Here is a 140,675-nt window from a genome sequence, read left to right as displayed (position 1 = left end):
GCCCGCCGGACGCCCCTGTCCCCAAGAGGTGGCGCTTCCCGGAGCCCCCTTCACCGCCCCCGACCCTCGCTCAGCTGAGAGCTGGTAACTTGGGGGCCAGAAGCAAAGCCAACCGGGAGGAAGGGGCGCCAACGACCGGAGCTGGGGTCCCCTCCTCCGCTGCCGGGGCGGCTGGCGAGCGTTTCCTGCTCGGTACCGCCGCCCCTGCCCCCGAACGAGCCAGAACTCGCCCTTGAACTGTAGGACGACCTCCTAGGCGGAGGAGGGTGGAGAGAGCCTCCGGGTCAACCTTGTGGTTTGACGGATGAGGAAACCCAGGCCCACAGAAGGGCCCTGACTTGCTCAAGGTCCTCACTGCAGGGTAGCGCCTAGTCCACGTCTTTGTCGCCCAGCCCAGGCCCCTTTCTCCGACACCGCGTACCCTACTTCAAATTAAATCAAATCCACCCTTGGGCTAAGGACAGCCAGACTTTGCCAAGAGTGGTTTGGCTAAATTAGTGAAATGCTAGGGAAAAAAAAAAAAAAGGAAGGTTTCTAATAAAAGCTGTCTCCACCCAACCGAGTGTTCTCCGCGCTCACCCACTAGCTCCACAAATCACCTGCACAGCCGCGCTGGACACCGGCAGCCTGGCAGCAACAGACCCCTCCCTCCTTTCTTGCCCTACCCTCCTCCCCACGCACAGTGGCATTTTCTTCTCTGGTACCTGGAAGGGGCACAAATGCCCAGCGACCTGATTGGATCCCTTGCTGCCTGTGTTGTTTTCTCTGCCTTTAGAAACTGGCCAGGGCTGGGAAAGTGGGGCTAGGAGACGGATTTGATTCTTCTGCTGTCTTTTACCTCTAGCTAGGGTTCTTGCGTTCTACCCAGGGCAGATCTCAAACTGTGTCCCATGATTATATTTAGACATCCCTTCATTCCCAGTCTTTAGGGAGGGCTAATTTAGCTATTGTCTAAACACACCAAGGCACAGTTTCAAACCACACCAAGGATGACCCTTTGCTTAAAAGTCCCACATCAAAAGTAGCTCCTCCTAGATCCCCACCCTGCCCCCTGACAATTCAGTGAGGAAATGGCCAGCTGCCAAGTAGTGGTAGATTACAAAACTTAGCTTGGTCAAGACTTTCTGGGTCAGGGTAACCCAGAGGGGGAACTGAGAACCCCAGCTCAAAATCTAGATCACCCTCAACATGTGTGTGGTTGAGCAGATCATTCAACCCCTTGAGGACCTTGCCTCCATCCCCACTCTCTTGGAGACCATTCCATCTTCTCAGCTGTAAGAGAAACAGCATCTCATCTCGAGCGTGATGACTGACCTCAAAATACTTTCAGGGGACTAATCTACACTCACAGAAGGAAGAAAGGCACATCTAACCCCCCAATCCTTGTCATACCTGTGTGTATAATGTATATATGGAATTCTGTGTCCCAGAGAGCCACTTGAGGGTTTAGGAATCCTGGGTCTTTCACCTTTCTGTGCTTCTCACCATTAGGGCCCAATCCTGGAAGTGAGACTGAGGTCCTCACAGACCTTTAAATAGGGAAGCCACCTTTAAGATCATGCATCCTGACCCTTTCATTTTTTTTTTTTTAAGATTTCATTTATTTGAGAGGGAGTGAGCGAGAGAAAGAGAGAGAGAGCGAGCAGAAGCCAGGGGAGAGGCAGAGGGAGAGGCAGACTCCTCCACGCTGAGCAGGAGCTCCATGTGAGGCTCGATCCCAGGACCCTGAGATCATGACCTGAGCCGAAGGCAGACGCTTAACTGACGGAGCCACCCAGGCACCCCCACTGACCTTTTCCATTTTGAAGTGATTCCATAATTATTAATTTGTATGTTGAGTACCTGCCATGTGTTACAGCTGAAGACTGTTCTCTTCACTCAGGCCCACAGCGGGACTAGGAGACGAACAAGTCAGACGCTAGTTGTAAACAATGTGAGAAGACGTGTGACAGTCATGTGCGGAGCGTAGGAGGGACCAGCTCTGCTTGGGGAAGAATCCGATATACAGAGGAGGTGATACCTGATTTGGATTTTGAAGGATAAATGGTTGGCCCAGAAAGGTGGGTTGGGATAAGAGGCTGAATTAGGACTACAACCCTGTTTCCTAGGCTGGCTGGTGCTCTTTCCTCACATGGCCACTATTTCTATCACCTTGAAATGACTCGCTAGGGAATCTGAAGAGCTGAATTCCCAGCTGCCTGACGTGGGGCACCCATGCTGTAGTCTAGGAAAGGCCATGATGCTGTTCAGCCTTGACCCCGCATCCATCAGCAAGACCAAATTAGCCTGGGCAACAGAGGGAGGAAATAAGAGACAACCGATCAAGCAGACAGACCATGCCAGCAGTGAAGATTTGAATCTTTGAAACTCTTGACATAGCCTAGTTCTCTTTTGCCTGGGCAAGGAGAGCAAAGGTAGATTCCATTTCTTTCTCCACTCGTAGGCACCAGAAATGTAGCCTGGTGAATCTGAACGGTGGATTCTTGGTTGTCTGTGTGTGGCTTTTCCACTAGTGGAGGAACTCTTTCCCAGACTTCCTGGTCCCTGCCATCTGGCATGGGGTGCTCAGAGGAGGCAGATGTCTTAGTTCAAGACAAACCCAATTCAGAATGGCGACTGGCTGGGCTAAACATGCAATTATAGAATGAAAATCCAACAAAACATGAAGTTGGAACCTATTGTTCTTTTTAGATCAGTCTCTGTATTGCTTCTCCTCCTTTAAAATATGAATGAATTAGAATTTTTACATTATTTTAAAAGACTGGAACATGAGCACTACGTGTTATACGCAACTGATGAATCACTAAACTCTACCTCTGAAACTAAGAATACACTCTATGTTAATTAATTGATTTTAAATTAAAAAAAAAAGACTGGCATAATAGAAATACGTAAGCGAAAGAATGAGGTCCTGGGACTGACTTCCTGAGAGGCAGATCCGCAGCAAGGCCGTGAACTTGCAGGCTGGCTTAATGGCCACTTCGCTCTGGGGGAGTCAGTTTCCTCACCTAGAACACGAGAGCTGAGATCCCAGGACCCTGAGATCATGACCTGAAATGAAGGCAGATGCTTAACCGACGGAGCCACCCAGGCGCCCCTACAGAGTTCTGACTCTTGAACCTACTGCTCACCTGCCTGATTCTGTCCTCCGCCGTGTGGAAAACAGTGCGTCCTGGTGACCATCTCGCACATCAGTCTAGAACGCCGGAGTGAAGGAACGTGGCGAGGGTGGAGAAGGAGAAGCATGTGCCCAGGGCCCAGACCTGAGAGAGCGTGTGCAGTGGGAGGACGGGGAGGATGGTCTCAGGGACAGGCAGAGGGGCTGTAGGTGGGGGTGGGGGTGGCCGACGGGAAGCAGGGGAGGCAGAAGAAGGGCTGTAGACAGGTCTGCCCGTTGCTGGTCAGGTGGCCTTGATGGAACCTGCTCTCCTGTCATTCCCACAAACTGTGGTTCAACTCATGGGGCAGCTCTTGGGATTCACCAGAGTGGGTCCCCCACTTCGGTGGAGGTTTCAGAGTCTCCATCATTGGTGTCCTGAGTCGAAGTCCCCAGCTCTTTCCCTGACCTGTCCCCAAGGTCTAAACACTTGGATCATGAAGAAGTGGAAAAACCCAAAGCCCTTGAAAAGCATTCTGTTCTCTCACTCAAGACAGTGGGTGTGAGTCTTAATAGACCCAACCCAAACATGTCACATCATCCCCAAACACATAATTCCACTCCTTCTCCTTGTGGTAGGGATCTGGGCAGAAAGATGGGGCTCCCCCACGACGAGGACGGTAAATAAAGGAGTCTTAATTTGTAACCAGCTCGTGTTTGAAGTTCTAATTTTGTAGCTTTCCAGGGTGAGCCTTATTCTGTGGTCTACGATTGGCTGGCATCTTATTTGCTAACCCAAGCCACCATCATTCACCTCAGCCGGCCTACATTCCTGTTCTTTAAACGTTCTGCTGCTCCAGGCCTGCATTGGGCTGGCATTTCCCCCATGAGTTCGCTGGATTTTCATCCACCACCGAGCTGGCTGCCAGCAACGGATGTCCTGCCACCTGGGCCCCGTGGGAGACCTCGCAAAACCCAGCTGTGAAGTTGGTGCGCCCGTCAGAGCAGCTCCATGCCGTCCTAAACTGATTGTCACAAAGTCACAACCGGAAAGCAAGGAAAGTCACTTCCACACACCGAATACCCACCGTTCTCATTTTTCAGGTCAATATTCTTGACTCCAGGGGAGCGTCCCTCATTCCTCCAACGGATCGGTCTCTCATTCCTCTGCTCCTGGCCCGCTTGATGCGGTCACTTCACACCTGAGGGGCTGCCGGGGGCTGTGCTCCTGCATTCATCCTGTGGGGGCCCCTGACCCCCCAACCCAAACCACAACGCCTGTCCATTTCCCCAAGGCGGTGTGTGTGTTGGGGGGGGTACTTCCCAGGAAAAGTCTTCTTTGGCTTGATCTGTGCCCACCGTTCAGGCTGGCCACACTCTGTGGTTTCCGTTCCTGTCATCCACTGACAATATCACAGAATGGGACTTACCACCATTAACACTGCGCGCCAGTGGACAGCGCAGAATCCCAGTCTGCGCAGTTGTGGTCCTGAATGGTTTTCTTCTTGCCTGGTCTCCTCTTTCCCATCAAGTCCATATTAGTGGATACCACACAACAGGTGCTTGGGACAGGTTAGCTGTGGCCTTGAGTTGGGTTCCCTGGAAACCGGTGATTTGGGAGCAGGAGGCTTATTGCTCACTCCATTACGCCTCTTTTGTTTTGTTTTGTTTTTAAATAAGTCCTCAGATAGTGATGCTGGCACAGGCCCCGTCTCAGTCAGGGCTCTACCGGAGAAATGGACCAGGAGGAGGTATCTCTCTCTCTAGCTGTGTCATCTATCTGGAGATTTACTGCAACGGACTGGCATGCACAATTGTGGGGGCCAGCCAGACAAATCCAACATTCAGCAGGCAGGCCCGCAGGCTGAAACTCTAAGGCAGGAGCAAACGTGGAATTTCTTCTTCAGGGAAACCTTGGTGTTGATCTTAAGGCCTTTCAACTGATGAGACGGGGCCCACCAAATTTTCAAGGATGATCTCCTTGACTTAAAGTTAACTGGCTGTAGATGTTAAATAGCCTCACAGCAACACCTAGATTAGCATTTGGCTGAATAAGGGTACTCTAGCCTAGCCAAGTTGGCACACAGAACTCACCATCACAAGCCCTGTGGCAGGAAAGTCAAACCCATTCTCGGAATATGTGTTGATTCCAGTCATGATTAATTGTTGCTTCATTAATTGGAAGGGATCCAATCTAATCAACTTGTCATCAGGTGGCTAGTTGATCTTTTTTGAGGGATGGTGTTGCCATCTTAGAGGCGTGGCATTGGTCTCTTATTGAGAGATTGGTCGATAGTAGCTAGATGAATCTTGGTGAGCGGGAGCTCATGCTAGTTGGCCCACTTGTAACTTTCATTATTTACTCCCGTGGATCTCCATTCATGTACCCATTGAGTGAGCACCAGGCTGACCAATGAGAGGGGCTGGTTAATGTCCACTGGCCCGGCCATTCGGTCTACTTAGTTACGTAAGTGCATCTACCATGGTGGATGCCCATTGATGGGCATTAATGTGTAACGTGAAGATCTTCGCATCTCATGCCCCCTCCCACAGGTCTGTCCCCCTATCTCATTACCATACCTCTTTGTCCCTGATCTTCCAAACTTTATCTCTCAAGCCCCTGGCTAACGAGTCAAGTCATTTGCTGCCATCCATGTCTCTGGTATATTCTTACCTTGGGCTATTTTTCTTTCCGCACATAGTAAATGCCCAGGTATACTGCCAAAGCTCTGCCCACTGGGAGTTTCCCTCACTGCTGTTTTTCAGGGTCACCCAGAGTAGGACTGTAGTGCACGCAATGTCTATTCCCAGCTTGCATCCAGCAAGCCAGGCCATCTATGAACCAAGCTCTGCATTTCCCCCCCTACCTTCAGATGATCATAAAGACCCTCCACCCTCTACCTCCACCCCCGCTCTCAAGTAGCCACCACACATGTAAGCTGAAGGAGAGGTACCAGTGTCATACTGGTGGACTGCACGGGGGTTGGGCCACATGCTTGTGTAGTTTGCTTCCACGTCTTACTCGTGTCCCCCGTTTTTGCCAAGTTCACTCCTGGATATATTCTTTATATCTTAGAGTGCTGCTAGGCCCATGCGACTTTATGAGTTGGTGGGTCTGACAGCATTGAGCTCACGAGGGAAAGTTCTGGCTGCATGAACACTGATGGCCATGGTCACGTGTTCTGTTTCTACCAGGATCCAGCAGCATTCCAGAAGCTGTTTTGCCAAAGGTTTCTGATGATCTTACACAGATGGCATGGGCCCGTGTCTACACAATTCTCCTAATGGGGCTTGCTGTAACCTCCACATAATTTCTTCATAGATGCCTCCAATGTCACAGCTGTAAGGCCCTTCCCTGCCAGGGGGTAGGCCTGCTTGCACATGGCCTGGATCCACTGAAGAACCCTTTCGTATTCTGGACCCCACTCGAAGTGGACGTTCCTCTATGACAACAGTGTTACGAGTTGAAGCAGCATGACTAAAGAATGGGAAGATCCAGAAAGGTCTACCACGCATTGCACTTGTTTCTTTGCGGTGGGAAGTGCAAGATGAAGTAATGTGTCCTTTATTTCAGACGCCCTGGGTCACTGGGCCTCTAGACGTGTCACTGGCACTGCAGGTCCATTAAATCTCAAGGCTTATTTTCCACCCTCTAGAGTACATGTGTCTTAGCAAAGCCTCAACATACTTGCCGCTGCTAGCCCATCCGGTGTGATTCACATGATGTCACCAAGAGTGGGTCACTGTGATGCTCTGCAGGATGTTAGGTAGGTCCCTTTGGACCATATTATATCAGAGTGAGGGGGAGGTAACACAGGTAGGGTAGGGGGAATTAGACAATAACATATACTTTTATCCATCTAAATGAATGTAAATTTTTCCTCATTCTCCTCGGCAGGGATGGAGAAGAAAGCATTCACTAGATCAGTGGCCATAAAGCCGGTGCCCGAGGCCACGTCAGTCAGCTTTCGCCAAGACACCACGTCTGTTTCAGCGGGCCTATTTGTTGAGTTTGCCGTGGTCCGTTTGAGCCCCCTAGGCTCTGTCCGGTCGTTGCAGAGCCCAGACCAGTGAATTTAGGAGGCTGTCGTGGAGATGACCACTCCTGACATGCTCTGTTAATCCCCTCTGCAGCCCTCTGCAGATCAGCACCCCCCACCCCCCTGATCTGACACGGCCCCTCATTATGACCACTGAACTCACCCGCTTCTGATGTTTGCTGCCATCTGGCCTCTATCATGTAAGGATCCCATCATTCCCATTGCTGCTGGGGAGTCTAGTCCAACCTTATAGCACCCTACAGCCCTTGATCCCAGCCCAGAACCCTGTCCGGCTCCTATGCATACATGGCAGCTGGGTCCTGCAACTTCACGATACAGAGCCTGTGTCAGTCAGAGTCCAATCAGGAGACAGAAACCATGGAGTCGTCTGAATGGGGAAAGTTTAATATGTAAGTAATGAAGTCTAACAGGGACCTGGAGTAAGGAAGGATTGGCTGGTAAAAACAAAACAAAACAAAGAGAACTCAAAAGTATCTAACAATAGCAGATGAAAGGACCAGCCAGGACCCCTGATGCAGATAGAGAGCCCTTAAGTGGCCTCCCCAGGGCTGAGACCTCGATCTCATCAAGAGGACACAGTCGTGGCTCATCAGATGGCAGGGAAGTCGTCGTGCTGAGCAGGTGGGTCTTGCGGGAAATTTGCCCGGCAGAACTCACCAAAATCTGCCCTCTGGGATGCCTGGAAATCCAGGGAAGATGTCGGTCATTGGAGGCAGTCCCCACTGAAGTGCCTGACGAGGGTGCTGGGGAGGCTGCTGGCCTCTGGGTGCTGCTGACTGCCAGGTCTTGCACTAGACAGCCAGTCAGCTGCCCAGGCCCCGGAAGCCAGGGGCTGGAGAAGCTGCAGGAGCCTGCCAAAAGCTTCACCCTAGAACTAGGAAGAGAATCCCTTTCTCCTGCAATGAGGCAAAAATTGACAACTGGCGCAGTCCTTTTCTTCCTTTAACAAGGCCAGCACTTCCCTAGCTGGGTTGTGACTTGGTTACTGGTCTGGTGGCCAGGAGAAGAGGTGGGGTAGATCCAGAGAGGCGGCTCTGCATCTGCTTTCAGCAAGAGGGGAACATTAGCCCTTTGCAGGAGGGGTGAACCACTTCTGCAGTCCCAGAGGGTTAAAGGAGATCTGGAACTTACTGGACCCAGATGTCCCCAAAACGAACGTCAGAGTCCCACCCCTTCCCAACCAGGCCCCTGGCCTTGTCATAGCAGGTTCTCAATGGGTAAGAATTCAACTTTATTTGGAGCTCTGCTACTTTTATAATTAAGTCTTGGGCCCGATCTTCAGCTTTTCTGCTCACTGGCAGCAAGAGATGAGAGTTGCTCCTTATGTTCCGGAGGCAGTTAGTTTTCTATTGCTGCATAAAAACTACCACAAGCAGGGGCACCTGGGTGGTGCAGTCGGTTAAGTGTTGGACTCTTGGTTTTGGCTCAGGTCATGATCTCAGGGTCATGGGATCAAGCCCCGTGTGGGGCTCTGTGCTCAGTGCAGAGTCTGCTGGAGATTTCTCTCTCTCCCTCTCCCTCTGCTCCTCCCCCTGCTCTCTCTCTCTCTCAAATAAATAAATAAACAAATAAAATCTTTTTAAAAAATTACCACAAGCAGCTGCTTAAAATACCATCCACTGATTATCACGCAATTCTGTAGGAATCTGGGCAGGCTGGACTGGATTCTGCTCGGGGTATCAGGTCAGCCATGCCATGAAACATAGCATGATCGTGGGAGTAGAATTTCATCGCAGTGACAGGTTTTGGGGATTAGGACGTGGAATCTTGGGGGGCCACTTGTAGACTTCTGCTGACCATGCTCCTGCAGATTCATGTCCCTTCCAAATGCAAAATACACTCACCCCCCCCTCCAGGTTTCCAAGGGTCTCATCCTATTATGGCATCAATTCAAAGTCCAAAATCTCATCAAAGTACCATCAGCTCCAAAGTCCAAACTTGCATCATCTAAATCAGATACAGATGAGGCCCCTGAGTACACCCCCTTCAGGGCAGCTCCTGGACACAGTTCCTCTCCATTTATGGGCCCTTGAAACTAAAGAATTAAGTTACGTAGCCCCAACATTCCCAACATGTGGGGTGAGACAGGCATAAAACAACAGTTAAGAGTCTGGTTCAAAAAGGGGGAAATGTCACCAGTCCAAAGGAGTTTTAAAATCGAGTCAAGCACACTCTGTTAGGTTTCAGACCTGGGAATAACCCTTCATGGCTCATGACTCTGCTCCCTGGGTTCATGGATCCACCCTAGAGTCACTCTTCCTTTCTCATGAAAGACAGCACATGTTTGCTACATGTCTTCCCAAACTGCTTTCTGTCAGTAAAATGTGGGGAAGCTGAAAGCTCCTTTCATTTTCTACTGTCTCTCTCAGTCCATCCTCATGCTGTTTCTCCAGGTATACTTTTCAAGAACCTGTGGGCTTTGCATGGAATGCACAGAGATCCACTCCATTAGACCAAAGGCTCTCCCCCACAGATCTTTCCGGGATGGTCCCTTCTATTTGACTTCTGCTGAGGAGGCTAAGGGGCAACACCCCCTAAGCTTCCTAGAGCCCCCCGCCGGTTTGATTGAGACTATGAATACCCTTGATATAGATTGAATTGTGTCCCCCTGAAATTCATATCCTTGAAATCCTAACCCCCAGCACCTCAGAAGGGGACCTTATTTGGAAATAGGGTTGTTGCTGAGATGATTCACTAAGATGAGGTCAACCTGGAATAGGGTGAACTCTTAATCCAATATGCCTGGTGTCCTTATAAAAGTGGGAAAGTTGGACATACACACACTGGGGAGCGCCATGTAGAGATGGAGACAGACATGGGTGACGCTTCTACAAGCCAAGGAAGGCCAAAGATCGCCAGCAGCCCAGCAGAAGCTAGAAGAGAGGCATGGGACGGATGCTCAGCTTCAGAAGGAACCAGCCCCGCTGACACTCCCATCTTGGTTTTGTAGCGGAGACAATAATACATTTTCATTACAGAAGCTGCCCAGTTTGTAGTCCTTCGTCGCGGCAGCCCCGGCACACTGATAACAAGCCCTGCTCTCCTGTGACTGGCCTTTGGGTCCTTCTCAAGTTTCAGCAAAAGGTTGTGGAGTCACATGCCTGAACTTCGCTCCTCGCCAGTGAAGGGTGTTAGTATCGTCTGCGTTCTGGTAGGCTGAGCCTTTCCCAGATCATCACGCCCTGGCTCCTTTTTAAGTTTTTCCCTTAATTTCTTTCTCTCCTCTTGTATTTTATTTTCTTTTATTTATTTATTTATTTTTAAGATTTTGTTTATTTATTTGACAGAGAGAGACACAGCGAGAGAGGGAACACAAGCAGGGGGAGTGGGAGAGGGAGAAGCAGGCTTCCTGCCGAGCAGGGAGCCCGATGCGGGGCTCGATCCCAGGACCCTGGGACCGTGACCTGAGCCGAAGGCAGATGCTTAAGGACTGAGCCACCCAGGCGCCCCCATCTCCTCTTGTATTTTAATACAAGCAGCAACGAAACCAGACTTGGCCTAGAAAATCTCATTGAAAACATCCAGGTTTATTGCTTATAAGTTCTGTTTTCTCTATAGCCATCAGACACAGTCCTGCTAACTTTCTGCCGCTACGTAACAAGAATTGCCCTCCCTCCAGTTCCAATCATATATATTCCTCTCCTCCTTCTGAGCCCTGGCCATCAGCGTCCTATGGTCCAGGTTTCCGGTGCCGCCAAGGAGAACGGTCTGTGGGACTGTAGTCGCCTTGCGTGGGGACAGGTGGTAGCTACGTTCGCGGTGAGCACAACAACAGCAGGTAGACTTGTGGAATCACTGTGTTGCACATCTGAGACTAATGTAAACTATGTGTCAACTACAATTCAGTTAAAAACAAAACAAAACACCGACCATGGCAGAAGCCGCTGCCTTGCGCTGGATGTGAAATCATCCTGCAGCACACAGGATGTGGAAGAGGCAAGGTCATGTACTGTCATCACAGAAGTCATGGCAAGGACCGTGGAGCAACTGAACAGATCTGCTGTTGTTTGGACAAAATAAGAATTCTTTGTAAAGGGGCGCCTGGGTGGCTCAGATGGTTAAGCGTCTGCCTTCGGCTCAGGTTGTGATCCTGGGGTCCTGGGATCGAGTCCCGCATCGGGCTCCCTGCTCCGCACTGGAAGCCTGCCTCTCCCTCTGCCTCTGCCTCTCTCTCTGACTCTCATGAATAAATAAATAAAACATTAAAAAAAAAAAAGAATTCTTTGTAAGTATATACCCTGCAATCGCATATGCCATGAAGCTTTTTATTACACATTTTTATCAAAGATTTAAAAAAAAAAAAAGAGTCCAGGTTTCCACCAATGGTCTGTTCGTGGAGATTGAGCCTCTCTCTGAGGCTGTTCAGGGTCGGACTTTTCCTCATGTTTTTCTGACCGGCAGTGTCTTTAACATACATATTTCTAGGGGCTCCGGGGTGGCTCAGTCGTTAAGCGTCTACCCTCGGCTCAGGTCATGGTCCCGGGGTCCTGGGATCCAGCCCTGCATCGGGCTCCCTGCTCCGTGGGAAGCCTCCTTCTCCCTCTCCCACTGCTGCTCCCCCTGCTTGTGCTTGCGCACGCTCTCTCTCTCATACGCACTCTCTCTCAAATAAATAAAAAATCTTAAAGAAAAAAAACCAAACAAACATACATATTTCTACTAACGGTCTGTTCAGAGCGATCTAGGCTTTTTCTAGAAGTCTAGAATGCTCCTCATAATTCCTGCAGCCTCCACTGCCTGATTCCAGAGCCATTCCCATATTTTTAGGTATTTGTCATGGCAGTCTGCTTCCAAGTACCCACATCTGTTTTACTTTTTATTGCTGTGTAACAAATATCACAACGCAGTGGATTTATTTTTTTTAAAGAATTTTTTTATTTATTCATTTGAGACAGAGAGAGAGAGAGAGAGCATGAGGAGGGGGAAAGGCAGAGGGAGAGGGAGAAGCAGACTCCACGCTGAGCAGGGAGCCTGATGCGGGGCTCGATCCCAGGACCCTGGGATCATGACCTGAGCCTAAGGCAGACACTTAACCGTCTGAGCCACCCAGGCGCCCCAACGCAGTGGATTTAAACAAGCCAAGGTCCCATGACTTTCCCATTTGCCTTTCATCGGTGACTAAATACCTCAGCCATTCATTATCTTTCCCTGCTACGTCAGCGGCACTCACCAATAGCCTTCCGATTCTACTGTCCTTAGAATGGGTGCTCCCCCCAGCCTCCCAAAAGCCTGTGGTATTGCCCTCTCCCCACACCAAGTGCATCCTTTCTCCCAGTTCGCCACGAGTGAAAATTCGACCAACGGCACCACTCCAGCAGGAAAGCATGCCCGTTCCACTTACCACTAGTGATGGAGTCTTTAGCACCAGCTGCCCAGCAAGGGTCCCAAATCCCAGCTTAGACTCTGCTTCCCCAAATCAATCCTGGCACCAACTCTGTCAGATCAGGCTCCTTGGGAAGGGACTTGAGTGCTGAGAATCAAAACCTGGAGAGTCTTCAGTGAAGTAGGCTTGGACAGGGGTCAAGTTGGACCCAGAGTTGAACTGTTTCTGAAAGGGGGGGAATCTGGGTGGTGCCCCACAGCATCCACTATAATTACTGTCTTCTGTATCTCCGAAGAGCTAATATTTGTACTTTGTATTGTCTATTGCTGCTTAATAAATTACTCCCAAACTTAGTAGCGAAGAGCAGCAACTCATCATCACATAGTTTCTGTTGGTCATGAATCTGAACTCAGATGAGCATCTCTGGCTCAGGTCTCTCATTACGTCATCAAGCTACAGTCACCTCAAGACGGCGGTGGCTGGCGAGCCCACTTCCAAGCTCACTCATGTGGCTGTTGGCAGGCCTCAGAAGACCACTTCCAAGTTCACTCACATGGTTGCTAGCAAGCTTCTGTTCCTGGCCACGTCCTCCATAGGCGGCCTGTGTTTTCATGACAGAGCAGCCAGTGATTGGAAAGAGAGAGGCCATACCCAATCTTTCTGTAACTAATCTTGGAAGTGACATCTATCCGTTTGGTCATATTCTATTCCGTAGAAGCAAGTCACTGAATCCCGCCCAACCAAAGGGAAGAGGACCACACAAGGGCATGAACACCAGGAGGTGGGGATCACTGGGGCCATCTTGGAGCTGCCTGTCACAGGCACGACCTGCCAAACACTGAGCTGAGCATTTTACCCGCATTGCTTTATTTAATCCTCACCATGACCTTAAGGGAGCTGCTATTAATATCCTGTTAGCAGATGTGGAAACAGGCTCAGAGTGGTTAAACAGCTTGCTTATAGGTAGACAGATTACTGTGTGGGAGAGAAAAGATTGAGCCCAGATTTGCCTGTGAACAAGCCCGTGTTCCTCTTTTACTACAGGGTCTCCCTCAATAACACCTCTGGAAGGATCAAAGTAAGGACGTTGAAGCTAAATAGGGTGTCACTATGCTTTCAGTGCCGGGGCCAAGGCTGAGATGTACCAATCAGGGGTCTAAAGCCAGGCATTCCCTAACTCAGGAAGTTCAGGAATAAGGCTGGGAACACAGAAGAGCAGGCCAGAGGCCTGGCTGGAGAGGGAACTCTGGAAATCAGCTACGGACTTGAGGAAATCCTCCTTCCTTTCCAGTTTGCAGACCGTTAGTAGACATATGTACGGACTGGAAATGGAGCAGGAACCTCAAAACAAATGAGCGATAGCCATTATTTAGATATGGTCAGAAAAGGTTAAGCTTCTTGCATAAGGACCTATGCAAACTTATAAGCTCTTGGTAACTGCTCGACCGAAATCCAAGGGCTGTTCCAAGTTATCCACTGCTGTGTAACAAGCCACCTCAAATCTTAGTGGCTAACTGCAATAACAATTTACTTCTGGTGATTCTTTGGGTTGGCTGGGCAGTTGTTCTGCTGGTCTCACCTGGGCTCCTAAGCATGAATTCAATTGAGGGTCAGCTGAGCTGAAGGGTCTGCGATGTCCTCACCCACGTGTCTGGAGCCTTGGCAGGGACGGCTGGGACCTCTCTCCACACAGGCATCATTCAGTGGTCTAGCCTGGGCTTCTGGTCTCACTGGGCAGTCATGTTCCAAGAAAATAAAGGCAGAAGCTACAAGACAGCTTGAAGCATAGGCTCCAGAACTGGTACCCCATTTTTGCTATTCTACTGGTCAAAGCAGCCACGAGACAAGCCCAGATTCAGGAGAGTGGAGAATGGCCACACACTAAATGGGAGCTTACTGGAAGGCAGGCCAGGGACACACTACAACAGGGTGGGGACAGTAGGGCATGAGACTCAACCAGGGTCATCGTTAATTCCATGTACAATGGAGGCCTTGAAAGGGAGTTCATGTTTGAATCGTGACAAAGTACAGTTGACCCTTGACCCACATGGGTTTGAATTGCGCAGGTCCACTCATAATGTGGATTTCGGGGAAAGAGCACAGTACTGTAAATGTATTTTCTCTTCCTTATGATTTTCTTAACATTTTTTCTCTAGCTTACTTTATTGTAAGAATCCAGTAAAAATGCATATCTAAAATATGTGTGAACTGTTATTGGTAAGCCTTCCAGTCCACAGAAGGCTAGTAATAGTTAAGTTTGGTGGGTTGGGGGTGGGGGAAGAGTCCAAAGTTATACACGGATTTGTGACTGCACAGGGGGTCAGCTCCCATAGCCCCCATGCTGTTCAAGGGTCAACTGTGGTCCTAGTGACCCTGGTACTGGCAGTGAGTCACAGGCCCCACGAGAAAGGACTGCAACGTGCCTGCGATTTGAATGGTCTCCATTGCAGGGTGCTGGAATGAGCAATGGGCTAATCTGTAGGGAGCTTCAGAGTTGGGACCTAGTCAGAAATAGAAACCTGTAAGACTTAAGATGTTGGGTGTTCCAGATACAACAACAGATTCTATATGAAAGTGAATTCAGGCTGCTGTTGGAAAAAGATAATACACATATACACTGCTTTAGAACAGGATTCTTCAAACTACAGGTAGGACTTAGGAAAGATACTTACCTTGAATTTTTAATCCACTTATATAAATAAGCTTATAGATCTGCATCTTGGATTAGCTGAGTAATGAGAAGATACATTTCTTACCAAGGGTCACAGTCAAAGTTTGAAAGCCACTGATTTAGTATATATTGAGGTGGGGGGAGTATCTACTCTATATCCATGGAAAAAAAGTGTGTTAATCTCACTAGTCCGAGTTACAAGATGACAAAGAGCAAGAGTGGTAATTCTATGATTTGGACAGTTTTGTTCCATTCTAAGAGGATTCAAACAAAGGGCACTTGAGTAGTAAGATTTCTTTCCCACATCCTTTACTCCCTCGCTGGAATCCTTAGTCGAACAAAACAGGGTGGATCCCAAGTTGGGAAGGCTTGTGACAGAAAACAGTTGGTCTCGCACTTGGCTCTGGTCATAGCTCTGAGGGCAAGCCTCACCCAGCATCTCACCACCTCACAACGTATCAGATCATTATTACTGTTGAGTCTCCACCACTCAGGACAGAAGCTCCATGGTCTTGTTCACCGCGTGAATTCCCAGTGGCTAGATTAGTGCCCAGCACATAACGAGGCACTCAATGAACATTCGTGGGCTAAACAGACGAGTGAGGGGGTGAACGGGGGTGGGCATAGCAAGAGGACCCTCGGCCCAAGTAACGTATTTTATGATCCTTGCTTTTTGCTGAAGATACTCCAGTAAGCTGCTTCCCTCCGGGCTTCCGGTTCTTCAGACTGCTTCAGATCTCAGTTGGGATCCTTTTCTCAAATACTGTTTTCAAGGGTATGTTCAGATCTTCGCTCAGCTGTGGCCAGTAGGGCGTTACTGAAACCCACCATCCCGAGGCAGGCGGCCCCAGCAGATGAGAACTCATCACGTTAACTCTGGCCAGCAGCCCTCAAAACGTGTCATCCTTCAGAAGGAGGCCCGTTGCGTTTGTGAGCTGGGCACGACTAAAGGCCACAGATGACAGCAGATCAGGACTGTTCATCTCACAGAAAACAAGGACAATTCACTGAGCAAGGACACCTCAAAATGTTGCTGACAAGAGGGTGAGGAAGAAAGGAAGTTAAGAAAGACACACAACAGATATGGCTACTTTTTTTTTTTCTTTTTACTTTGAACATTAGCATTAAGTTTGTTACCGTACACATCCAAAGGCCCAGCATGTCGGAAATATCATGAAGTGGCACGCCTTGTACCAGAGTCTCACAAGAATAAAATAGACAATGCTACATCGAGTGGTTAAAAATACACAAAAAAGTAGTTTTAAAAGTCTATAAATTTTTTATACTTAAAATCATGATTGAGTTGAAATAAAAAAGTGCATTTCAATTGCTAAAAAAATAATATTGGTATAGTTAACACAAGGGGGGAAATCAGTACGTTGAGGGATCTGACAGGATGCTGGAAAAGAGATGACTCAGGGAAGCTAGGCTAGCTGGGAGATGCAGGGGGGAGCGTGGTTCTGCCTCGCCACAGCTCCCTGGGGCCATGAGCTCTCCTCTCCCCAGTATCTTCCCCATCTGAAGAGATCCTGTCTTACTACCTGTCACCTCCCCAACTGAAAGACTCCTCTACACTTCTTTGCAGCAAGAGAGGTACCTGCCCTACACGAGTCCAACTTGACCTTCAATTGCGTCTTCGCAGAGGTAGGAGAGGGACACTGCCCCCTTCTGGACTTGACACAAGTACCCCAGCCGCATGGCCTGAATCCTTGGGACCTAGCAGGCGGAACAGGGACCAAGCAGCTTCTGTTTTGTCAAACTCCTTTGGACAAATGTTCAACATTCAACAACAAGCTTTGTAAACCTAACGCTAAACAATTCCTGGCAAGCAAACTGGATTTTCTTTAAGAAATGAGGAAAAGTGCAAGTGATTGCAGTATTGTTGGGGAAAACAAAAATAAAAACCAACAAGTTACACCTGGCCACCTGTTACCTCAACCAATCACAGCTTCAGTTTCGCTTTTTGTCAAGTGTGGGAGTGGGTCAGACTTGGCCGGGGCTGGGGTGGGGGTGGGGGGGAAGGAGCCAGGCAGAGATCTGGTAAGAAGGCCACTCTTGCCTCAATGGGGTAAACAGTGACGATCGTTTGCCCTCAGTTATGACCAACCAGCTCACTGTGAGGAAGATGTCGCAGTGAGTACAACAAACTCGAGGTCAGAGCCCTGATGAGGGTCAGGAGCCGCAGGACAAGTCCCGGACAGAGAGGGAACACAGACTGAATTCCAACCTGGAGAAGCGGCTGCTGCTGGGGACCTCCCAAGGGTCAGGATGCAGGGTCTGACACCCTCCCCCCCCCCCCCCCCCCCCGCCCCCAGGACTTGCTCCCTGGCATACCAGACCTGCCTTGGAGCAGAGAGGAGAAGCATTTCCTCTTTCCTACTCCAGAGCCAGGCCTGCTGCTTGTCCCTCTCTGAGATGTGATCATCCTGTGCTGCTGGTGGGGTGTGTGAGAAAGAAGTAAGGAGGGCTGCCTTCCTGCTGCTCTGCACAACCGAGCCCCCAAGGAAGGATCCTAAGCTTTCCATCTTGGGGCACTGTTGTTTAAAGCGGCTAATTAAGATGCCTGACCCATGAGGACCTGTGACCCACTCATCAGTCTTTGCATCCTGAAGGTTGAGCAACTACTGGACTTAGCAATAAGGGAAAATGTCTTAAAAACAAAGATCTATAAACAAGCACGGAGCCAAGAGAGGATATTCTGTAAGACTTAAAAGCGGGATCTTCCAAAGTTTGAGAATAAAGAAGCTAAAGGCCTTTGTTGCTCTCTTGTGGACACAGCCAGTACTGCGGATGGAAGAGAGACACAGCTCTTGGCAAGAAATGAATAAAATGCGTACTGAAACTGATGGGAAGATTGAGAGGAATTCATCCGACTTTCAGAGGCTGCAGATCTATCCTTTGGGATACAACTTTAGAAGTAAACACCTAAACCATGCCACATAGTCTCTTTGTTTTTCCCTTTTGGAAAAACCTAATGAGTTGCATCATCAAACACAGAAAGGATATTTCCAGGAGTGTTAGAGATTCTAAAAGAATAAAATATTTCCCACCAACTTTCAAATGCAATTAAACGCAGCCTTGAGTCCTCTGCAGGATGTGATGCGACGTCTCTGTCTCTGCCCTTCTGACCACACGGTCCCTGTTCACCTGTGAAAGACAGGCCGGGAGGAAGCTGGGTTCGCTCAGGGGAGCTGGATATTCAGAAACAACTTGATTCTTTGGCACATCCGAGTCAGAGAGAGGCTCTCTGGCTGATCAAAACCAGCAAATGCGAGTATTACATTTCCTTCTGAAGTGAAGCAAAATTCAGCTTCTGCCCCTTCTTGCCCCATTCCCATTTCCTACGTGTCCCCAAAATTGTTTTCAAGTAATCTGTAACATCCCTGATCTCACCGGAGTAGCTCAAACAGTGTGAAAGGAACCTGGAACTAGAAAGTGGAGGAGATACTTCTCAGGGCCCTTTGATAATTACACCAAGCGTGCCCTATCCTAGAAGACATGGAACAAGAACAGTCTGTCCCAGGGATGTGGCTCCTCCAAGTGTGAGGCCGCCATGCCTCTCCCCAACCTGTTGTACTGCTTCTGACTTCAGAGAGAAGCCACACATTTCAAAGTGGTTACTTTAGGTAGCCAGTTACAAGAAAAGAGGCAAACTTCTAGGTCAATAACGGGGACCATCAAGGCAAATTAAGGTGGAAAGGATTTAAAACATGAAACTCTTGTTACTTATTTCTGTAGTCTACTTTTTTGCATTCTGGAAACTGGTCTTTCAATTCCAAATAGCTGGAGAGGCCTTCAGATGTCTTGAATTTATTCCTTATCAAACATAACCAATTGTCCCAATTTTGCACTGTCTCACCAGTTAACATATTGTCACCAGGCAAAAAGGGTTAGGAATTTATTAACAGCTGCCTTCACAGACCCCCACTTTGTGTGGTTATTAGTCTTGAAAACCTGAGACTTAGTATTATTAACTTTAAGAAGAAGGGACATGGCATTTTAGGTCAGAAAGGAACAATTTTTGACTAAGACCAAAATACTCAACTTAGCTTTCATTCACTTAAAGAAAAGAAAATGCAACCCAATTTCCTCATTTTAAAGAGTTGTATTTGTTTTCAGTTTTGGAGGAGATCCGAACAGGAACAAGGGACCTGCACAACGACACACACACACACGTCAGTTCTGACTGTGAAAGATTAGCTGACTGCTACAATGGTTTATCAAGAAGGTGCTCCTATCACATGGAGAACACACACTGCAACCCCCTTATTACATCCTTCATATAACATGTATCAATCACACTCTAAAAATTAATGAGATGAGAACAAGTAGAAAAGAAGGTAACTGGAAGTCTCTGAGGGACAGGCAGATGAGAGAGGCAGATCAACAACCAATAAAGGACTTCTGATCAACCCAGAGAGCGATTTCAAATTCATCTGACTCAACTAGAATTATGGGTACAATCTTCCGGAATGTTTCTGGAAGAGAGAGGGCACGCAGGAGCAGGGCCAGCAACAGCAGTATTCGGGATCCCTTCATCAGAAAGGGGAGGCATTCAGGGAGACCCACCAGGAGAAGATGTTCCAAAGAGGTGCTCAGTGACCTTTAATTTTAAAGGAACATCTCATTTCTGGTGAAGAAAAAACAAGGAGTAAGGATAAAATCTTTCATCATTAGCGATGGAAGAGGTCAAGAAATAAGATCAAAGCAAAAGTGTAAAATGTAATCTGAAAGTGACATGGGTAAACAGAACAGGAATAGGTCCAGAATTCGTATCCAAGGGCCTAGCTAGTTTGTAGAGCCAAACCAATGGGGAATAAGGGTAACTTCCAATACTCAGGAGAATGAAATAATCAGAGGTAGGATTCAGACCAGGGAAAGAATGTTCCAGGATGCTGGCTTTTTGAAGGCACTCAAGAACAGAGTGAAAGACTGAGCTGCAGTGAGCTAACGGGGCGGGGGAGGGGGTCCGGGGGGGATCACGGGGAAGTGTGGACTCACGTATCTGTCACAAGGAAATAAACACAACTCCAGGAACGCTGTGACAATACATATATTATCAAGGAATACATAGAGTAACAAGGTAGTAGAAATCCACTTTATAAGTAGTTTCTTACAACAAATATAGCTTCTACTTAGGGAATAAGAAAGAGAAGTCTGTTTTCTGGATATGCCACTCTGCAAAATAGCTGTGACTTAAATCAAGAATTGGATTAAATGGTACATTATCTGGTCCTTTAAACAAATTTACTGAAGCTAAGGCTTCAAAGTTGGGACAACCAAGGAGTTTGCTTTTCCTTTGAATCTTGCAAAACCTATCCTCTAAGACAAAAAGATCTGATCATAGAGTCTATAAAAAGTCTAGAGAGTATAAAAGTATAGAACTATGAAAGTGGACATATTGATGGCAACTTGTATGGCTTCCATAGAAAGTGTGGAGAGGATCTCTGGTTTGCTTTGTCGAGGTAGCGTCCAGGGCTGGAAGGCCATCGTTATTTAGTAAAAATGCTACAGATGACAGGAGCAGGGTAGTTCAGTTGTTCTTATTGCATAAAAACGCCACTGTCTCTTGTGGCTAATGACCTTTCATTCCTGAAAAGAAATGATCTCTTGGGAAATTTCCTATCTTGGTTTAGGCAAAGAGAAATTAAAACCCAGTATTTGTTGGCTCAATGTTATTGTCTGAAGAATTCCAAGCGAGCCGGTTTTTGTCGCGGTAGAATAGTTGATAAAATTCTTGAATGTAACTTATCCCCCTTTTCATTAAAATACTTCCCATACCGTCTAGAACAGCACCAAAATGTTGGTCACGTGGATCGGCAACGTCATACAAGTTGTCTCTTCTAGACAGTAGCTCAAACAGAACGGTTTCCCCTAATTTCTGTTTTCTTCCTTCTTCTTCCTCTTCTTTTTACAATAAAACCCTACCTACCATTCTGTTTCACTGACTGAAATCTGCAAGATGGGGAAAATAAATACCATCGGCAATGGATTTCTATTTCTGCCTGATCTTCTCAAAATTTAAAACTTCCAGTGACATAAAAATAAAACACACATATCCATTCGACAAACAGAAGAACTGAAAACAATTTCAAGAACTAGAAAATACAGTTGACAAGCGTTTCTTTAGCATATTTTGCCTTCAGTTAGTATTCTAGGGACAATCAAATTATAGGGAGCCTCTAACCACAATGAAAAGGTACTTCCAAACAAATGTAGTTTTTAAAAAAGACGGTACAACCACGGTAATGTCATGCTCAGTCATCAATTTAGAATAATTCATGTAAATGGTAGACTGAAAGTATACATAACTGACTTGCAAAAGATTTCTTTGAACTTCCATAAAGTCTTATGTGGAGACTCCCGGCTTGCTAAAAAATAAGAATCAAATCACAAATATACACGGAAATGAAGCCACATGCCTTTAAACTTTTCATCTTATTTTCTTCATTCAAATTAAAAAATCTAACTCAGTATGAGCCTACCTGACTCAATTTGAGAAAGCAGCAAGCAGCCTTTCGTTAAGGCTAAGGAAGAGTTCATATTTGAATGATAAATCTACGAGAAAAGCATAGAAAAAGAAAAAAAAAAAAAAGCAATGTCAGCTCAAGAAAGTCCTTGGGGAATTTTCCTCGAGTATGCCTTAACCCTACCAATGATACAAGCCTTTGAGGACAGTAAAATTAAGTAATGAGAAAAAGCCTCAATTGGATATCTATATAACGCTGAAATGTGGCCTTTGTTTGTCTTTAAAAGACGAAGGACAGATAAGGGCTGAGAACTCAAACTCCTCCATGGTTCCTTTTTTCATAAACAGATAGCAAGCAGGCATGAAGTTCTGAAGTCACATGTCGGAGGGAACACACCACAGAATGCAACTTTCATCCTAGTGAAGGACCCCAATCAAATTTCCAACCCTGAGTTTGAGTCTTAAGCACATTAAACCTGATGCACATATATGTTTAAGGCTTAATCCTGCAGTTCTTGTATTTAGAAGCATGAATGTTGCAAATATTCTTAATGCATTTCATCATTTATATGTGATATGACACTGATAAGGAGTCATTACGTTCTGAGCAGTGTTCCTGAAGACCACAAATCCCAAGTCAGGGAAGGTAATACTTATCTAGGGAAAAAAAAAATTAGAGGTTTCCAGATTGTTCCACAATACATTTCACTGTGAAATGTATTATGTGACAATGCTGATTTAAAAAAAAAAAAAAATCCTTTTTTTGCTTCTGTTAAGGGTGGTGGTGATTATTTGCTTAATACTGGTTTTCCTATGTAGTAGGCATTTTCTTATGGCTATATTCACTTGGATGAAAAAATCAAATATGACTACCTGAATTTTCCAGTGTATAATTATAGTACACTTCATAAAATGGTTGATTTAATGGTCTCAAGTCTGGAATTCAGAATTGCTGCCCAATATGGTAAATTTATGTAGAATAAAATAAGGTACTATAACCAATTAATTAAGTTGCAATTTACACCTTTAAAAAAACCATCTTAATATTATAGGCTTGGCCATTAAGTAATGATACATCTACATGAAGGTGTAGATCCATCCACAAACTTTTCATGGAATGGGAAGGAGATTGTGGAGTACGAGGAGGCAGCCACTAAAGAAATAATGGTCACAAACAAGAAACTAACTTTCCTCATCGGTTTGGGTACCCGGGTGTCCAAAAACCGTATACAAAGATTTAAAATAACATTCTTTAGAAATTACATCCACAAACAGGAAGAAAAGTAGGTCTTGGGCTACTTTTCTGCCTCATTCCAAAATTTTCCTATGCTCATCATAGAAGAGGAAAAAGGCAATAATCAAAAGGAAAAAGTGTGGAAATTTTAAACCAAAAAGCTAGTAGAGAACGTGGTATTTACAAAACAGGGACTTGACCTCACTTGAGAGTTCCATTTTTTCCTACCACAGAGCTAATCAGCCAGAAAAGTGCTTGAAGCATATCTGCACATTTAATATTAAAAATTAAAAATAAATAAAAGCCAGGGTTCTGATTCAGGCAACGATCTAAGAGCCTGAAGAAAGAAAAATGAAGAAATGTACAGATTAAAACACAGAGGGAGAGAGAGAAAGAAAGCAGACCTAGCTTTGGAACTCAGTTCTCTGAGATGGAGGAAAAAAACAACAACACAATTTTTAGCTATACTGAGTCTGGAGAAATCCGATCAGTTAAATACGAGCAATAGGTTAGCCCTTCTCTTCAGCCTTTCCTATATAAGCTCCTGATTGATCGTGCTCTCTCGAAGCTTCACAAACCTGGAAAAGTAACCTGTCTTAAAGGTGTTAGAGACGCTGCTCTCACCACCTGTCAACACTGTGTCACGTAATTACCTGCAGCGAACGGGGCAGCAAAATGTAGGAGTTATTCTTTCCCTCGCTACAATTTAAACTGTGATAGAATAGCTCAAAGTTGTGGATATACCCGTGGATGAAGAGACATTTGAAAACTCACAGTCAATTTGTTCTCATGCCAACTTCTCAGCTACTGTCAGCAACATCATGTTTGTGATTTTAGTGTACTATTTTATCTTGTCACAACAATTCTAGAAAAACACAGCAACCTCAAAACGAGCAGTGTATCATAAGACTTCCATTTGTCGTCGCGACAGGTGGAACACGGGCAAGCTCTGGGGACAGCGAGAAACAGACATGACTGAGGACACCCCCCCCCACCCCCCGCTTCCTCCTCCTGACGGTGAACAGCTTGACTCAGAGTTTTAAAACCCGCAAGCTTTAGGTGACTTCCCTGGGAAAGATCCAACTCCTTGCCAATCGTTCCATTTAATGCGATGACCCCACAAGTGAAACGCGGAGGACAGGAGCATGTCAACAAGCCTAACACACTGACACTTGAGTGTGATGCAGAGATTTGAAAAACTAGCAAGGACTTATGTCAAGTTCTGAAAGCAAAACCTCACCGTGCAGTAACCTGGTGTCTGGAGACCCTCTCAGATACAGCTAGTCTCTGAAGCACCTTTGAGTTGTACGGATGTAAGAATAACTTTGAACTATAGAAGTTATATGCATCTTTAAGAATCACATTTTGATGATTATAAAAATTTTTTTTCTATTTTACAACATAGGCCCAGCTACACTGAAAAAATTACACCGCTTATTGAAATACATTTCATTTTAGAAACAGACCACTAAAGAAGTCCATACAAAAACTCTAAAATAATTTCTGTAGTAAAATAAAGAGTGCGTTAGGAGAGCTACACAAAGAAGAAACTTCCCGTCTTTCTCTATAATGCTGGGTATACTGGGAAACACGGCCGGCCCCATTCTGAAGCCAGCACCAAAAGCTGAAAAGAATTTGTTACGATACACAGTGATACAATTAATGCTCTGGATTAATCTCACAGCCTTCCCGATTAGTACAAAGGAAACCAGGCCTGTCCCCTCTTTGAGGAGAAGTCCGGGATATAAAAGCAAGCATACCTCATCAGCTGATATGAAATTATAAAATTCCACAAGTCTGAGTATTTGAAATTTATAAAAGTCACCAGAAAATGCAAGCAAATTGGGCTTTAGTTCGGTGGTTCCCCTGGTTTAGATGACAGTTCCCTCCGTGAGCTCAAGGTGGTCTTCGCGTTCATTCCCTTGGATGTGTTGATTCACCAAGACAATGACAAAGCTCTTGGTGGAGGCTGAGGAGCGTCTGACAGCTACAGAAATGCTCACCAACTCCCTCTCTGCAAACTCACACACGGGCACACAACTCGTGGAGAACACACTTAAGGAGATGGATGTTAATGATGCTGTGCTGAACTGTTCTTCTCGGCCAGGTGCCGCAGGAAGTTGTCCTCACCCGGGCCTCTATGATTTAAAGGCTCGCTCTTAAAGAGAGCTGGAGGTGGAGGGAGGTGAGGGACCGGAGGGATCGGGAGGTGGTGGGGGTGGTGAGGGTGTGGGTGGATGTGAAGGTGTGAGAAGGGGTGGGGGATGGGCCGGGGGGGGAGAGTGCTCACAGGATTCATACTGATCGGGGGGGTGGGGGTCGTGGGTGTGTTCACCACAGAAGGAACTGGGGTGGCTGGGGAAGTTGTGAGTGGGATCTGGACAGCAGGCGGCACATTCACGGGGCTGGTCACCCGAAAGCACTTCTCCTTGTGGGCCTTAAGCATGTTGGAGAAGCGGAATCGCTGGCCACACACGTCACACGGATAGGGCTTCTCGCCTGTGTGAGTTCTGCGGTGCCTCTTCATGTTGGGGCGGCTGGTGAAGCTTTTGCCACAGATTTCACAGATAAAGGGTTTCTCTCCTGAGATGAACACAGACACAAAAAAATGATTAACATACTAGGCGGTAATTACATGCTCACGCATATTTAACCAGGAGATTAGCACTCCTCTCCCTTACAGCATGTCATATTCAAAGAGTCTCCCAAAGTTGGGAATTAACAAGTAAGAGCCGATAGGAGTAAAACTTACATACAACCTACCATCTGGGCATGGTTAAAAAAAAAAAAAAAAAAGGCATCTACAGCAGTGATCCTTCACATCCTACGTGAAGAACCGTTCCAGTCAGTTCCCTGTGCTCAAGGCGGCTAAGACCGCGGCCCATATCTCTGCCTCTTAAATTTAGGCAAAGTTCGTCCATTAGCCATTTCTGAATTCCAAACAAAAGAAAGACTGCTAGAAATGTCCCGTGGAGCAAAGAAGTCTCTTGGTGTCTACCTGCACGTAATTAGCGTGCGGCATACTTCTTGGTGTTGGACTTGGAAAATGCCGGATGGCTCACCCGCCACCAGGACTCCCACGCTGCAGAGACTCCCAGTGGGAGAGCTGTGGGCATTTCTGCAGACAATTTCTTCATTCTGTGGGAGCACCTGGCACATCTGAAGAGCACATGGCGCTCCTAGCGCCAGCCTACTAACTGCCCCCAAGAGATTCTGACAACCCAAACTGTCCCCACACCACTCCCAAACGTCCATGGGTGTGGGGAGGGTTGGGAGGCGGCTCCTGGCCCTGGCTGAGAAGCATGGGGCCGATGAGTCAAAAAGGAAACAAAATTCCATAATTCTAAAGGCACCGAGGGAGGAAATAAGGGCTTCATTTTTAGGGTTCCTAACTTTTCTTTGGACCACGACATGGTTCCACGCTGTCTGCTGCTTTTCTACCTGGGCCACAGCAGGAAACAAGATGGCTTTTGAACATGTACGTCCGTTCGCCACTTCATACGGAATGCTAGGGTGAGCACCTGCGTACACATGTTTCCGGGGCCATATGCTTGCACTGACTGATTCCTTCGTCAGTTCTCAGGGTACGCAGCTTGTACCTTTACTGTAACTCCTGCTGCAAGGGGCTGTTCTCGCCTCAGGTACGGCTCCCTGACCGGCGTCCTTGCTCTACTCTGCATAAATAATAGCTATGGTGTATGGAGGCTTCCTGTGTGCCTGGTCCCGTTCTAACCACTTTCCATCTATGAATTCTAGTGATCCTCACAGCGACAGCCCGTATGAGGCAGCTGTTATCATCTCTACATTACTGATGGGGAAATTAAGGAACTTGCCCAGAGTTCTACAGCTAGAGAGCCAGGATTTCAAATTGCAGTCTGGTTCCCTCCAGAGCGTGCTTTGACACATAAAACACGGCACTTCACACCTTGATGCTTCGTGCATCCCTGCACAACGAGGGAAAATAACATCCCTCCTGTTCTCCGCTCCGGACCCCTTTGTACACGAGCAGAGAACACCTCTTCACCCATATCATAGTCCTTATTTCTTCTCTCTGTCTTTGGGAAACTGACAGCCCCTGCTGCCCTCCTTCTCTGAAAGCCAGAATTTCCTTGCTTCCTCAAGAGACTAGACTGTGCAGTCAGGAGGGATCAGTTTTGTATTCAGCTTTTTATTTTATTTTTTTTTAAAGATTTTATTTATTTATTTGACAGAGAGAGAGACAGCGAGAGAGGGAACACAAGCAGGGGGAGGGGGAGAGGGAGAAGCAGGCTTCCCGGGGAGCAGGGAGCCCGATGTGGGGCTCGATCCCAGGACCCTGGGACCATGACCTGAGCCGAAGGCAGATGCTTAACGACTGAGCCACCCAGGGCCCCTGTATTCAACTTTTTAGATAACTTCAGAGCCTACCTTGTTTTCCATCTTTTTAATTCGTTTCCTCCAATTACCTTAAAAACCTCAAATCTCTTAAACAGAATTGATTAAATCAAGACGGCATACCCATCTTAATGATGGACAGCGTCATTAAAAACAGTATAACGAAAGTATAGAAATCGAATTACTAACATGAAAATCCATAATCTATGAAGTTTCTAGTCTATTAAGTAAAATGAGCAAGTTATGAAAATGCACACATGGTATTATCCACTTTTAGTTAAAAACAGGTATGGAAAGAACTACAACAAATGTCAGTGATTCTCTCTAGGTAATGGGATGATGAGTGATGTTTTTATTTTTTATGCCTACATGTACTTTCTGTTTCTCTCAAATAAACACGATTTACTTGTATAATACAGTATTTTAAAAGCACACCTGTTTGACAACCTCTCAAACCCCCCTGGGCTCTCCAGAGTTAGTACTCTTTACTCCCAACAGCTATATGGAAACAGAGCCAAAGGACTCACTCTCTGAATTATTAGTCTAATTGGAGCAAACACTTTCACTTGATTCACTAATCACTTCTTAGGCACACTAGACCTTGCATCCACAAACAGGATTCATTATAAGCTTACTGAAATATATGGACATTAACTTTCTGTTGTGTGTTCCAACCTGGATCAAATCTGGGATCTCTCTATCCATCGTCCGTTTGTAGTCTTGTAGGCTATAATGATTTGCCACAGAAAGGCCAAAAACTATTAGAAGCCACCTATCACAAATCCATGGGTTCAAATTAAAAATGGGTCCTTTTTGGGGCACCTGGGTGGCTCAGTCGTGAAGCGTCTGCCTTCGGCTCAGGTCACGATCCCAGGGTCCTGGGATCAGGCCCTGAGTCGGGCTCCCTGCTCCGCGGGAAGCCTGCTTCCCCCTCTCCCACTCCCCCTGCTTGTGTTCCCTCTCTCGCTGTCTCTCTCTGTCAAATAAATATTTATCCTTTTTATTGCTTAGTAATCTTTTATTCATTTCTTAAAGTCCTGCCAAATTTTCCACATTTGTTGTTCCAGAAGTAAGCCTACAATCCCACTTACCTCTAAGTCTCACTACTCATCAGGCCCCATCTCCTAATTCTGCTAATAATGAGTGATGTTAAGGTCTCCACGAGACCTCAAGGTAAGATTGTAATGAGGCTGAAGTAAGGAAAAATAAAAACATAACATTTGCAATCCCAAACTCCTGCACGACATCCCACTTTAAGGAAGAGCTGGTAACTGGGTGGCTGGAAGATACATTAAAGCTAAGTCCATAGAGGTAACTAGAAAAGTATCTATATCAACATCAACACACCTAAGGACAACACACCTAGCTGCTACATATAAAGCTAAGCTGACTGTAAGAAGCAGTACTGTAATGAGTCTGAACAAAGAACATTACACATGAAGGCAGAGTGTTTACAGGAAGACAGAAAAGAACAAGAATTTGGCTGACTACTTAGCTGTTTTTTGCACTGTTCAAAGGGACAAGCGATCTGGCTTCCAGTCCACTTAGTATGAATATCCTTGGGTAGCGATCAGAAATCTACATATCCATATATGCAGCTGTAATCTCTCTAAAGTCTTTAGCTTGAAACCCATTTTGCAAACTGCCTACTGGGTATTTCCACATGAATGTCCTGTAGAGGTCTCACAACTAACAAGTGCAACGTTAAATTCATTATCCTACTTAGCAAACCTGCTCCTCCCTCTACTATTTTCTGTCTTGACAAATGGCATTCAAGACCCAAATCTGGGACTATCCTTTGGTTCTTCCCTCCTGCGCCACCTTTATCCAATCAGTCCCCATGTTCATCTGACCCTACCTTGTGGATCACTTTCGTTTCACCCACTGCCATCACCGCTCCACATCATCACCTAGGTTACTGTGACATCCACCTGCCTGGTGTTGCCTTCTCTTTTCTTGCTCCCCACCTCCCCGCCCACTCTCTACCCCGGAGGCAGGGTGAACTTTCAGACTCGTGTCACAATCTGCTCAAGACCATTCAAGAAATTCCCACGGTCCTTAGAATAAAGTCCAAACTTTTTTCATGGCTTATGGGGTTTTTTGGTGACCTGGCACCTGCTTACTGCTCTCTGGTATCACGTCTCATCAGAATTCCTGCCCAGCCGCCCCCATCCACCAAACCCCAGCCAACTTCATTTAGTTCCATGTACTTGCTCTTCAGCGAACCTTTCGTGCCTACCCAGCCTGACTGTGAGCCCTGTGAACCTAGGGTTGTTTCAGTCCGGTTCACTACAATAGCCCAATTTAGTAGGTTCTTAGTTAATGTTTAAAAATCAATATTTGTTAATTCTGAGACGTGCATTCCCTGGCATACTGACATCTCTGAGACGGACATATACCTTACACTTGATGGCATGCCATTTTTATTTCCAGCCTTTTCTCAGTAGTGTACAAATTAAGTTTGTCTTACAAGGGATGGCTTCTTGGATTTGAGGATGTATGGTACTCACTATTAAGATCACTCAAGTATCTTCCCCTCCTGTGACGCCCAGTCCCTACCAATCTTCTGATGATAATTTAGCTTCTAATATATATTTTTACTTAGGCAAAGAACATGCTGACCAAAGAAGTAAGAGTTCTAAACCATCTGCCACTCAGCTTTTTCACTGTAAATTAATAAATCAGCAATATGTCATTAAGACGATTTACCACAATCCCTCTGATCCTGATCTGCTTGAGTGCACTGCCTCATTCTGGACGCTGAGAACCAGACTCTGGAATGGTGCTTTTTGCCCTCATGATGTCCTGTATATCCCTCCATTTTATGACTTGCTACATTAAATTATATCAGAATCATTAAAATATGTGGTTCTGGAGTCAGGCTGCCTTGGACAAGTTATTTGATCTCTGAGCCTGAGTTTCCTCATCTGATAAATGAAGATCATAATAACAGGCGATTGTGAGAAGTTGAAAATACAAGGAAAGCACTTAGAACAGTATCTGGCACATAGTAGACACTCAGTACATTGTAGTACTTCTATGATTATGATGATTATTATTACCACCACCATCCCTGTCCCTGAAGTGTAAGCTCCTTGAGGACAAAAACCAGGTCTGAATTCATCCTTGTGTTGCCAGGCACTTAGCGCTGTACCTGGTACAAGGAGAATCAGCAATCATTCTATGCTGAACTCACCCCACATCCACACCGTCCTAAGAAACCCTGCCTCAGGGCTGGGCAGCCTCCCTGGACAGGGTCTGCCTCACTTCTCTTTAACTGCAAAGAAACAGCCCCTATCAACGGCAGTTCCTGCAATGGCCGTAATCCCCAACAAAACATACTCTAAATGTGGTTACTTCCAGCCTCAAAAGAGCTATCTCTTTTCTTCAATGCTAACCCTGCTCCTTGTACTCTCCCAGGTGCTCCTGTCATCCTTATTTAACACCAAGGAACCAGAGACCCGCAGAGGCTGTAGAGAATGCAGAGCCAGGCGTGTCCAACCCCACCAGCTGGCCACTTTCCCAATTTTGAGTATTATGAGCAATATTTTTTTTTTAAAGATTTTATTTATTTGAGAGAGAGAGAATGAGAGATAGAGAGCACATGAGAGGGGGGAGGGTCAGAGGGAGAAGCAGACTCCCCGCCGAGCAGGGAGCCCGATGTGGGACTCGATCCCGGGACTCCAGGATCATGACCTGAGCCGAAGGCAGTCGCTTAACCAACTGAGCCACCCAGGCGCCCTATTACGAGCAATATTAAAAGGCAGATGACAAACCAGGGGAAAGTACTTTTTTTTTTTTTTTTAAGATTTTATTTATTTGACAGAGAGAGAGACAGCGAGAGAGGGAACACAAGCAGGGGGAGTGGGAGAGGGAGAAGCAGGCTTCCCGCTGAGCAGGGAGCCCGATGCGGGGCTTGATCCCAGGACCCTGATCATGATCTGAGCCGAAGGCAGACGCTTAACGACTGAGCCACCCAGGCGCCCCGGGAAGTACTTTAATATTGGCGTGAAACGAGGTCCAGGATATGTAAATATATATAAAGATGTATTAGAAACAATAAAAAAAAAGTCAAACACTGCAATGGCAAGATGAATACAAAAAAGACACAAGCAGTTCAGGAAGGAAAATATACTGACACTCAATAAGCACATGAAAAAATGTCCAATCTCACTTAGCAATGAATTAAATGCAAATTAATACAATAAGAAACCATTTTCCACCTGTCAAATCAGCAAGGGTTTTATTTAGCATTGGAAAGGGTTGGGGAGATGGGTATTTTCTTTTTTTTTTTTTTTTTTTTCTTTTTTTTTTTTTTAAATTTTTTATTGTTATGTTAATCACCATATATTACATCATTAGTTTTTGGTGCAGTGTTCCATGATTCATTGTTTGTTCATAACACCCAGTGCTCCACGCAGAACGTGCCCTCCTCAATACCCATCACCAGGCTAACCCATCCCCCTACCCCCCTCCCCTCTAGAACCCTCAGTTTGTTTTTCAGAGTCCATCATCTCTCATGGTTCGTCTCCCCCTCTGACATACTCCCCTTTTCTTCCTCTCCTGTTATCTTCTTCTTTTTCTTTTTTCTTAAAATATGTTGCATTATTTGTTTCAGAAGTACAGATCTGTGATTCAACAGTCTTGCACAATTCACAGCGCTCACCGTAGCACATACCCTCCCCAATATCTATCATCCAGCCACCCCATCCCTCCCACCCCCAACCACTCCAGTAACACTCAGTTTCTTTCCTGAGATTAAGAATTCCTCATATCAGTGAGGTCATGTGATACATGTCTTTCTCTGATTGACTTATTTCACTCAGCATAACACCCTCCAGTTCCATCCACGTCGTTGCAAATGGCAAGATCTCATTCCTTTTGATGGCTGCATAATATTCCATTGTGTATATATACCACATCTTCTTTATCCATTCATCTGTCGATGGGCATCTTGGCTCTTTCCACAGTTTGGCTATGGTGGACATTGCTGCTATAAACATTGGGGTACATGTACCCCTTCGGGTCCCTACATTTGTATCTTTGTGGTAAATACCCAGTAGTGCAATTGCTGGATCGAACGGTAGCTCTAATTTCAACTGTTTGAGGAACCTCCATACTGTTTTCCAGAGGGGTTGCACCAGCTTGCATTCCCACCAACAGTGTAGGAGGGTTCCCCTTGGGAGATGGGTATTTTCATGCACGGCTAGTTAAGAGTGGCTATTTTGCAATACATACCACCAAGTCTTAAAAATGTGCACATCTTGGGGTGCCTGGGTGGCTCAGATGGTTAAGCGTCTGCCTTCAGCTCAGGTCCCACATCGGGCTCCCTGCTCAGAGGGGATCCTGCTTCTCCCTCTGCCTCTCTCTCTCTCTCTCTGTCTCTCATGAATAAATAAATAAAATCTTAAAAAAAAATGTGCACATCTCTTTGCCCTAATAATCCCATTTCCAGGAATTTATCCTAAGTGAATAATCATGGATGTGTTAACCACAAAGCTGTTTATCACAGTATTGTTTATAACAGTAGAAAAATTGGAAACAGAAATCATCTAAGTCCAGTAGGGAAATGGCTATATAAAATGGAGACAACATCCTTTACTTTATAGGACTATTGTAAAAGTTACACTGATTATATGAGGTAATGCAGGTAAAGCACTTAAGATAGTGCCCGGCATATATGTGCATAATAAATGATGGGTATTATTACAGCAAATTTACCAGAAGAAATATTATACAACCATTAAAATGATATTGCTGTTACCACTATGGAAAACAGTATGGAGGTTCCTCAAAAAGTTGAAAATAGAGCTACCATACGATCCAGCAATTGCACTGCTGGGTATTTACCCCAAAGATACAAATGTAGGGATCCAAAGGGGTACATGCACCCCGATGTTTATAGCAGCAATGTCCACAATAGCCAAACTGTGGAAAGAGCCAAGATGTCCATCGACAGATGAATGGATAAAGAAGATGTGGAATATATATACAATGGAATATTATGCAGCCATCAAAAGGAATGAGAATGCAAAAGAATGCAAAAGGAATGCAAATTGCCATTTGCAACGACGTGGATGGAACTGGAGGGTGTTATGCTGAGTGAAATAAGTCAATCAGAGAAAGACATGTATCATATGACCTCACTGATATGAGGAATTCTTAATCTCAGGAAACGGAGGGTTGCTGGAGTGGTGGGGGGTGGGAGGGATGGGGTGGCTGGGTGATAGACATTGGGGAGGGTATGTGCTATTGTGAGCACCGTGAAGTGTGCAAGACTGTTGAATCACAGATCTGTACCTCTGAAATAAATAATGCAATATATGTTAAGAAAAAAAAAAAAGAAGAAGATAGCAGGAGGGGAAGAATGAAGGGGAGTAAATTGGAGGGGGAGATGAACCATGAGAGACGATGGACTCAGAAACAAACTGAGGGTTCTAGAGGGGAGGGGGGTGGGGGGATGGGTTAGCCTGATGACGGGTATTAAAGAGGGCACGTTCTGCATGGAGCACTGGGTGTTATGCACAAACAATGATTCATGGAACACTACATCCAAAACTAATGATGTAATGTATGGTGGTTAACATAACAATAAAAAATTTAAAAAATGATATTGCTGTTAATGACATAGTACAGTCAAAAGGAAAAGCCAGTTATAATAAAGACCCAATTTTTGTTTTATGTCTATATACATGAATACATAAACACTTATGTATAGTATCTAACTATATGTGTATTAAGAAACTAAAGAATTTTTTAAAAATGTATGCCAAATGTTGACAGTAAGGTTTCAGTGATGATCAGTTTTGTTATTAACTTTCACATTTTCTCATATTCTTTTTAGTAAGTATGTACTACTCTTTTAATGAGAAGGCTATTAGGTGGCTATATTTCTTTGGGAGAAATAGGAAATGTGGAGCTTGCCTATTTGGTCAAAGAAGAATATTTAACATAAACTTTTATTCAACAAACATGACAGTCACAAAATATATACTCTGGTTTCATATCATGGACATTTCAGGTCTACAGGAAGAAGGACAAAGGGGAAGGAAGGAGGAGAAAGGCAGAAGGAGGTGAGAAGAGGGAACCGGGAGAACGACGCCCAGGAGAGGGCAGGGAAGAGGACGGCAGGGCAGTGCAGGGGTGTCAGGGGCTCCCAGTTCCTTCCAGCAAATGATGCGGCCGCAGCCAACATCTCTGGGGCCACCATGTCCCAAGCATCGTGTGTGAGAATAACACAACTTCTGCCTCCAAAAAAGCTTATTTTCTATCTAGTTCCACAGCTTCCTGCTTTACAACAAAAAACTGAATCCTAAAAGCGACTCGGAACTAAGAGCCTGTCCAAAAGCCACCAAATTAGAAGAGGAGAATTTGTTAATTACTCTGCTATATCCTGCCGTCCATCCACTTAAAGTTCTCATTACCCTTTAAGGGGTAATTTATCTAATTAAACTCCTCTCATGACTCTTCATCTAGACTAATCCTTAAAATCGGAGGGTGCTCTGCTCTGAATGGGGAGGAAGCCCACTGGGCAGGCATTTTTCTCTGGACTTCAACAGAAAATTGGGAACTAAAGCGATCCAGCCACGGTAGAGTTTCTTCACCTCTGGCTCTGGTTGAACAAAAAAGAGCAAGGGGCTAAGCAAGATCATCTCTTGTGGTTCTTTCTAGCTCTGCTACTCTATGGACAAACAGAATGTAGAATCCCATGATTAGATTTTATGTTGAAATCTGAAAAATGGTTCATACTGTTCAATTTGTACAAAGACTAGCTAACCCCAGAAAACCAAGTTAAGGCTGAGATACAATGATGCAGTGTTTACAGGGGGAGCTAGCTACTACTTCAGCCAGTTCCCTGCAAACTAGGTAGTCAAATGCTTACAAGATTCACATCCATGCTAGGAAGCAAAAACCTCTACAAACACAAAATGGTTAAAATATGATTTAACTTCATCTGATGGGAGTTGTTCCTGAAAAGTGGTAATTTTGGGGAAATCCAATCCGATCAAACTTTAAGCACACTGAGAGGGTATTCTATTTAAAGCAGTCAGTGTCCTTCAGTTTTGAAAGGCCCAGAAGTCTTTCCTTTAAAAAAATAACACACATATTGTGCACAAGGCACATACACAAAACAAGCCGCATACAATTTTAGGAGATCCTGTGCCCTAAGCAAAGAATCCAGTATCTTGAAGGGACCCACAGTTAAAAGGCACTCACCAATAATCCTTTTTTTAAATGAACAGAGTGGTGAAAGCCCAATTTTTCAGGCTAATAAATCTGTATTTTTATATGCCAGGTTTATTTCAAGTAGAATTTGCCCTGAGAATGCAAATTCGTGCTTTCGGTTTTTACGTAAACAGACGCACAGGTGATCAACAAGTGCTTGAGACATATCTGTACTTTTCCCAAGAAATTCTTACCAGTGTGTGTTTTCATGTGTTCGTCGAAGTACTGCTTCATGTTGAAATCCTTGCCACACCACTGGCACATGAACTGTTTGTGCCCAATGTGGATGCTCATGTGGGAGCGTAGCTGGTACTTGTATTGAAACCTTTCGTCACAGTTCTGTATTGGACACAGTGGAGATTTTTGAATGCCAAGCACAGTAGCTTTACCTGAGCCCACCCTACAAAGTCTCTGAGATTAGGTTTCTTTTTCACACTTAAAATAGGACCTGCTGTGTCAACTATTTGGCTCCGCTCTATTTCTGCTGCTCAGTTATTCATAAAAGGGGAATTTTCTCAAATAATTAGCACTGAAGTTACACCCAACTTCTCTGGATTACTGAGGGAAGACAAATAACTCATCGTGTGTTATTCCCGGGCTTAACCTAGTCTGAGAAGTTAAGATGACCTTTATCTGGCTGTGAGCTGACATGGGGCACTCGCTCAGGGCGTGTGTCTGGAGGGCCTCTTGCCTGTCCTATGCACACCTCTCCCTCACTGCTCACCACGAACACAAAAGCTCGTCCCTTAGGCCTGGGGGGCAGCACGTTCCTTACCTCGCATCTGAAGGGCTTCTCTCCAGAATGCTGCAAGGAGTGCACCTTGAGGGACATGCTGCGTTTGAATGACTTTCCACAGGTTTCGCATGTAAATGGCATGTCTTTCGTGTGTGCTGCAACACAGAATGCACTGTGCTCAAAATAAGCCCACCGAAAAGCTCAAGCTGGGAAAGCTCATGTCCTTTGCTGGGACTGCAAGGAACTCAAGCCATCTGGACTTTCTACACTTTAATTTGTGAGGCCTTAATAGCAACGTTCTGAAGATAAACAGAAATCACAAGGTTGGAAAGGAACCTGTCCCGGGCCAGTCGGTGATGCTTACGGAGGACATGCTGCAGTTAGTTTCGACAAGTCAGAACGGATTAAAGGAAGGCGTTCCTCGGATCCTGCCCCACCCGAAGCGTAAAACACACCAAAGAACAAGGACAAATTAGAGGCATGAGAGAAAAGCAGAAGAAACTTACCAACCATGTGTTTCCGCACATGAGCCATGGTATAGAATTTCTTCTCACAAATTTCACAGGAAAACTTCTTTTCTGCATATCCATGGACGATCTTGATGTGTTCGTGAAGGGACCAGAGTTTCTTGAAAGATTTGTTACAGGAAACACACTGAGCAGGATAAATAGAAATAATCTTTATTTACAGGGGCTTGCGGAAAGCCGTAGCTGCCTACTGGCTGATGAAACGGGCATGCTAGAGATTCGTGGCAAAAGGCCAGAATCCAAACAAACAAATGCCAGTCCTCCGAGGAGTCCAGATGCCAACACCAACATCTGTATGTTCTATTTTTCAAGATGCATCTTTTAGAGATGCTTTGGGAGTACGAAAACAATGACAAAAAGTAAGACAAAAAGAAGTGGAAAGTTCCGCTAATAGAAAAGACTTGACTGCTTTTAATCAGTATAGTACCAATGGAGAAGAACCAAGTTTTCAAAAATAAATGGATTACCAAGAGCAGCTGCTTCCTACACATAGGTCACTAAGCGGTTAACAGGTATTTACCAGGGAATACAAACTAATTTTAAATGAGCATAAATAAAAATGAGATAAAACACATATTAACAGTTATAGATCTGTGGAAGTGTAACAATGTTTCTGTACCTTAAAGAAGGCATTTGGAAGATTTCATTAACACAAATTAGTGAGATTTTATTGTATTTTCCCATATCTAATTTACTCTATAGGACATATCCCTTCTAAGCCACCAGTATCATCCCCCCTCTCCCTGGTAGCCAGCCCCCGATCGCCGGTACACGCATCTGCAGGAAACACACGCAACAGTGCCTAGTTCAGTTCCTTGTATTATGAATCGGTAACAGTCTGGAGTATCAGGCCTAAAGGGTATCAGAATAAAGTGCTTCTGGTTAAAGCAAAACAATACTAGAAAGTTCTGGGTACCCACCAACTCGGAGACATTTAAGGGAACAAGTTAGCTATTCACTGGAAATAGAAATCTCTGAACATTACAGTCACTTCAGGAAACAAGGACTCTGAGAAGAGTGAAAAAAATAAATAAGGCTCTGGTTGGACCCGCTCGAGAGAAGGACAGACCTACCCCTACAAGCCACTGTGCAGGGCAGGGTTTCAGTTTTTACTCGTTACTAGGCCGCCAGGATCATGAGGGTTTATACGTATGAACAAAGCAGTATTCTTCAGGAATGTAAAGAGAGCCCTTTCAGCAGAATCCACAAAACCTGAATGCAAGCTGAAGTGCCTTATGGTGAGCAACAGTGAGGAAAGCCACAGAATGAGGAGGTAGTAAATGTTTTCTTTCTGTAACTTAATAAAGCAAATTTAAGTAAAAAACCCTCAAACAAAGAAACCACAACTTTATGGATATCGGTAGATACACCTTTCAGTAATGAGTCATCAGAGAACCCGAGTCTGACCCCTAGGGTGCAGCACTGCATCACACTCCCCTCGGCCTGAACTGTCACAACCAACTCATAACCAAGCAAGGCCAGTGGTAGTTACCGGAGGGTCTGGGCGCCACGGCTCTGCCTTCTTTTATTACCGAGCGTGTAAGAGACCAAGTCACAACTGATGAATCAAAAAGCAATTAATTTTTGGCAAACATAGTTTATATTTAAAAAAATCCCTTTAAAGTAAAGCAGTGATCTCAGTTGTTGATTAAAAGCGAGAGGTGAAGTGAAAAAGAAGGAGCACTCCAGAGCAAGCGCACTCCAAGAAACAAACCAAAACAAAACAATTGTATTTTTCAAAAGAAGTTTGGCTTAAATATGGCACAACACATTTGTATTTTACATATCTGATGGAGATAGTAATAGACTTACCTTTTATGAATATTCATTAATATGCACTCACAGGTACAAACCAATACAGCTCAACATAATATAATTCACTCGACAGAATATAATTAGCACACCTCTTAACCTATCACAATATAGTCCTTTCAAGACATCGGCCTGGTTTGAAAACCACATTCTATTACCTTAATAATACTGTACAGTAGCATTACGTAACCCTACCGCCAGGTGGGCAACATTTTCAACCAGCTCAGCCTCTGTTTAAAGTTTGCATATTCCCATGGGCTCAGCCTCTTGATAAATTTAATGTTGTCATCTCTCCACTGGTAAAAGCAAACTCACTCCTGAAGATCTTCCATTTTCACCGGTCTGAGTCATTATGGTTTTTGTCCCCATCAGCTGCACTAGAATCTGGCATCCTTCCAAACCTAGAAGGGGACCTCTCTCTATTCCTGACCTTCACTCAGTATCTCCCACCTTGACAGAGAAGATGCCAGAATGAATTACATATTACACGTCTCACAACAGTGACTCTCAGTGCAAAGTCGGTGTTGACTTTACCTCCTGGGCAATCAATCACCTAGAACAGATTCCCCCTTCCAGTGTGCCTGCGTTCCCACTAGTCCAGCGTCAGGTAAGTGTAATGCTTTTGAAAGAAAAGGTTAAGCCCGGGTTTTGAAAAGACCAAAGCAGGAGCTTTTAAAAAAGATACATCGGTGAAAACTGTCCCTTCAGCCTCTACTGCATTTATTCTCTTGGGCAGATACCAGGTGAGTCTGAACAGCCAGGTGCTATCCTGGAAAGTGTGCCCTCTCGGTGGTGAGACCTACCTGAATATTTTTTTCACAGTCTGTTTGCTGGTGAAGGGACAGCTCACTTTCCAGGACAAACTTCTTGCCACACTTATCACAAATCTGCATGCGCCTGTGAGTAACGTTCATGTGCTTCTCCAGGTACCAGCGAGTATTAAACACCCTGGGGCACTTCTCACAGGTCAGAGTCTCTTTCTCTTCACACTTAGCTTTCTGGACGGGCGCTCTGGGCTCCTTGGCAGCCCGCTTCTTACGCTTCGGTGGCTCTACGCTCTTCCTACGCCCTCTTGTCGTCCTGGGAGTCGGGGAAGTGGCGGCCGTGGCCGCGGAGCCAGCTCTCCTGGTTCTCCTATGTGGGACGCTGGCCTTCTCCGCTGTCTTCTCCTTCTTCTTCTGCCTCCTATTCTCTCCATAGTCATTGCTGTCATCGGTGGCTTCTTCCTCACTCTCCGCCTCCTCCTCGCTGCTTGTCTTAAGAACAGGAGTCTCTTTGGACTGAGAAGAGACACCCTTTTCCCCTTTAGACACATTTAATGTTTGGTTATTAAGGTTTACCTCCACTATGATCTGCTCCCTTTTGTAAGAAACCTCCTCCTCCTCCTCTTCGTCCGTGTCATCAGAGTTCTCCCGGTCTTCCTTAACGGCGCGCACGTCAGACACCGCCCTCGGCTCCCTGAAATACGGCTGTTCCTCGGCTTCGTGGAGATGGGGCTTGCTCATCTTGGGGTCCACTAACACAGAATAAGGACTTCCCGATTCCCTTTTGTACACTTTGGTGGACAGGTCAAGTTCTTGGTTGGCACCATGATAAAAGGCAGATGGCACTGGAGCCCGACGGCTATCTTCTTGGGCCATCCCTGCTGCATGCACGGCGCAGCTTTCCACCCGCTCCTGGCGAGAGCTGGCTGCGTGGCTCATGGGTGAGTGGCCCGATGCAGAACGCAGATCAGACTGTAGAGAAATAGCTTTAAAACAGGGTAATTATTAAGACTCAAATCTTTTTCCATCCACAAAGAATCACTCAAAAAAAAAAAAAAAAAAGGTATTCCTGGAACCTGTGTGTGATTCTTCCAGTGTGGCAGCACCAAAGCTTAGGTCAGAAGGTTTGGTATTATGGCAAGAGCAGAGCACTAGTGACTTTTCTTCTGAGGAGAGCTGCAACTGACTTGGAGCATCTTATCTACAAAGAAAAGCAAAGAGGAAAAAAGGTCAGATACCATGATTTCCTTCTCATAGCATGCACATACATCATACAACACAGCTGAAAATGATTCGACTCTTTACAGAGGCAATTCTTTATGCTGCTTAAATGGTTCGTATATAAAGTGGGCCATTATTTTACTGGGCTACTGGTTTACTAAACTCAACACAATTTTGTTAGAATGCAAATTCTGAGATAGCAGGAGTCTATCTGTCCAGTGCCCTGAGGATCCTTACAGCTTAGCACAGTGCCAAGCACTTAGGTGTTCAGTACACAGCTGATGACAAAATGAATTATGTACTAGTGCATGGCATTCATTGTGCTAGATGCTACAGGGCACGCTGATATGACGGAAGATATGGTCTCTGTCCACAGGGAGTTTATAGTCTTGTCATATAAACAGGTGTCCTAGGTGAAACACACAAGAGCTTTCTGCTGGCTGGCTTTGTTTTCAACATCAGTCACTACCATCCACCACAGTTAGGGCTCAAAGAACAAAGCTGGCTGTGAGCTAGGCACTGTGCACCAGGGAAATAAAACAGCTAGCTGAAGTAAGAAGAGACAGAAGAGACAGAAAATGTCCATGGCCTTAAATAATGTATAATCTCGGTAGAGATACTATCATAGATATTACTGGTTTCAGATTCATCAGAGTAATTTCAAAGTTGCTAAGTATTTTTAAGTTTGTTCCATGCGTAGCTCACTAAATCCACTCAAGAGCTGGGGAATTTTTCATGTGTCAGTTGCACAGAAGTCTAATAAATTCTAAGAAACAGTAACCATCAGGTTGATATGGTTCCAAGAAAAATGAAACCATCCATTAAAAAAAAAAAAAGAGAGAGAGAGGGGCGCCTAAATTGCTTTGTGACATAGCTCACATTGCTGTTTTGCCACCCACCTCATCCCTGAGTCGTATGACTGTCACTGCAAGCACATACCCCGTCTAGCTGACAGAAGGCAGGAAACTAGCATTCGCTGAGGGCCTGCCATGTGCACCAGCAGGCAAAGGTGCTTCTCCTTATTCCTATTTAACAGCCACCACAAGACTCTGGGGGTGGTTTTTAAACTCATTTTTGATTTTTTATCGAAGTGATCACTAAAAAAAGAAAAGCACACATCGTTGTCCAAGTCACATACACGGCATGGTTTCTAACAAAAAGAGTAGCCCTCTGCCGACTCCATCCTATCTGATCCCATAGCCTGGAAACGAAAATGTTCAACTACATTAGCTCCTCCTCCCCAGCATTTCCTTCCATATTTTTTTAAAAGATTTTTATTTATTTATTTGACAGAGAGAGAGAAAGAGAGCACAAGCAGGGGGAGCGGCAGGCAGAGGGAGAGGGAGAAGCAGGCTCCCCGCGATGCGGGGCTCGATCCCAGGACCCTGGGATCATGACCTGAGCCGAAGGCGGACGCTTAACTGACTGAGGCACCCAGGCACCTCTCCTTCCATATTTCTAAACATGATTATGTTTCTATTTCTTGATTTTTTTCATTTTAAGATGTTACTACTTGTCTCCCACTATGGTTTTTCTCACCTTATCGCTCCCAATCCTCCCTCCATCCTCCTGATAGAGTTCTATCACAGCTTTTTCTTAAATCAATATTCTTACATTATGATGACTCTACTATGTAGTCCACAACTACTCTGTCATTCCTCTGTTACTGTCTTCTGTTTTCTTTGTCCTTATGGATTTGTTCTTTTAAAAAAAGTGATTTTGGGATGCCTGTGTGGCTCAGTCGGTTGAGTGTCCAATTCTTGATTTTGGCTCGGGTCATGAGATCGAGCCCTGTGTCGGGCTCTGTGCTTTGCGTGGAGCCTGCTTGGGATTCTCTCTCTCTCCCCCTCTGCCCTTCCCACCACTACCCCACCCACCCCCCGGCTTACAAAAAATAAATAAAAAATTTAAAAAAAATTTAAAAATAGGGACGCCTGGGTGGCTCAGTCGGTTAAGCGTCTGCCTTCGGCTCAGGTCATGGATTCCAGGGTCCTGGGATCAAGCCCCACATCAGGCTCCCCTCCCTGCTCAACGGGGAGCCTGCTTCTCCCTCTGCCTGCCGTTCCCCCTGCTTGTGCTCTCTCTCTCTGATAAAATCTTTTTAAAAAAATTAAAAAGTGATTTTACTTTCATTTCAGTAGAATTTCAGAAAGGCCTGGTGATAAATGCCACCATGTTTTACTTGACATCTGTAGATGTATTTGTACTTGTTTGTGTTTATAAATGAGGAAATTATGCCTCTAAGAGGCTAAATAATTTGTCTAAGATTACATATCTCTTAAATGACGGAAGCAGTGCTCGACCCAGGCCTGCCTGACTCCACGGCTCATGGTCTGTTTCTACTCTGGCAAATGACACTCAAAAATAACTTAAGTTTGGTTGTCCCTATAACCACATATTTTGCACATATCAAAATTTCACACTTCATATTTTAAGCAGGAAGATCTCAGTGGCTTTTAATTCTACTTAGCCTTATTTTGCATGTGCCAAAACTTCTGACCCATGGAACTAATCTGAACTACTACAAATACCATTAAACTTACTCACATAATTATCTCAAATTAAGCAAGGGAGGAGAAATAGTAAAATTCAATTAACCAGCAAAAGCTAGGAATTAAACAAAAAGCAGGAAGAGAAAAATAATTGAGGGGAAATCCTCTGTGGTCATAATGAATGTGTTCTTCCCAAAGACCTCTGGGCTCTCAGCCTTCTTCCCACGTGGCAGGACTGCCTGTCCTGACCCTGACCCTGACCCCGCCCCCTCCCCTGCCGTTGGGTAGGGCCATGTGACTACTGCTGGAAGGTAGCGCCTCCTGAGTAGAAGCGGCATGCAGAAGGACAGGGCATTTTCTAACCCATCAGACCCTCTGGATCTCTTTTCCCTCTCCCACAGGGACTACCAATCTTCAAAATGACAACTGCTGTCACTGCTATCCACCCGGGTCCTAGAGTGACAAAAATGATTTACAGACTACGCACGGTGCAGTGGATTTTCTCTTTCTTTTTCATTTAATTTTACACAGAGTGTGTTTTTAAAACCTCTGAGATCTTGTGTTGGTTAGTACTATAGCATCATGCATAATCTGGCCTCTCCTAGCTGATACAGATGGAATCCAGAAGTGGGTGCTGCCTCATCCAGAAAACTCAAATATATGGCAAAGGCTTAGGAGCTGGTGAAAAGGAGCAAGGAAATGGGTACAGGAGGCTGACAGGACAGCAGTGGTGAAATTCTCAGTGAGACTATCACCTACTTATCTCAGAAGACAGAGAACTCACAGCTCTAACAGGAAAATGGACTGTGAAGACAGTGTGTTGGGTTACTGTTGGCCGTATTTGACAAATTATTACATGAAAAGGATGAATTCAGAAAAGAACTGATGGGTTTATAATCAGGATTAAAGGAGTTCAGAAAGTCAGCGATCTGTAAGGCTGGAAGAAGCAGATGCTTAACAAAAAACAGAGAAAGTCTTGAGCTACAAATGCTAACGAGAATTCAGTCTCGAGGCAGGATCAAGCCAGAGGATGTGCCCCTACAACCACTGATTAAACCTCCTGATGGATTAAGGCGGTGCCCAGTAAAATAGCTTTTCTAAAAGACACACCGGGAGGTCCTCTCACCTAAGCAGTGTCTTAGGGTATTTTGCTACAAAGCCCATTTCTCTAATGTGAATTCGTTCAAATGCTGTTAGTAAATGGGGAAGTGATGTCAGTGTAACACCAAAGTCCTGTTGGTTAATATGAGATCTCCCCCTGCAAGTTAATGTTTAAAAGGATCAAGAGAAAGCTTTGTCACAACGAACCAGACAGCCTGAGCGGTACACAACGGCCGTGAGAAAGAAGCCGAACACCCTACTTCTGTCCCTTCTTTTGATGCAAGTAGTCGCTGGTTCACCTGCTTCACCATGAAACCTTCCACTTTATAGCTGGTGAAGTTGAGGGCGTAGGTCTCCCCTCCTGTTTTTAAAAGTTTTTGATGGGGCGCCTGGGGGGCTCAGTCGTTAAGTGACTGCCTTGGGCTCAGGTCATGGTCCCGGGGTCCTGGGACCGAGCCCCACGTCGGGCTCCCTGCTCGGCGGGGAGTCTGCTTCTCCCCCAGCCTGCCGCTCCCCCTGCTGGTGTTCTCTCTCTGTCAAATAAATAAATAAATCTTTAAAAAAATTTAAAAAAAGTTTTTGATCACCAAAGCCTACACATCTCATACGTCGAATTTTTAATTATAATGAAATTGGTCTCTATTGTAAGCGAATGTCTTCAAGATCCCAATCTCAGAGGAGGAAACAACCACCCAGGGGATTAAGCCTGGAAAGGTTCAACTGACTGATGCTGGGTGCGTATGCCAACGGAGATTTAGTATATTTATAATATATATTTAATATATTTATTGATTGTAATACATTTATTATAATTATTGTTGTTTTTACTAGTGTACTGGTTACAATGTTTCACAGATTTTGAGTCCCCTGCCACAATCTGATTTTTTCCATAAGCCCCATTTATTTTAATGTATGACTGCAGAATCCAGGAAGGCCTGTATGGCAGTATAGCAGAAATACCTGTATTCAAAATTAAGTCAAGGAAGAAGTATGGGGCCATTAAGACAGACAGCTACGTAGCAAATTTAAGTATGATTAGGAAAGAACTGTGGCTGGGGCTAAGGCCCATGGAGCTGACTGGAAACTAATAAATAAAAAGCCAATTAAATTTTTGAGAGTTATACTGCCAAAAGAACCTCCAGACTGGGTTAAAAGAGACGGTGACTGTTCAAGACTTCAAGTGGTCTCTGGGTTCTCAGGCATCTATGGCAGGAAGTAGATAAGAAAGTTGTCCATTCCTCTAAGGGGGTGTATTCTTCATTGTCCATTTCACATACAACCAAAGAAGATAATAGGAAAAGAAGAAAAGGAGGAGGCAAGCTAGGGAGGAAAGAAGACAGACAAGTGAGCTACTCCTAACGAGCCAAATCAGGGTCTATTTGAGAACATTCCCCAGCCCTGAGGAGGCCCTCTCAATGACTGCTCAGAGTTCAGAATTTGCTGCCTATCTCCTATTCTTCCCCCTTTCAAATGGGAGTATTTTTATTTGCTGCTGATAGTCCTGATTGCATTTTGTATGTGGGGGCAATGATCATGTGTCCATTTCTTTCACAAGTCTCTGGACCGAGAAAAGCAACCTCTGGATCCAACGTGGAGACTACCGTGCATCATCTCCTCACCAACAGACCACCGATCATCACACCCTTGCGTCACTCAAGAGATCCTGGACTTTGATGCCATGACTGGAGAGGACCTTGGGGTTCCCTACCGTGTGGAGGGAGGGAGTATATTTTGCCTATGACCAGAAGGATGGCGCTGTTTATCAAGTGTTTTCAGCTGTCTCTCTGGCGAAGGCAATGCCGCACTGGCCGTCCCCGCCACTGCCATGCAGGACTACCTGACTAGTTCTGGCCATCATGTTGTGAAATAAGAGATGTGCATCACTGCGGAGCTACTGCATTTCACTGCTAACAAGAGACCCTCCAGGCCTCTTTCTCGACTCTGGCATGGTGACCAGTAATGTACAAGAGGACGGTTATTCCATCAACCTGCATCACTGAGTGACAGGAACAGAGCTTCCCTGCTGATTGATCATGGCCATGCAGGGAGAAAGCAAGCCTTCACTAATTTAAGCCACTGAGACTGGGGAGTGACTTGTTACAGCAGCATCACCTAGCTAATGTAGTTCTCTATGAATATGTACATGTATCAGCTATCTCAGTCCTCAGCTAGAGGGCACAGAAAAAATTACTAAGTGAAAGGGGCTGAATTCACAGCAGAAGTTAGAAAATAAAATAAGACTCTTCTTTCTTTTAAAAAATTACAGTTAGAGCACTTTATTCTATTTTAAATGACGCACACGTATATGCATTGCCATATCTCCCCATTATTACAATAAGGGAAACTCACAAAAACATCAATAAACCACACAGTCACAACAGAAGATGTAGTCTGTTCACTTTGAGGCACACATAGGCTTTCTGCCCACATATTACTTTCTTCATTTGATTTTGGCACCTTTTCCCTTCTCTCAGTTTTGACGATAATCTTCCTTTATTCTCCTTCCAGAAGATTTAAACTATCTCCTAAGAGCACAACTGAGTAACCTTTACAAAACCAAAAGCACATTAGGGAAATCAGAACATTCCATGTTTCATTATCCAACTCTTAATGTGTATCCTCAGTTCTAACTTACTTATTACAAATCATCTTAACTTCATTTTTTAGAATACTCCCTAGGTGAATACACGGAGCTCTAAGAACCTGAAAGCAGACAGAAGCAGCAAATAAAGAAATAACCCTCATTGATATTTAAAGCTGTTTAAATTCATCTCTCTTTGGTATTAAAACAAGTTCTTAGAGATCATTTTCTCCTGCTTCTTAAAATAAATTCCAAACTAAAGTGGGTCATTCCTTAGTGTCTTGCTATAATTAACATTACACAACTTAGGAAAAAATGTGGTATGTTTGTTAAAGGATATACAAATTGAGAAGCAACCAGTCCTGGCACTCCACGTGCTTGACCAGCCACTGGGAAGAAAATACAATCTTAAGAAAAAAATTAGGGGGGGCGCCTGGGTGGCTCAGTTGGTTAAGCGACTGCCTTCGGCTCAGGTCATGATCCCGGAGTCCCGGGATCGAGTCCCACATCGGGCTCCCTGCTCGGCGGGGAGTCTGCTTCTCCCTCTGACCCTCCCCCCTCTCGTGCTCTCTCTCTCTCTCTCTCAAATAAATAAATAAAATCTTTAAAAAAAAAAGAAAAAGAAAAAAATTAGGGGCGCCTGGGTGTCTGTTGGTTAAGCTTCTTACTTCAGCTCAGGTCATGATCCCAGGGTCCTGGGGTTGAGCACGGCATCGGGCTCCTTGCTGAGCAGGGAGTCTGCTTCTCCCTCCCTCTCCCTCTGCCCCTCCCTCCGCTCATGCTCTCTCTCTCTCTCAAATTAATAAATAAAATCTTTAAAATAAATAAATAAATCTTAAAAAAAGAAAAATTAGAAAATATAATAGCATATTATAGATAGTAAAGTACAACTTCCAGAATGCGCTTCTTTCTCATGCCATTTTTTTCCCAAGTGGACTGCAAAATAAGTTTACACAGTCTTCAAGAATGTTTATTTACATTTAGTCTTAAAAGAAAAATAACTTTGTTCCCTAAAACATTTTAACAGTTAATTTTCGAAAAATCCAACAGTTTTCTTTCTATTAAAATATGTACCTATACATCCTCCTCCTATGTTAAAAACATTCTATTTGGGGCGAGTCTTTTCAGGTTGAAAGGGGAACTCCGTAGAGCGTATCACTCTGCCACCTACGCTTATCCCACCTGCAGAACCACTTCCATCAGCCCATTTCCAAAGCTCGAACGACCTGTGCACTGCCAGACCGTGGTCCTGAGTGCAGAGTTTTCTAAACCATACAACTATCCATGAGGCTCAGGCCAGAAGTACAACTATCAAGAAATGGAAAGGAACAAGGAGGGAAAGAGAAGTGCGTATCAGTAAAATTCGTCCCCAAAAAAAGATTCACTAGGAAGAATGGGCAGGATGACAGTCAGGTCTGTGATAATAATGGTCTGATACTTTACTCAAAGCTTATGTCTTTTGCAGAAGGCTACTCACTTCTTTCTTATTAGGAAAGTATGTTAGTGACACATTTGCCAAGTAACAACTAATCTCAAAGTCTTTGGACAGTCACATAGCTATTTAACAACTACTATTCACTTGAGTAAAAAAAAAAAAGTAGAAATCTGAAAGTTCAGAAGAGAAAAATCACACCTAGTTGGGAAAAATCAGGAAAGGTCGGTAAGGACAATGTATTTATTTCAGAAAAGATTGAAGGGCAGATATATATATGTATATTATATTACATGTAATAAAACAAACACAATTAAGCAAGATAAATTAAAAATAAGTAAAAAAACTGAAGTAGGAAAGATAATACTGGGAATTAGCATAAAATAAAAGCACAAATACTAAATAATCTATCAGTACTGGCAAAAATAAAAATTTAAATATCTGAATTATAATTTTAAAAACTTTTTTACAAGAATGTGTTCCTTACGAAATAATTATTTCATTTCCCTACCTGGTAATTAAGTTGAGTTTAAAACTCGTGTCCACACTAAAAGCTTAATTTTTTTAAAGATTTGTTTATTTGAGAGAGAGAGAGTGTGTGTGAGTGGGGGTAAGGGGCAGAGGGAAAGGGAGAGAGAGAATCCCCAAGCAGACTCCACGTAGAGTGCAGAGCCCGACCCGGGGCTGGATCCCAGGATCCTGAGATCATGACCTGAGCTGAAATCAATAGCTGACCGCTTAACCAACTGAGCCACCCAGGTGCTCCTAATTTTTTTTTTTTAAGATTTTATTTATTTGAGAGAGAGAGAAAGAGAGAGAGCACAAGCAGGGGGAGAGGGAGAGGGAGAAGCAGAGAGCCCTCTCAGCTCCCTGCTGAGCAGAGAGCCCAATGTGGGGCTCGATCCCAGGACCCCGGGATCATGATCTGAGCTGAAGGCAGATGCTTAACCAACTGAGCCACCCAGGCACCCCTAATTTTTTTCTTAATACAGTAGGTTCTACTTGTCTGAAATGAATGAAATCTTACTGTGTCCTTGTCTTTTTCTTAAAAAGAACCTCTAAGAGTAAAACAACTTTCAAGATACTGACAATGGAAATCTGACTACTTAAGATCCTAAACTGCTATGTAATTTTAACAAGTGCAGTAAGAATTATTCGGACCTCTCTGATCTTCTTTTATATAAAACAAGCTATATTATATGGCAAAGAATGTGTGACAAAACAGGCTTAATGATGGGACCAATAACTACAGTTTATTTTTAACCAGAGCTTTGGTACTGTCAACCCTGAAATTTTACCACTCTATCCCTCAGCCACCTTGAAATGTGGGGGCCAAGAAAACAAACTGCACAGCTGAAAGCTCGGGGAATTGTACTCTCTGACTGACCAAGTGTATACGGTAGTGGTGATAATAACTTGCATTTATATGCTGTTTTTCAGTTTGCACAGAGCACATTTATCATACATCTGTTAAATATGTATTAAGTGCCTACTATGTGTTCGGCATTGTAGAAGCTGGAGCCATCAAGGTGTTCAAAGGTCTAACTAGGGAGGCAGACACGGAACCAGTAATCACAGTACTACGTTATAAGGACAACTACAAAAGACAGCCCAGCCCAGGGGTGAAGAGCCCACAATGAAGCCTGGCCACCTGCACTGGAAACCTGGCTCTGACACATACTAGAGCTAGGTGGCCTTGGGAGAATTATTTAACCTCTCTACGTCTCATTTTCTGCAACTGTAAAATGGGGATAATAATTGTGTCTACCTCATGGTGTGTTACCGGGATTAAATGAGTTAAGTATAGATGCTTACAGAGCACTGTTATAAGCGTTTCTTGAATGAACACACTCACCTCTACATATAAGGAATAGAGGCAGCGCAGAAAATGGAGGTGATTAACTGGTGTAGAAGGTGGTGGACCCGGCAGAGGAAGTTTCAGAGATGAGACAAAGCTGGAGCTGGTTTTGAAGGACAAGCAGAAGTCAGAGAGATGAAGAAGGGAAGCAGGCAGGTTGCATGCAAGAAACTCAACATGAACAAGACAGGAATGAAACCACATAGGGTTTTGTTTGTAAGCAGCATTGCCCTACACTGACTTAGGACTGTTGTTCCTATTTCACAGCTAAGGCTCAATTTAATAACTTTCACCCTGTCATTGCTTGTTAAGTGATGGAGTAAGGACTGGAATTCTTGTTTTCTAACTCCTCGTCCCAGTTTACCAACCATCTTCTATTGAGCTAACATGGTAGATAACAATTACTTCAAAAGATGTACAAAAGATGTATTTAGGCCTTGAACAAAAAAATATCTCTAATGACACAAAGTAAAAAATAAAATTCTAGACTAGTATTCAAGGGTCTAAGTTTTAACCGTAGCTAGTGAATGCCCACCTCCCTCCACAACGCCTTGAATATTGGATTAATTCACATGGAGGGCGCCTGGGTGACACAGTTGGTTAAGCGTCTGCCTTCGGCTCAGGTCATGATCCCGGGGTCCTGGGATCGAGCTCCGCATCCGGCTCCCTGCTCAGCTGGGAGTCTGCTTCTCCCTCTCCCACTCCCCCTGCTTGTGTTCCCTCTCTCGCTGTGTCTCTCTCTGTATAAATAAAATCTTAAATAAATAAATAAATAAATCTTTTTAAAAAAATTCACACGGGTACATTTCAGTTTTCAGAGTGACTCCTCTGCACTTTGTGTTTCACAGTAACCAGTCTGACCAAGTAAAGATTTAAATTATGTTTCAGTTCATTTTCTTTTTTTAAGATTTTATTTATTTATTCATGAGAGACAGAGAGAGAGAGAGAGAGAGAGGCAGAGGGAGAAACAGGCTCCCAAGGAGCAGGGAGCCTGATGTGGGGCTCTATCCCAGGATCCCGGGATCATGACCTGAGCCGAAGGCAGATGCTTAACATCTGAGCCACCCAGGCGCCCCCAGTTCATTTTCTTCCAACAAAATTGTTAGGTTTTCAATGGATGAAACCTAAATAAATCTGTGGACTTTAAACTTGATGTGTGGGGCACCTGGGTGGCTCAGTCGTTAAGCCTCTGCCTTCGGCTCAGGTCATGATCCCGGGATCCTGGGATCAAGCCCCGCATCAGGCTCCCTGCTCGGCGGGAAGCCTGCTTCTCCCTCTCCCACTCCCCCTGCTTGCGTTCCCTCTCTCGCTGTGTCTCTCTCTGTCAAATAACTAAATAAAATCTTTAAAAAAAAAAATAAACTCGATGTGTAAAGTGCAAGTTACAGATACAAACTTTACAGCGAAAAAAGTAGTGTCACAAGATCTGCAGCATCCTATAAATGTCCTTCATTTCAAGGGTGAGCACAAAATCAACCTGGGTTGCACGAGAAACACTACCAACACAACATGTGGGAGTCAACCTTACAACAAGCAAAACCTCAAATGACACACATCACTGTGCCATATTTTAGATAAATATTATAAAATGTTCTCAGATGCCTATATTTCATATAGTTGAAAAATACAACTAATTTTAATGCAATCTCACCTAATACAATTTCATACATCAATTATTTTTTAAGCAGTCCATCTAATCCATTATCTGTAAGAAATGGAACTGAGGAATGGCTGTCACCTTCAGTTTTAGACAAAGCTTTTATAAAAATAAAATTCCACTGTAGTTTTTTTACACATGCATTTAAGTGAGACTGCCGTTGTGCTTCCTCACGAATACGCAAGAGAAGCTGGGAGAAGAGGACATGGAAGCCGTGCTCCTCCTAAGGAGGTGCTCCTCCTAAGGTACCACCTGATTACCTTCAAGCATCAACAGTCCCCACATTTCCACAGAAGACAATAAAAACGAATATGCATTACTCATCACAGTGGCTTAAGCAACCTTAACTTTCACCCCCTAACCCCATACGGCCAAAGAAGAAATCAAATACTAAGTAGGCTACACTGCAGGACCTGGATAATCACATGGTATATTCAGAACATCTTTCCATTATTCAATTCACAAACGTCATCTATAGACAGGAGAATATAATTTAAACAAACGAGTTCTTTTTATTTTATTTTATTTTTTTAAAGAGAGAGACACAGCGCGAGAGGGACACAAGCAGGGGGAGTGGGAGAGGGAGAAGCAGGCTTCCCGCCGAGCAGGGAGCCTGATGCGGGGCTCGATCCCAGGACCCTGGGATCATGACCTGAGCCGAAGGCAGATGCTTAACGACTGAGCCACTCAGGCGCCCCACAAAGGAGTTCTTTTTTAAAAGGAGAGTAAGAATTTTGTATTACTGCTATCTTTTCCATTAAAAGTCTGACAAAGTCCTGGCTACAGGAATGCTCAAACGAAATTCTATGCCTTTAAACAGTCAGAACATACCCACAAGATACATAATCTTGGAAAGTCTCAGTCTGGCCTTGACCAAAGTTGCTTTATGGAATGCAACTAGTTAATGCACTAGTCTGTTTTCAAAATGGCTACCTGTGTGGGTACCCTGATCATTATTAACTGGTATCCTGCTCATTAGCTTTATTAAGAAAAATTAGAGACTTAAAAGGCCTTGTGAATCTTTCTTCACACTGTGGCTATGATGAGAGGCCTATCTATATGTCAAATGAAGTGATCATCATGAATTTGAATGAAAGATCCCAGAGTCCTGGGATCGAGTCCCACATCAGGCTCCCGGCTCAGCGGGGAGCCTGCTTCTCCCTCTGACCTTCTCCCCTCTCATGCTGTTTCTCTCTCTCTCTCTCTCTCTCTCTAATAAATAAAATCTTAAAAAAAAAGAAAATAACTGAGAAAGGCCCTCATTACATTCTCACATTTACAGAAATAAAAATCACAAATATTTCAGACATATAAACATCAGAAAATGCTAGAATTTACACATTAGACCTACCAAAAGACAAAGGACTGTTACTGTTTTCTAATTAACAGAAGATATTTTACACTTCAAAAATTAACACTTGGGGGGTGCCTGGATGGCTCACTCGGTTAAGCTTCTGACTTCAGCTCAGGTCATGATCCCAGAGTCCTGGGATTAAGCCCTGAGTCTGGCTCCCTGCTCAGCAGGGAGTCAGCAGGGAGTCTGCTTCTCCCTCTCCCTCGGCCCCTCCTCCTGCTCGTGCTCTCTCAAATAAATAAATAAGATCTTTTAAAAAAATTAATACTCGGAAAAAAAAAGTTTAACAGAAATAGTCTTCAATCAGCAGATATAAACAAATAGTCTAAAACAAAAATATTTGACAGCAGATGAGAAGGTTTAACCCAAACCATAACATACCCAAAACATGGCCAATGGGAAAAAACAAATGGTAACATACCACCTGCCTTTTCCTTCCCATAGGTCTGTATGTTATTCTTCTTAGCAGCAATTCTTGGACTTTTGAGAATCTTTGAAAAATAAAAAATCTTCTCCCCCAGAAAAATGAACATACAAAATTTTACATGCAATTTCAAGGAGTTTGCCCATTTCCAGAAACCCGCCCATGGAACCCCTAGGGATCCCAAAACCCCAAGCTAAGCCTCATATCATAGAGAAGATTTTACTTCTCCTTATTTGTAATGTATATTTAGATTAGGTTTATAAATTAATTTTTTCTCCTCTTCCTACCCTCCTTCCTCTCAATCTCTACAGCATATGCATGATAAGTGAATTAACAGTTGAATGAAAGAACAGTGATGAGTAACATTAAATGTAAAATAAAAGATCTTGTATGAACCCCAACATACTACTTATCCAGGTATATGACTTTGCACAAGGCAACTGATCGCACCCAGTTTCACCCTGGAAAACCAGAATAATGTACCCATGCTGATAGAATCTGGTAACAGGCAAAGTTCCCACCCAGCAGGTCGGTGGGGGGGTTCACTGCTGGCTCCTTTCTCCTTATTTGAGAAACTCTTAAAGAAGTTACAAATTATGGGTGGCAGAGCAGAGATTTATGTAATTTTAGAGTTTGCTGCACACATTTTTCCACAGTGAACATGAGGTAATGAAGATGAAAAAAGGCAAAAGATAGGGAAGGGAAAATAAGTTTGAAAAATGAAATGGGCAGAGGGCCGTGGTGGCATGGTTGGTTAAGCATCCAACTCTTGATTTCGGCTCAAGTCATGATCTCAGGGTGGTGAGATCGAGTCCGGCATCAGGCTCCACACTGACCGTGGAGCCTGATTAAAATTCTCTCTCTCCCTCTCCCTCTGCACCCCCCCATTCACTCTCTCTCTTTCCCTCTGTATAAATAAATATATAGAATGAAATGGGCTAAACAGACATATGAAAAGATGCTCATCATTCATCATCAGGGAAATGCAAATCAAAACCACAGTGAGATACCACCTCACACCTGTCAGAAGGGCTAAAACCAAAAACACAAGAAACAACAAGTGTTGGCGATGATGCGGAGAAAAAGGAACCCTCGTGCACTGTTGATGGGAATACGAACTGGTGTAGCCACTGTGGAAAACAGCTTGACAGTTCCTCAAAAATGTTAAACAAAGAGTTACCATATGACCCAGCAATTTCACTCTTAGGTATATGCTCAAGAGAAGTGAAAATAAATGTTCATACAAAAAGTTGTTCATAGCATTACTCATACTGGCCCCAAAGTGGAAACCATCCTAATACATGAACTGATGAATGCATGAATAAAATGTATATCCATACAATGGAATATTATCAGTCAAAAAAAAAGGAATGAAGTACTGATACAGAGTACAACACGGATGGGTCCTGAAAACATTACGCGAAGCGAAAAAAGCCAGACCCAAAAGGCTACACGTTGTACAATTCCATTTATATGAAGTGGTCAGAATAAGCAAATCCCTGGAGACAGAAAGTAAATTAGTGACTGACAGGAGCTCGGGTAGGCAGGACGGGACTGCTAATGGGTTCCAGGTTTCTTTTCGGGGGATGAAAATGTTTTGGAATCAGATACTGGTGATGGTTGCACAACCTTGTGAATATACTAAAAACCACGGAGCGGTACATTTTTTAAATGGTGAATTATGTGGTTGATGCATTCTATCTCAACAAAAGGGGGAAAATGAAACAGGCTACCTGGACACTAACAGTCTCAAGGTGGTCTGAAAAAATATTACCTGAAAATTACGACAGTTCACATAAAAATGACACTACTGGATGGCGAGGCAGGCCAGAAACTAAGGGCTGTGCTCTAACAGCAGGGACGTGGTGACCCTGAACCACGGCGACCATGCCCTCCCCCGTGACCGGGGCTCTGCTACGCTCTACTGCTCCGCTGGGCAGGCGACTTCACCTTGCTGGCTAAGGGGTTCCCTTCCAGCACTGACACTTACTGTCTGTGTTATTTGTTTCCCTTCTTTTGCCTAATCCATCTGGTCACCCAACCTTTTGAACAGGAAGGGATGTCACACCTGCCCCTCTCCACCCCCAACTCCCCCATCAGGTTCCCATGGAGCACTGCTTTTAAAATATTGTCTCAGAATTTGCATTTAGATCATACTTTTTTATTTCTTACTAACCAAACATAAAAAAAAAAAAAAAAACCAGCCATCTAACTTTTTGGTTAAACCGTCCAGCTTTACTATAATTTCCTTTTGACTTTTGAACATTAAAATTAGCTTACTGTGGTGCCTGGGTGGCTCAGTCAGCTAAGCATCTGCCTTCGGCTCAGGTCATGATCTCAGGGTCCTGGGATTGAGCCCCGCATCGGGCTCCCTGCTCAGTGGGGAGCCTGCTTCTCCCTCTCCCTCTGCACCTCCCCCCAACTCGTGCTCACTCTCTCTCTCTCAAATAAATAAATAAAATTTTTAAAATTAGCTCATGAATCTCAGGTTGGGAATGCCTGGGTTAAGGGAATATATTATGAATGGTCTTGAAATAAGTATGATACAAATGAGATCAAGCCCACAACCTTACCCATGGTATAGGTTAGGTTTTTCCAAAACCGGTTTTTCCAAAACTGGGTCCACCACACTTTCTCAGGGTAGAGAGACATGACCACACTTAACACCAATCCTTGGATGATTCTATTCAGTCCTTTGCCTTAGTAAGAAAGCATTTAAGGCAAGATGCCCAACAGGATGTGGAAGAAATCCATGAAGCCTCAGATACTGGCCAATATCCATTACTGCCTTTTCCTTTTTTTAATGGTCCTTCAAAATATATATATATGTTGCAGGCTGAATGAAATAAAACCAGGTGACCATGCCATAACTATGTCAAAATTAAAGGCAAAAGTGATGGCATAGAGCACAACTTTACTCAGTAGAGGTGTTCTATACTGGATGCTGGCAAATGGACCCAACGGATCCTCTCTCCCTTTTGGGAAGTAGAGCTGAGCACAGAAAAGAAGTGGATGACCAGGGTTGGGGTTATGAATCTCACAAGACAGTGAGTTATGGTTATGAATCTCACAAGACAGTATATTCAGCATCTCCTAGTCTTGGAAGTGATGGGACTCTGTTTACTAAAACTGTTATTCAAACACAAGGTTTAGTTATGAATGCCCAGATCTCCTTTTTTTTCCTCCAGAGAAATAGCTTTTTTATTTTTTTCCTGATTATAAAGGTGACATCTATACTTAAAAAGGGTTTATACATTAAGCATTTTTTAAAAGATTTATTTATTTGAGAGAGAGTTGGGGGGAGGGGCAGACGGAGAGAGAGTCTTAAGCCCATCTGGTGCTGACCTTGGAGCCCCATGCAGAGCTTGATCTCATGACCCTGAGATCACGACCTGAGCAGAAACCAAGAGTTGGACGCTTAACCGACTGCGCTGTCCAGGCACCCCCATGAAGCATTTTCTGTCCAATTCTCACACTCTACTTTTTATTCATAAGCTCTGACTATCGTCTACATACAAAGCACCAAGAATCTAATATAAGGAGAAGATATTAATTACTCTTTCCTTCAAATAATTACTGTGTTGGCTCTAATCTTCACAAGCTTAAAGAGTGTCTGGAGAACAAGCAACTATACAGAAAAAATAAGTCGCAATTGCCAAATAAAACAAATGCTATTTCTTTCAAAGGTGCCATATAATTATTTAAGAGAGCAAGAAAGATGTCGGATGCACAGGCTATGGAAGGCCCTGTGCAGGGCATGAGATCTGAGCTAGGTCCTGACAAATGGGAGGGATCTGAAAAGGCAGAGAGGAAATGAAAAGACAGGTGGAGGAGAGGGCTGTGTGAGTAGAGCTGTGATCAGGAATAAGCACAGTATATTCTGGGGCTGATGAAGACAAAGTCCCAGCCAAAGGAGTGTGACCGGGGATTAGGAGGTGATAACGTTGTAAATACAGAGTAGGGACAAAAAATGGAGGGTTCTGATTGCAGGGCTGAGAAATACATGCAACACCAAAGGTGGCAGAGAGGCAAAAAGGGAGAAGTCAACAGAATTTGCTTATTAGATGTGATGGATAAAGGAAGAACTAGATCAAAGATGATATACACAACTTAAATTTCCATTCCTACAGCTAAGAGGAAAACACAGGTGGTAGAGGCAGAACAAAAAATATAAGTAAGACAATCAGCTTCAAATTCCAAGAAGAGTACCTCTTTTGCAGTGACTAGAGAAACCTTCTGCTAAAATTCCTTTACAGTGACAACCACTACTGAAAAATTAAAGCCAAACCTCCTTCGAGGTTAGACCCCTCACCTTACCTCTCTAATCTCATTTCTCTCCACATCCCCCCACAAATCCTATGTACCAGCTTTAGGGTCTACTCAGTGTTTCCTGAGCATCCCAGAATTTCTCTATGCCAGTCATCAGTGTATCCTGCCCCATCTGCCAAGAATGCCCTTATCCCCTCCCTAACAAGTGAACCTCGCTAATTTTTCAATATTCAGTTCAAACACTACTTATTCTTTCTGAAATTCCCCAGCCCCATCACTTCTCCTGTATTTGTAACTACTACCTCTAGTATCATTATTCATTCTATTTTGTATAAAAATTGTTTACATGTCCATATTCCCATTGCCAGTGACTGGTGTAGGGGTGGGCCCTTGACCAAGTTTTGGTTAGTGAGATTTATGTGGAAGTCAGCTGGGAGGCTTCTGAGAAAGATTTCTAAACTCTTAAAAAGCAAAATAAAGCAATAACCACCCCCTGCTGGATGTCCTCCTGTCTGGGTATGATGCCTAGAATGGAGGTGCCCATCTTGCACACATGATGGGAGATGGCCAAAAGACAAAGGAGGTATCTCCAAGATGGCAGAGTAGAAAGGTGGAAAGAACATGGGTCCTTGATGATGTCACTAAACCAGACTTAAACCAATCCTAGACTGAGGCATCTTGTTACTTGTAATGATACACTTTCTCTATTTTAAAAATATTTTGAATTGGATTTTCTATCAGTTGAAACTCAAAGCATCCTACTTGATATAGTGACGTTTAAGATGCAAACTAGACTTCTAAATACAGATGTCAAGTAGTCAGTTGGCTAGAAGAGTGTGGAGATCAAGGGGAAGTCAGGCCTAGAGGTGAATATTTGGGAGACATTGGCAAACAGAAAGAATTTAAATTTGGGGGCTGGGAAGACAGGATAAATAGAGAAAAGAAAGCTTTGGGGCACCCTCAGGGCAGAGGAGAAAGAGCCAACAAAGAAGAAAAGAGAAATAAACACAGAGGTAAAAGGAAACACTAAACTGCAGGGCACAGAAGCCAGGACATAAACACATTTTCTCAAGAAAGAAGAACTGATCAACTGCAGCAAATGCTGCTCAAAACACTGAGTAAGACAGAGAAAACTGACCACAGAATTTAGTGGCTGAATCATTCCCTAACCTGAAGGCCCCCTTGTCCTTCGGCGAGCCTCCTATTCCCTGAAAAAAAAAAAGCAGTCTTGAGTTAATTAGTATATTGGCTCAGGGCTCAGACTTGGGCTGGGTTCTTGAGCTCTCACTCCCTAGCTGTGGGGCCTCCTCAACCAGCTAGCGAGGGCGTGACCAGGAGGGAATGGAAGCGGAGGAACAGAAGCTGGAGTCGGAGTCAAAACAGGGAAAAGGTTTGAGTTTGGTTTTGAAAGATGAGAGAGACCTGAATGTGTATGAATGCTGACGGGAAGGAACACCTCTTAGCACAAAGAATCCATTACAAGAAAACACTGTGCAATTCATAACACTGGGAGGTTAGATCGTTAAGCTTTTAAAAAATTGTATATAGGAGGAAAAAGTATGATAAAGCCACAATCTTAAACTCCACCTCATTTCAGAACCTATCAACCCAAAGAAATAAGAGGATACATTACAAAAAGTAGTAAGAGTAAAGAGTAAATGGAAAGCGCCTAATTTTCTCTTGGTTATACTATAAAGATGGTTCTAACACTAAAACACAAAGTACTAAATCACAAAAGTCCAGATATCAAACGCAAAGGAAATCTATTATATAGCTACCTAAAACCATGTGCAATACCCTCCTAAAACACTGTCAGTCTTCAATACTTTCTCAAATCTTAAGTATTTTTTTCTTTTGGTCTTACTAAAGAAATGTGTTGTCTGGAGATAAGTTTTCTATAAACTTGTGTACAACAACAACATAAGAAAACATTAAAACATTTTTATGTTCACTTCAGGAAATTCTAAAATTTAAAACCACTCCAAGTTAAAATATGACCACTTCAAAGAACAAGGGATAATCTCAAAGTTAAGACCAAAACAGCTTTTGATACAAACCACTGCATGTTACAGAAACAGTAACCTAGTTTCATTTTGAGTATAGTGTTTGTTGCCCTCAAGGGACCTGCAACTTTCGAGCAAGTTTTTTTCATTAAATGCCAGATAACAGGTAAAGCATAGGGGGGGAAATTTTAATACATCTTCATACAACAACTCATCCTAACTCTTCAGGTTAAGGAAAGAAAGGCTCAATCCTTATGAACACGCGTGCGCGTGCACACACACGCACGCACGCACGCACGCACCATACTGACAAACCTCTGTTACTGGTGACATAACACTGAAATTTTAACTCCAGGCTAACCTACAGAACATGTAGCAATTTAATAATTTGCTTGTTAGGAGGAAAAAAAAAAAAACCCTTAGCATCAAGCAAAATTATTCTATTTGCTTCCTGGCCCAACGCTGGTCAGTAATAACCTGAGCGGGAAAAGCTGATGGAAGACGTTCAAATACAAAAGTTATTTTTCCACATAGAATTCTTAATTACATTTTCCCCAAATACGGTTCTCCATAGTGAATTGTGAATGTGCATGTTTCAGTAAGACAAAAATCCCAAACATCCAGGTGTTTTTTTTTTTAAGATTTTATTTTCATTTATTTGACAGAGAGAGAGACAGCGAGAGAGGGAACACAAGCAGGGGGAGTGGGAGAGGGAGAAGCAGGCCTCCCGCCGAGCAGGGAGCCCGATGTGGGGCTCGATCCCAGGACCCCGGGATCATGACCTGAGCTGAAGGCAGATGCTTAACGACTGAGCCACCCAGGCGCCCCCAAACATCCAGGTTTCTGAATGAACAATCTGTTTTAAGACACTATCTGCTCAGAAACTCCAGAGAAGTTACTTTTAGGGTATGAAATAAATTAATTAGTAACAATACACACTTTAGAGATTTATATTTTAACTGCACTGGAATGTCTAAAAAAATGAGCCTATGAACAGCAAAGGCACCGAGCTCAAGAGGAAGTGAACAGACTCCTGGCTTGCAGACAAATGAGTAGGTGGAGGAAACATTTATGTGGGGAGGATGATTTTTATATAGTTTCTTAATCTAAGGGAAACCACAGCTCTTCACAATCTATGTGCTATAAATAGATGTAATAAAAAACCTGAATAAATATTTATTTGCTTGCTTGTTGTGTTTTTTAAATAACTTTTGTCATTACTCAAATCCAGTCAGTGGTCAAGAAAACCAAGCCAACATGACCAAGCAGGTTGCCCAGTCAGAGGCCTGAGGACATATGACTAAACTTAATTTCCCTTCATCTATTTACGTTGGGGAAAAGATTTCAGTCAGTAATGTGGACTCTGACTCCACATATACTTCCCTTACCACAATCAAAGAATTTTCACAGTAGTTCACATCAATGCAAATTTTCTATCACTACTCTCAGCAGTATCTTTAAGAAATGTGGCTAGAGCGACCGAAGATAGTTCTGATCACAGAAACACTGTTCAAGTAATCACTCCCTCCCTCCCTCCTCAGCTCCTCCCCACTAAAAAACCACATTTATCTAAGAGTCACAAAGTTCCTGTCAGATAACTACTAGTCTCTTTTATAAATGGAGGAAACAAGGCCCACTGGCTAAAAGGTGAGTCAGAGGGATTCTGAAAGAGCAAGAACTAGTTGAAAATATAACTGTTATGCTCTTTTCTCCCTTAAAATCCAACCAGAAGACAGATGATTTTGGTGTTTTTTTCTTGGAAGTGGAGGGGAGAGGTGGTAGTAAGGAGATTATCTAGATTTTCTCATATTTTTATAATGAACATGTATTTCTATAATAAACATCTAATTGTGCTGAATTGTAAACTAAAAAATAAATGAATTCATCATAACCATTCAGATTCAATATACAGGTCATTTAGATGCAAGTGTTAATGAAAGAAAGTTGGGGAAAAAGTGCAATCATAATTTAAGCACAAAAAACACTTAAAATCTACACCAAGCTTCTAAGTATCAGCAGGCTCTTAGTCAACAAATACTTATTGAGCACCAATAACATGTGAGGTGCCACAGACATTATTGTGAATGTAATAGATACAATCCCTGGTCTCAGGAGGCTTATGGATATTGTCAATTAGTTTATAAGTAGGGTGAGCATATGTTCTGCTTTGCTGGGCAAAGTCCTGGTTTATACCTGTTTCTCCCAAAGTAATTATTAAGAATGTCCCTCTCACGTACCTCCCAGTCTGGACAATAAATTATATGGTTACCTACTTATGCAAAAACAAACTACTCTTCCCACAGGGTATAACATGTTTGTAAAATATATATCATTTCAAGGTTTTATCTTTCTTTTTAAATTCATTTATTCCTTTTTATTACACATTAAATTTTCTTAAATTATACAAAGTTACTTACTTTTTTTAAAAGATTTTATCTATTTATTTGATAGAGAGAGAGAGCACAAGTAGGCAGAGTGGCAGGCAGAGGGAGAGGGAGAAGCAGGCTCTCCGATGAGCAGGGAGCCCGATGCGGGGCTTGATCCCAGGACCCTGGGATCATGACCTGAGCTGAAGGCAGCCGCTTAACTGACTGAGCCACCCAGGCGCCCCAAAAAGTTACTTATTTTAGACATTCATCTCACTTTGCTATATGTACTTGTTATACAATGAAATCAAAGACTGGCTTTAAAAATCAAAATCTGATTTTATCACATCAAAAATGTATACAAATAAATCAAATGAATAAAAAAAACAAAAACTTTAAAGACTATGAACCCCTGAGGGCAGGTAGTTCTTTTCAAAATACTACTTCAATATTCTAACCTGTGTTTAGCTCAGTACTGAGAATGTACTGTGGTTTTCAGATATTTTCTATTAAAAGGAAAGAGGACAGAAAATGTGTAAGATGTGTCTGGAACATCTTGTCATAATGGAAAGCAAGGAAGCTATCAAAAGACTACGAGGGCTGTTTCAAAAGACTCAGGGGGCGTCTGGGTGGTTCAGTCAGTAGAGTGGCTAAGCATCTGACTCTTGATCTCAGCTCAGGTCTTGATCTCAGGGTGGTGAGTTCAAGCCCCACATTGCGCTCCACACTGGGCATGGAGACTACTTAAAAAAATAAATAAAACAAATAAAATAAAATAAAATAAAATGCAACTCTGTGACACTGAACATTAAAAAACAAAACAAAACAAAAAAGACTCAGGAGCCAGCAAGAGAAGCTCCTAATGCACAAAGATAGAACAACTGAGTATCAACAAGGATTAACAATAGCAGTGGACTGAAACACATCAAATATGCTTAAATCCATTGGTTATCTTTAGAGGATACTAAAAGAACCAACTCACTCTTTTAAAAACTGGTAAGTGAAGGGCGCCTGGGTGGCTCAGATGGTTAAGCGTCTGCCTTCGGCTCGGGTCATGATCCCAGGGTCCTGGGATCGAGTCCCGCATCGGACTCCCTGCTCGGCGGGGAGCCTGCTTCTCTCTCTGCCTCTGACTCTCTCTCTCTCTCTGACTCTCATCAATAAATAAAACATTAAAAAAAAAAAAAAATTTAAAAAAATTAAAAAAATTAAAAAAATAAATAAAAACTGGTAAGTGAAGGGCAAGAATCAAGCATTTAGTCTGCCATTCCTATCAGATCTATACCTTAAAGAAACTAAATACTTGTTGAAGGGAAATTTCTTTTTATAGAGGTATTCCAGCTAATAGTTGAAGAAGAAATTATAGCACTTGATATTATTTTGCAACCCCCAATGAATAGATACAGGAAAAGATCATCACTGGCTGATTAACAGTACCAAAAAAGAAACAACCAACACTATATGTCTCCGGGTAGAATTGTATGCCAGCACCTATTAAACAGTCTTCCCCTGACATCCACAAGAAAAACTGAACCTCAATCTGATCAAGCTTGTAGATCTAAAAATCAACCAGTTTATAAAAAATAAAAGGGACTGAGGAACATGTTAAATGACACCACATGGATACAATCAGCAAAATCCAGACTATGAGAAATTATACAACAAATGATCCAGATTCTTCAACTAAAACCGCAAGAAAAAAAAAGAGAAGAAAGGAAGGAGCACCCAGAGATTAAAGAGACTTAACAGGCATATTAACTAATCATTCTTCTTTGGACTCTAATTCAACATTCTAGCCAGTGTTCGTCAAAAAAAACAAATTGAAAAAACAATTATGACTTCACTGGGAAATATAAACACTGACTGAATACTTAATGATGTTCAGGAAGTTTTTTAGTGTAATAATGGTATTGCAGTTGTCTTATAAAGAAAGAATTCTTGGGCGCCTGGGTGGCTCAGTTGGTTAAGCGGCTGCCTTCGGCTCAGGTCATGATCCTGGAGTCCCTGGATCGAGTCCCGCATTGGGCTCCCTGCTTGGCAGGGAGTCTACTTCGCCCTCTGACCCTCCCCCCCTCATGTGCTCTCTCTCATTCTCTCTCTCTCAAATAAATAAACAAAAAAGAAAAATCTTTAAAAAAATTCTTATATTTATAAAAAATATGATATGATGTCTAGAATTTGTTTAAAGTAATTTCTACACCCAGCATGGGGCTCGAACTCACAACCCAGAGATCATGAGTCAGATGCTCTACTAACTGAGCCAGCTAGGTGTCCCTAGAATTGCTTCAAAGTAATTGGAGAGGGGAGTGTAGTGAGGGTGGATATATATGAAACAGATTGGCCATGGGAAATGGGCATATTAGGTCTGTCACACTTTTTACTTATTTTTATTTTTTTTAAAGATCTTATTTATTTATTTGAGAGAGAGAGAGAGAGAGCACAAGAGGGTGAAGGGTCAGAGGGAGAAGCAGACACCCTGCTAAGCAGGGAACTGATGTGGGACTTGATCCCGGGACTCCAGGATCATGACCTGAGCCAAAGGCAGTCACTTAACCAACTGAGCCACCCAGGCACCCGACACCTTTTATTTTTTATATTTGAGAATTTCTATAATATAAAAAGGTTTTCTTTTCAAAAGCAGCATTATCTCCTTTGAAAGGCCAAAAACAGTATCACAATTTAGAAACATAATAGGACCCTAACCTGACATTGGAGAAAAAAACATTATAACAACTACAATTAAATCTAAATTAACTTTTTGTCTAAAGATTTTATTTATTTATTTGAGAGAGAAGGAGATAGAGAGAGAGCATGGGGGGCCGTCAGAGGGAGAAGCAGACTCCCTGCTGAGCAGGGAGCCCGACACAGGACTCAATCCCGGGACTCCAGGATCATGACCTGAGCCGAAGGCAGTCGCTTAACCGACTGAGCTACCCAGGCGCCCTAAATTAACTTTTTGGTATGACTAAGGAATTAGAGAGCAAGTAAAATATAGTGTGAAAATTCCTTCATACTAGGACTACTGTATATTTTATACAACTTCAACTCATATCTCTAAAAACTGTAATGCAGGCAATATGGTATATTTCTGATTTAATAAAACTTTGATACCCATATATGCTCACACATAATGATCAAACATAAAGGAAAAATTAAATATGTTAGAAGTGAAACAATTCACCTAGGAAGGTCACCACTCAGTCAAGATTAGAATCCAACCTTCTAGACAGTAGCCACCACTGTATTTTGCTTTTAATTTTCCAAGGACAGAACAATAAAACCAAGCCAAAAACTATGTTCTTATGTGGAACTAAGCAGATCTGGCTGCAGGTGAGGGTGTAGATCTATACTGCTCAAGTGCACAGCCAGTGTTTCCGCAGGAACTGGCATTCAGGCTGCTTTCTATGTGCTCTCTAGCTGATAACACTACACAGAAGGTTCTGCCACCTTTGTATAGGCAGGTCCACCTATACTGTGTTATGCAAACACAGTACACACACATTTACAGACACACAGGCATGAGCAGAGATCATTCCAGATGGTTTTCTCAATTCGCTGCACTGTGAGATGACCGGGATTCTCTTCTTATTCAGTGTTGGGGTGGTGGCATTACTGTGAGTACAACAGTTTGAAGCATTTGGCTGCACAAAAATCGGACGTAAGCACAGGTGATAACCACAGTTCTCACTGTTAAATAAAAACCCACCTTCTTCCCTTCTTGGTTTGCTCCCTCCATCCTGAGTCAGCAAATATCATGTGTCCTCAATTCTAAGCCATACATTTGTTTCTAAAACAAGACTGCTACATATTTTCCCTCAGTTCTAGGATGCTACTGATTTTAAGTGTTTATTTTATGGTCAAGTCTATGGAAGATCCAAATGAATCAGCTATAGTCTCTGGCTGAGGCTCCAAACCTCCTGCTCATTTTTGGCTGTTCCCGCTCCCGTACCCCACTATGTAATGAACCAACAAATCTAGGTTTACAAACTGCCTTGTCCTCCCTGTTCCAATTGCTAACGCAACCTCCCAGTTCAGGCCCTAATCACCTCATACACAGATTATAACAGGCTCTCTGACTCCCTCTTTTATTTATTTATTTTTTAAAGATTTTATTTATTTATCTGACAGAGAGAGAGAGACAGTGAGAGAGGGAACACAAGCAGGGGGAGTGGGAGAGGGAGAAGCAGGCTTCCCGCGGAGCAGGGAGCCCGATATGGGGCTCGATCCCAGGACCCTGGGATCATGACCTGAGCCGAAGGCAGTCGCTTAACCAACTGAGCCACCCAGGCGCCCCTCTGACTCCCTCTTTTAAACCGCTTTACACAGAGATCTTCTAAATTCCATTTCCCTAAAGAATTTGGATCATGTAACTCCCTAGCTACAAAACCTTTACTGGTTTCTAAAGCCTTGGAATAAAATACAACTCCTCAGCAGAGCATTCCAAAAGCCCTCCACCACCTGAGCCCCACTTTTTCAGGCTTGGCTCCCAAAGGCCTCCTCTCCTAACATCCTCACGCTATTCCTCAAACACACCTTGATTTTTTTCCACCTCTAAACCTTTGACTATGCCATTCTTTCCTTCCACCTAAAACATGGCTCCCCTGCCATTCGATGATAAAATCCTAGCCATCTTTCAAGACCTAGCTCAAATGCACTTCCTTCTTGAAGCTTTTCTTGACCACATTTTTGTTTCCTAGAATGCTTAAGAGGATTCTTTTGTTTAGAAAAAAATGTGGCATGTTAATAGAGGGAACACTCAAGAGTTCCACTTATTTTGGGAGGAGAGTGATTTTTAAAAATCCACACCTACTTGATGTTGCCAATTCCTTCCTCCCCTTCCATAAATCAAACAGTTTCAAGGAATGATTCAAATTAATATCATGAGTTTAGATGCCATGGTTTGCCTTAGGAGGTATTCTTTGCATTAGCAAGTGTGGAGTGAAAGATACCCAAGTACTTCCCTATCTATCATGGTATTCTGCCTCAAGGCCAGCACCTTTTTCTGAAGAGCCATCTAATACTTAAATTCTCTCAGAGCCAGTCATCACAGAGTGTGAAACCATCCAGCATAGTAGACTGGTGACTACCACTTGGAATTAACAGACAAGTTAATTTCCTGGTAAACAAAAGATGGCTGTGTCCCATGTGCTCTCGGAGACAGCAACTTGTAACTTCACTGGAAGGGGTACCACTGAGCAAGAGTTACACTCATCCACATTACAGATCATGTTTTTATATGGAACACAGAGGGGTGGGGAAAAAAATCTTCAAGCGTACCCTAAAATGGCCTTGGGCATAACTGTCTGTAAATGCCAAAAGATAACTTTCAAGGTATTAATGTTAAAGATAACTTAATCTAAGTGGAGATCTAGACACATTATATATGACGCATACCATGTATGACTAAAATTAATCTATGAACAGATATTCGAGCTCATTTAAACATAGAGTTTAAAAGCCTGATTTAGGATGTTTCCAAATAGAAAAGGGATATTAGCTGAAAACGCAGTGAAATCTGAATTAACTCTGGAGTTGGCAGTAATATACCAATGTTGGTTCCGCAGTTTATGTAATACTTTAACATGGTTATGTAAGAATTTAACAATCAGGGGAACTGGATGAGGAGTATACACATACTCTTTCTGCAACTTTTCTGTAAACCTCAAACTATTCCAAAATTAAAAACTTATTTTAAAAAATTTAAAAAGAGGGGCACCTGGGCGGCTCAGTCGTTAAGCGTCTGCCCTCGGCTCAGGTCATGATCCCAGGGTCCTGGGATCGAGCCCCACATGGGGCTCCCTGCTCCGCGGGAAGACTGCTTCTCTCTCTCCCACTCCCCCTGCTTGTGTTCCTGCTCTCGCTGTGTCTCTGTCAAATAAATAAAATCTTGAAAAAAAAAATTTAAAAAGAGGGGCACCTGGCTGGCTCAGTCGGTGGAGCTTGCAACTCTTGATCTCGGGGTTGTGAGTTCAAGCCCCATGTTGGGTGTAGAGATTATTTAAAAATAAAATCTTAAAAAAATTTAAAAAGAGACTTATTGGGATAACAAAAATTGAGTTATAATCACTTTAATTGAAAGATTTTCTTTGAATTAAAAAAGCATGTTGCTTTATCTGTTTACTTTTCTCCAAAGTGAGATTTTTTTTTCCAAAGTGAGATTTTTAAAAACTTTGTCTTTTCAAGCTTTGATGTTTTTAAACATTCTCAGGTTTACTTGGTAAAGACTATCAATTAGCAACCAGTCCATGAATATTTCTGGAGGCTTGGTTCATAATCATCTCAAAATGGAAACAATCCAAATGTCCTTCAAGAGGTGAATGGAAAAACAATCTGTAATCCATCCACAGAATGGAATATTACTTGGCAATAAAAAGGAGCTGCTGATACACACAAAAACTGGGATGAATCTCAAAGGCATTATGCCAAAAGAAGTCAGTCTCAAAAGGTTACATATGGTATGATCCCATTTACAGAACATTCTCCAGAAAAGAAAAGGATAGGTATGAGCAACAGGTCACCGCTTGCCAGGGATGCGGTGGAGGGGAGTGTATGAAGGCTGCAGCAGGGAGTTTTTCAGGTGATGGAATTGTTCTGCATCCTGACTGTGGTGGTGGTTACGTGAATCGCTAACATGTACTGATATTCACAGAACTGTACACACCACAATGTCAATTTTACTGTACGTTAATTTAAAAATTAAAACAAATGACTTATTCAGTCTCTGGTTTCTAAAAGCCAGAAATATTTATGGATTTTTAAATTCTATTTTTTAAGCTTCAGTTTTTTTTTTTTTTTGAAGATTTATTTAGCTGATAGAGAGAGAGCATGTGTGTGTGCAAGTGAGCGGGAGGAAGGGGCAGAGGGAGAGAATCTTCAAGTAGACTCCCTGCTGCGTCCGAGCCCGACATGGGGCTCGATCTCACAACCCTGAGATCATGACTTGAGCCGAAATCAAGAGTCAGATGCTTAAATGAGACTAAGCTGCCCAGGCGCCCCTAAACTTCAGGGTTTGGTTTTGTTTTGTTTTTAAGAATTTTTGTTTATTTATTTGACAGAGACAGCGAGAGGGAACACAAGCAGGGGGAGAGGGAGAGGGAGAAGCAGGTCCCCGCTGAGCAGGGAGCCCGATGCAGGGCCCAATCCCAGGACCCTGGGACCATGACCTGAGCCGAAGGCGGACACTCAACGACTGAGCCACCCAGGCACCCCAACTTCAGTTTTTAATTAGCAAAATAAAATGATTTAACGGGTCCTTTCTTATAAAATCTCTTTGCCAAGAAACGAACATATTTAACTTGGCAAGTTACATACCCTCACTTTGTCTCAATTTCCCTGCTGGTAAAATGGGGCAATTAATAATACACTACCTTAAAGGGTTATAGAGGCTTAAATGGCAAATGTTTTGTAAAGGTTGATGAATAACAAAACTACCGACAGTATATATAACTCTGGGACAGAAATGAAAGACAATGCCAACCAAGTAACTTTAAAGTTTTATCCTTCTGGAGAACTAGGTTCTGATGAGTGCTTTTCTGATAGAGCTGTCTCTGAAATACAGTCCAACCCTGGAATCAGATTTTCACACAGAAGTAAACGCTCACTACTGAATCCTTGGTAGATTTTTATTCTGTAACCATTCTACATAAGCAAATTATTGTCTAAACCAGGCTCTGTGTTGAAGAAAGTCATATTACAGAGTTAAAAAAAATCTTTCCACATATTCGTTAATCCTCTCAGTTCTACCTAACTTAATAAACAAACAGGTAGACTCTGTGTGTGTGTGTGTGTGTGTGTGTGTGTGTGTGTGTGTACTAAGCAACAGTAAGTGTACTACCTCTTGGAATACCATAGCTTAAAACACTAAGCAAGGGGCGCCTGGGTGGCTCAGTCGTTAAGCGTCTGCCTTCAGCTCAGGTCATGGTCCCAGGGTCCTGGGATCGAGCCCCACATGGGGCTCCCTGCTCCGCGGGAAGCCTGCTTCTCCCTCTCCCACTCCCCCGCTTGTGTTTCCTCTCTCACTGTGTCTCTCTCTGTCAAATAAATAAAATCTTAATAAAAAAAAAACAAAAAAACACTAGGCAAAATGAGGATCCAACCTCAACCCTTCTAGAGTTTTTGGTCTTTAAGAATTACCTTTCAGGGCGCCTGGGTGGCTCAGTTGGTTGGGCGACTGCCTCCGGCTCGGGTCATGATCCTGGAGTCCCGGGATCGAGTCCCGCATAGGGCTCCCTGCTCAGCGGGGAGTCTGCTTCTCCCTCTGACCCTTTTCCCTCTCATGCTCTCTATCTCTTGTTCTCTCTCTCTCAAATAAATAAATAAAATCTTTAAAAAAAAAAAGAATTACCTTTCTACATGGAATAAGGTCATAAATACAATGATTTTCTTCATGCCGCATTACTTGGATTTCTACTTCAAACATATACCTCTAAGCATAGCTTTTAATTTGAGCACTCTCCCAACACCCCCTTTAACCCAATTAGCATTTGTTTGCATCTACTTCAAGAAAATAATTTTTGTGGGGCGCCTGGGTGGCTCAGCTGGTTAGGCGACTGCCTTCGGCTCAGGTCATGATCCTGGAGTCCCAGGATCGAGTCCCGCATCAGACTCCCTGCTCAGCAGAGTCTGCTTCTCCCTCTGGCCCTCCCCCCTCTCATGTGCTCTCTCTCTTTCTCATTCTCACTCTCTCAAATGAATAAATAAATAAAATCTTTAAAAAAAAAAAAAGAAAATAATTTTTGTTAAGCACAAAAGGGTGATTTTCACATAGGGTGATTTTCAAACTGCCTGACCCACCCCAATTTTGAAAAATGAAATGGACTAAAAAAACAACAGACGGCCTAACGACCAGTAAGGGTAAGTACTGTTTCATGAAGTTTTTGTTTCAGTTGTGGGTGGGGGTATAAATGTAAGATAACACACGTGACCACACGTGTACTGCTTCTTACTGGGGGTCATGGTCAAAAAGCTTAAGAAAGAGTGCTAGAGGGAATTCAATAAACAGTTCTGGATTGAGGACGGTCCAATTCTGCAATATTTGGCTTCTGTGGACAACTCTTTTAGTGCTCACTGCAGCACCTGACCTTAGAGGCAGAAGTTATCTTCAAAGAAAAAGAAAATCTAACTTTCCATTTGAGTTGATGAAAGGGTTGAAGAGAGACTGGGAGGTGGGACAAACTGTCTTTTGGATATTATTATAATACCTGACAAGGCGGAACAGATGCAGAAGTGTATACATTCTTTCCCATAACCTGACAGGAAGTAACTAGCCATATGAAAGTAGAAAATTTTTGTACTATACATGTATATTCCAAATTTAATTTAAACATTGTGTCACCAATATTGTTTAACTTACCACATTATACAAGATTTAAATATACTTTATATCAAACAACCAAATATTTTCTTTTAGAGCAGAACAAGATACACTTTAGGATCATAACAGTTAAAATGTATCTGCTTTGAAAAAAAAAAGTCTTCACACTGTATAATATATATAGACTTTCTCTTCGTGAATAATCTTGTAGATAAGAACTATCTTCCAAAATAATCTGGTTTTACCCACTAGGAGACTATAAATAGCCTATTTTTTAAAAAGATCACAATTAGCACCTGGCTGGCTGGCTTAGTCAGTAGAGCATGCAATTGATTCTTAGATTTGGGGTCATGGGTCCAGCCCCACATTGGGGGTAGCGCTTAATAAAAAAAAATTTTTGAGAGGACTCGTTCACTAAAACGTATACTAAAATCAGTTTTCATATTTAAAACCATATTACAGGGGTGCCTGTAAAAAACTATTTTTTTAAAGATTTTATTTATTTATTTATTTATTTATTTATTTATTTATTTATTTATTTATTTGACAGAGAGAGACACAGCGAGAGCAGGAACACAAGCAGGGGGAGTGGGAGAGGGAGAAGCAGGCTTCCCGCGGAGCAGGGAGTCCGTCCGATGCAGGGCTCGATCCCAGGACCCCGAGATCATGACCTGAGCCGAAGGCAGACGCTTAACGACTGAGCCACCCAGGCTCCCTCCTTATTACAATTTAGACAATTTCCTAGCTTATTTCTTCTCTAGACCAGATAAGCTAAATATGACTTTCATGTGCTAAATCTAACAAAGTCAATGCTAAAATTGCTACCTGCTTCGGAGCATCAGCTTAGGGAGCTGCTGTAGAGCAGCATGTCTCAACCTCACCACAGCTGATATTTTAGACCAGATCATTCCTGTTGCGAGGGGCTGTCCTGTGCACTGTAGGATGATCCGCAGCCTCCCTGGCCTCTGCCCGCTGGATGCCAGCAGCACCCCCGGGGCCCCACTTGTGTCAATCAAAGGTATCTCCAGACAGTGCCCAACGTCTCCTGGAGGCAAAATTGCCCTTGGTTGAGAACCACTGCTTTACAGGTTTATTTTTTAATCATTATTTCCACGTTTGGGCAATAAGAAGGAGAAAATGACAATAGTGCAATTACAGCAAAAAAATGTGACCAAATGCACTTCTCAACGGAAATGATGGTGCCCCAGCAGTGATTACAGCACCTGGGCCCGCAGGAGCACCTTCTCCCACCAGGCTTGGCGGCAGGTCCGCTGCACTTCACAATATTCCAAACCAGGTCAACTATATTTAAGTAAGCTTCTCCTGTTGGTATTTGTTTAAAACCTTGGGTTTCCAAAAAGTTTAAATATACCACAGTTATAAAAATACTAAGTAAACATTTTTAATAATTAGCAATGCAAGAAGGATTATTATATCATTGTTATGAAATGAGGCAATGAAAGAAATATTTATCAGGTACAAAGACAGATCTTTCAAGAGATGTAACTATTTTTAAGACATATTCTGTCATATTTAACCCCTCTTTAAGGATAAAAGTATATAGGGTTTGCTCTCAGGTTGACTTGGGGATTTTCTTAATATTGTAAAAATCCAAGCTAGGTCTTTGAGAATGTACTCAAAAGAAAAAAAAAGGTTTGAAATTATTTTGCCCCACTAAATATTTCAATATTTAATTTAAAATAGGACATTATAATTTTCCTATGGATAGTTGAGGAATACTTTTTTTTTTAAATACAAAGCTAGTATTCCTTCAAAGTTCTTTTTTTTTTTTTAAGATTTATTTATTTATTTTGAGAGAGTGAGAATGAGAGAGAGAGAGTACATGAGAGGGGGGAGGGTCAGAGGGAGAAGCAGGCTCCTCGCCAAGCAGGGAGCCCGATGTGGGACTCGATCCCAGGACTCCAGGATCATGACCTGAGCCGAAGGCAGTTGCTTAACCAACTGAGCCACCCAGGCGCCCTGAGGGATACTTTTTAAATGAAAAATTATTTAGTGGGTATACATTCACATGGATCAAAATTTTTTTTAAGATTTTATTTATTTATTTGACAGAGACAGACAGCGAGAAAGGGAACACAAGTGGGGGGAGTGGGAGAGGGAGAAGCAGGCTTCCCACCAAGCAGGGAGCCCGATGCGGGGCTCGATCCCAGGACCCCGGGATCGTGACCTGAGCCGAAGGCAGACGCTTAACAACTGAGCCACCCAGGCGTCCCGGATCAAAATTTTTAAGTACAGAAGAAAATATAGTGAATAGAGCACCATTACACATGATAGCCAAAATCAGAAATAATCCAAATGTGAATCAATGGTAGAATGGACAAATAAATTATAAAATTTGCATACATTTGCATATTATATGAGGAAAAACTAATTATTGTTACACACGAAAATATGAGTGAATTTTACAAACATAATTTTGAGCTAAGGACACCATGCACAAATGAGTACATACTGTATTTCACTTATGTATAGCTTAGAGATTTTCCCACAGCAACACATGAAGAGTTTCCTCATTCTTTTTTGCAGTTATAAAATTCATTCTACTGCTTGAATATACCCTAATTTACTTACAATTCTATACTGACAGACATTAGGTTTTTCCCAAACTTTTGTTGAGTTTATTTAAATGAATTTGTAGGCTAGAAAGAAAACTGTAGGGCTCTCTACAAGGAGGATCTTTTAGGCAAGGTAACTTCAAATCCCAGCTCGAACAGTCTATTAATACAGAAAAGCCTCTGGGCATCTGGGTCACAGTCTTAAGAGGAATTGGGGAAAAAACATAGATTTACCTAGACAACTAAGATCACACTCTACTCATCCCCTCAAAACAAAACAAAACAAAACAAAACAAAACGAAACCTCAAAAAACCCAACACTTCACCATGTGTTTCAATGTTCACAGGCCACTGACATTACTTCAGATACATTAAAATGGTACATGTGAAAGGATGAAAACAATTCATAAGGGCCTAGTTATAAATCTCGTTTTGTAGGCCACACAGTGTAATTAGTAAGTTATATTCCATTGAATCTCCAAAACTGAATCAAAATTCCAAAGCTAAAAAGTCTAAATTCCAAAGCGGTTAAAGACTCTATTCTTCACTAGCATTAAAGAAAAAAGGAATCACCCAACACTGTATATCTTTGTGAAATCCAGCTAAGAGTAAGAACCCTCTGATACCACATAGCAGCAGCAAGATCAAGAAATCAAAAAAAAAAAAAAAAAAGATCAAGAAATCAGGCTCTGGAGCCACACTCCACATCACTTCTATTTCTGTTCCCTTCCAACAGTCCCTTCTCGCTACACACTGATTGGTTTATCAAGAAACTGACAGGAGCAACTAGATCTCCGCTAGGCCATTTGACTCTAGTAAACCAGAAAAAATAAGAGTTAAAAAAAAAAAAATAGCACCCTCCTCCCCAGAAAAAGTTTTCTTAGCAAAATGGATTATCACTGAGAAAAAAAATACGTAACTCAATCATCTAAATTTTATTTGTTTAGTTAGTCTGGGCTCACATAGCGTAAGTGCTCTTATTATTATTATACATCTGGGTGAGATTAAATTTTTTCAAGTGTTCTGCAAAATCTAAGGCAAGTCTAAGACCATTATTTGCCAATCCTTCTTTATCAGCAATCCAATACTAGTGACTGATTCCATTGATGGGAAAGCCCTAGGTGGCTCAATAATAAAGAAAATACGGATTAGCAGAGTCCCTTTAGGTAAATCCTAATGCATTACTGATGTGTCTAACTTATCAGAAAAGTCTCTAGGTAACTCTTGGGGGTTCACAGACTTATCACAATGATATCCTGCAAAAATGACAGAATAATTTAATTCTACAGAAGCCAAGAAATTCTATTTTAAAAGCTCTATGAACTGAATAAAACTGTATACACGTCCCTGAATCTACTCTCCAAAGCAATCAATCTCTTAAACTGTATTTTAAAGAGGAAAAAAATGTCATATTTTACCATAAAATTACCTTTCAGGCTAAAAACAAGGCTAGGGAATACACACACACAATCTGTAGGTATAGGCCTAAAGTGGAGAGTTGATAAAATTTGACAGGTAAGGGAACTTTACTTTTCTTTCCTTCACCCACCAAAGCAAAAATGCCTAAGGTACTCAAACTTATAACCCTAATAACAGTTTATGATCAAAACCTCAGATGAGCAATGGGAATTCTTCAGGAGAAAATGTTCATAAGTGTTTTTTAAAATCATACGTAACTGCTATATAAACAAACAGATTAACTAAAATAAGCATCTGATGTCTTCACTGATTCTACCAAGCACTTTATGGCTTGCATTAACCATGAAAATTTACACAAGGCTTTGCACGTGATTCAACTCTGGACACAGAACTCATTGAGACACGTTTATGTCCTAAAACACCCCTTTCACCACACAAGCTCTGAATAGGCTTAAAACAAGACAGCCTATGGGTAGCGCTGCAGAATTTGGAGCTAAATTTTATTGTCTCTACCACATTCAGCCAGTCACAGAGCAACAAATCAAAGTTCCAATATGCACGCTGCACCTGCAAGACTTAGGTATGCTCCAAGTCAAATATTTGCAATTTTTTCATCCCAAATCTGCGCAAATGAAAGTATGCAGATCGCAGCACCAGACCTCTTGTCAGCCAAAGTGATCTCTATTTCCCACATCAGCCGTGTCCTACTGTTTTTGAGTCCTTCAAACGGACATGTGCCAGGAACTGTGCTAGCAGCTTGCATATATTATCTCTAATCCTTAAAACAAATCCCATTCTACTGTTGAGGTAAGTGAGGCCAGAGAGGTCAAGGTGATTTGCCCAATGCCGTAGTGCCGTAGAGCCAGTACCTGGTGGAGCTGATTCAAATCCTGTTCTGCCAGGCTCCAAAGGACCATCTCCCTGATCCTCCTTCAGCTAAATTCACTACCTGCAACACCGTTTCCCTCTATCAAAGTAAATTCAAGCGTTAACTGTCAGAAATGGTGACAACAGCTGAGAAGACTATCATACCTAAAGGTGGAGCACAAGACCCAAGAGTTCCCTGCCAGGAAATGCAGTCATCTCCTTTAGAATAACTAGTTCCAAAGGCTATGGTTCAAAATATAAGAGAATTCACAAGGGTTTTTGTTGTTGTTGTTGGCTGTCTCTTCAACGACTTTTTACAACAAGGGAAATGAAACTCAAGAGTATATTCACATTCTTGGTGAAATTATCTAAAACCCTTGAGTAAAGGGTGATTTTTTTTTTTAACAGTTCACTTTTACAGGTTACTTCTTCGACAGGCTCCAGACATTCAAAAACAAAATCACATCAGTAGCATTACTAATCAACTTTTTTCTACAGACTTGAAAAGTATTTTCTTACCACACTACAAGATTACTTCCCATACTTTGAGCAGAAATGGAAACAGCTCTGGGCGTCACGAATCAGATCTTGAGGCCACAGTTGCAGAAAGTAGGTGCTGTTTCCCTTGAGTACGAGCCGCTGATCTGAAACCTCCTAAGGGAAGGGTGTCTGAGAGTGCTGAAGAATCTAAAGCAAGCTGTTTGTATTAATGAGGGAGATGCTGGCCCCACTACTCCTTAAGTGTTTCACTGCCATGCAATTGTTTTCCAGCCTCCAAGCTCTGAATCTGGCAGAGAATGCTGTTCTCACAGCCATACACACTCTATGATCAGCTGCTCTGTGGTGTGTGGGTGTTTAGGTAAGTGACTGGTTAGAAGAGGTTCTGCAATATTAAATCAAGGAAGCACACTGTCCCCTGGGATTTTAGTGATCTGTCACCCTACGACGCTGACAAAGTAACATATTTGCAACTTTGAAATGGTCTGGGTTTAGGATAGGCAAATAATTTCCGACAGTAAAGCTTCAGGCATGACATGAACAAAAAATATAACCTGTAATATAAGCCACTTCAAGCATATTTATTAGATAATTAAAAATGCAATATTTGCCATCTCAGCATGCTTTCAAACTTCATAGGGTACACTGCCTAATTATTAGAATAAATGCTATTCTTCAGGTGTGTGGAACAGGTTCTATGCAAGATTCCAAGCCCCTCCCCACCGCCTTCCAAAAAAAGTTAATACCATGAATTGGTTAGCCTCTCAGACCCCCAAAAATGTAAAATAAATAAATAAATAAAAGGTCTCAAAGGATTCTGTAAGTAAAAAATATTGTCAGAACTGTAAGCTCCTGGAGAGCTGGGGACTATGTTTCTTTAATGTCACTGCCCATCACAACACTATCACAAGTGAAATAAATCCCCCTTGGTTGAAACATAATCAAAAGGCAAAAGCTGGATGCAGAGTGATTTAAACAAGAATAGCTAATATTTATCCCCTGCTTGTTGATAGAATAGTGCAACGTTCATCCCTTGTTCTAAATTCTAAACACAGGGACTGAATTCCTAACTGCAATTAGGATCCTCCCATTAAAACAAAACTTTAAAATGGATGATTCTGATGGCAATGTCACCCTGAATAAAGACATGAAATCATATTTAATAAAGTTGAAAAAATCTGCACAGAGCAGGTGCTCTACTATGGGAATGATAAAGCCTTCTTTTAATAAATCAAGTCAACCTCCATCAACACATCATGGATAGGTATCATGAAAGAGACCACTGACTTTGCTGTTGAAATATGCTACATTTAGAAAACTGTGCAAGGAACATACATCATCAACTGGTCAAATTCAGACAAATTATTCTGACTCCAGTTTTAACTTTTTCTGAAATTCTCACATACATCTCCTTTTTACAGGAAGACAGGGAACGTAATGGAAGAACAAAACACAAGGATACATGTATCATCTACTTTGTTGCTTACTGCTCAGGACCAAAGTACTGTAATGCCAATCCTCAAGAAACAAAACAAAACACAAAACTCAAGTTCCTTTCACTTTTGCATAATATAGATCTCAACCTGACTGTCCCAGGACTAGCTTCAAGAGGACTGTAATTGCATATAAAAATCATGAGCATCTCTTTGGTTAAGAACCACTGAAACAGACATTTCCAGAATCACTAAAACTCAGAGGTGATCATTTTAAACAAAATTATACTAAAGGTAGTATCTATCAGAATACGTGTGCACAGTCCTGATACAGGACTGTGCAGCTGACCACTCTCAAATCAGCCACAGGCGGGATCATCCCCTGCATTCGGGGCACACACACATGCTAGCCACAGCAGCTCTTCATTCCTTAAGCATACACATGTTGTCAACAAAGCATGTGCTAGTTGCCATTCCCAGAACAATACACAGGCCTGGCCATCTCTGGAAAAAAAAAAAAAAACACATTCTTCCCAAAACACGACCCTATGTAGTTAACTATGCCTTGATGACCGCTCTTACATATTAAAACAAAATAAATCGAAATGCCCACACACATGTATCTAATCGACTGAGGAAAAAAGCATCACTCAGGTATTACTCAGGGCACACCAGAGATGCAGATCAGGAAAACACTATGATAATGATGCTTGAACATGGGGACAATCAAAGACAGACTCACGCAGGAACATCCTGAGAACATGGTTGTGGAAAGAACCCCTCTCCAAAAGCAAATGCACATTCCTCTGATTGGCACAAGCCATTCCTGACAATGGATCCGCAATGACAGGGGCTGCTCTGGCAATCAGGAAGTGTGTGTGTGTGTTGTGGGGGAGGGATGTACTTAAATGTGATCAAAGACTGGCCCTCTTCAAAGAAGAGCATATGAGATCTCAAATCGTGAAGACAGACTTCGAGGGTGAGGCAGGGGCATTTATCATTTCTACAGGAGACATCCCTCGACAATGAACATGTTATGTGCAGATGTAACGGGGGTGTCACTACCTTTAGTGTCTCCCATCTAAGAATCTTAAGTAGAGCCTGATTGGAGGGGAGGAGGAGGTGGGGGTGGAGAAAGGTCTGAATTACCCTCTGGGGTGAGTGTTGGGCGGGTGTACACTAGATGCATTTTATCTCGAGCGGCACAATACTCCCAGGGGTTGGAGGTTTGGGCGCAACCGCAGGGCCCGGGAGGCAATGGGTGCACGCCACCAGCTGCAGGGCAGGGGAATGCTCGCTGGAGGACCGGTGCAAACCTCCCTCGGCCCGCTAACCCAGGCAACCCCAGCCTCCCCTCGGGCCTCGGGGCGAGCGGGCTCTCTGCAAAACTGGAGCCCGGTCCGGGTCCGGGAGCGAGGGGCCGAAGGAGCAGAAGCGGGCGCCCCCGGCCCGAGCTCGCGGCCAGAGGAGCGCAGCGCCCCGGGCCTCCCCGCCGGATGGGGGCTGCTCCGGCCTAGTGCACGCAGCTGCCTCGGCGAAGGGTTAACCCGGCGCCCAAGCCCCGGCCGGCCCGGCGGGCGGCGGAGAGGAAAGGCTGCTGCAAGGGGCGCAGCCGCGACTGTGGCGTGTGCGTGGGGGGCAGGGGCCCCTACTCACCCTGGCCGGCCGCCTCCGCCTCCGCCGCCCCGACCGCCGCCTTGGCGGTCCATCCCTGCGGCGGGGGGCCTGTAGCCGCGGCGCTCGAGTAACAACCGCCGGCCGGGCCGGCCCCTCCCCCCCCGCCCAACGTCTGTCCTCAGGGCCGCTCCGCAGACCCGGCCTCGGCCGCCGCCGCCGCCGCCGCCGCCGCAGCGCTACGTGGCCGCCGCTCCGACGTCTCGCGACTCCCTTCCGAGCGCGCGAGGGCGAGCGGGGCCGGCGGGGCGGGCGGCGCGCGGGGAGGGAGGCAGGGGAGGGGGTGTGCGTGTGTGGTTGTGTGTGCGGAGCCGGGGGCAGGGAGGGAGGGGGAGCGGCGGCGAGAGCGCGCGCGCGCCCGCGGCCCCGTCCCTCGCCCGCCCCCCCATCCCCGCCCAACGGGGAGCCGACACCTCCCTCTGCCCGCCCCCCTGGCATCCCGGCCGCGGGGCGCGGCGGCGCGCATGCGCAGCCCCTCGGGCCGGCCCTGGCGCACCTTTTCTCCCCGCTGCCACAATGTGAGCGCCCCGCCGCCCAGATAACCGCCGACTCCCGCTCCACCCCCGCCTTCCCCCACTCCGCCCACTGCCGAGCGCCCAGGTAAAGGCGTGGACTGCGCGTGCGCACCTCTCTCCCTGGGTCTGGGGGCGTGGTTGCTGAAAGGAAGCCAAAACGCAGAGTGGGAGGGAGCTTGGGGTAGAGGTTGTGAGTTTCCCTGAAGTAGGGGCGGGTTAGGATTAAGGAAAGGTAAAGTGAAGAAAAGGGGCCGAAGTAGGAAATTGGGCCCAAGTGAGATTTAGAAGTAAAGGAGCCTTTGGCTTATGAAATAAAATTAAAAAAGAACCCGTGGCCTCTTTTCCTGGAGGCCTCTGTTCCTGGAGGGTAGGGTGAGTGACAGAGGACAGAAATAAAGGAGGCAAAATATAAGCAGTAGTGGTCAGTCACGAGATAAATGGGGACAGCTAATAAAACCTGGAGAAATTTAGAGATTGCCGGAATGGTCAGAAAAACAAATTTAGAGCGGCGTTTGTTCTGTGGCCAGGAATAGAGCATGTGTGTGTGCTTGAGACATTGAACTGCTGCAAGAAAGGAAGCCTCCATTGAAAGTATTACAGCATTATGACTAATTAGCTATTAATCATTAATATAATTAATGGTACTATTAGCTAACAAGGTAGCATTTATCCAAGTTCCTGAGCCAAGAGAGGGTGTCCATAATTGCAAGTGCTTGGCATACAGAGAGAGGAAGTGAGGCAGGCAAGGTAAAGGCCTAGGGAGGAGAGGACCCAAGACAGCAACTTGGAGGGTCAGGATGACCCTTTCCCACAGTAAACCAAACTTCCCTGATGTTTCCCAAATCTTATCTCCATTGGAACTCCTCATTCTCCTTCCATTATTAAAAGCACACTTAACAAATGTCTTTGCGTTAAGACCTATCTCTTCACACATTTTCAATACAGATGCAGCTACTTCTCTCCAAAATAGCCACCCCTCCCTCTCCCCCCCCACCCCCGGAAAAAAGTCCCTATAGTAAGTAAAATGGCCTGAATCTGGGATAGGGTTAGGGAAGAGATTGAAACTTGATACACAAAAGGGTTCCAGGGCTAGCCCTGTCCTTGGCACCTTCCGAAAACAAATGCTCAGTCTTTATTATACTTGGACTCCACATTCCAGGGAGTGTAATTTGGCACCTTTGGGTTGTGTTCCTCAGTAGTGAGCGTCTTCAGTGGATAAACACTAAAGGTGACATCGTAATTCAGCAGGTAGAGAGAAAATCTCCAGGCAGAGCAGGAGGAAATAAGCATGCATAAATAATAAAAGAAAAGACTTAGGGACACCTGGTTGGCCCAGTTGGTGGAGCATGTGACTCTTGATCTCAGGGTTGTACCCCTGAGCCCACCTTGCATGTAGAGATTACTGAAAACAAACAAACAAATAAATAAATAAAATCTTAAAAAAAAAGATTTACTGTAAGAAAGAACTTGGCTTCCACGGGGGCTGGTGAGCCCCGAACATCTGACTGAGATGTCTAGTTTTGCCCTTCTAGGACATTTAATCCATTCCCTACTCTGCCTGTCAGGGCAATCCAGCTTGGAAGACCGGTGTGCAGAGCGATGGCTAAAGAAGCAAGGTAACCTTCCAAGTGTCTGTGACTCTCCACCCACAGGCCAGCCCTCTGAAGGGCTCCTAGTAATTACAACAGTAATATTATCGCCTTCCACTTGAGGAGTGCTTTATGGTTTCTGCAGGGAAGTTATGTCCATTATCTCATGAGATCTTCCAACAACTCTGTGAGGCCAGCAGGACAGGTATTATTATTATTCCCAATGAAGGAAATTTGGGCCAAGGAAGGCTTAATGGCCCAGTCGATCACTCAACCTAGAAAACAATGGAGGGTTTGACTCTGAAAGACTGCTACATATTCCTGTGGGCAAAAACAGGTAGCCTTGGGGCGCCTGGGTGGCTCAGTCGTTAAGCATCTGCCTTCGGCTCAGGTCATGATCCCAGGGTCCTGGGATCGAGCCCCGCATCGGGCTCCCTGCTCAGCGGGGAGCCTGCTTCTCCCGCTCCCACTCCCCCTGCTTGTCTCGCTGTCTCTCTCTGTGAAATAAATAAATAAAATCTTAAAAAAAAAAAAAACAGGTAGCCTTGGCACGTGATAGAGAATAATTCAGTTCTACACCTGCATCTCCTTTCTTTCATGTGTTTTCCCCTTTTCTTCTCTTCAGGACCCTAGGACTTGCTCCTGTGTGTCTGAGGCCTTGGTGACCAGTACTTTGGAAGGCCTTGGGCCGCAGGACTTAACAAGGAGATCCCAGGTGCTCTGCTGTCTCTTAACTCTTCCCTTACATGTATTTACCCACAGCAGGGGGCTGCAGACCAGTGTCCTCTCTCGACATGTCATAAGAAGAGGGCCTCTGCTCTCAGCCAGACTGCAAAGCCCATGCCCCCTTCTTCAGTGGCTGGCATTACAACTGACAGTCAATGCAAGCACCATTAATTTTTTTTTTTTCTTGCAAGCACCCACAGCTGGTCTCACTGGAAGATCGGGCTTCTGTCATCCTGGTTTCCTGGCCTTGGATAGTTCTTCACTAACTTCTTCATTAAGGCAGTGGACAAAACCCAGTAGAAGCCATTTTTTAAAAAAAGATTTTATATATTTATTTGACAGAGAGAGAGAGGGAGAGGGCATGAGCTGGGGGAGCAGCAGAGAGAGAGGGAGAAGCAGACTCCTCATTGAGCAAGGAGCCCAACACAGGGCTTGATCCAGGAATCCTGTGATCATGACCTGAGCCGAAGGCAGCCGCTTAACTGATTGAGCCACTCAGGCACCCCATAGAAGCCATTTAAAAAAAAGGTTTAGTAGACACACACAGTTGCATGCACGCACACACACGCACAGGAATATTACTCAGCCATAAAAAGAGGATGAGATCTTGCCATTTACAACAACAAGGAAGGACCTAAAGGGTATTATGCTAAGTGAACTAAGTCAGAGAAAGACAAATACCATATGATATCAGTTAGAAGTGGAATCTAAAAAACCAAACAAATGAATAAACAAACAAAAAGCAGAATCAGACCTACAAATGCAGAGAACAGACTGATGGTTGCCGGAGGGGAAGAAACGTGGGGTTGGACAAAATGGGGGGAGGGAAGTGGGGGGTACAGGCTCCCAGTGATGGAATGAATAAGTCACAGGAGTAAAAGGCACTGCGAGGGAATATAGTCAGTGATATTGTAATAGGACTGTATGGTGACAGGTGGTAGCTACACTCCTGGTGAGCACGGCATAAGGCAGCGAGAAGCCGAATCGCTCTGTTGTACCCCTGAAACTAATGTGACAGTGTTTGTCAACTATACTCAAATAAATAAATAGTTTTAGTATAAAGTTCTGCACACTTTGACAGTTCTGAAAATCTTCAAAGATTTCATTTAAACAGCAGCAGATATATCTGGTTCTTTAAACGGCCTCATACAAGCTCCCAGTGCACTGCATTTCCTCACTCCCCAAGCTTCCGGGAATGTATCCACAGGCCCTGATAGTTCTTACCGCCTCTACTTAAATAGGGGCGGTGGCTGTGGCTCTCTGTCCCCTCATTGATCTAAGCTGCTTCTAGCACACCAGACTTGGGGCCAGGGCCCTGGTCATGGGCTCCTAGGTTCTCATACCTGCTGTGCTGCAACCTTTACTCAATCCCTTCACCTTTTAGACCTTGCAAAAAAGACAGGATTTTCCGGCTCTTAGAGTCTTCCAGGTCTGGTACCTAGGATGCTATTCTAGAAAGTTGACTTTGTTCGCTAATATCTTACAATGCCAATCCTTCGCTGAGAATCACTAACCAGTTCCTATCTCTGAGCCTTGCCTACAAGAAGCTGCCCCCTTCACAGAATGGAGAAAGCTGGCCTGGACTCTCCTGTTTTATTCACTTCTTCTCTAAGTGACGGGGTGTAGAGACAGATCAGAAAGATGGACTTCGGGCTTTTCTGCCATAGGGCTTGCATGCATATGTGCCCTCGGGCGGCGTGTATGTATGTTCCTGTCCAGTCTTAAAGGGATATGGGTCAAGGGCACTTTCGCTCTGTGACCCCTCACCTCCCACCACACCTGCCTGAATTCTAGTGAAGAGGCGAGATAAATGCCAGGGTGTCCTAGAAGAAAAAGAGAGCACACCCTAAAAGGCCAGACCCATGAATGCAGCTGTTTTGCGTTGGGGATAGAGGTGAGGGAGGCTATTGGGGTAGCCCGTGTCCCTTTGGGCAAAGCTTGGTTTCAGCTGCAACATGGCCTGAGGCCATCATCGGGCTCACAGCCCGCTGCCACTATGGTCTCTCATCAAAATGCATTTTATAATTATTTTTTTAATATACAGATATTTATAAGATTTTATTTATTTCTTTATTCGTCAGAGAGAGAGCGAGCAAACAAGCAGGGGAGAAGCTCCCCACTGAGCAAGGAGCCCGATGTGGGGCTCAATCCCAGGACCCTGGGATCATGACCTGAGCCAAAGGCAGACACCCAACTGACTGAGACACCCAGGCGCCCCTCCCCTGCCCTTTTTTTTTTTTTTTTCTAAATAGCAAATAAGAATGAGGTCTGGATTTTAAGGGTCAAATGGCCAGAACTTGGGTCTCCAGGATCCAAGTCCCGGACTTTGTGACATCGTGCCGCAGCTCTTTGCTGGATACCAGACAAAGCAAATTAAACAGATGTGGTCTCTGCTCTCTGGAAGTTTGGACTTAAATGGACAGCCACAATTCCGGCAAACATAAAAGGACAAAGTGATTCACAGTCAATTCACATATGCCAGTAAATAAATGAGTTAAACAGATAAGGAAAGCTATGTTTACCTGGTCTACTAATTTTTTTTTTAATCTATTAGTAGAGAGGGCGATGTTAATGAGGCTCAGGTCTTCAGCCAGGCCCACCTCTGCCTACTTCGCACATGGAAAAATACCGTAGTTGTGCCGTACGTTCTTTCGTACTTTCGGTTCCGTGTCTTCAACAGTGTGTCACCATTCCTGGAACAGCTACCGAGTGTCACACAAGGTGGGAATCAAGAACCATCATTATGAAATCATCTCTGCCCTTAAGTGACATCTTCAACCATTTTCCTAAAGCAAACGGCTGCAAAAGCTTCCATTCACTTCGCCTCTATGACCTCTATTGATGGGAAAAGGACAGATCAACTCAGTGCCCATCCTATTGTTAGAGGGCCCGAGATTCATGTTTATCCATGCAAGACAGCCGGTTAGGACAGCTCAGAGGTGAGTTTGGAATTTGGGGGACATTGGTGTTATTCCAGAGAAGCAAGGCCACCATCCCACCTGCAACAGCTTAGCTTCTGTGTATCTAAGCGAAGGCAGAGAGGACCCTGGGGTTAGGGAATGTGGGCAGCTGAGGGCAGGAACCCCAGCAGAACATCCTCCTATGCTGAACTCTAGCAGCCCAATACCTCCCCTGGGGGTTCTGCCTCAGGGTCTGTCTCCAGCACAGTGATCTAAGGTAGTTAGGTCCGAATTGTGTTTGAGTCTTTAAAGAGGCTCACAGATTCTTTGAGGCAGCATGCTTAATTGTTGTCTGTAATTGATGTGACATACGCCCCAGAGGCATGCACTGAGGTCCAATTGAAGTGATGGTTTTTTAAAAAATTGGAATTAATTAATTAAAGAAGGCAGCTGTACTGGGCTGTGAGTTAGTGCCAAACTCCGTAACCCTAAACCAGCCAACCCACCCAACCGGCCTCACCACCTGAGGAACAATCCTGAGGTTCTCACGGAGGTGGGATGGGAGACCTGGGACGCAGTGCAGGAAGCGAGGGCTGCAAGGGAGAAGTTGGGGGGTGGTTGTGGTGGGGGGGGTCAGGGGACCCTCTCCTTTCATAACCCCCCAGAATCTTGGCTCTTGTTTGGGTGTCAAAAGAAGTGTGTTGGGGGGGCTAGGGAACTGCAGGAAAGGGAAGGCAAGGTCCAAGGAGGTATGTGAGATTATGGGGAGGGGCAGTCAAGGGACAAGAGGGGGTTCAGGGCTGGGGTGTTGGCCGCAGTGAAGCAAGATGGACCTGTTCAGGTGAGGACTACGAAGACTGGGGGTGAAGAGGACCCTGTGGGGGGAGCTCAGAGGAGGTGGAGCCCAGATGTGGAGGCGGGAACATGGCGCCTGGGGCCACTGGCATTCAGAGGAGGTATTAATTAAACCCCTGACCTGAGGTGGTTAACAAAGCTGTGGCAGCTTTTCATATGAGTTGAGTTAATAACAATAATAACAATAATAATAACAACAATTAACGATAATGAGACCTTATCTGCAGCAAGTTATTCCTAGAGCTTTGTAGGCATGAAGTCATTAATTCTTCTGGCCCCTCGGGCCACCTTTCTCTAGCAGTAACGGGAGTGCAAGAGGGCACAGACGACCCTTGTGCCTTCCGGCCTGTGGCCATTGCCTGGGTGGGGTAGTTCATTTACAGAGAGAGAAAATCCAGGGTTCTTTAGGGCTTCACAAACTGTTACAAGCTTTTTCATTTATTTAGAAATGATGCGTAAACGGGATGAGTACAGAAATGTAGAACTCGGTCACCACAAATGCCTAAAGAACTTTGATGTGAAAACTCAAATGAGAGTCATCATCCTTCTCCTGGTCAAGATCAAAGACAATTAAAGCATGCATTGTATAGCATGTTTTTCTTTCTATTTATTTATTTATTTATTTTAAAGGTTTTATTTATTTATTTACTTGGCAGAGAGAGACACAGCGAGAGAGGGAACACAAGCAGGGGGAGTGGGAGAGGGAGAAGCGGCCTTCCCGCCCAGCAGGGAGCCCGATGCGGGGCGCGATCACGACCTGAGCCAAAGGCAGATGCTTAACGACTGAGCCACCCAGGCACCCAGATGTCCATATTCTAAAGATGTCTACATCCTAATTCCTGGCACCTGTGAATACGCTATCTCATTTGGCAAAAGGGACTTTGCAGATGGGATGAAGGTAAGGATCCTGAGATGCAGACTTTATCCTGGATGATCTGGTGGGTCCAGTGTACTCATGAAGGTCCTTAGAAGAGAGAGACAGGAGTGTTGGAGGCAGAGAGGGAGAGGCGCCATGGAAGCAAGGGTCAGGATGCTGTGAGTGCTAGCTCTGAAGATGGGAGAGGAACATGAGCCAAGGAGTGTGGACAGCCTCAAGCAAGGAGTAGGCAAAGAACGGATCTCCCCTAGAGCCTCCAGAAGGAACACAAGCTATGGACACCTTGATTTGGGCCCAGAAAAACTTCTGACCCCCAGAACTGTAGGATAATAAATCTGTGTTGTTTGAAGCCGCTACATTGGTGGTGATGTGTTACAACAGCAGTAGAAAACGAATACAGCTCCCCATTACTTACAGGGAAACCAGAACCACTCTGCAAGGCATTCAAGGGCTTTGGGTTATCTGCCCCCCCACCCCCTCCCCCACTGCCTGCCAGGCTTTACCTACTGAACTTCTCCAGGATCCTCAAGAGGCCATGGCCTCTCTTACTCCAGTGCATTTGCGTGTGCTGTTTCTTCCACCAGGAACTACGGGCTCCTCACTTGTTTGTCTGGCTAAGTTCTCATCCTTTCTGTCTCAGCTCAAACAATACCTCCTCTGTGAAGCCTTTCCTGGGGCTCCTTTCCTGCATTTCATATGTGCTCCCATTAAAGGACCTGTCTGTTCTCTCCCTGGACTATAAGCTATCTGAGGGCACAGGATGTCTCTTCTCGCCTTTGATCTCCCTTTGCGCCCGGCACGGTCCCCGGTACCTGAAATAAAGGTCCCCAGAAACTAGAGCTTTTATCCGACTTGTGCCCTGGATGTGATGCAGCCCCTCCTGCCCCATCTGTCCTTCCATAACAAGCATTGGGAGAGCCTTCCCTCCCCTCCCCTCCCCCTCCAAGTGAGAGATGAAGACAAAGGAAATCAGTCATAGCAGCATTTCAAGTTCAAGAAAGAAAAAGGCACAAATCAAAGTTTTGTAATAGTCCCATTGCACCTACAGTGTACAAGTGTACAACGCTTCCTCTCCGGGTCTCGGTTTCTTCAGCTGGGAAATGGGTCTAGAGACAAGCTACACAGAAACAGGAACTGTGGTGGCTTCAAACACCATCATATCCTCCCCCCGACCCCAGCACTGCTAGCACTGCTCTTTACTCTCAAGTGAGTTCTCGGGTGTTGGGTGCTGCAGATCTTGGGGGAGACTTTCCCACATTCTTTGGATTCATGGTTTCTAATAGGCACGCCAATGGTAGGTATCATCGTCCTGAGCAAAGGGTTCCCCACAGTCACTGCATTCATGGAACTGAGTTCCAGAATACTGAGTCAGATGTGTCTTCCGAACCTCCAAACTCACCTGAGGGCTCTCCCATGGACACATCAGACACAGAGTTTCTTTCCAGTAGGAATTCTCTGATGTTGTATAGGAAGGTTACTCCACCCAAATAAAGACTTATTCACATTTATTACACTTATGAACATTTTCCCCTGTATGAATTCTCTGATGTTTAATGAGAAGTAAAAGGCAAATGGAGATCTCAATAAAGGCCTATTATATACCCAGCCCTGTGCTCAGTGTTCGGAAGGAGTCCAAAATGTACAGAACGCCCTCTGCCCTCTAGAAGCTTGCAACCTGGTTGAGGAGACAAGATTTGTGTGCATGAAACAGTGGGGGAGCACGAGATGCTGTGTAATCACACCAAGCTGCACAGTTTAATGGAATTAAATGAGAATTCACAGAAAGGAGCATTCCACCAGAGATGAGGGAAAGGTGGCGGTGAGGATGCTAGGCTTTAGCTGGACCTGAAAGGATTGTAGGGCTTAGGCTGGAGGACAGAAGAGGAAGGTGTTTGGGATGTGGCTCTAGAGGGATGAAAATATCCTTCCGTAGCAACTCACTGGTTTGGATTTTGGAAGAGAGAGGGAGAGAGGGAGGGAGGGAGGGAGAAGGAGGGAGGGGAGAAAAAAAGGAAAGGAAAGAAGAGGGGAGGGGAGGAAAGGAAAGGAAAAGAAAAGAAAAGAAAGGAAAGGAAGGAAACTCTTTCCAATATAGTGAGTTGCCCCTCCATCTCAGAAACTCCCTCAGACTTAGGGCAGCAGCCTTTGAAAATTTTATTTCTCTAATGCGTTTCTTGATTTAGAGCTCCAACCACTTTCACTTTTTCAGGCACACCGAAGAAGGAACCCTCTAGCACTGCAATTCATATGCGGAGCCCCACCCCCACCCCCACCCCCACCCCCCAGCATTCCTGGGGCCCATTTCAGTTCCTTGACCATTAACATCATCCCCCCCCAACACATACACACCCCCCCCGTGACAGAGGCACCAAGTAGGGGGAGAAGGGCACCTGCCAGAGCGCCCCAGGCAAGCACCCTCCCTGGCCCTCCGTACCCTCGAAAACAACTCCACCTGGGATGTTGACACTTGGAGGGAAGGAGTCATCGGATCCAAAGGCCTCTTACTTAGGTCGGTTTTATAGAGGATTTTCGGGAGCATTGGGAGTAGGGAGCGCTTTATGACTTGTCCTTGTTTTCTCCATTCCGCAGAGGGCGGCCCACGAGCAAGGGGGTGGACTTTGCAGCGTCTGTCTCGTCTGCGTTAGACACTTGGAAGACGTTTCTCCCAATTATAGTGGTTAAACACTGACTCAACAGCCAACAGCCTCATGAGGTGTCAGAGCCTTCATTCATGGACAAGTTTCACAATGAGACACGACAGCACCACCTGTCATGGGCAGTGCCGTCAGAGAGCGGAGGAGAGTGGGTTTCACAGGCAACAAGGTGGCTGCTTTCTGGAAGGATCTGACAGTTCCTAGCATGGCAGCGACATGGTGAAGTGCCTCCTCACTACCCCTGCTCAATGGGTTTGTTTGCACGTGGAATTCTTAGGCTCTTAGTTCTGTCCCTGCTTCCTGCCACTTCCCTAGGAGACGGAATTCAAATTCTGGAAGGGAGGGACCTCACCTCTGGGGAGGGGGAGGGGGACACAGAATGGGGGCTGGAGCCTCTTGGGTCTTACCATGTGGACATCCTGTGGGAACATTCTCCCCTCCTCCTCAGCAAGATCCACTCCGCTCTGTGGAGAATCCAAGCAGGAGGTCAGAGGGATCTACAAAGCCACGGTGGAAGGACAGCCCAGATTCCCGGGCCCCGGGTGGCCATCCAGTCTGACCACGCACCACACTCTCCTTTGATTCTTGGTGTCTATCCTCCCTGCAAGTTCATGGGCTCCCCCAGGGCAGGAGGCATGTCTGTCCTAGTCACCATCCGAGCCGGCTCAGTACCTGTCAGAGTGCCTGGTACACAGCCACTGTTCAGTAAATGTTTGCTCAATAAATCAACTCTAAACTTGGAAGGGATCCCCTTAAAGAGCTCCTCGCTCTTGTCCAGAAGCAGAGTTCCATGGCAAACGCTGGTGTGTGCTGGGGATGGGAAGGGATGCCATTGGGTAATAATAATAATAATAATAATAATAATAATAGAGTTAGAAACACATGGGCGGCCCCTGGAAAATAGCCCACAAGTTCAAATTGTATCTGCTAAGCAACAGGGGAATGATGCAGGTTCTCCGGGTCACCCCCAGGAGCCGGCAAGTAGGTAGAGGCTTAAGAAGCAGCATTGGGTCTGGAAGAGGGGAGGGTGCCACCAAAGAGCAGTGCCTCTTGGAGCAGCCTGGTCCCTGTGGCGAGCTCAAGAGGTGACTTTTGTGGCTGGAGACGGAATGGCTCAGCCGGGTGGGCTTCGGGATGAGCCCTGCTCCCGTGTGAACTCGGGGAGGTGGCAGTTGGAGCAGAGGCCAGTGCAGTCATGGCCAAGAACGGCCAAGGAGGAAGAAGATGCCTCGGGATCCTGGTGTCGTATTACGTGGAATGGGGGTGAAGCCAAAAGAGAAGATTTGTTTTTCTCCAGAGAGCGCTTCCTGAGGACAGAGGCCATGTCTTTTTTTTTTTTTTTTTTTAAGTTTATGTGTTATTCATCTCTGCACCCAACTTGGAACTCCAATTCCCAACCCTGAGATCAGGAGTTGCACGCTCTTCCAACTGAGCCAGCCAGGAGCCCCAGACAGAGGTCACGTCTTATGTATCTACACCCGCAGCTCCAAGAAGAGTGCCTTGCACATAGTAGCTGCTAAATAAACACTTGATAAAGGAATGCTTGGCTGGTTGGCCAACCCTGGGAGGCACTGAGGATCTGAAAGCGTGTGGAGGCCCCCAGGGCTGTGTTGCCTGTCTTCTCTGCTCCAAATGCCTCCGTCTAGTCTCCTGTGCCATCCCACCTTTGTTTTAAGCCAGAAGATGTTCCCAAAGATTGCTACTCTCTAGGTTGACAGCAAATAGTAGAGAGGGTGACTCTAGCCCCTACAGGCTGGGTCTCAGCCTGCAGCTTTTCAGGCCACGCCCTCCCTTCTCCTGGGGCTCCCACAGCTAGACTGGGTCCGTGCATGTTGTGGGGTCCCGCTCAGTCCCCCACCCAAGCATCGGGTCATCCTTCACATTTCCTTCCAGTCTTTCTCCCTTTGATCTCATCTTGGCAAGCAGCGGCATGTCACCACAGGGCAGCCTTCTGCTAACAAATGCAAACACACACACACACACACACACACACACACACACACACACCCTACTTTCCTTGTCTCTGAGCCATTGTCTGTCCGTCTGCTTCTAGGCCTGACCCATCTTTACAAGACTCTTCCTCTCCCAGGATGCTGAATATGGCCTCTGATGCAAAAAAGTGGGGCGTTTTGCACGTCTGCAATGTTGGCCTCCCCCAAGGGATTGGGAAAGATCCACCCATATGTCAGGACCTTCCAGGGAGACGCGAAACCAAGAGCCTGACCTCATGATGCCCGCAGCGTCTGGCAAGGAGGACACCAGCTCTGCTGTCCTGGCCACAGTCCAGTTCTCTCTTCTAGAATCCACACCTTCCCTGGCTCCCCTCCAGGCTGACAAGATCTGCCCCATTTGGGGAAAGGATAAGCATGGCCTAGTAAGTAGCGGATGGGAGGGGAGAGAGGGGTCTCTACTCTAAGACCTGGGTCAAATCATTCCCCAGCTCTGTGCCTCGGTTTCTCCCTTGAGAAATTCTGCCCATGATTCTAGGGTTAGGAAGCTGCTCAGCATTAAAAAGTTCCCTGAGCTCACGGGGGAAGAAACCTGCAGTGTTGTTGTGTTCCCTTGCAGCCAGTAGCCGCCTGCCCCGCCCCACCCCACCCCAGAAGGCCTTGCTAGTTGGTGAGGCCGGGCCAGCAAGGCAGGGTCCTGCAGGATGAAAGCTCAGAGAAGTCAGAGCAGGAATAATAATGATAATCATCAGCTGCGGCGTCTTAACCATCCAGGAATGCAAGGCCCCACGCCCTGTGTGCCTCACACCCCAGGACACTCGAAGGGCTCCTCTCCTTTCATTTTATTGCAGTGATCCCACACTCTGCCATTCCCAGCCCAACCCATTTGGGTTCCCAAGGAGTGCAGTCCAGCCACTGGTTCATCCACCACCCAGGTTCCATGGGAAGATTCAGCTCAACATGACCCAAGCCAGCAGCAGGACAGAAAGCCCAGCTACTTGGAAACTCGGGCTCCAGGCTTTCCCAGAGAAGCAGCCTGCCCGCACCTGGCCTGGAGCACTTTCCCACAGACCCATCAGGGTCTGGTCACCGTGAGGCCCAGGAGGGTTGTCTGTGTCAATACAACTCTGAATTCAAGGCCTGGCTGGCCCACAGACTATCTCGCCCTAGGACCATGGGCAAGTTTTGTGTTGTTTTTGACTTCTTTGGATTCACTGCCTTGCCTGCCGCAAAACTTTCCAAGACTCACCCTTGCTCACTGAAGATAAACTCTGGATCTCATAGTCTAGCGTGTGGCTGTTTAAAATCTGGTTCTAATCCACTTTTCCAACCCCACTCTTCTTCTTTACCCTCTAGATGCCAGCCAGAAGTAACTACTAACTGTTGGTGATACGTATCCCATGCTTTTTCATGTGGCACTCCAATCCTTTGTGGGAAATGTCATTTCCTTCATCTACACCTGGCCAGACCCTCCCAGCCTTCAAAGCCCAAGGCAGAGTTCATTGCCGCTATAAGTACGCCTGATCCTCATCCCACCATGGAACTCTGCTTCCTCTTTTTTTTTTTTTTTAAAGATTTTATTTATTTATTTGAGAGAGAATGAGAGATAGAGAGCACGAGAGGGGGTAGGGTCCGAGGGAGAAGCAGACTCCCCGCTGAGCAGGGAGCCCGATGTGGGACTCGATCCCGGGACTCCAGGATCATGACCTGAGCCGAAGGCAGTCGCTTAACCAACTGAGCCACCCAGGCGCCCTCTGCTTCCTCTTTGTGTGAAGCTCTCAAGCACCGATGCCCACCTCCTATGGTGCTGGCGTGCGTATCTTTTTTTTTTTTTAAGATTTATTTATTTATTTGAAAGAGAGAGCAAGAGAGAGAGAGAGAGAGAGCAGGGGAGGGGCAGAGGAGAGGGAGAGAGAAACCCAAGCAGACTCCATGCTAAGCCAAGAGCTGGACACAGGATCCCATCCCACGACCCCAAGATCACAACATGAGCCAAAACCAAGAGTCGGCTGTCCCCCCGACTGCACCACCCAGGGCCCCGCTGGCGTGCATATCTCAGCTCATCCGGTGGATCATCCCCGTGCTGAAGTCTCATTCATCTCTGTGTCCCCATGGGCCTAGCACAGCGCCTTGCACACGAGGCACGTGCTCAGTAAGTAAGTGTGGGACATAAATTGTAGCCAAGAATCATCCCCACCCTATTCACTTCCCCACACAAATGTGCTTTGAAAAAGTAAAAATAATTATTTTAATATAAAAGTTTATGCTTGTGTGTCCCCCCCCAGCATCCTCGCTAGTGGGGTGCGGGCCCCCGGGTCTCCCGTGAAGATGTTAGCTCCTTGGCTTTGGCTCCGGGGCTGACCCGAGGGATGCTTTTCCCGATCAGTTGTGGGTCCAGTCTGACCCTGCCCCTTGCCTAATAGGAGGTGAGCCCTACGCTCCTTGGAGAAGGGCAGTCCCACCCTCCGGGGGCTTCCGTTTTTCGAAGCCCCAGCCCCCTTCATGCTCCATAGGACTTAACACACCAGAAGGCCCCCTTGAGGTCATGAGGTGAAAGAGATGAATGGTTGGATGTGTTTAGGAACTTCTCACCTGGCTCCTTAGTAGAACCCTCGGAGCAGTGCTCACCCCTGCTGCCTGTTAGTGTTGTTAATAATAGTAACATGACTTCAGTAACGCCTTCAGTGTCTTTACTGAACGCTTTTCTCCAGGGAGCTCAACTCATCTTTCCCTCCAGAAGGAAGAGAGGCACCAAGACGATGAAAGAGAAGTCAGCCATTGCAGCCATGCTTCGAATAGAAGCATTCTTCATTCTAGGAGGTAAATGCAATCCGTAGTATTGCAGATGTGGTAGAACTGATCAAGTAGGAGACCATTCATGCTCTGGGACCTGAAACTTCTGCCTTCAGAATGCTTGCCCAAATCAAATCCTGTGTGAGATGACCACTCCCGTGCTGAGAAGTTACATCTCATCAGTGATTGGATTTTTTTTTAAGATTTTATTTATTTATTTGGGAGAGAGAGAATGAGAGATAGAGAGCACGAGAGGGAAGAGGGTCAGAGGGAGAAGCCGACTCGATCCCGGGACTCCAGGATCATAACCTGAGCCGAAGGCAGTCGCTTAACCAACTGAGCCACCCAGGCGCCCCTCAGTGATAGGATTTGAGCATGCACCCTGAATACACGTTCCATTATTTATAAGTTGTAGACGTGGCTGACTACCATTAGTATCTCAAGACAATATATACTTGGGGTGAGGTTTGTATTTAACAATGGTAGAAGGGTAAGTTCATGTTTCTTTTATTCATTTTTTTAAAGTAAACTCCACCCCCAGTGTGGGGCTTGAACTCAGAACCCCGAAATCAAGAATCACATGTGTTACTGACTGAGCTGGGCAGGCATCCTGGTTACTTCACATTTCAATATAATTGATAATTACAAATTACAAAGCAGTTTTGTGGCTCTCTTCATGTTAGACCTGATCAGACTGTCGCCATTTTCACCTCGTGATGGGGCTAACAAAGAGCTCTTTCGAGAAGCTCCAGCTTTGCCATTTTCTCCTGTGCTGAATTAGGAAGATTTTACCCTGAGGTTTCTTTGCAGGAATTTCTCTCTCTCTCTCTCTCTTTTTTTTCTTTTAAGATTCCTCCATTTATTTGAGAGAGAGAGCAAGCAGGGGGAGGGGCAGAGAGAGAGGGAGAGAAGCAGACTCCCCACTGAGTGGAGAGCCCTACATGATGCGGGGCTCAATCTCACAACCCCACCCCCCACCCCAAGATCATGACTCATGACCTGAGCTGAAATCAAGAGTCAGCCGCTCAACTGACTGAGCCACCCAGGTGCCCCCAGGAATCTTTTTACCCCCACCCCCGTCCGTTTTTTGTGGAGGTTAGTTTAGCTCAAGTTAGATAACATAATCCATAATGTCACTTAACCAGGTAACATAAGCTGTGATACTCTGCAGTTTTCCAACCATGATCTACAAACAGTGAGGGAGCCTTGTCCACCTCTCCAACACGCTCCCATGCTTGCCCCAGGAGCTCCCCGCGGGGCACACATGGCCCACGGCTCCTGTCGAGCCCCGTGTTAGAATCATGGTGAAGCTGCCTTGACTACCTCTGAAGGGGGCTCTTCTATAATCCCACCTTGTTTCTATCAGTGCATGCGCCAGTTTGACCATCTTCAGCGCCCTCCTGGCTCTCTCAGCCACCTCAAGGTCACTTCCAAAACCTTCTTTGTAAAGCCCACTTCTCTCGCTTTATTCCCGATGTCCTTTAAAGGGCCCCACGAAATGCTCAGTTGTACAGACTAGAAACCACAAACCCATCCCATGGCTGAGGACCCTGACCATGGCTAGGGCCTTTTAAGCAGTTGGCCTCCCTGCCACCATGCTCTTCCCTTCATTCACCCTCCACATTTCTGCCAGAGAAATCTTCCAGATACACAAGTCCGATTTGGGTCTGCCCTCTTCCTAGCCCCTCATGCCGATAGGAGGAAGTATGAACTCTTGGCTGGGCCCTATGGACCTTTCCAAGTGGCTCACCCCTAGCCAACCACCCAGGAGAGGCTGAATACCATGTTTGCTCTTGCTCAGATAGCTCTTCACGTTCTTTCTTCTCTGCCTGCTGAATTCTATTACTTAACCTCCAAGACCAGGACCCCTGGCACCTTCCAAACTCTGAAGGCAGAGAAAATTACCCCATCTCCCTGCACCTTAGCGCTTGATATGAAACTCTCTTGTATATGCCGACACATGGTCGTTTAGTTGTTTGTACCTCCCCATGATGTTGGTTCCTGGACACTTGGGCACATGTCTTATTTCTCTCTCTACCTTCCTCTTCCTGCTCCCTCCCAGCCTGGTGCGGCGGCAGACTCTCTGGGACGGGCTCTTCCACGGACCTGAGGTGTCAGGCCCTTCTTCCCCGTTGTCATCTGCACTGCCCCCCAAACCACCCCCCCAACACCTAACAACCTAAAAAAGCGATTACTAGGTGGTGAGTACTGTTCTTGGGTATATTAACTTACTTGATGCTGATCATAGCGCCGTGTAAGGTTGGCCCTTTCGGTGTGCCCATTTTATAGATGAGGAAACTGACGTATGGGGAAGCCTCCTGACAGGCCTACGTCATCCAGCTAGTCAGGGGCATAGCCAGCAGTCAAAGTCTGCCTCCTGGACCCAGAGCCCTGATCGTGACCTCTATGGCATAGAGTCCGTGCTCTGGCACCTCACTCGCCCTCACCATTCTCCCTTTCCTCGACAAGAATGGCTGCTTTCCCAAAGCCGGTGGAACACCCCTCCAACCCTGCACAAGGCTCAGGGACTGGGGCTCAGGTGGCTCTCTCCCTCCGGACAAATGACAGGCACAACAGTCTCCCCGTTGTCTAGCCGTCTGCCTGCTCACTCCATTCCTGGGCCAGGGCTCTTTTGGGGGAGATCTGAAAACTGGCATGGGTGGGACCCCATCACTCCTCTGGGAGGGCCTACCCGAAGCACGCCCACGACCCCTTCCCGGCCCAGCAGCCCCTCAGGCACCTGGAGGGCGTTCCCCACCTGTTCTACCTGATCGGCTTCCGGCCATTAATAACAGCTCATTCTCCTCTGGGGCTCTTTGTCTCTTCTGCCTTGCCTCCCCACGCTTCCTTCCTGTTCTTCTTTCTCTTTACAACAAGAGTGGGTATTTTTAACCTGAGGTTTTCGCTCACCTCTCACTGTCCGGTTGGGAGTGGGCAGGGCTGCTGGCGTGCCGGAGGGCTGGGAGCGGCGTGCCAGCCTCGGAGGCCACTGCTGTGTTCCTCACTGCTGGCTCCAGCCTTAGCCCCCATGCTCACCTCTGTCAAGCCCTCCCTCCTCTGCCTGGGGAGTAAACACCCCACACTGGCCGTGGGTTGAAACTCTGGAAACACGGGGAGCCAAGCTTAGCCCCGGGGGACGTGGTGAAGACCATCTGTGGAGCCAGGTGAAGCTCAAGATCACCAGAACCTCACACATCCCCCGAAGAGCCACCAAGGCCATCTCTCAGGGCACCTGTGTGACCCACGTTAGTGATGCCCTTTGGAGGCTCTAGGGGGACTTTCAGGGAATTCTCCCACCCTGGGAGATGCAGCTCAGAGAGCTCCCCTCACCCTCCCCGCCCTCTTTGAAACTTCTTGAAGGTCTCTGCTACCAGGAACCCCTTTGTGCTCCTAGCTCTCCTACCTCAGCCCCCAGCCTGGCCCACCAACCACTCCCCACTCTGTCCCCACCTGCTGGTCTCCAGCCCCCACCCTGGCTCACGGCTCATGTCTCACGTCTCTGCACCCCAGGAGCTCAACAGAGAAACTTTTGTTTGAAGCCTCAGCAACTGCAAAGGGGGAGATAACTGGCCTTTCAGGGTTTTGTCCCAATTGTTGTTTGTTTTGAAGTTTGGTTTCTGCACCCAGCTTTCTCAAAAAAGAGAACAGTGGCAACTAAACAAGTTGGTATCAGAGATTTTTTTTTTTTTTTTTTTTTTAAGCAACTGGCAGTGACTCACTGCAGGCTGCTGGGCCCCCGGCTAATGTTCTCTAAGGTGAGCGACAGTTTTAATGATGGCCCGGGGCACTGCCGAGTCCTCCTGCTTGCTCTGAGTCACCGCCAAGGATCAAATAGCTTCAGCCTTATTTTGTATGTTCACTGTGTTTTAAAATTCCTTAAAAAACCAGCCTCCTGTATAACATACTACGGATTGAAAATCAGGGAACAGGTTTTCCACCCGGTCTCGTGGGCCTGGAGGACTCGCTGATGAGACAGAATATCTGTCCCTCTCATCTCTGGCCTCCGTCCTGGCCACACCTCTGTTTCACACTCTGGTGACTGTCCCCACCCCTCCCTCCTGTGCAACTGTCACAGGGTCCCAAGTAGCGATGCCTTCTGGCCCCACCGTGAGCTGTGGCAGCAACCTTGTTCCGTCTCCTTTGCCTCTGGCCCCCCTTTAGGAGTTGGTCAGTCATTCAGTCTACAAACAATTCTTGGGCATCCCCTTTGGGCAGAGAGAGCCATGCTGGGTGGGTATGGGGATGAGGCAAAAGAAAGTAGTCACTGCTACCTCTCCCTCCACAAGCACCTAGAGAACTTACAGGCTCCAGAGAATTCCATCTCAGAACTAACAGGCGGCGGTGGGGGGGGGGGGGGGGGGGGCGGCGCAAACATGGTGGGATTTATCAGAAAAGGCTTCCTGAAGGGGAGAGAGCTGAGCTTAACTTTGACTGTCACTAAGGCTGTCCCGGCTGGGCAAATGGGTGCACAGAGATGGGGAGCCCGTCTTGGCAAGGGGACCCAGAATTCCCCGGCCACCTCCGCCAGGAAGCTGCCTTGTGAATCCTGAGCTGCCCCTTCCCCTCTGGGCTAACAGGCAATAAGGACGGGGGACTAGCCCTAGCAAGGAGGAAGTGGACTGGCTTCCTGTTTGTTTGTGAATCTCAGAGCAGCCCCGTGCAGCCATGAACACCAGCTGAGCAGAGCAACCTTGGCCCGAGCCAAGAGTGCCAGGGAGCCCATCCACCAACCCGGCGAGCCTGCAACCAGCTGAGAGATGCAGGGACTGTATCCTAGGGCGGCCAAACTCAGCTGGCTAGCCCCATAGCAGTTGCACCAGCTTTGGCAGGGACGGGAGGTGGGGTAATCACTTCCCTAAAAAAGCCAGAGTCACACATTCATACCACACGAAGCCTCTGGGCGGCTTGGGGAGGAGGGGGAGGGGGGCTCAGGCATTGCCATTCCCTGACCCCAAAGATTATTTTGGGCAAAACTCTTTTGCCCTCTAGGGAAATCTTGTGCCGAGATCACCGATCATCAGGTCCTTTAAAAAATCAGGCAGCATGCACTGTGGTTTTGCTTACAACAGCAAGATACAAGAAAACCACCACCAAGTCCTCCAAAAACCAACTGGTGACAAACAAAACACAATAGATCCATACAGAGAAGATGCTGTAGCCATTCAGAAGAATGGGGCGATTAGTAGGTGCAACTGTGGCGAGATGTCCAAAGGTATGTCCATAAATGAAAACAGCAAGGTGCAAAACAGTGTGATCCCTTCGTGATCCCCCAAAAGAAAGACTACTTCCTTTTGTGTAAATAATTGTAACAGCAGAGGACATGTTCCTATAGGCTCACAGATACATGTACTGCCGAATGCATGAGTTTTCTTCTGGAAAGAAATGTAAGCAACCTGACAGTGGTTATTTTGAGGGAGAGGAACTGGGAGAAAAGTGGTGGGAAGGCTTCACTTTTCATTATTTACCTTTTGGTGCTGTTTGTGTTTTTTAGTCAGGTTTTTATTTTTTTTTTTTTTTTTTTTTTTTTTTTTTTTTTTTAAGATTTTATTTATTTATTTGAGAGAGAGAATGAGATAGAGAGAGAGCATGAGAGGGGAAAGGGTCAGAGGGAGAAGCAGACTTCCCGCTGAGCGGGGAGCCCGATGTGGGACTCGATCCCGGGACTCCAGGATCATGACCTGAGCCGAAGGCAGTCGCTTAACCAACTGAGCCACCCAGGCGCCCCAGGTTTATATATTTCAAAAATATTATCTGTGGACAGTGGAATTCTGGTCCATTCTGTTTTCTTCCTTACGAGTCTCTGTATCATTTAAAATAAAAAGGATTGGGCGCCTGGGTGGCTCAGTTGGTTAAGCGACTGCCTTCGGCTCAGGTCATGATCCTGGAGTCCCGGGATTGAGTCCTGCATCGGGCTCCCTGCTCAGCGGGGAGTCTGCTTCTCCCTCTGACCCTCTTCCCTCTCATGCTCTCTCTCTCTCATTCTCTCTCTCTCAAATAAATAAATAAAATCTTAAAAAAATGTTAAGATAAAAAGGAGGGCGCCTGGGTGGCTCAGTTGGTTAAGCGACTGCCTTCGGCTCAGGTCATGATCCTGGAGTCCCGGGATCGAGTCCCGCATCGGGCTCCCTGCTCGGCAGGGAGTCTGCTTCTCCCTCTGACCCTCTTCCCTCTTGTGCTCTCTGTCTCTCATTCTCTCCCTCTCAAATAAATAAATAAAATCTTAAAAAAAAATAAGATAAAAAGGATTGGGGCGCCTGGCTGGTTCTGTCACAAGAGCATGCCAATCTTCATCTCAGGGTTGTGAGTTCGAGCCCCACGTTGGGTATAGCGATTACTTAAAAAAAAAAAAAACCTTAAAAAATAGTATTGAACCACTAAGTATTATTTTTGACAGGCGGGGATACTCACCACTATACTAACGAGGACCGGCTCTCGCTAAGTATTATTTTTGAGGCAATTTAAAGAATCAGGCAGTGTGCATTTACAAGATGAAACAGATGGATCACAGATTCTGCAGGAAAATTTATGCAGAAGATGGGAAAACGCTTTGCTTTAAGACCTGTACACATCAGTAACGGACAGTGTTGCCGGTTTCTTCATTCCACTTTGTGGATTCCCTATGGCAAACATTTGAGCTATCTCTGGCTCCCCTCCAACCACCGCCATTCCCAGTTTCGTTCCGCATTTCATGGCCTCATCGTTTAGCTCTTGACCCAAACAATAAGGAAGAGAAATCTGAAGGGAAGAAGAAGACAAATAATATAAGGCACTTCGATACACATGGTGTGATCACCTGTCATTTGGACTAAGTCGTACGAGCCTCTGTATAAAGGGCCTGTGTCTGATTCATCTTCTAATCCCAGGACTGTGCACAGTAAGTACCCAACAATCATTGGTGGATGAATGAATGGAACAACTTGTGGAAACGGTACTTGTTCTCTGCAGGTCTGTTTGCTCCTCCGTGGGAATGCTTTGAGAAACTGGAAGGAAATTCCTGGAGCCTCAGAAAGAGAATCTGATGTTTCCTTTGTGTTTAATTAATTCATTAACAACTGGGGGGGGACTCCCCAGGTGGACCTCCGGCTGCCAAAGTCTGAGTACCCAGCTCCCTAGGAGCCTCCCAGGGTTAAGAAAGAGCTAAAGCTGAGCTGGGTGGCCATCTCCCACCTGGCAAAGAGAGGTAGCACCAGTTTGGCTGGTGGCTGGGGCGGGACACTTGGTATATTTACAGCCACAGATGCCCCAGGAGTTCTATATCAGGAAGTTGTCTACAAAGGGTCACCTCGACCTATTTACTTGTCAGAGCTGGTGCTGCCAGCTAGTCCCTTCCCTGAGATCTCTTTCTGAACATCTTTTCTTTGCTGACATAGCCTGGTACCTGCAGGCGCCGGCAGGCTACTGCCATCTGGTGGAGAAGAGAGGCCACCGCCTTCCCAGGCTGGCCTGAAACTGAAGGGAGACGGAAGGAACCTCTGACAACCAGGTCCGCGGCTTTCAAACTTTTGCAGCCATGGAGCCCTTCCTTCAAACGACAGCAGTGACTAAGGGCTTCATGTTGGTCTGATCAATTCACTGCTCTGGCTGCAGCAGGGAGAAGGAGCCCCACTGGACCTGCTGGACCCTCCCCGCCGAGCTCAATTGGCATATGGCTGATAGACTTCTGCTATCATTGTCAGGACAGGGAAACGGAGCCTTGGGGTATGAAGCGACCTGTGCAAAACAGTGGCATAGCAAAGACTGGAGCACAGAGCCCCTGTACAAAACGCATCTGGGCATTTGCCCAGCCAACCTGTACCCTCGAGCTCAAAGAGGGGCTGAACACAACTTCCTGCGTGCTTGGTCAAGCCACCTATCTATCCCAAGATATCTGGGTTCGTGGGGAGGAGGAGCCCCAAACCCAACTCCTCCTGCATCTTCTTGTTTGATCAAACCAGGGTCAGACCCACGATGGTCCCTATGTTCCCTTGTCAATAGGCAGCATGGAATCAGGGGCACAGACATGCCCGTTGCTATCTCAGGATGCCAAAGAAGTTTCCTGGTCTCTGACACTGGGAGAGGCAGGCAGTCCCCTAGAACACAAATAGGGAGGGGAATAAGAATATTTTGAGCATCTACTGCACGCTGAGCCCTGTGCTAACCATTTTTACAATTGTCAGCTCATTTACTCCTCAGCAACACTGTGATGTGGATACTTATTTTCTCGGGTTTAAAAAAAATATTTTATTTATTTATTTTTAAAGTAATCTCTACACCCAATGTGGGGCTCGAACTCACGACCCTGAGATCAAGAGTTGGATGCTCCAGGCACCTGGGTGGCTCAGTCGGTTGAATATCCAACTTTTAGCTCAGGTCTTGATCTCAGGGTCGTGAGTTCAAGCCCCTCATTGGGCTCCATGTTGCGCCTGGGGCCTACCTGGAAAAAAAAAAAAGTCACATGCTCTACCGACTGGGCCAGCCAGGCACTCCCATTTCCTCAGTTTTTTGCTAAGAGGAAAAAAAGGATGCTTGAAGTATTTAAGTAATTTACCCAAGAATTCCCAACCTAATAAATGGCAGAATCGGAATCCAATACCAAATATTTCTAATTCTAGAACCCGCGTCTTTCCAGTAAATGGAGTTGCCTTCTGGAGCAAGAAATCTGGGAAGTCCAGCCCAGCCCAGAGTTGCATTGCGTCAGTCAGGATTACTGCAGTTCGTTGTCGTCTAGGGCCTCACAAAAGGGAAGATGTTGTCTCTGCCTCCCGCCTGTGATAGTCTAGCTGGGGAAAAAGTGTGCTTGGGAAAGCGATGAAGACTTCACACGCACTCACCCACCTGTGAGTGCAAGGAAGGATTTACAGGACAAGAAGCCTCGGATCTAGAACGTGGAAGCTAGAGATGGGATGGAAACAGCACTGGACAGTCAGGAGGCCTGAAGCCCACCCCTGGCTTTGCCACCCACATCCTGTGGGACGTTGGGCAAGTGCCCCCACCCTCCTCACCTAAATGAAGGGGTTGTTCCTGAGGATGTGAAAGTCTCCTGCTCAGTTCTCTACTGTTGTGATTTCAGTGAGGGCAGAGTTAGACAAAGAAGGAGCCCTGAAAGAAGTGAGTTTTGGACAGGATCTTGAAGAGGGGAGGGTTAGGCACATGGAAGAGGGAAATGCTCACACTGAGAGGTTGAAAAAGGCAAGCGAGGACAAGAAGCAGTGGCTAGCTAGAGATGGCAAGCTTATCTGCTGTTGAATGCTTGGTAGAGATTAGGTTTGGCACAATCCACAATGAGCAGCATCAGTAGTTCTTTTGGGGTCTCTGGTTATCCAGGACTGATGTGGTCTTTTTTTTTTTAAGATTTTATTTACTTATTTGAGAGAGAAAGAGTGCATGTGCGTGCATGAGCGGGGGGGGGGGGGGGGGGGGAGGGGCAGAGAGAGAGGGAGAGGAAGACTCCCCGCTGAGCAGGGAGCCCAACAAGGAGCTCCATCCCAGGACCCTGGGATCACGACCTGAGCCGAAGGCAGACGCTTAACGACTGAGCCACCCAGGCGCCCTGGGCTCCCTTTCTTAGCTGTGGCCCCCCTGGCTTTGGAAGGACAGTCCAGCAGCAAACCCTTCCTGGAGGGCAAAAGGGTGGCAAGGAAGTGCTTTTACCCCAGGCCTGGAGATCCTCGAACCTCTAGGGGACCATCGGGTCCTTCCTTCCTAATTCCCACCTCTTTGCTACCGCCATTCCCACCTCCTGTCTCATTCAGAAACATGTGCAAGCCGTGGAGAAGAGCGGGCATTATAAATCTGTGTGCCGGGGCCCCGGAGTGACTTTGCTTTCCAGATTGCCAAAGCCTCTGCCTTGCCACAAGTAGGGACTCTGGTAACAATTACACTGTATCGGACCTAAAGCCCTCGGCCCGCTTGGTGCCTGAGACTTCCAAATCCCAAGTCTTCCTCTTCTCCAAGGCTATCCAATCCCCCGAGTCAGGGCTCAGCCAACTTGTCCCGCAAAGGGGCGAGGAGTGAATACTTTCGGCTCTGCCGGCCCTGTGGGGTCTGCTGGAATTCTCCAGCCCCGCCGCCGAAGTGCTATGCTTCCAACAACACTTGACTTGTGGACACTGAAGTTTGAATTTCACCTCATTTTCATGCGTCAGCAAATTGTCTTTCTTGTTTGATTTTCCCCAACCGTTTAGAAGCGTAAATACCACTATTAGCTTGTGAGCTATACAGTTGGGCTGTTCTCAGCCAGCAGGCCAGACCCCTGACCCAAGTGTTTGCAGCTATTTCAGCCAAACTCAAGCCTTTGCTCAATCCTGGCCTTCCTGGCTAATTCGGATGGTGTGGCGTGGGCTTCAGGGGTGAGAACAGCTTTCATCTCCCCCAAAGTGGCCTTGTCCTTTAGGCTTTTCTTGTCTTCCAAAGTAGCTTGATTGGAGGGTGCTGGAAAGATCCCCTCCTCCCTATCCACCCAGGGTCCCGTGTAAAGGGGTTCTTTCACCTACAAAGCGGTTTCCCCACGCCAGTACATTTCCATGTTCTCACTTCCAGCTCCGGGCATCCGGCCTTGCCAAAGCGTCCCAGCCTCGACTGGCTCGGGCAGGCCTCGCGGCTCTTTTCTTGTCGAATTCTCAATCCCCGTGTTGCCAGAGCCGGCATCTTTCTTATGAAGGGAGACCTTATGTGCTCGGAAAGCTGGGGCGAGTCGGCCAGAGGCGGAAGGATTTTAAATTGGGATCAAGACAGGGAGAAGGACAGGGATTGAAGGAGAGAGAGAGAGAGAGAGAGAGAGAGAGAGAGACGCTCCAGACAGAAGCAGGAGGGACTGAGCTGCGGGCAGGCGGCGCAAGTGCAGAGTCCCACACAGAGGCCGTTTGAAGCGAGAGAGTGAGGACACTGGGAAGTCGGCCCTGGGGGGCACATCAGTGAAGGGCTTGGGCTGCTAGACCCCGAGCCTCGGGTCCAGAGGAGCTTGAAGTGACTGAACATGATGGTGTGGGAGGAGAGCTCAGCAGCCCGGCTGCCAACCCTCCGTCCAAACCACAGTCCTCTGGCTGTTCCTTCATCCGTTCCTCCCACAAACACTCAGGAGTTCCCACCAAGAGCCAGGGACCTTTGACTTGGGGCAAGATCAGGCAGTGGTTGGGGGAAAGAAGAGGAAGGGCTAATGTTCAATCATAGAAAGGTCCTGCCTTTATAAACGTAGAGTAGGAGAGAACACACAAACACATGCGTGTGTGCACACACACACACTACAACCCAACGAGGGGAGCGCTAGACCACACACACACACACACACACACACACACCAACCCAACGAGGGGAGCGCAAGACCACACACACACACACACTACAACCCAACGAGGGGAGCGCTAGACCACACACACACACACACACACACACACACAAACCAACCCAACGATGGGAGCGCTAGACCACACACACACACACACACACACACACACACACACCCCAACCCAACGAGGGGAGCGCAAGACCACACACACACACACACACACACTACAACCCAACGAGGGGAGCGCTGGACCACACACACACACACACACACACACACACACACAACCAACCCAACGATGGGAGCGCAAGACCACACACACACACACACACACACACACACACACACACTACAACCCAACGAGGGGAGTGCTAAACCACACACACACAACCCAACGAGGGGAGCGCTAGACCACACACACACACACACACACACTACAACCCAACGAGGGGAGTGCTAAACCACACACACACACACACACACACACACACTACAACCCAACGAGGGGAGTGCTAAACCACACACACACACACACACACACTACAACCCAATGAGGGGAGTGCTAAATGCCTCATGGGAATGTGGATAGGAATCCAGGCAAGGTAGAGGTCATGAATAGGGGGCAGAGGGGACTTCGCAGATATTCTGTGGAGGACAAAGTACTGGAGGATGGGGATATCTGGACCTGTGAAGTGTCGGGGAAGGGCTCTCCAGGTTGAAGTGACGCGAAGCAAAGAGGATGCAGGGAAAGTATGGGGGAGTGTAAACAAGAACTCAATTTGGCATGTGTTTTCACGGGGAGGGGTTGTCATTGGCTTTACTTTGGGGGCAATTCTTCGTAGTAGGAATCTGTCCCATACAAAGTAGGTCTGGTAGCATCCCTGCCACCCCCCGCCCCCGCCCCTAATGCCAGGAGCTGCTGGCTTTCTCAATACTCCCCGCCCCACTTGGAGCCACGAGGTTGGTTTGTGAAGGCAAGCAGGAAACTATAAACTTGGACTAGAAAGGTAGCCAGCGGTAGCCGGACCATGGAGGGCCTCGGATGCCAGGATAAGACCTTGCACTTGATGAAGCAAGCAAGGAGTGGCCACTGAAGGTTTTCCAGTGGGGAGGGGATAAGATCTGCTTTAGAAAAATGAAGTTTGGAACAATGTGCAGGATGAATGGAAGGCCTAAGAAAGGCAGGGGAATCTGGTACAACCTCTTGCGACCTTTACACTCAAGTTATCTTCAGTGAGGGTGGGCTGCTTAGTTCACAATTATTGGTGGATGTCAAAGGTCAAGCGGAGGTCCTAACGGCACGTCTCCCCGCAGATTGCTGGAATGGCCTATTAGAATAGCATTTGCTAAATCAGGATTTGACTAATATTCCATTGCCTCTTCCTGTCTTTCAAGTCAATCCACCTGGAGACGCCCACAAAGCAACTCCTCCTCCCTTGGTCCTCCCTGGCAGAATTTGTGTCAAACCAGTAGAAGGAAGGAAAAGGCAACCCTTTGAGAATTCTTCTCTCCCCTGCCTATCCAGGGTCCATTGCTGCCTTAGTAAGCAAGCGACCTCTCAGTGCCCAAACAAGGAAGCAATTCAGGCCGACCCAAAGAGAGAGGAAGGCACTCCCTACTCTGGCCCTTCGCTGGCCAGGACAGGACACGGCTTTTGATCCAAGGCCCAGAGAATCCCAAGCTGATAAAGGCCCATTGTGGCAGCTTCTGGAGAAACCCAGAGGCCATCAGGGGGCTCTGGGGCTCAGGAGCCAGTTAATATCACTTGAACATTTGTGGATAGAATGACTTGGCGGAAGTCAAGGCAGAATGAGGCCCCCTGGCTGCCAGGGGCATTATCCACGGCAGGCCGGCTAAAGGCCAAACCAGCAGGAACCTGTCTGCGGCTAGAAGGGCTGGCCTGGAGGCAGAGGGGACCCACAAGCTGTGGAGGGCTCCCCTGCAGACAACTGGTGGAAGAAACCCAATCTCCCGCCAAGTGCAAGAAACACAACTGTTCTTTTTAAAAAGGGCCAGAGTGGGGAGTCTGCGGCCCTCCCCCCCGCCCCCCCCCCCGCGCCGCAGGGGTGTCCACAGCAATAAACAGCAGGAAAGGAGGAAGCCCGTCTGGAAGCTACTGAGAAATTCTGCTCCCTGCTCGGGGCTGTGTCATGCTTGGAGTGCAGGCACCTCATCATTTGCAGGCCTCACTGCTCTTACAGCAAAGAACCAAGTGGGAAGAGACACCCCGAGATAAAGGGTGCCAGGGCAGGTGAGGGAGTTGGGCTCGACGGGGGCTCGCGGTTGTCAGGCAGGACCAGGCTTCGGTGGGAGGTTTAGCTGGGCCCATGGCACTTTTGGAGTGCTCCGGGGGAACGGGAAGGGACTGGACCTCCGCTCGAAAGCCCTGGGAGGGGAGCAGGTGCAGGGATGGGGGGGACTGGGTCTCTGCCTTTCTCAGCTGACCGCTGCCCCTCACTCGGGGCAGGGCGGGGCAAGGAATGCGAACCCAGGCCACAGACCAGCCTGTAGAGTCCTCTTAAAGACCGTTCTCCTTGGCCAGGTGGTGAGCCCAGGGATGAACCGAGCACAGAGGTTGAAGCATCACCCACCGAGTGCTCACCGCACTGTTGTTCCATCTTGTTCCTAAAAGGATTTCAGGTGAGTGACTTGTTCACATCTCAGCGGTGGGTTCGCTTTCCCTCCCCACCATCCAAAACGCATCAAGTTGGCCCCCTCAACTGCCAAGCCATTTCTACATCAAAACAAAAGCAGCCATATAAACCCACTGCAGAACACCTAAAGCCATATAATGAACATCAGCTTCGAACTCACGTGCACTAAATTGCACGTGTCTCCTGTGCCGTTCACTCCCCTCCCCCGAGGGGAAGGCACAGTGGTACCAAAAGCCACAGAGGAAAGGCAACTCATCTCCTCCACTCACGTGGCCTCTGAAGAACCCATCTTAGGACAAACCTCACCTGACACCACGGAGATTCATTTCAGGCTGGGGATGGCTCTGGAACACAACACAAAGCTGTTTTCTGAAACCAAAGCATCCCCTGCCTTGCTGGAGATTCCGTCCCAGCTGGCGAGGCAAACACGTGCACATGAAAACTGCTAGAATGCTCCATCCTGATCTCCTGGCTCCCACAGACAAAAAAAGCAAACCCGTTAAGACTCAGCTGAAAGGTTCTGGGTATCATTTATTGACGGCAGTTTACACACATTTGTTTTCTTCCCATGGCCATTTCCTTCAAAGCACGGGCACAGAGCCCTCTGGAAAGGCAGTTTCTGAACGAGGGAGCCAGAACGCAGGACGCACACGGCTTTGGCAGGGATGCTCAGACTCGGCAGGATGCAATCCTTCAAGCTGGAATTCCGTCGGGTGTCTTGAGACACCAAGGTGGGGGGTGGAGAGGAATAATTCAACAGGACTCACATCCCAGGCCAGGCCTGCTTGCTCGCCCTCCAAGGCCGTCCCGGTGGCAGGAGCCTGGGGGGCAGCGCAACAGGCCCACCCACCTTCCCAGGGGCAGATTCTTCAGTCCATGCCCTGCTGTTCACACCTGCTTCCGCCGGCCCCGCAGTTAGAGAGAATCAGCCTTATGGTGAGAGACAGATGACTTCCTCTCTGACCCTCCCTGGCAGCTCTTCAGCTGGGTCTGTGGAGGAACCGCTGGGAAACATGGAAGCCTGTGCTTTCCCGTCAGCTGCGCGTGCGGTGGTCCTCACGTCCCGCCCAAACGACAGGCTGGACGCTCCAAGGGCGCTCAGGCCAGCCCCCGGGCTCCCGGGCCCTGGGCGCTACTGCCCCGCCTCTCTCCCGCCGACGCCAGGACCGCCAGTGCCTAGGCCGGAGCGCCAGTGGGCCCCGGGCACTGGGCAATTTGGGGGAGGGAGGTGGATCAAAAAGTGGATGGAAACAGGACGAATGAAAAAGCTTCATCTGATAAGGAGAGATCTGAAGTGATTTCACTTTTATTTCCTTCACTTTAAGCCAATCGGGAAATTTCACAGTGATTTCTGGGGCGGGGGCAGAAGGGCGGCGGCACGAAGAGCGGCCGGGCCTCACTGGGGCAGCTGCAGGAGCACAGACTGGCCGGCCGGCAGGTACGTGATGTTCCGGGAGCGAGAGAGCTGGTACGCGATGTCTTCGGCGGCCTCCAGCTTGCGCAGCTCTACGAGGCCATCGCCCGCGGCGGCGAGCGAGTTGGCAATCAGCTCGGCAGCCTTGGAGTCACCCTCGGCAGAGATGATGGCCGCCTTCTTCTGCTGCTCAGCCTAAGACAGGGGCGGTGGGGGGAGACCAAGATCACACCTAAGGGTGCTGGACGGCAGGCAGCGGCCTTGGAAGGACCAGGCCACACGCCCTCACCGGCTCCCGGAGGAATTCTGGGAATCCAGCTCCCCGGCCTCCAAATAGGCCCAACAAGCACCGTCCACCCAGTCCTCCTCTTTCCTGCAATGCACTGCCCACTTCTCGCCGTTGCGGGGACACACTTCTGTTGGCTGTGGTAAGTATCTGTCTTATTCCAAAGTTCTCATTAACGTTAGCAGCAATCCAGCCCAGCCATCTTACTCTGAGCCAGGAGGATCCAAACTGAGGAAAACAGGAGAGAGAAAAGGTAGAAGCCACCCTGAGGCTCACCTTTCCCTCCAGGCCCCAGTCAGAGTGACTTTCCTCTAACACACCTGTTTGAGGAGACAGAGCAGCTGACGAGGAGCTACAGGCCCGTGTGATGCTCCCCTGAGCAGACCTGGCTCCTGACCAGGAACCCAGGCAACAGAACTCGATCTCTAGGCGCTCCCTGCCCGCATCAACAGGAGAACCTCTACCTGCAATGCCCGACTTGGTCATGTGAGGAGGGTATGGCATTAACAAATGTTAACCAAGCACCTACTAAGTATTCCCAGGTACAGTCTCAGACCTGTGTTCGAGACTCTGGACATGGGGGGGGGGAGAAAAAAAAAAAAAGCAAGACAGTACCTGCCCACAAGGAGTTTATATTCCCTAATATTAAATGCTGGCCACCCATACATCGCTCTTTTCCCTGCTTCAAAGGACTAAGGTTCTTGGATTAGGACTAACCCAAGAAAAACTAGCAGTGGGGAGAAGGGACAGCAAGAAATAAATACGCTTCTGCAAAGACCAGAAGACCAGACTGCTATGCAAATACAGCATGTCCCATCACACTCTGCCACATGTGGATGGATTTAGTGCTGGAAAAAAAATCCAGTGACGATAGCACATCTGGTGCAACGCTTGATCCTTTCTGCTGTCAGCTTTCACTGTGCAACCGCAGTTAAAAATGACTTCGCAGTGAAGCTGAAAATATTCCAGGAGAAAACGTTTTTATTTGCAGGAGAGTGTTTTTGATCTTAGGGAAGTGGAAGAAAAATGACCCTTCGGAGATTTTAGAACATCACTTCACATATCCCTGACTAGCCCCCAAAGACTCTGGAACCAATTGCAGGAGGACGGTTCCTTCAGTCCCCTTCCGATGATCCCGGAAAAAGAGATGACAGATGATGAATCTCCAGGCCACCCAGCAAACGGGGAGGCTGAGCACAGGAGAAAGGGGAGAGAGGCTCCTGCCATCTGGTTGAACGCTCACCTTTTCCACCACAAATCTGGCCCTCTCTGCTTCCTGCTGAGCCACCTGTTTGGCTTCTACTGCTTCTGTGAACTCCTTCCCGAAGGTCAGATGCGTCTAAGGGGAGAGAGGGCGCGAGATGAGGCGGCGTGACTGCTCAGGCAGCGCGGCCCTGAGGCCCCCACATCACTGGGAGGAAGAGGCCAGGAATGGCTCCAGCAGCTGGAGGCCTCTGTGAGGCCAGAACACCCTTCCACCTCCACATCCGTGTCCAAACTGAGCTCCCACCCCCAGACGCCTCGGCTGCCCCAACAGTGCCCGCATGTCAGTGTGTCGCCAGCGGTGCGGCGATCTCAAGCAGAAAACAGCCCGTGGGCACCAGACGGTACCCCCCTCAACTGACCACCTCCCCAGGGGAGGAGACTGTGGGTTCTAGGACCCCCACCGCCGACTAGTGCTCATCCAAGGTCCTTTGATGGCCTGTTCGGAGCCCCCAGAGAGGCCAGATGGAAAACTGAGCCCCTGAGAGGGAAGGATGCAGCTGGTTCTCAGGGATTCGAGGGCGTGCTGCTCTCTGCTTATGGCTTAACCGGTCCACTTCTTTCTCACAGCAGCCTCCCCACGAAACAGGAAGAGGAAGAGAGACAGTGGAACGAAAATCATGGTATTCCCCATGTGTGAGTGCTTCTGGTAAAGGGTTTAAGAGAGAAGGCAGGGAAAGCTATTGCTTATGGTGAGGGTTTACAACTCCGACTACCCACAGACCTTCCCTACTGGCACGTTATCACTGAGACTTGGCTGAGGCGATGGTCTGCAGTGACAGCGGAAACGGGACAGAGCTCAACTCCTGACGCCTGATCTAGCGCAACTTACTCATTTACCCAACTTTTTATTAAAAAGGAAAAAATGCAGGGAAGGATGGTATTGGTTTTGCTATCAAAATCTATTTGCCTCCTCTCCTCCCCGACCCTCCCAAACTCTGCTTTAAAAAAAGGAAAAACAAAAACATGAGCAGCTCAAAACTACTCAGGAGTAAATCCTAGCCCCACTGTCTTCCACAACTTTTAACACGCCTCGCTCTTAAACTGCAGCTGTTCTACTTCGCCTGTTCCATTTCTGGACTCGTGTTCATGGTCTGGGAAAGAAAATACCATCCTGGGGCATCTGGGTGGCTCAGTCGGTTAAGTGGCTGCCTTCGGCTCGGGTCATGATCCTGGGGTCCTGGGATCGAGCCCCACGTCCGGCTCCCTGCTCAGCAGAGAGCCTGCTTCTCCCTCTCCCTCTGCCTGTCACTCTGCCTACCTCTGCTCTCTCTCTATCTCTGTCAAATAAATAAATAAAATCTTTAAAAAAAAAAAAAAAAAAAAAAAAAAAAAAAAAAAAGAAAATACCATCCTGAGAAGTGAAAAAACGAGTAATTAAGGAATAATGTTTCTTTCTAAAAGGGCCAGTTGAGGGCGGCAAATTCCCCATGAAATCTCATTTTCTTCTCACATCTCTTAGATATGGTTTCTTGTGGTCAGCCCACATTTCCCCAGAACGGAGTATGTGGTTAAAGACTAGCGAAATACTAACCAGCGAAATACCAAGCTTCTCCTTAGGTTTTAGCATTTTCTCAGAGCCAAGGTGTTTAGGTTATCAGTGAGTGGGTCGGCTAGCCGAGGAATTGCTCTGGTTAGAGCTGAGCAACTGCAACCTGGCATCCTGCCAGCAGAGGGAGCCCACCAGCCCTGCCGCTGCTGCCGCCGCCGCCGCCACCACTGCCACCACCGCCACCCCCACCGCCGCCGCCGACGCCGCCGCAGCCGCAGCCGCCACCGCAGGTGGAGCTGCGCCCTCCGGGTTAGTGCTGCGTGTTGTTTCAACAACTGCACAGATGCTGTGGGGGAAGTGGTGCCTCTCCCATGCGATGCACCAGAGAATGAACAGGAAACACTTTACCTCGCTACCCGAACAAACCACTCCAATGATTTTTCCCAGAGAATCTAGAAACATGACGCCTTCCCCTCACCCTCCTTGATCTGAAAGGCTATCCTGCCCGTATTGCTTTGTTTGAGCTACGGCATTCAGCGTCATTAATACACACACTGTACGGTCTCCAGACGCTAGCTTACACCTCAGAGATGTCCTGTGCCCCCCACACCAGACTTTGGGGAGCAGAACCACTCATTTACACTCTATCACCTTTCACCGGGGGTTCCCAGAGCTCACTTCAGTGAGCTGTAGACCCTAAGTGTTAGGAAATTCCCAGGGGGGGCGGTTCAGGCTGGGAGATCTGCACTAGGGAGAAAGACTCTCTGAGCCCTCTCTAGCCTCACCAGGCAGTTTCTTCCTGTGTCAAACAGGGCTCGCAAGACATTACTTCCTAGGGAGCTCCCGGGAACACTCACAGTGTCGGAGAAGGTGAAAAATCTACTGGTTAGGGACCCTAGATCAGGTAGGGCTAGAAGAAGAAAAATGTGTGTGGCAGAGGGGAAGCAAAAGAACCCTCATCCGAAAACAAACTCAAGGAGACTGCCTCATAGTCAAGAAGGTTCTGCGTTTTTGAGTCTCACATCTAGGAAAGTGGAAGGCAGGACCAACAGTGTCCACCCAGAAATGGAGCCAAGCACCTGAACAAGAACTGCAGCCCTTTCCTCATAGGCTCCCTGAGGGTCTTACCAAGGACACGTCATCCAGGATGAGCCCAAAGGTTGCTGCTCGCTCCGTAAGGTCATCGCTCACCTGTCTGGAGACCAGCTCTCTCTGGGTGATCAGCTCTCCAGCATCAAAGCGAGCCTGGTTCCAAAGGAAGGCAGAAGAGCCAGTCAGGATGACGAGGAAGCAGAAAGGCCAGGAAAACTACCGGCCATGTCCCAACCCACCCACTGCCACTCTCTGCCTGCCACCTATCTCTTGGGGGCCTGGCTGCAGGCTCCAGGCTCCAGGCTGAGGCCCTGTCACTCACCACCACCGACTTGAGGATCTCCGTAGTGATGGATGGTAGCACCCGCTCATCATAGTCCTCCCCGATGCTGGTGAAGATGCGGGGAAGCTGGCTGGCAACGGGCCGGAAAAGGATGCGCAGGGTGATGTTGACGTTCTGTAAATCTTAGGGTAGGGACAATTGCTGGAGTTACAAATAAAAACCACGGTGGCCTCCTAGATGACCTCTCCTACCCTCAATTTGCTGTAATTTGTAAGTAAAGTTGCTGATGTTAAGACCCTAGAGGGCAGGAGCCCCTATGCATAGCTTCCTTGGTACAAAACCCAGCAGAGCTGCAGAGCTAGGAACTTTTAAAGGTTTGTGGTGATGACAGCTTTTCAGTATGTGCTGAACGCCCTCGGATAGAAGCAATTCAGCTTACGTGTCTGACAGGTACCATGGGATGTTTGAAACAGCTAATGTTTTAAGAAAACAGGCCAATGCCAAGAATTTTCAGGTGAAGCCTTTCCAAAGCCGTCAGGAGGATGCCTTGGAGAGGTTATCACGGGTCCCGCGGAAACAGTCCACACCGGCTGGACCAGCAGTACAAAGACCAGGGCTGCAGTCCTACCCTGCTGTTTGCGAACGACGTGACCTCACTAAGCCTTAACCAATCTCGGCTTATTTCCTTGTCTGTCAGAATGGGGGTGATTTCATCTGCCTTCCTGGAACACTGGGGGGAAGTGAAGGAGAAACGAGATATAACAGCACTGTGTCAAATGTGCAACAGATGTAAGGGGTCATCAGACTCATCTGGAGCACACTTCTCATTACTTGGCCCAGGCAAAGGGTGGGGGAGGGAGGGCGCCACGAAGTTCATTACAACTTCCCCTGACGATTCAGGCCTGCCTGAGGCTAAAGCATGGTCAGTGTCCTGGCAGTCACCAATGATACGGGGACCAAGCACCCATGGGCTAGTTCTGAACCAGGCACCCAGAAAAGTGGGAAATGCACGCACACTAGTTCCTGATCTCTGGAAATTCCTATCAACAGTTTTGAAGATGAGTAAGTAATGTATCCTTACAGCAGTTGTAAAACAGCAGAGAAGGCAATCTTGAAGAGGTGGGAAGCTTAGAACTACGCTCGTAAGTTAAAATTTTATTTTTCTTGATTAACCCCACCCCACCTTTGATCTCCTGTGGGAGGCCAGCCAGACCCTTGAGGGGCCAGGAGCTACAGGCCAGGTTGCCCAATGCCCATGCCCAATGTCAATTTACTCGTCCCCGCCTCTGCCTGACACGCATCTCTTACTATAGCCCCACCTCACACGAAGTTCCTCCCAGGAGCCTGTGCAGCCGCCTGTGGGGGCTCGCTGTTCTCTGCTCCCCTCCACCCCAAGCCCTTGGCTCTAGAATTCACCACGCTTACTGGAACTGCCCATTCACATGTCTATGTCCCTAGGGGGACTGAGCTCCCAGAGGCCCTGCTTCAGTTATCTTTGAACCACCCCATTCTGCGACCCACCACAAAACCTGGAACAGTCACGGTAAGCACACATCTGCTGGGGAACAACACTGAAGGCATCAAATGTTACGGAGACAATAAACCAACATCCACATGACCCTCGCCTCTTGCTGCGCAGAAACGTCACCACTGAGCCAGCACAACTGCTTTCCCATTTACTACCTGTGCATCTCTCTGTGTAGGATGGTGGGAGAATGGTGATGGCAGTTCGTTTTAGGCCCACTGCGAATCCAGGGGCACGTCAGCCACCAGGGGACTGCTCTCAAGGGACTCGGGCCCCCTGGGAGGCGCAGTCTGCTGAGCGGCTGACTCTTGATTTCGGCTCAGGTCATGATCTCAGGGTCGTGGGACTGAGCCCTGGTTTGGGCTCCACGCTGGGCATGCAGCCTGCTTAAGATTCTCTCTCCCTCTCTTAAAAAAAAAAAAAAAAAAAAAAGGTAACAATGTGAGGCCAGCACTGCTGGAAAAAGAGGCCTTGGAGAACAAGGCAAAGGATAAGCTGGCTGTGAAGGCACACAAAATGGCTGGAGCCTGGTTTACAGTCACTCTGGGGAATGAGATCCCACGGAAAGGGTCAACTGAGGGACCAAAGGCACTTTTATATTTCTTTAAAACTGGAGCACTACGTAACTTTTGAAATAGACCTTTGTGTATTTCTCTAAATCTGTACAGCTGTGTGTCTACCTTAGGTCCGTATTTCTATGAATTCTCCCGGAAAAATATGCAAGGAATTCTTATTAGGGGAGGTTCAGCTTCTTCTTCTTCTGGATCCTATGGCAACCCTCCCACACACTCTACTTTATGTGACCCACAGGCAAGACTCACCTTTGCTACCAGTGATTACTGGCACATTACGTGGTCGAGAGCGGCAATCAAAGATAATAGGTTTCTGTACCCAAGGGATGAGAAAGTGAGTTCCTTCTCCTACCACAATGTCCTGTACACCACGGAACCGGTCAAAGATGACAGCTCTGTGCCCAGCATCCACTAGGAATGAAGGATAATGACAAGTCAGAAAAATCCCTTCACCTTTTAACCAAAAAGGCTTATCTGTGAAAGCTCCCTGGTGCTTTCTGTTATTATTGTCTCCCCTCTCCTGCCCTGTCTTCCCGTACTTCTGATCTCTAGCAGCTCTAAGTAGCCACAAAACTGAGCAATCCCCTCCCATCCCAGTGTCTTCCCAAGGACTCTGGTAACAGGATCTGCTCTTCAGCATCCTTTCTCCTTGAAACAACTGGCTTGATTTTCTGATTAACTATCCCATCCCCCAACACATTTTCAGGAAATCACCTCCCAAAGCTTCTTTCCAAAACTCACCAAAATCTTCACTGTTACCACATTCCATCCTGGTTCCAATTTAAGCCAGTGTTTCCCAGAAGCAGCTCCCTAACCTTGGAAATTCTAAAATTTGGAAGGTCCCACTCTCCAAGAAGTTGGTTTCTCTTAGGTTTTAAGGGTTAACAGAGCTGTTCTTTTGATTCAGAAAGAAATCAGTGATGGTGATTACTGTCTAGTTGTGCGGAGTGACTACGAAGATCAGAGCATAGAGCTACGCCATTTAAACCAAGTAAGCTTTTCTTGTCAGCTGTTCTGTCTCTGCCTTATTGGACTTCAGAACTGCTCCAAATATCTTCACTCTGAAAGTAACCCTCCTCTTGCCAGACAGTCACATATAAGGTAGGTCAATCTACTGTTGCTTTCCAACCATGAAAGCCAGAGAAATGTCAGAGTTGGAAGGTAAACCAGTTCAGTCCTACTGCTCGATCAAAGAAGCAGCTGAGACCTAGGGAGGGGGAAATGGCTTGCTTAAGGTCACACAAGGAAGTGGAAGAAAAGTCAGCTTAAGCCCCTGCCACACTGTCAAAAGCTGGGCAAGGCACCTCGAAGATATTTTGTCTGGAATGACCCCTATGCAGCAGAGCAAAAGCTCCCGCTCGGGTAAGAGCACTAAAGATCTAAAGCCCTTGCTGAGTTATTCCACACGAGGCAGAAAGGAACAGATGAGATCTCCACTTCAGCTAGCTAGCAAGATCCTGACACTGTGCTGCAGCATCACTTCAAACCAACAAGAGCAACTGGGAACGTTTAACCAACAACTAGGCTGGGAGGCTCTTTGCAAAGAAAGGCTCTGAGAGAGCTTATGGCTACAAGCAAGGACAGAGGCTCGACTGACAAGGCAACCATATGGTGCGGGATGGCAACAGGTGACCCTCTAGGTCACAAACACATTCACAGACAGCAGCTGCCACTAGGAGTATCACGTGGGCTCTGCAGACCGATGGAAATCCTCTGGCAAAGGGCAGTGACCCACCACCCCTTCAGTGCCTCACCGTTATACAAGGCAGAGTTCACCACTCCTCCTGCAACAGCTAAGGCCAGGCCGAACTTGCCAATGGACTCAAACACTTTGGCAGCCATGTCTCCTTCTGCTGGACCCACTCACACCTATGGGGATAAAAACAAAACAAACAAAACAACTTGATCCCAAAATTCTAAGAGAAAGCCCTCTCTGAGACACCGTATTCACTTCTCAAGCTGGCTATTTATTTCCCCACTCCTGAGGGCTCTAAATCATGCACTGAAGAACATAATAAATAAGTAACTCTACAGCTTGGAAAAGTGTGGTATCAATTCTGCTTTTTAAATTTTTCTTCTTTCAAGATTTTGTCAGAGAGAGCGTGCACAAGCAGGGGGAGGGGCGGGCAGAGGGAGAAGCAGACTCCCCGCTGGGCAAGGAGCCCTATGGGAGTCGTGGGCAATGACCCCAGGACTCTGGGATCATGACCTGAGCCGAAGGCAGACGCTTAACCGACTGAGCCACCCAGGCGTTCCTCTTCTTTTTCTACCGCTAAGGAAAGGGGGGTCTGAGGCACTTGATTCAATAACGGGAATGAGGCACAGGCTTGATACCCCCACAGAACTCCGCACCACACTAAACCACCCTTCCATTTCCTGGACAAGCAGGCCCCAAGGCAAAGGCTGGGTGGTTGGTTCTGGACAATTCTGGTCTGGAAAAGTAACTCACAGAATGCGCTACATGGTGATTCCAACAGCAAAAGTAACACTAACAGCTAGCTTTTATGCCAGGAGGCAGTCTTCTAATGGCAATTATTTAATCCTCCCACCAACCCCTATGAAGCAGGTTATCACAGATAAACCGAGGCACATAGCAAGGTTACAAGAGGAACTGAAGATCACACAGCCATTTCGTGGTGGAACCAGGATTAGAACTTGGAGGTCTAAGTCTAGCAAGCCTGACTTAACTCCTCCCCGTAGTGCTTCTCCACCATCAGGTATTAAGAATAACCTGTTATTACGGAAGCAGGAGGTGGGCGACATTCTGGGACCAAGATATCAGAAGAACCAACCGGGCCAAAAGGCTCTCCATAGCTGCAGCGCAAGGGAGAACCCTGGAAGAAGTGGGAGGACGGGGCTGAAGCGGGGTGGGCGGGAGCACGACTAACCTAACTAGAATCTACTCCCGCACTGAACTTTTTAATGCCCCGCCCCGGCGGCGGCGTCCACTTCAGATTCAAATCCTCCCAGACCTGAGGCTTCTTTGATCACTTCCAGTGCATTTCAATGTTTCTTACCCGAGGCCAGGACACAGCCCGGACCCCGCAACCTTTCCATTTCCAAGAGCTTCTGGATTATTCCTCACCCCGCCCCCATACACACCTCCCTTACTCGACGCAACCCCTGGCTCGTCCCGGGCTCACCCCCTCTCCCCTCTGACACGAGGCAGACCAACGCACGCACCCTGCCCGCCCAAATTGCGAATGGGAACCCAGAAGAGATCTGCAGAGACGCCCGGGCGCCGGCGGAACCTTCGCACCAGTCTCACCTGCTTCCACGCTGACCTCCACATGAATTCCGCAGCCACATATACCACGCATGCGCTGGGTAGCTCTTTCTCTTCCCCTCCCCCCTTCCAAGATCCGGGCCTCCGATTGGTGAGAAAGAGCGCTGTGCATTCTGGGAAGGGCGGCTTGCGGCCTTACCCGGCTTCCCGGCTCTTCGCATTTGAACTACAATTCCCAAAAAGCCATTCAGCGTCTGGCTCTCGCGGAAAAGCCTTTCCTCTTTGGTGGGAAACGGACGAAAGGTTGTCGCAAAGCCTTTTGGGGGCTGTAGTTCCTTGCGGTTAAATGCCCGTGCCTGTCCTGAAACGGTGCTGGAGCCTGCCAGGAGGTGAGCCCTAGGGCCTCAGAAAGAGTGGCTGGGGATGCGGCTGGTGTTGGCAGGGAACGCGCCGGGGCAAGTTTACGGCTGATGAAGGAAGACAGGTGAGCACCCTGGAGAAAGTTGTGGGGAGATAACTGGTGGGCTGAGAGACCTTGAGGGAAGCAGATGGGGCCATCTTTGCAAAGCCCTGTCACGAAATGTCCTGAGTGGTGGGACATTGATTGCCCGAACCAGAAAGAAGGTTAGAAACCATCTGGACTAGAAAAAGAGGACTAGAGAGAGGAAGGGATTCATTCACAGTCATGCACCAATTTAGCAATGGGGCTGGGCTTAGAGTCCATGTCCCCTGGACACGCACACACACACAAACTTATTTGGAAAAGTGGCAAAAATAATACAAAGAACACATATCTCCTTTACTCAGATTCGTCTGTGGCTAACATTTTGCTCCATATGCTTTATCATTTGTTCTCTCCCTCTCTCTTCCTGTCTTCTCTCTGTGTATTTTCTAAGAATAGGGGCATCCTCTTATATAACTTAAGCGAGTTTATCCCCTGCATGCCAGTTTTATCCATTGACCCAATAATGAACTTCATAGCAATCTCCACACACCCCCACCCCCATACAGGATGCAGTCTAATATTAGGTACTGTATTTATTTCTCATGTCTCTTTAATCTCCTTTAATCTGAAAATTGTCCTCAGCCTTGTATTTTATTACATTAAAACAAACAAAAAGCATATTTCTCATTTTGGTTTTGTCTGATGTTTCTTCGTGATTAGATTCGGGTTTTGCGTTTTTAACTAGGATACTACCTAAATGGTGTATGGACACTCAGTTTTAACAAAACTAGACCCATTTCTGGATTCTACTAGGATTGGAGTCTTTCAACTTTTTTTTCCTGCATCTCCTCTCTTCTCTGTCCCCGTTCTTTGTCTCCACTTTCAAATGACCAGAGATAGTCACAGCAGCATTCTTCAGGTGGTATGAGTTTGCCCTAACCAACCACAAATTTTTCCTCTGACCGCCAGAATGCAAGCTCTATGATAACAGCTGAAGGTGTAGTCGGCTGTCTTCATTGTTCTGTTCCCAGAACATACAACAGTGCCTGGCATCTGGAGAGTCACTGCCTTAGAGAGAAACCCACTACCGTAATAGCACTCTTGCACATGAAGCTTCTAACCAGCTCTTCAGTGCTTGAATTACTTGGGGTATTAGTGATGAGGGAACAGAAGGCAAGCTGAAGACAAGCACCCGCTGACACCCTGCAACCTCACCCCACTCCCCACTCCCGGGTGGGACCTGTGTGACATTCTTCCAGGAATCTCCCAGCTATCTTAATGTTAATGCCTTGCTAGAGGGGAAAACCACCTTAACTTGACAATGGCAAGGCCTCTGGTATTTTGTAGGTCCTCTTTAGCATATGAAAGTTCTTTTGAAATCTCCCTTTTTCCTTACCTCCCCCAACCCCATAGTATATAATCAGCCACCGCTCACAACCCCGGGGCAGCAGCTCTTTCTGCCCACGGGTCCTGTCCCCATGCTTTAATAAACCACCATTTTGCACCAAAGATGCCTCAAGAATTCTTTGGCTCCGGACCTCACCTCACCAAACCACCTATATTCCAAAACCACATCATTAGAACAAAGTCTAAGTTGCTGTATCAAGGAGATCCCCAAATAGAGTGAGTGGACTAAAGAAGATAGAAGTTAATTTCTCTTTGCTTCACGGGCCATTCACAGGCCTGGTTTTCTTTCATCTCATTGGTTGGCCATCCCCTAAAAGATTGTCTTTACCTAACCGTGGGCTATCTGTGTTGCAGCCTGCAGGAAGGGAAGACGGGAAATTTAGGACAGCAGTTTTGTTGTTAACCAACGAGTCAGAAGCAGCACATATAAATTCTACTGTATTTTGTTGATGAAAACTTGGCTACATGACCTCGTCTAGTCACAAAAGAGGCTGGAAAATGTATGCTTTAGCTGGGCAGCCAGGTAGCCAAAAGAAAGGATTTGAGGGCTAACCAGCAGTCTGAGTACACCTTACTCTCAAACAGAACAGTCAGAAAAGTGCAAGTCCATTTGAGAAAAGCCATAACATGAAAGAGAAAATCAAACCACAAACAGCTAAGCAAAACAAAACAAAAGCAGCACAAACAAAATAGTTGGCAGAATCAGAGACAAGGCAAGGAGCATGAAAAATCTAAACAACCTAACCCTATAATCAGTATCTTCAGATAAAGGGAAGGATCCTACTATCCATAAACCTAGGAGCAAGATGCTATTAAGAAAGATAGGTAGGGATGAAAGGCTGAATGTTTTCCCCCAGAGTCAAGAACAAGGCAAAGCTTCCCACTCTCATCATTTCTAATCAACATTAGGAGGTCTTAGCCAGTATAATAGCCTACAACAGGCAAGAGAAATAAGTAGGAGGCTTTCTACGTGGCTGCTGGTAGCAGAGGGCTGTGAAGCCCCATCATGTGGGCTGGGTGGCAGGGTCTGCAGGCCAGTCTCTGGGCTCTTTGAGGTGCAACAGCCTATGAAGTGAAAATGAATGAAGGTTATCCTGATGTTTTCCAAAAACGTCTCAGAGGATGGCTGTGATAAAACCACTAGGAGCAGAGCTGCATGTAATGAGCATATAGGTAGCTGCCAATGAAAGTTCAAGTCCCTAACTATTGTGGTTAAAAATTCTTCATTGCGGGGCGCCTGGGTGGCTCAGTCGTTGAGCCTCTGCCTTCGGCTCGGGTCGTGATCCCGGGGTCCTGGGATCGAGCCCCGCATCGGGCTCCCTGCTCAGCGGGAAGCCTGCTTCTCCCTCTCCCGCTCCCCCTGCTTGTGTTCCCTCTCTCGCTGTGTCTCTCTGTCAAATAAATAAAAATAAAAAAAATCTTAAAAAAAAAAAAGAGTGTAAAGTCAAAATCAAGACCGCTCGGCTGAACCTTTAAAAAAAAAAAAATTATTCATTGCCGGGTTAGCCTGGTGATGGGTGTTAAAGAGGGCATGTTCTGCGTGGAGCCCTGGGTGTTATGCACAAACAATGAATCATGGAACACTACATCAAAAGCTAATGGTGTAATGTATGGTGATTAACATAACAATAAAAAATTTAAAGAAAAAATAAAAGGGGATAAGTGAAGCAAACAGGACAAAATTTTCATGATTGTCAAAATCTGGGTGGTAGGTACCTGAGGGGGATTTATTGTATTAACTCTCTACTTCTGTGTATACTTGAAATTTTTCGTAAGAAAAATTGGTTTTCAACGCTAAAAAAAAAAAAATCTTCATTGCCTAGGGGCGCCTGGGTGGCTCAGATGTTAAGCGTCTGCCTTTGGCTCAGGTCATGATCCCGGGGTCCTGGGATTGAGCCCCATATCGGCTTCCTGGCTCAGCAGGGAGCCTGCTTCTCCCTCTCCCTCTTCCTCTGCCTCTCCCCCTGCCTCTCCCCCTGCTCATGCTCTCTCTGTATCTGTGTCTCAAGTGAATAAATAAAATCTTAAAAAAAAAAACTCTTCATTGTCTCAAAAGCATGCAATTGGAAGGAAAAAATAAAGAATTGGTCAAGAAGACCTGAACTGAAGCAGATGAAGAAAATTAATATTTTATTTAACATTGGTCACCTCACAATTAAGTTATGTAGAAAAATACATGTTTGAATACTTTTAATTGCTGGGCAATAAAGTCTGTTATCTTTAAAATATATTAAAAAAAGAAAAAGAAATAGGCATTTAGATTGGGAAGGAAGTAAAACTGTATTGGGTATGTAGAAAATCCTTAAAAATTATTTTAAAAAACTATTAGAACAAAACAAAAACAAACGTATTAGAACTAATAAGTGAGCTTAGCAAAGATGCAGGACATAAAGTCAATTTACAAAAATCAGCAATAAACATTTGGAAATTGGAAGTTAAAAATACCATATTCAATAGCATCAAAACCATGAAATACTTAAGAGATGAATTTCGTGACACCACTGCAGTAAAACCTACAAACATCGGGGTGCCTGGGTGGCTCATCTCTTGATCTCAGCTCAGGTCTTGATCTCAGGGTTGTGATGTCAAGCCCCATGTTTGGTTCCATACTGGGCGTGGATCCTACTTCAAACAAACAACAACAACAAAAACACCAACTACAAACATTGCTGAGAGAAATGAAAGAAGACTGAAATAAATGGAGAAATATACACCATATTCATTGAAGAGAAAATTCAATATTGTTACAATGTCAATTTCCCCCCAACACTGGTCTATAGATTCAAAGCAATCTTTTTTTTTTTTAAAGATTTTATTTATTTATTTGACCCAGAGAGACACAGCGAGAGGGAACACAAGCAGGGGGAGTGGGAGAGGGAGAAGCAGGCCTCCCGCCGGGCAGGGAGCCCGATGCGGGGCTCGATCCCAGGACCCTGAGACCATGACCTGAGCCAAAGGCAGACACCCAACGACTGAGCCACCCAGGCGTCCCGTAGATTCAAAGCAATCTTAACCAAAATTTCACCAAGCTTTTTTCTGTAGAAACTGACAAGTTAATTCTAAAATTTAGATGGAATTGCAGAGGACCTAGAATTGGCAAAACAATTTTGTGGCTCAGATGGATAAGCGTCTGCCTTCAGCTCGGGTCGTGGTCCCGGGGTCCTGGGATCGAGTCCCGCATCGGGCTCCCTGCTCAGTGCAGAGCCTGCTTCTCCCTCTCCCTCTGCCATTCCCTCTGCTTGTGCTCTTCTGTCTCTCTGTCAAATAGATAAATACAATCTTAAAAAAAAAAACAATTTGAAAAAGAGAACAAGGTTGAAAGGTTTAGTGTACTTGAAGGGTAGTGTCCACTCATCCATAAAACTACAATAATCTGGAACGTGTGGTATTGGTTCTCAGCAAAACAGAAGGGAAAATCCAGGAATAAACCCACACATCTGTGTCGATTGATTTTTGACAGCTAATAAAGTTATTCAATGGCGAATAGATAGTTTTTTCAAAAACTGGCACTGGAGCAACTGAATATCTGTATGGGGAAAATAAAAGTATTTGACCCTTACACAATACACAAACATTAACCTGAAATGGATCACAGACCCAAACATAAAAGCTAAAACCATCAAACTGGGACGCCTGGCTAGCTCATTCAGTAGAGCATGCTACTCTTGATCTAGGGGTTGTGAGTTCAAGCCCCATGTTGGGCATAGAGCCTACTAAAAAAAAAATGATAATAAAATAAAACTATACAACTTCTAGAAGAAGAGCAAGAAAAAATCTTCATGACCATGGTGAAAGTTTCTTACGTAGAACACAAAAACAAACCGTAGACCAAAAAGAATGTGATAAATGGGAGTTGCAGAAAATAAGAACAGAGAAAACAGAGGATGATGTGATCAAATAAATAATACGAATTAAAGGACATGAATTTCAGATTAAAAGATCATTCCAAGTGGAGCACAATGAGAAAGGCTGATGCCAAAACTCATCATCCTGAACTCTCGGAACAATGAGGACAAAAAGATTCTAAATGCTCACAGAGAGGAAAGAACTAGTCAGGATGGCATGGACATCTTACCAGCCCCACTGGAATTTAGATACAAAGAAGCAATGCTTTCAAATTCTAAGGGAAACTGCTTTGCTACCTAGTTTTGTATACCCAGCCAAATGATCAAGTGAGATGTTAAAATCAAGACATTTTTAGAATACAAGGTCCCTACCTTCCATGCATTATTTCTCAGGAAGCTACTTATGGATGAGCTGCAGCAGAAAAAAGAGAGCAAAAATTTAAAGATAAGACATAGGATTCAGGAAGTAGGTGATCCAAACATGAGAGAGGCAAAAGGGGGCTTAGAGGACCCTAGAAAGCACCCAGAACAGATGGGAGCAGAAGGAAACAGTGTTCCAGGAAGAAACAAGATGGCAAAGAAAAAAAAATTTTGTTTGAAAATACTGACAATTTTAATTACTGCGAGAGAATGTGGGGAATAATTAGCAATAAGTATATAGAAAAGTAAGCACATTTTATTTATTTTTTAAAGAGTTTATTTTTTTTATTTTTTTTATTTGACAGAGGCACAGAGAGGGAACACAAGCAGGGGGAGTGGGAGAGGGAGAGGCAGGCTTCCCGTGGAGCACGGAGCCCGATGCAGGGCTCGATCCCAGGACCCCGGGATCATGACCCGAGCCGAAGGCAGACACCTAACGACTGAGCCACCCAGGTGCCCCTAAAGAGTTTTCATTTTTAAGTAATCTCTACACCCAACTTGGGGCTCAAACTCACAACCCTGAGATCAAGAGTAGCATGCTCCACCTACTGCACCAACCAGGTGCCCCCATAAGCACATTTTAAAAAAAGAGAGACAAATTTAATTCCAGGGGAAGTGGAGTTATTTAAGATAGGAAATTGTATCATAGTATACTATGTGACTCAGCTATGAATAACATTTTCATAGTCATTATAATGTAAGCACTTAATGATCTCATAAAATATGAGATGGCAGCTCAATGGGGAAGATGGGGGAAGGGAAAGATGATGTGTGTGTGGGTGAGCTAAATCTCCATCTTCCATTACAGTAAGACAGCAAGTAATATTTACAGCTGAAAACTCAGTAAGTAGTTGAATAAGCATGTGACTTAGAAACACAAAGGGAAATACCAAGAGAAATAGATCAAAGAGTTGCAAACGTTAGTCTCTGGGGGGCAGTAATTTGGGTGAAAAGAGCAAGAGTGGGGACTTCTGTTTGTCTTTTTAAGCCCTCTGGAACTCTTTTGAGTTAACTGTGTGCATATATATCTTTGATAAAAAGTAAAATTCTTAAAAAAAGAAAGAAGATAGCTTAAAGGAGGAAGCATTTACAAGAACATACAATGAAAGTTATCTCCCTGAATGGCTACAAATAATTAGAGAGGATGAAGGCCATGATAATTAGGCAGTATAAGAAGACATCTATTCTATAAAAAAAATTAAAAACAAAACAAAACAAAAGAAGACATCTATTCTTCTTAGGCAGAAATACAACCGACTTTTTTTTAAGGTTTGTTTATTATTTGGGGCGCCTGGGTGGCTCTGTCGCTAGGCGGCTGCCTTCGGCTCAGGTCATGATCCCGGGGTCCTGGGATCGAGCCCCGCATCGGGCTCCGTGCTTTGCGGGAAGCCTGCTTCTCCCTCTCCCACTCCCCCTGCTTGTGTTCCCTCTCTCGCTGTGTCTCTGTCAAATAAATAAATAAAATCTTTAAAAAAAAAGATTTGTTTATTATTTGGTGGGGAGGGGCAGAGGGAGAGAATCTCAAGCTGACTCCCCACTGAGTGCAGAGCCCCATATGGGATTCGATCTCGACCCTTAGATCCTTAGACCCTTAGAGCCAAAATCAAAGTCGGATGCTTAACCGACTGAACCACCCAGCCAACCCCAGAAACACAACTGGCTTTTAGCTAGAGGGAGATGTCTTCTCTTTTGTATAATATTTAATTTTTGAATTAGAAAATGGAAAATGTGTTCACGGTAGAAAATAGGAAAAGAGAAAAGGATACAGAAGCAAACAAAAATCACCGCCAACTTCAGCATTCACTGAATAATCGCTGTTAGAATTTTGGTCTTTCCTTCATTTTTAATGTATAAATAATCGGGATCAGAGTAATATGCACCTTTGTGTCTCGCCTTTTTTTTCACATTATATTCTCTTGTGATCATTGTGTCATTAGGCATTCTTTGTAAGCACGGAAGAAGAAATAGACGATAGGATGTGAGGAAGTAGAACTCGAGTGTGTCAACAATTCTTTGCAAAGGGGAGAAGAGAAATTCTTTGGGGTAGGGGCTGGAGGATGATGGGGGAGCCTAGGGTCTCCCTACCCATGGGAGACACGCCATCCTGGGTAGGAATTAGCCTGTGGTGAGAATGATGATTCAAGACGGGGTGGTTCACTGATGGAACAGGGTCTCTGGGGAGGTGAGGGGGGTGGGCGTTGGAGTGGAAGTGGAGGTGTCGCCATGCAAGAGGCGAGGGGGAGGAAGGGACAGGGCAAATGCAGGAGGTTTAGGGTTTGGTGGCGGGAAATGGCAGAGTCATGGCGGATGGTTTCCCAGTGAAGTACGGGGTAAGGTCCTCAGTTGAGAGGAGGGCGGAGCAGGACGGGTAGGGAGCTGGGGGAGAGGTGAGAGGGCTGGGCTGTTCCGTGGAAAGGAAGCAGGACTGCCAGAGAGACACAGCAGGACGGTCAGGCCGAATGCAGCCCGTAAGAGGCTTACAAACTTAAATACAAGTGACTCTGGCCAGGGGTGTGAGTCTCTCCCGCAGGGGCCAGGCGGGGAGAATCTGTATGGTAGATGGCATCCAGGCTTGGGGTTTTGCCAGGTGCGTTATGAGAACAGAAAGCGGGGAAGCGGGGATGGGTTGAGGGATTGCATGAATCCAGAATCCTAGAATGTAGGCTGGGCAAGAAGGGGGAAGTCAGGAAGAGCTGATGGGGGGGTGGGACAGTGGTACCTGACCAGGAGGTCTCAGTGAGTTTGCACAAGTGTGGCCGCAGGTGGGGCTGAGCAAGCCAGCCGGCTGGAAGGACAGGAAGCACTGGCTGGGAAGTGGTTTCTGAAAATTTCAGAGCGGGTTTGGTTTCTGGCGAGGATGAGATTCAGGGAAGGAGGTCAAAGAACAGTTAGGAACAAGGTGGGGAGAAAAGTAAATGGATCACGGGGGCCGGTGGGGGGGGGGGCTTTAAAGGATCTGGGATTTTTAAAGGAGGGAAGAAGGAGGAGAAAGGAATGAGAGTCAAGGAGGACTCTTCTTTGCCCTCCAAGCCCCAAGGTGTTCAGTTTGAGAGAAGACAGGCTTCCATGGAAAAGGCTGCTAGAGAGGCTGCCAGGAGGGGTGGGGTGTTCTGGGCAGAGGTGGAGATAGAAGCGGGGTGGCCAGTCATAGACCGGAACACGGAGGGGCCTGTGGGGAGGCTGAGGGGGCTGGAGGGGATGAGGGTTGGCGGTGGGGTGGGTGGCAATGGAGGTGTGCCAGGCAGTAGGAGGGACGGTAGTTAGAGTGACATTGGGTGACTTCTGGTGGGATGGAGGTGAAGAGGGAAATGAGGCACAAGGAGACTGGTCTGGGGGCCTCTGTGATGGGGCGGGGCCCAGTCCCTTCCTGTCCTGATACATTCTTCTCGCTGTGGCTTGGCCTTCCTCGACACTAGCATCCAGATCCCACGAATGGGGGCGCTCAGACTCTGTCCCCTGTCCCTTAACTTCCTCTCACCTGACTTCTTTCCTGCTGACCCCGAAACCCCTGGAGGCCAGGACCACGTTGGTTTATCTTTGAGTCCCCTGTGCTTAGACCATGCTGTGCTCAAGGTAGGTGCTCTCCAGGCATGTGCTTGATGGAACCGAATCCTTCAGGAGGGGAAAGGGGGAGAAAAGGCGCCTAGTGAGTACCTTCCGTGTCCAGGCAGATGTTAGACCATGTTCATCAAGGCCGTGGTTTCCCTAGTGGAGCACTGGCACGCAGCTAATGTGAGTGATTATTTACCCCTCCTATCACCTCACTGGATGGGTGTTATCACCCATCCTCCCTCTTTGTATTCATTTAACAAGCATTCCTAGATGCCCACCGTGTAGCAGACTCTGTGTTAGACCCTGAGGATACCATGCACACATGAGTGTGCTGGTCCATCTTGGTTTAACCCCCGATTCCCAGACCCATTCTCTGTCCTGCCCTGGAGGCGGGGAGGCCCATTCTTTTTCGCCTGAATCAACCCAACTCACTTGCCAGCTACTTCCAGGTGGGTGAGGCCAATGGGAGGCACTGGCAGAAGATGGGGCGGGAGGGAAATTGGAGGATTTCTTCATTGTTTCTTCGTCGCTTCTTGCTTTGAACTATGTTTCTGGCAGTGGCCCAATGGCAGCCTCTATAAATTCCATTCCTCTTCATGGTTCCGGTTCTCGGGGGACTTTGGTAACACTACTCCCCTGCTCCCATCACCTAACACACACAGAATGGGGGAGACACTCTTCTGAGCATGCCTGGACCTCAAACTTGTGCTTAAGTCCCCAGGGGCCTCCTTGGCATAGGGTCTAGGAGAAGCGGTCACTGTGTGTGGGCTCCTCCCTTCCTCCAGCGCAGCTACAGCCCCGGGACGCGGTGCCGGGCCTGGCACTGGTACAGGGTGCAGAGAGAGTCACAAATGCAGAGTTCTTGCCTTCCAGGCTTCTCAGGGTCTAATGCCCGAAACATAGAGGGCAGAATATGTTGGAAGGAAAGGGATGGCGGGAGAGAGGAAGGACGGATCCATGTCTGAGCCAGTCCCCTGAATCCATTCTTGCCCCATTGCCAAGCCAGAGGTCATAACCAAACGTGAAAGGTCATGGATGGTGTAAAGGAGGCACCTTGGTTGTAGGGAAAGGTTGAACTTGAGAATCAGAAGGTCTGGATTGGGTCCCCACTTCGCCACTCTTGCTGACCCTGTGACCTTGAGTGAGGCATTCGCCTCAGTTTTCTCCTCTGCTAAATGGAGGCGGAGAACACAGCGCTCACGTTCACGTGGTGCACAACATCACCTCCATGCCTGTGCACATGTTACTTGCTGTTATAACCACATCCCACCCCTCCTCACACGGGCCCCCATTTTCTTGCTCCCTCAGGAGTGCAGTCACAGCCAGGAAGGAAGAGAAGCTTTCACCATCCTCAGATGCCACACACAACCAACCTTTCGCCTGAAAAAGCTGCGGGCTGCGGAGAGTCATGCAGATTGCACCCCCTCTCCAGCCCCAGGCTCTTGAATAGGCAAGAATCTTCCGCTTCTAAAAGACCATATGGAAAAAGAAACAGATGGGGGAAGGGCGGAGGAAGGCCTGCAGAGGTCTCCTACTCACCTCTGCCCTCCGAGGTGGGCTGGAGGGGCAGGGAAGGAGGTAGAGGGGGAGGCTGGGACCTGGAGGGATGGGTGCCGGGTACAAGCCCCAACAGAAAGCTTCTAGAAGCGCTTCTCCATCACCACTGAAGCTTGGAGGGACCTGGCACCTGCCTCGCGACGTTAATCTGGCCCCTTCGTAAAAGGGAGAGATTGATGATGAACTGAAATGGAGAGGTTCAGGGGTGTAGATGGCCCCATCCTCGGAGTGTGTGGATGGGGGAGGGGGTCCACAAGTCCCAGGACGGCTGCGTGGGGGTGGGCTTTCGTTCTGGCAGAAGTTTGTTGAGCGCCCCAGTACATGTGAGGCTCTGGGTCAAACCCTAAGGAAACAAAGGTGAAGTAAGCACGGTTCTTGCCCTCAAGGGGCTCTTAGTCTGGCGGAAAGCATTTGGATATGACAGTGTGGGATGTGGATCCTGCCCCTCATCATCAGCCATGGAAACACATCCATCGTGGCCCAGGAATCTGGCCTAGAGAAGACAGTGTCTTGCTGGGGTCAAGCCTCAAGATTGACTGTCTCCTACAGGGGCAGGTGGAGTATCTACCGGGGACTGGTAACTGGTACTGGGCTCATTTTGGAGATTGATCAGAGGGAATTGAGTCCTATACTCCAGGGACTTGGACTCCAAGCTGACCTGGGACCAGGAACAGTGCTCCTTATGGCCGCTAGGAGGAGCCAGTGTCCTCAAGTGGACTACTGGATGGTGCTCTCTAGGGATGGGGAAGGGATGGCATCTGAGGGTCTCCAAGCCTCTCCCAAACACCTCTCCTTTGACCCTGGGCTATCTCTTTCTCTGTCATACACATGGTTGTAGTGGGGAGTGGGGTTCCAGGTTCTATGAAAATAGGCAGATTGTGCATAAATCAAAACCGATCTACACTACAGCTTCCCAACCCAGAGCATGAGCAATTAAGGGGGCAGTTTTAGCCAGGGCATTCTACTCATCTGAGCCTCAGTTTCCCCATCTGTGAGATGATCTCTGAGGTCCCATGCTTCAATCCTAAGCAAGGATTCCATAGCCATGGGGATTCTGCAGTTTGCAGTTTCCCAGCACTGGCCTCTCCCCTTTCCCCCCACCCTTCACTGACTTCTGCAGGGGCACACCAGCCCTTCCCACTGCTGAGCTCCCTGTCCCCCTTTCTGCCCTCCTTGCCCACACATTCCTTTGTGTGTAGGGGTAAGAAGCAGAATCTCTGAGAGACTGGTGACCTCTGTCAAGATCAATACTCTTGGCATCACCCGGGCCTCTCAATCCACAGTTCATTCCCAAGTACAGACGGGGTCCCCAGCGCTTAAGCAGGCTCTCTGCCTGCACATCTCTCAGGTACCTGCACCCTAACACACACCCTGACTCCAGACTGCTCTTTTGCTTGGGCTGTCTGTGTCAGGAGTGGCTCCAGCACCCTCCCAGGGAGCCAAGACCGAGGTCTGGGTGTTAACATCAATCCCTTCCATCTGACACTCCCCCCTTGCCCATCACGTGACCAAAAGTCCAGACACCCTTACCTTGGATGTGCCCACGCTCTCTGGCTGCTCCTGCCCCAGTTCAGGCCTGCATCATTTCTTTCCGGAACCAGTTGGTCTCTCTGACTCCAGTCTGTCCTCTCTCCAATCTATCACCCATGTGTGCTGCTGCCAGAGAGCTCTCTCTAAAACACAAATCAGATTACGCCCATCTCTGCTTCAAAATCTTGGCTGTAGCTTTGTGGCCGAAAGATAAATCCGAAGTCCTAATGAGGCTTCCAAGTGCATTCATGGTCAGACCCTTGTTTCCTGGTCCCCCCAAGCTCATCTCCCAGCATGCTCCTTAGTCCATCCATCCCACCCTCTTCCCCATCCCCCCGATCAGCCCATGTTCGTTCAGGGTCATTGCCCTTGCAGACATCGTCCCCTCATCCAAGAATTCTGACCCTGAGTTTTGTTTGATGAACTTGGACTTCTTGAAGACAGAGCTCAGGGCCGTGAAGCCTTTCCCAAGTACCCCATCACACTTCTCTATGTCCCTATTATCTCCCCTGCTAGGCTGTAAGCCCCTAATGAGATCCTATCTCCATATCTGATCAGTGCTTGATGGGTGGTAGGATCCAACGCTGGAGTTTGAATGAATAGCCTGGGAAACTGCACGCTGGGTTGAAATCTTCCCTTTTTCTCTGCTGGAGCCCACTCCAGTGGGGGGGGGGGGTCAGGGAAAGGCCAGAGTGGCAGGGGATGAGTGGGGAAGATGGGGCAGACCAGACCAGCCGTGTCCTTGCAGACCAAAATAAGGAGTTTGGACTTTTTTTTCTTTACTGGATCTCAGGTACACAAATTTAATCCATGAGCTCATACTCCTCGGAGGGTGAGGTGGGGTCATCACCCTTGTCATTTCCAGTGCCACCTGACCATGTTCTTGGTCTCTCCCTTCGCACACAGTGAGAACCCCCAAATGCGTATCTCGTGCGGATCTTCCATTCTGCCTACTTCTACCTGCGGGAGAGCTAGAGTTGCATTCTTGAAGTAATGAGAAGTCTTCGGAGGCTTTTAAGCCAGGGAGTGACATAATATGATTTTCATTTTGTAAAGATCGCTGCGTCTGCTCTGTGGAGAATGCGTGGTAGGGGGCAAAGTGCGGTTGGGAGACCAGTCGGAGGCTGCTGAAGAGGCACAAATGAGAGATGAGGTGAGGGGGAGGGGTGGCAGTGGAGAGAGAGAAAGTGGGTAGGTGGGCATAGGTTTTGGAGGGAGAGCAGACCAGCTTGGCCGGTGTATGAGATGTGGGGATCAAGAAAGAAAAATATCTAAGCAACGAAGATTCCGGAATTTCTATATAGAAGGGCTTGGGGGGGCAGTCATTTGGTTAGAAGGGGGGTTGGGGAACTTGTCTAGAAGCTGTGTGCATAGCAAGCGCACTGTTTTTATTTAGACTGCATTTTTATGGAGCAGGCGAAGAGGGATGCTTCTGGAGATAACGGAGGCGGAAGGTTTGTCCCTCCAAACCACTCAAACATGACCACAGACCACAGGTCCTTTGCACGGAAGGCTCTTGCCTTGCTGAGGCCTTGCCAGGGTCTTGCTGGGCCTTGCTGGAGAGATGACTTCTGCCCCCCTCCCAACCATCACTTGTTTCCATACTCTTACTTTCTTTGCTGTACTTATCAACGTGTTGGCCTAGTTCCCGGGGGCACCCCCTTCTACAGCTTTTAGTGCATTTCGGAGCCTCCTCTCATCTCTCCTGCTTCAGGGACCTTGGCAGGTTTTGACGGAGAGCGAAGAGCTAAGAACCGAACCCTTGTGAGGGGGTGGTACCGAGGCTGCACCCCAGGGTGGGGGAAACATGTAGGCCTTAGACTTTCAAGCTGGAAGAAGTCTCAGGCCCAGAAGGTGGTAGCTGTCCCCCTACCCTTAGTCTCGCCCCCTCCCCCAGCTCAGCCAGCTGCTGGAGAGGGAAGCTGGGGAGGAAGGAGGCCGGGTGATTAAGAGCTCCGGTTGTCAGGGCTGGGGCCAGGGGGCACGCCCCCTGGGTGACATTTTCTCGCATTGTGTCCTCTGAACAAAAACGAGTCTTATTTGAGGAGTTGGAGGGGGGCGGGGGCAGGGGGCCTAGGCGGCCGAGTGGAATCGTGGCTCCAGGGAACAGCGATTACTCATCAAAGGCCAGGGCAGCCCGCGTCTTTGTGTGCCCTCCGCAACCCGCCCGTGCCTGGCCACAGGCCCCGAGCCCTAGACTGCCCCCCCCCCGCCCCCAGCGTCCCACCCTCCCCAAGAGCGGGGCTGGAGTGGGGGAGGGGCAGGATCGTGTGTGGGCAAAGGACTGCAACAGACCCCGTGTGTTGGGGGGGGAAGGGGTGACCAGGGAGGGCTTCCTGGAGGAGGGGAAGCGGGAGGAGAATGGCTGTGAGCTAAAGGGGTTGAAGGGAGTGGGTCCAGAGACAAGGGGGTGAGTGCAGGGGAGGAGGAGGAAGCAGAACCTCTAAGGTGTCAGTTCAGCCCCCAGATGCAGAGTCCTGGAGGGGCTGTGGAAGGGGGGCTGCTTCCTGCTATGAGGGCTATTTTGGGGCCTGAATCAAATCAAATCCACCGCAGCCCCCAGAGCCCCCAGCAGCTGCGTAGAACAGCTGTCCAGGCCCAGGGGAACCTCGCTTCCTGCCCCCCACTGATCTCTCCGCGCTGCCCCCGGGGGTGTGGGCTGCAAGGGAAGGGGGAAGAGGAAGGGAAAGGGCTTTGGTGTGGAGTCAGAAACCTGGGCTAAATTCTTGTTCCCTTCCTCCTCCTGAGTTGTGCTACCTGGGGGCGGAGATTGGCCTCTCTGGGCCAGGGTTTGAGGGGCTCCAGACAATGGGAAGGAGATCACCCCAGAAACTCTTCCCTGCACCCTTGCCCTCCTTTGAGCCCTTACTAGGTATGTCCGCAGGCCCAGACAGTCCCTGCCCGAGGTCCCCGCCCAGCTCCACCCTCCCCTGCTCCAGGAAGCCCACCCAGTCTTCTCTTCAGGGGATGGGCCCTTTCCTCATCTGCCCCTCCCCCTCAAAGGCTGTTCACCGGGTTGCCTTGGTCTCTGTTGGGGGGGCTGTGTAGGAGGGGTAGGGGGTGTGCGCTCCCCCCAGCGTGCAAACCAACCCCCCATCAGACTGACCCTTCCTTCAATGAGGGGGTGCTCTCAGAGCGAGAGGAGACTTAGCAAGGAAGGGAACAGGGACTGAATCTCATTAGAGTAAGGCTCCCAGGGAGGCTGTGGATACATCTCCTTCCCCCCAGCTCAGCTATCTCCGGGCAGGGCAGGGCCCTCTCTCTTCTGTCAGACCTGGCTCTGTGAATTTTTCCTCTAGCTGAACCTCCCAGCATTCCACTTGGGGTTGACCGGCAGGCACTGGAGTGTTGGCCCTCTGGGACACAGGGCAGCTCCAGGTCAGGTGCCAGTTCAGGCTCCTGATTGCACTGAGGGGACCCCATGCATGCGTGCCAACCAGAACACTAGAGTCAGGATATATCAGGGAGCTTGGGGAGAGCACTGGCCTCCTCCTCCAGGAAGCCTTCCTGAGACAGGCGGGAAGGAGAACCTCTCTTTCTCTTTGGTCTACTCTGGCTCTAGGCCAGTCAGTGTCCACAAGTGTGACCAAGACTGGGGTGGACCCTGGGGCAGTTCTGTCCCTCAGGTCACAAGTCTATGACAGGGTCCCTCGTGCCCATCTGTGCAGAAGGAGCCCCATTGTCCTGGGGGCATAGCTGAGGGGTGAGTTCAGAGCCCAGAGATGTCGGTTGACCACTGGGCTGGTCACTGGCTTTCTGACCACAGCAGGAGGGAGACAGGGAAAATCGCCGGGCTGCTTGCTGGGGAAGGGGGTGGTGCGCACCACCGCACAGCCGGAACCACACGCCCAGACACACGTGGCCAACCTCGCAGAGGCCCAGCCACTCCCCAGTGCGCAGGCGCGCGCCCACACCTGCCCGCGGGGCAGCACGAAACCGGTGCCAGGTCCTCCCCGGCTCTCTTCTCGTTCCTGCTGGCAGGCGCTCCGTTCTTTCCTTACCAGAGCTAGTGAGGGAGAATAGCCCCTCCTTCCGGGGCTTTGGACAGAGAGCCCGCAAGGGGAAACAGGGTGGTGGCCCCTGTCACTTGGGGGCAGGGGCCGCGCCGGGAGCCCGGCCCACACGCGGGATGAGAGCCCCGGGTGCTCTGATCTCCTGCGCAGGCTGTGTCTCCGGTGGGGGCTGCCAAGGTAAACGGAGGTTGGCAAACCAGGTCTTTTGGCCAGGTCTGCATTCCTAAACGTGTTTCCAGATCTGAGCCCTCGTCTTGCTCCAGAACTCCCTCCCCTACTGAAATTCTCTCCCCTCACTGAGCTCCTCACCTTATGGAACCACCCTGTCTCACTGAATTCTCTTTGATCACTGAATTCCTCCTTTCTGCCAACCCCAACTCTGAGACCCCTCTCTAGGAGAACAGCATTCCTTCCTTCTCATCTCTGCAGGCCCCAGAGGGTCTTGTCTGCAATCTGGACCCCGTAGATGGTGCCGAGACAGGTTACACTGGTCTGCCTGGGCCCAAGCCCCCAGCCACCCCCCTCCCCCAACACACACTGCACCCATCACCACCACCACCACCATGAGGACCCAGGCTGCAGAGGCTCATCTGGGCATTTGTAAGGTGGGGAGATTTGACCACCAGAATTTCAGCAGGTGGGACCATCTGCTTCAAGCCGACCAGGGACTAGAGAGAAGTGAATGACCAGGGGCAGTCTAGGAACCAAACACTCGCTTTAATTGATTTGGGTTGAACTTGATTTGGGCCCTGGATCTGGATGATGTGGGATTCTCCGATCCACCTGCAGGATCATTCACACAAATTACTCTTTCCCCTGAAAGCCTCCTGAAATGAGGGGCCCATTCCCCATTAGCACCTTCTCCCCCTCAGGGACGGCTCACCCCAGAGTGGTCAGGCCTTGGTTGTCAGGAAGTCACTGGACTTCGGATCTCAGCTCTTCCTGTGGTGGCGGGGGCCCCACCCTAAGTGAGGCAGGGACCATGGAGTGTGGAGTTCAGGGAGGGAGGGAGGGAAGAGCGAGGCGTAAAGAAAACCAGAGAAGGAGACAGAAAGCCTGCGAGGTGAGCACCAGAGACAGAGGAGATGAGAGGGAGGGGAAGGAAAGAAAGAAGAAAAACTGAGCAGAGGGAAGGGAAGGGATGGGGGGGGGCGTGCGGGGATGGAGCCCGAGAGTGAAGAATGTGCAGCCAAGAGATGGGGAGGGAGGAAGCTATCTGCGCACCCGTCCCTCCTTCAGCCCTGCTGCAGTGCCAGGCAAAGCTCCAGACACAAAAGCATCCCACTGGGCGTCTGGCACCTAACTGCTCTGAGGTCCTCCTGGGCTCACCTGGGCAAGGGTGTCAGGGGAACTCGTCACCCATCATCCTGACACAAGCGAGGAACCCATGCCGCGAGCCCCACCCCGAGGATGATCCTGGAAATCCAGAAGAAGAAGGTAGATCTGCCCCGGTGTGCCCGGGGGCTCAGCCCCCCCGTTGCTGGGAACCTGCTCCCCATACCAGGACTGCACTAACCACTAGGAGCCCAGGCCTGTTGGCAGGAACAGAGACAACCCCCCCCAGCCCCTTCCGCTCTGCCACACCAGTGACTATTTGCTGACTGTCTCTTTCATGTCGCTAATCGCCCAGCCCCATCTAATTGGTAATTAGCCTTGAGAGCCCAGCCTGTGCTTGGGCTAATTGCTGTTTGTCTCACCCTCATCTCTGGCCGGGGAGCTGTGCCAACACCACCGCCTGGGCTCTATCCGGGCTGCCGGCATCCATGCCAGCCCCGGGGGAGGTTTCTACAGCCCTCCCCTGCTCTGCTCCGGGGTGGGGAGCTGGGGAGAGGCATGAGCTGATTTGCTCTGAGGGGTCACTGTGGGACCACAGTTTGGTGAGAGGAGAGACAAGGACAGGGAGGACACCACTGCTTTGGCGCTGGAGTAGAGAGGAGGGGAGGAGTGGAGAGTTGTTTTGGAAGGCCCCACGGGACTTCTGGATGGATTAGAAGCAGGAGTCATCGCTGGGGACCCTGTGGTACGATGACCCACAAAGGGGTCATCCTCTTCAGTAGCCCTGTTGGGGAGCAGGGCGAGACGAATCTCGGATGTTTTCCGTGACTCAGAATCACTTGGGGACCTCTTTTTTTTTTTCTTTTAAGATTTTATTTATTCATTTTGAGAGAGAGAGAGAGACAGAGAGAAAGCACAAGCAGAGGGAGAGGGAGAAGCAGACTCCCCGCTGAGCCGGGGAGTGGGAGCCCCGACGTGGGACTCGATCCCAGGACATGACCTGAGCCGAAGGCAGACGCTTAACCATCTGAGCCACCCAGGCGCCCCACTTGGGGACCTCTTTTTGAGAACCAACCCTTCCAATCATTTTGGAGGCTTTTAAGATGATGCCATTTTCATGAGAACTGGCACTGGCTGGGCCCCTATCACGGGCCAGTCACCGAGTGCCCACTTCTCAGTTTACCTTGTTTCATGCTCTAATAATTCCAGGAGGAAGCCACTATTACTATCTTCATTTTGGGGATGACAAAGTTGCGGCTGGGAGAACTGAAGCCGCTTGCCCCAGGCCACACAGCTAGTGAATGACCCAGGCTGGATGCAGATTCGGGCCTAACTGCTCAGCCAGAAATTTCAAGTTGACTTTCGAGTACCTCCCACCCTCCTTTGACAACTATTCTGGGCTAGGGTTTGTTTCATTGATTAATGTATCTTTTTTTTTTTTTTTTTAAAGATTTTATTTATTTATTTGACAGAGAGAGACAGCGAGAGAGGGAACCCAAGCAGGGGGAGTGGGAGAGGGAGAAGCAGGCTTCCTGCCGAGCAGGGAGCCCAATGCGGGGCCCGATTCCAGGACCCTGGGATCATGACCTGAGCCACCCAAGCGCCCCTTGATTAATGTATCTTAATCAAAATAGCACCAACCAGCTTGCCGCCTCCACCTGGAATCCTTTCCCTGTTCAACCCTATCCACATCCTGCTCATCTTTTTAAGCCCAGGGCAAAGCCTCCTGCTTCCAGGAGGTCATCCTGGATTTTGTAAGCCTTCTCCACACATTGGAGATAATCTGTCAAGTGTCCTTGCTGTCAAATGTCCTTGATTTTGAACCTCATGGCAGCACTTCTCCGCCCCCTGCCCCGACCCCGGAGTTCCCTAGATGGGGAAGGCCTGCCCTGCACGAGGCCCCACACCCGTTGTCCACATTGCCCTGGACTGCTCAGGATGGGTCCTTCCCTTCGCACTGAATGGTGGGTGTCCCGGATCCCTTGGTCCTCTTTGGGTCACCCCGTCTGCCACCCGAGCCTGACACCACGCCCTAGGTAAGTCAGTGCCCACCCTGGGACTGTGTGCTGCATGATGCTGGCCCGCCTGAATGCAGGAGGCACCTCTTGCTCGCCACCCTGGCCCCAAGTGGCTCCTGGTTGTCCCTCAAACTCAAGTTCACCCCACATAAGCAGGAAGCTTTCCCTTTGTCCAGGAGAGCCAGAGGCCTGAGGGGCTAGCTGTAAACAGGAGCTCCCCCAAATGGTGGGGGGCTACCAGGAAGATTGCTGTGAAAAGGACCACATGTGGTTCGATGAGTGAGTCCTGGCACTTTTATCGAAACCATCAGTGACATCTTGTGCTCTCCTTGAAGGCCTTTATTTCCTCCAGCAGTGCTGGCTTCATGCCCCAGGAAAAAAAAAATGCGCTAGAGCTTTCCACCCAGCCTGGAGGGGCCTGTGGTAGAAGCTGGTGCAGCTGCAGTGGAGGCAGATGGGCCCATTGTCCTTGGCCCCTAAGAGGGACCCAGACCAAAGCAGTCTAAAAGCCATGGATTGGAGACCACACCGAAGGCAGGATCCTGGGAAAAGATTTAGAACAGCGTTCTCTGCTGTGATCTGAAGAGCTGCGGGGTCCTTGGAGGTGCCTTGGGAACTGCTGAGGGGGGTAAATGGGCCTCATCCTTCTTAGTCTTTTCCCAGAAGTGTTCTTCCATTCCTGGCTCTCAGAGTCATTGCGGACATGGGCTCTGCCACTACGCTGCCTGGGTCCGGCTGGCTCCGCCCCTTACTGCCTGTGTAAACCTGGACGCCTCCCTAACCTCTCTGTGCCTCGTTTGCTCACCTGCAATATCGGGAGGATGAGCATGATGGCATCCACTTCACCGTGGGC

The 140,675-nt window shown here is 46.8% G+C and overlaps 2 protein-coding genes and 1 long non-coding RNA gene across 6 annotated transcripts; 1 reads left to right on the top strand and 2 right to left on the bottom strand.

Annotated features, from left to right (window-relative positions):
- Positions 1 to 20,192: 20,192 nt before the first annotated feature.
- On the bottom strand, positions 20,193 to 80,118 carry ZNF652 (zinc finger protein 652). 4 transcript variants are annotated; one of them, XM_027625835.1, is made up of 7 exons: positions 79,815 to 80,118; positions 40,371 to 40,495; positions 39,334 to 40,280; positions 36,698 to 36,845; positions 36,231 to 36,346; positions 35,650 to 35,794; positions 24,927 to 25,438 (listed from the first exon to the last, which is right to left on the bottom strand). In XM_027625835.1, exons 3-7 carry the CDS (start codon positions 40,231 to 40,233, stop codon positions 24,927 to 24,929), a joined length of 1,821 nt encoding a protein of 606 aa, XP_027481636.1. In that variant the 5' UTR covers positions 40,234 to 40,280; positions 40,371 to 40,495; positions 79,815 to 80,118. The 4 variants fall into 4 exon arrangements, with proteins under 4 accessions (XP_027481633.1, XP_027481636.1, XP_027481634.1 ...); XM_027625833.1 differs by having other exon boundaries at positions 39,334 to 40,495; positions 79,815 to 80,117; XM_027625834.1 differs by lacking the exon at positions 79,815 to 80,118 and adding an exon at positions 49,977 to 50,059 and having other exon boundaries at positions 39,334 to 40,495.
- A 5,245-nt stretch (positions 80,119 to 85,363) lies between these two features.
- Positions 85,364 to 90,633, top strand: LOC113939553. The gene is made up of 3 exons (XR_003525288.2): positions 85,364 to 85,601; positions 87,074 to 87,315; positions 89,884 to 90,633. It is a non-coding gene; the product is annotated as an uncharacterized LOC113939553 (long non-coding RNA).
- A 19,256-nt stretch (positions 90,634 to 109,889) lies between these two features.
- PHB (prohibitin) lies at positions 109,890 to 119,898 on the bottom strand. Its single transcript, XM_027568174.1, has 7 exons — positions 119,803 to 119,898; positions 118,289 to 118,403; positions 116,784 to 116,945; positions 114,477 to 114,619; positions 114,191 to 114,307; positions 111,551 to 111,646; positions 109,890 to 110,216 (listed from the first exon to the last, which is right to left on the bottom strand). The coding sequence occupies exons 2-7, from the start codon at positions 118,374 to 118,376 to the stop codon at positions 110,004 to 110,006; spliced, it is 819 nt and encodes a 272-aa protein (XP_027423975.1). The 5' UTR covers positions 118,377 to 118,403; positions 119,803 to 119,898; the 3' UTR covers positions 109,890 to 110,003.
- Positions 119,899 to 140,675: the final 20,777 nt, after the last annotated feature.

This window comes from Zalophus californianus, chromosome 16, assembly GCF_009762305.2.
Source record: "Zalophus californianus isolate mZalCal1 chromosome 16, mZalCal1.pri.v2, whole genome shotgun sequence".
Taxonomy (NCBI): Eukaryota; Metazoa; Chordata; class Mammalia; order Carnivora; family Otariidae; genus Zalophus; species Zalophus californianus.
Note: the sequence above shows the minus strand (reverse complement) of the source record. Positions and strands in the feature narration are given on the sequence as shown.

Excerpts from the sequence above, each read along its gene's own strand:
- ZNF652 (XM_027625835.1), bottom strand. The coding sequence starts at position 40,233 with ATGAGCCACGCAGCCAGCTCTCGCCAGGAGCGGGTGGAAAGCTGCGCC. Across the intron at positions 36,846-39,333 it reads ACTGTGAAAAAAATATTCAG|TGTGTTTCCTGTAACAAATC; the intron begins GTAGGTCTCACC and ends TATCCTGCTCAG. Across the intron at positions 25,439-35,649 it reads ACACATGAAAACACACACTG|GAGAGAAACCCTTTATCTGT; the intron begins GTAAGAATTTCT and ends TGTTCATCTCAG.
- PHB (XM_027568174.1), bottom strand. The coding sequence starts at position 118,376 with ATGGCTGCCAAAGTGTTTGAGTCCATTGGCAAGTTCGGCCTGGCCTTA. Across the intron at positions 114,620-116,783 it reads AGTAATCACTGGTAGCAAAG|ATTTACAGAACGTCAACATC; the intron begins GTGAGTCTTGCC and ends CCCTACCCTAAG. Across the intron at positions 110,217-111,550 it reads CCAGATTTGTGGTGGAAAAG|GCTGAGCAGCAGAAGAAGGC; the intron begins GTGAGCGTTCAA and ends CCCCTGTCTTAG.